Source organism: Hoplias malabaricus, chromosome 10 (genome assembly GCF_029633855.1).
Source record: "Hoplias malabaricus isolate fHopMal1 chromosome 10, fHopMal1.hap1, whole genome shotgun sequence".
Taxonomy (NCBI): domain Eukaryota; kingdom Metazoa; phylum Chordata; class Actinopteri; order Characiformes; family Erythrinidae; genus Hoplias; species Hoplias malabaricus.
The window spans coordinates 21,052,338-21,196,516 of NC_089809.1; the positions used below are offsets into that span (position 1 = coordinate 21,052,338).

The 144,179-nt window shown below is 38.5% G+C and overlaps 9 protein-coding genes and 1 long non-coding RNA gene across 11 annotated transcripts in view; 3 read left to right on the forward strand and 7 right to left on the reverse strand.

Annotated features, from left to right (window-relative positions):
• hoxa2b (homeobox A2b) overlaps nt 1-2,419 on the reverse strand; it is a 6,197-nt gene extending 3,778 nt beyond the window's left edge. Inside the window, exon 1 of the mRNA XM_066683115.1 lies at nt 2,329-2,419. Coding sequence (XP_066539212.1) covers nt 2,329-2,361 — 33 coding nt within the window. The 5' untranslated portion in view covers nt 2,362-2,419. The remainder of the gene's footprint in view (nt 1-2,328) is intronic.
• A 6,233-nt stretch (nt 2,420-8,652) lies between these two features.
• hoxa9b (homeobox A9b) lies at nt 8,653-11,038 on the reverse strand. Its single transcript, XM_066683865.1, has 2 exons — nt 10,574-11,038; nt 8,653-9,459 (listed from the first exon to the last, which is right to left on the reverse strand). Exons 1-2 carry the CDS (start codon nt 11,031-11,033, stop codon nt 9,215-9,217), a joined length of 705 nt encoding a protein of 234 aa, XP_066539962.1. The 5' UTR covers nt 11,034-11,038; the 3' UTR covers nt 8,653-9,214.
• A 4,171-nt stretch (nt 11,039-15,209) lies between these two features.
• On the reverse strand, nt 15,210-17,568 carry hoxa10b (homeobox A10b). The gene is given in 2 exon segments (XM_066683943.1): nt 15,210-15,532; nt 16,872-17,568. Coding segments are annotated over 2 exon segments (972 nt in total). The 3' UTR covers nt 15,210-15,257.
• A 4,472-nt stretch (nt 17,569-22,040) lies between these two features.
• hoxa11b (homeobox A11b) lies at nt 22,041-24,448 on the reverse strand. Its single transcript, XM_066683803.1, has 2 exons — nt 23,875-24,448; nt 22,041-22,273 (listed from the first exon to the last, which is right to left on the reverse strand). Exons 1-2 carry the CDS (start codon nt 24,446-24,448, stop codon nt 22,041-22,043), a joined length of 807 nt encoding a protein of 268 aa, XP_066539900.1.
• Nucleotides 24,449-34,154: 9,706 nt separating this feature from the next.
• Nucleotides 34,155-37,366, reverse strand: hoxa13b (homeobox A13b). Its single transcript, XM_066683972.1, has 2 exons — nt 36,862-37,366; nt 34,155-34,456 (listed from the first exon to the last, which is right to left on the reverse strand). Exons 1-2 carry the CDS (start codon nt 37,364-37,366, stop codon nt 34,215-34,217), a joined length of 747 nt encoding a protein of 248 aa, XP_066540069.1. The 3' UTR covers nt 34,155-34,214.
• An 11,473-nt stretch (nt 37,367-48,839) lies between these two features.
• Nucleotides 48,840-58,609, reverse strand: hibadhb (3-hydroxyisobutyrate dehydrogenase b). The gene is made up of 8 exons (XM_066683822.1): nt 58,455-58,609; nt 57,823-57,980; nt 54,630-54,739; nt 54,273-54,394; nt 51,031-51,164; nt 50,849-50,925; nt 50,474-50,630; nt 48,840-50,277 (listed from the first exon to the last, which is right to left on the reverse strand). Exons 1-8 carry the CDS (start codon nt 58,522-58,524, stop codon nt 50,119-50,121), a joined length of 987 nt encoding a protein of 328 aa, XP_066539919.1. The 5' UTR covers nt 58,525-58,609; the 3' UTR covers nt 48,840-50,118.
• Nucleotides 58,610-60,086: 1,477 nt separating this feature from the next.
• tax1bp1b (Tax1 (human T-cell leukemia virus type I) binding protein 1b) lies at nt 60,087-80,335 on the forward strand. Of its 2 annotated transcripts, XM_066683815.1 has the most exons (18): nt 60,087-60,173; nt 62,214-62,410; nt 67,825-67,927; nt 68,586-68,776; nt 69,029-69,187; nt 70,217-70,365; nt 70,501-70,591; nt 71,172-71,357; nt 72,070-72,321; nt 72,540-72,698; nt 73,132-73,201; nt 73,407-73,525; nt 74,262-74,387; nt 76,012-76,098; nt 76,765-76,939; nt 77,034-77,185; nt 78,604-78,686; nt 79,027-80,335. In XM_066683815.1, the coding sequence occupies exons 2-18, from the start codon at nt 62,234-62,236 to the stop codon at nt 79,226-79,228; spliced, it is 2,481 nt and encodes an 826-aa protein (XP_066539912.1). In that variant the 5' UTR covers nt 60,087-60,173; nt 62,214-62,233; the 3' UTR covers nt 79,229-80,335. The 2 variants fall into 2 exon arrangements, with proteins under 2 accessions (XP_066539912.1, XP_066539913.1); XM_066683816.1 differs by lacking the exon at nt 72,540-72,698.
• A 135-nt stretch (nt 80,336-80,470) lies between these two features.
• On the reverse strand, nt 80,471-107,141 carry jazf1b (JAZF zinc finger 1b). Its single transcript, XM_066683823.1, has 5 exons — nt 106,756-107,141; nt 86,962-87,034; nt 85,036-85,232; nt 84,314-84,483; nt 80,471-83,130 (listed from the first exon to the last, which is right to left on the reverse strand). The coding sequence occupies exons 1-5, from the start codon at nt 106,868-106,870 to the stop codon at nt 82,954-82,956; spliced, it is 732 nt and encodes a 243-aa protein (XP_066539920.1). The 5' UTR covers nt 106,871-107,141; the 3' UTR covers nt 80,471-82,953.
• On the forward strand, nt 107,021-115,728 carry LOC136708918 (uncharacterized). The gene is made up of 3 exons (XR_010804409.1): nt 107,021-107,157; nt 111,083-111,183; nt 115,104-115,728. It is a non-coding gene; the product is annotated as an uncharacterized lncRNA (long non-coding RNA).
• Nucleotides 115,729-123,314: 7,586 nt separating this feature from the next.
• The window catches only part of creb5b (cAMP responsive element binding protein 5b), a 75,502-nt gene continuing 54,637 nt past the window's right edge, over nt 123,315-144,179 (forward strand). The window contains exons 1-5 of the mRNA XM_066683818.1: nt 123,315-123,445; nt 129,722-129,799; nt 132,821-132,914; nt 135,906-136,027; nt 140,011-140,165. Coding sequence (XP_066539915.1) covers nt 123,404-123,445; nt 129,722-129,799; nt 132,821-132,914; nt 135,906-136,027; nt 140,011-140,165 — 491 coding nt within the window. The 5' untranslated portion in view covers nt 123,315-123,403. The remainder of the gene's footprint in view (nt 123,446-129,721; nt 129,800-132,820; nt 132,915-135,905; nt 136,028-140,010; nt 140,166-144,179) is intronic.

Genomic DNA, 144,179 nt, shown 5'->3' on the forward strand with positions numbered 1-144,179 from the left:
ATATATATATATATATATATATATATATATATATATATATATATATATATATATGTGTGTGTGTGTGTGTGTGTGTGTGTGTGTGTGTGTGTGTGTGTGAAATTAAGTATTTAATTGTGAAAAACACGATGCCGGTTAACGAACGTGGTGTTTGTGGAATATTTTGCTATACACTGACCTTACAGTGACATTGAGGGTCTGAAGCAGAGCCGTGTGGACGCCCCCCCATTCTGCTGTGCAGCTCATATTTATGAACACACGATAAACGTATAAATCCAGAGCTGTTTTCAGTAAGTGATTTTTTTCCCTCTTTGCCTTGAGCAGGGCTCGGCTGAGCGGCAGAGGGCCATGAGCACTTTATTGCTTATATTCCAAACAAAGAGCCCTGGAAGCCTGTGCGCTATCAATCTTACTCGCCAAAAGGTCTGACAGCTTCGTGCCCTAAGAACACATTTAAACCATCTAACACTCTCTTAGATCATATGAGAGCAAGGAGAGGAGAGCAGCATAGGAACCAGAGTGGAGAGGGGCTCTTGCCTTAGAAATTCCTCTATCAAATATTTTGTTGGAGGAAAAAAGTGGACGGACCTACAGGAGAATCTCCGAATCTGTTTCGAGAAGGACATTCGCTGTTTATTGGATAAAATATTCGTTATTCTGCGTTGTTTTTCCGTTCTCGAAAACGCGAGGAAGGATTTAAACTTACTTCTTTATGTTAACATTTATTTAAAGACTGTGAGAGCAATTGCTCAGGAGCTATTGAACGTATGTGTCTGTGGGTGTTGGCATTCTTTAAAAAATACCCAGTCCTGCCTACACATTTTCTACAGAGCTACAAAGCGGTGTTTTTTCCTTCACTATCTGAGCACAAAAGGATTAACACGGACACTTTTTTTTTTTAATAGAGCAGATCAGTAATTATTAATTTACTCCACATTCCACATTTGTCACATTTCGTTTCAGATACTTTAAAATTATATTTGGGCATAAATAAAGTGTATATATATATATATATTAGACATTTTAATACAAACCTTATTGCTTAATTTGTGTACATGATGTGTGGGTAGAACTACTCATTAACTTTCACGGAAACACTTAAACAAATCTGATATTATTAAACGTTTCACCTGCAGAAGTTTTTTTTTTTTTAGAATTACAGACTATTTATTTATTAAATGATTTGGTTGTACAGTAAATATGGATGCACGAGTTTCTGCGTGGGCCATATCTCAAATTGTGAGAGAATTGATATATAAACCATAATCAGCAAGGATAATATATCTTGACTTTGTTGCACAATATTTACGTTTCAAAATGAATTTCATTTTTTAAATGTTTTCCCCAGTAAGGGTTGTTTACAGCTGTGTTCGTCGGTAATGTTTATTTACAGTTAATAATGAAGCCTCGTTGAGTTTAAAGGGTAGGCTTGTTGCTCTAGCTGCTCTCTGAGGGGGAGATGATAGTTGTAGTTTATACAGATACAGGACCAGTGAAGAATTTGGCTTTTCTGTGTGATGAAGCTTCCAGCGCGTGTCTTTGTGACGGGGTCTGGCGCGCGGCTCGGGCTCGCTCTCCGTCTGTCAGACATCACAGTCACCGCTGAGGACATCTATAAACTCATACAGCACAACCAAACTAATGGATCACTCCATCAAAAGAACCAACCAGACTATTAATATTAATAGCCACAGAGCATCCTGAAACGGTTGGATAAATAAGCAGGCTTCATTAATTATAGCACTTCTCATTAAAGATGTTTAATTATTCATTTAATATCATATTTGTTAAATATATTTTCAAGTTAATACAATACAATGTTACGTCATGTATACAACGTCCAAATTACTACAACTACTACTAATTGTATTAATAATTATTGTGAACAAAATAATTATTGCGTACATTAATAATAATAATAATAATAATAATAATAATAATAATAATAATAATAATAATATATAAATACTACTACTACTACTACTACTATTATTAGTAGTGGTAGTACTAGTAGTAGTAATAGTATCATCAGACGTGGTATGTGGTATAATGAATTAATTCATTCAAATATAAATGGAAAATACGACCTGAAGTTCAACATCACCAACTCTATGTTTACCCACCAAAAAGGTTTCAGATCTGTAATAATTTGCAGGTTTATTTAACAACATACACGATTTCAAAACAAGTGATATATTTAGTTACTCAAAAGGCATTCAGTTAGTTAGTAAATTACAAACATACACACACAATATATATATATATATATATATACATTTTTGGTTTAATAAACAAAAATTCAAAACAAATTCTGAAAAATCTAAGCACCTTCGGGTGATGAGAGGCAGAGAACCATTCCATATCAACCAAAAGCGGAGAAAATCAACAGAATATCGACGGACCCTCCATACATAGGCCCACCAAGGTGACTCCCAGACTCCGGTCCCTGGATCATTACAGATCATGCGCCTCATGCTCACTGCTAACACTCTGGAAGCTCGTTTGAATGTAGTTGTGGGAGCTATCGGACACTGGGTTTATTTTATTGTTTTCCTCGCGCAGGCGGTGAATATGGGCTGTTTATGGTGCAATGGCAGCAGCCCACAGTAGCAGACTGGTGCTTGATGGATGACCCTCTACCCACATACTCTATTTCTTTCTTTCTCTTTCTCTCTCTCTCTCTCTCTCTCTCTCTCTCTCTCTCTCTCTCTCTCTCTCTCTCCCACACACATACACACAAACACACACACACACACACACACATACACACACTGCAGTGGGCTGTAAATGAGGTCCATGCTGCCATTGTTCTTTTAGAGGTGTGTGTGTTGTCCAGCTATATCAGCTATAAAATACTCTACATTATTGTGACGCTGTGTACGCACTGCACATTAGCAGTGGTACTTCTAATGCTGCGAGTGCACGAGGCTACTGTGGGAGCTCCACCATGTTCAGTGCTGACAGGAAGTCATTTTTATCTTAATGGATCTGAATATAGCTGATCTTTTCATATGTAAATAGGTTTGTGATGTTCACACTGTTGTATGGTGATATGGTGATACGTCAGCAAAATGGCGGAAATAAATATTAGTGGTTTTGGGCATGATATTCTAAGTGAAGATAAGTACACACAATAACGTGCTTCTGCAAATCTCACAACTCAGATTTTTGTTTGTTTTTCCTAAAGGAAAACATGAAAGATGAAATAGTGTTGTCTCTGCATATTCTATATTTTGCGTTAAAAAATACAAATTGTGATATAAAGCAATTGCTAAAAAATGCTATTGCTACGTTCTCTATAAAACATTTATTGAACGATATTCACTATATGTCGGCTCCTAGTCCTAGATATTCCGATCTCTTAACATTAATCAGTTAACAGGCATTTACGGGGAAAAAATATATGATGATTGTGTCAAAGGGTGCATACGATCTAATATTTATTAGAAACCTAGAAGGTTTAAATATCTATACATTGAAAATGTGCTTTACGTTTACACGATTTAGAGCTAACGTTCTTGTCAACAGAAGTGACTGAGCAGCCGTCGTGTTGATGTTATTCGTGTGTAACCGTTTACAGACTGAAACCGTTGATCAAAACTGAATTGTACATAATGCTGCACGTCACACCAGCATCTAGACTCTTAGAGTATGAAACACGAACTGATAAAATCATGTACAAACCAGAATCTTTGGCTTCTGTTTCGCTGGCCGTTTAAGATAATTGCTCCAAAATACCTATGTCCAAAACATATTTAAATGTCTCATTAAGAAATCACACATTTATTTATTTATTTATTTATTTATTTATTTATTTATTTATTAACCTATAATTTAACCAGGCAAGTCATTAAGAACATATTTTTGCTGCAACAGTGTCTATTTTTATCGATGTTTTATATGACCTTGATTAATAAAAACAGAAAATGACCATTGAATTGTCTTTCTGGATTGGTGTGTGCATGCAATGTCACTAAACCCCCTGAACCCAGGTGCGGATCCTTACGGCCACCACTTGAACATCTTGCAGTAGACCACAGAAACTGGCCCAGCTTGTCTGGAACTGACCTTTAGTTTGATGTATTGCGGGTCGTGGGGTCAGGGAGAGCACTGAAAACCATGCAGCCCTTACGGAAGTCTGTATGCTGCAAGGCTTTTGAATGTGAGAGTCTTGACTTGGAAACATGAGACTGTTGGGAGTGTATGAGACACTTCTGAAGGAAGAAGGAAGGTATAAATTTATGCTCAGACAAAAATAAATAAATACCTAAAATAATACAATTTTTAAAAATAATAAAAAATGCCACAGTGTTTGTTGATGCAACTCAAAATAACCATATTAGTTAGGTAAGTACGTTTATTTTATTTTATTGTACCTTAGGGAAGCAAGTTTTTAGCATCACACAAATCAGATATTCTGGCCCATGTTGATTATAAGGTATCACTGTATGTAAACGCAGGCTGTAAAAAAAACAAAAAACATACCCCTTGTAAGAGAATGTATTGGGACTATGTTTGTTATGCTGTAATGTACTATATTATTTTCATGAGACACAATATGGAGGGCTTGGAAGTTTTTTTTTTTTTAATATCAGTCTTAGAAACGTTGGTCGTGGGTCTAATTAAGTTTTGAAATGTTTGATTGATTAGTTGTTCAGCTTGGTTAATGGAGATAATGGAAAATGGAAATAGAGTTTCAATTAAAAAAGCTCATTACTGCCCCTAGCGGCAGATGACGTCCAAAGCCTCAAGAGAATGTCAGTTGCATGAAAATGACTGAATACAAACACTGAGTTTCTCACTCTTTTAAGGCAGACTTTTAGTTCACGACTAATAAATATAACAAATGTAGATGCAAATGTTTCCTCATATATTCTATAAATTATATTTCATCAGGTTATGGTCGTGTATACAGGTCTGTTCACTTCATGATAACTGAAATAACAGGCATCCGTTCTGCACTGAACAACTAGCATAGCAAATGCCTTAGACATACAAATATATTCAAAATATTAAACACTTTTTTAAATAATTGTCTCAAATGTCAGTATTTAGGTTTCCTAAAATAATCTTTGCAAAAAATATTCTTAAATGTTAGAGCTATCAGTAAACTGAACAATATTTCAACAAATTAATCTTAATATTAATGCTTCTGGGTAACTGAACGTTTCTTTTGCAGTAAGCCAAGATAGCAACTGAATGTATGCTAAATTTCAGCTGAGATGTATTAAACTTACTTTACACTGCAGGAAGGACACAAATATGGGTTGACAACTTGAAAACGGTTCATTAAGAGTTCTTAAAAGCAATGCACTAATGTGTGTTTCTTTTTGTTTGTTTGTTTGTTTGTTACTTTTTTCTTTTTGTTTGGTTATAGGGTTCTTCTTTATTATATATAACCTGCATTTAATATAACACAAGAGATCCGCTATTCTTAGAAGCCAATGAAACGTGTTCGTACTTTATAAAACTAGACTAAAATAGGGTTATTCTGGTATAAATATATGGGACTTTGGGAGATATTAAAATCTCTGCTTGAGCTTAATCTTGTATTACAGATCCGCTGGGTGGAGAAACATAGATCCCCCACCATTTTTCCTTCTTTTAAATCAGAACAAATACACGCAGGGCCAGGTTTTACGTAAACACGTGACAGGATGTGACTGCTGAAGTTGATTGATGGCACCAGTTTCAGGTTCAGCGACTCAAGGCCTAAATCACAAAATGCTCCCTACCTCCTTATGAAGTGCACTAGGTAGCCATGAATTAATGGTTTCTACACTCGGCATTGGATGTCTTACAACGGATTGTATGTCAAGCAGAAAGCCACGGTTTCAGCTCTAATGTGTCCACCGTTTTAGCTAAAAATCTAGTGCACTAGCTAAGTGGGGGCAGAAAGTATAATTTCATACAGTGCACAATAACAATTGAGCCTCAGCCTGGATTAGGTGAGTGTGATCAGATTTTGACTGGTTTATGAATACCAATGTAGTTTAGCTGCTACATAAATAAATTAGTATTGTACCATCATACATCTATATTTAGCAGAGTTCCCTATTTATAAACCACTCACCAGCCTAATGGAGTAAAACGTAAAGGTAACTTCATATTTCAAAAGCTTTAAAGAAGTAATCTATATGGGAATATGGAGTGAAAGAGGCATGGCTTCTTGGTTAAATATGTTATAAACCAGCACGAATCTAGGCGATTGTATTAGTTCTGGGATCGATTAACTGTTCGATGTTGTTAATTAGTTTCATTGCTCACAGTGAATGTAGGCGTGGCGTTTGGGGGTTTACTCGGAACACTGCCTCCACCTGCTGGATTTTGGTGGTAACGGCAGCAGTGCTGGTCTTTTGTCTTCATTTGGACGCCGCTGATTCCTCTGCAGGGATAAGGTCCTATGGCACGCTGTGTTCCATATGTACATTAACAACACATCATATTTTATGCGTCATATTATCCTGGTCAAGTCTGTTTTTCTGTTCGTTGTGTGCTTGAACGTAGAAATAACCTTCAAATTGAATTTTGTAGTTGATTGTAAATAGGGTTTGTGTGTGTGTGGGGGGGGGGGGGGTATTGAAAAAAAAGAACAGCTTGGAAAATTCGCATATTATGGATTGTGTGTGGACTTAAACCGCATAATATTCTCACATTTCATGTAATCCTCTGAATTCCGCGCTCAAGCTGTTCGAGAAACTTCAAATTCATGATTATAGTGAAGCTTTTCATTTTTCACAGGGCCAACGGCAAGTATTCGTCCAGTGGTTGAATTGGTGCCTTTCCGCTGCGTCTTTGTGCTCGCTGTGGAAACAAATGGGTGGTCTGAACCGCAACGCCGGAATTGTACCCGTAATAAAGTAATTAGTGCAGAAATCCAGACATTTTATGGCACTGTCTGTGACTGGACCCTTGAAAACAGGCCCATCACGGTCCAACAAACAAGAGCCTATAGCAACACAATCGCACCCCAGTCTAAAAAAAAAGACTACAACTTCCAAAGACACAACGATCACAGCCCTAACAACATCTAAACTTCCTGTGATGCCTTACGTCAGCACGTTTTGTGTCTCATTCTGAGGAAGGTTCTGAAAACAATGAAGCTGATTTGAAAAGTGAGTGGTTTATGAATAAAATTCCGAACATTTCATTTATTTTATTTAGTTTTTAGTTTTTTGTTTGGTCTGTTTAGTTTCACTAACTTATATATTTGCTTAAATAAAGTTATAATTTATACATAACGGCATTTACACATAGTTAACTACAAAGGCATACAAATGACTCTCTCTTTTTCTGTATGTGTGTGTGTGTGTGTGTGTGTGTGTGTGAGAGAGAGAGAGAGAGAGAGAGAGAGAGAGAGAGAGAGAGAGGTTTCCCTCACGTTGTGGGAACCAACATTTTTTTACATCCTCACATTCTGCGGATTGGTTGTATTTATATGGATAACAAGTTAGTCCCAGCGGGGTAAATCGTGTTAATCCTTACATATTAAGGTGAAAACATGTTCTAATGTTAGGACAGTTTTGGAGTTAGATTTAGAGTTAGTATGTGTTTTAAGTGATGGGTAGAAGTAGCTACTTATAGATGGTGTAAGTACAAGTCCCCACATAAGTCTATGTAATGGCCACACAATACATGAAAACCAACATGTGTGTTTGCGTTCCTGCATGTTTTTGTGTGTTAAAGTTTTATGGCAAATGCGGTAGACCAGTGTTTCTGTAATGTTTGTCGCACTGAGTCAGGCTCGTGTTATTAAAGTGATGTTGATAAGGGAGTGTCCCACCAGGTCGACCCTCAATCGTTTTGCACCCCATAAACAGTTAAGACTGTGACTGTGGTTTATTGCCGTACGGTCACCAATATCGTTGGCGAGGGCGCGCATATAACACGCACAGGCCCGTCCAGCAGCGCGCTCGAGCCTTATTTATACAGAGAGTTACAGGAACACTCAGCAGACCCCTGGACACAAAGGAAGAGCCGAGGAAGAAGATTCCACTGCGGACACAGTCATAGTTTAAGCATTTAACCTAGAGTTGAAAGTAAGTTTTGCTTCTCTGTTTAGATAAACATGCAAATGTATATAGAATAAACAAAAATGGAACATGATTTCTGAGCAAAATAAAAACTGACCTCGGCGCAATAAACCCTCAACGTTAGGCATCACACTAATCCTAACACTAACCCTAACCTTAACCCATGTACATTTCAGGCTTGGAATCAGTAATACGTGACACTGACACGGTGGCCCATGCTGGCAGACGTGTGAATTACAGGCTTTATGCGTGATACCTGGTTTATGGACATAAACGCACACGTTATAACGCATAGCATTAACGTGCAACTACTCCTGGTCCAATTAAACGTTTTGATGTCGTACGTGAAAACAGGTTTATTCTCACACAACCAATTTTGTATATTTGAAAACAAAATTACTGTATGCAGAAATTAATATTGCAGGAAAATTATATATATATATAGTGCACTAAAATGTATATAAATGTAGACAAATGTTTTGACAAGGTTTTACATAAGATTATTATGGAAATGGAACAGAAACAAGTCTCATATTTTCACAGCTTTTATTTTCGTCCTCTACAGGCGTTTTCTCCTTGGAAAATGGTTCTTTTTGAGGTATTTGTCGCACAGGCTTTGTCACCAAAAACAAACAAACAAACAAAAACAACAATAAAAGCATGTTTACGATAAGAAAATTCACGGATGTCTTCACGACAAAAAACGAATATCCATAATGCAAATAGGTAGTTTAAATACATCTAGGTAGTTACAGAATACATCGATATAGCGGGCGTTTATTCTTTTGAAAAGCCGCTGGTAACCATGCAAAACAACACTATTTATAACATCGAGCGCTTCAGTACATATCCCTGAAATCAGTAGCTTATTAACCAAACACTGAAAGAGGCTCACAAATGGAACATTTCGAGCTACAAGAACAACCACAACAACAACAATAACAACAGTAACAAGCAAACATAGGACATGAACACAGACAAAGACTCAAACACAAAGTCGACACGGGCTATACTATAAACACACTCTGCTTTAGAGACTGTGCGGAGGAAATGTTCTGATTCTTCTTGTTGCTTTATACCAGAGCAGATGCCTAATTTACAAAAAGAGAGAAAACCAGATAAAATCCGTGTGCGCAGGAAAAAAGCGGCACAAACCACTGCAGTGCCATGGGCCGAGTCTCCTACTCGCAGCTGTCTTTTGGTCGGTTTTTGTTGCATTTCTTCATCTTCATCCTACGGTTTTGGAACCATATTTTGACTTGTCTCTCGGTGAGGTTGAGCAGTCTTGCCACCTCGTATCTACGGTCTCGGGACAGGTACATGTTAAACAGAAACTCCTTCTCCAGCTCGAGAGTCTGGTGTTTAGTGTATGGGCAGCGCTTTTTTCGGCCGGACTTCGCGTGCAGCCAGTTGGACGCGGGGTTATCTGCAGAAAGGTTCGAAAAGGGAAAGAATTAAGAGGCTCGTCATCTCGCCCTGCGGATTACACACTGCGGCCATTTTATCACTGCTTTATGATGGTTGTACTGTGCCTGGCCTCTAGGCCTAACAGACTAAGTGTATGTGCGTTTGTTCAGCTGCAAATACTTGTATTATTTTCAGACAATAACTATAACAAGCTTTGCGTATTCAATCGGTGTTACAAATATGTTGTATATATATATATTTCATGCCAGTTACATATATATGTAAATATGTTAACTGGTCATTTTCCTCCTGTTTTGCTATCAGGGCGCGAGTAAATCCGTTAAGCAGTCCACTAACGTCACATGTTATTGTAATAATTACAAGGTCCTTATATTTAATCCTTTCTTGCGCAGTGAGGGCTGTGATACGGTCGTTAGACTTTACACCGAATCAAATCCTGCTGCAGTCCAACTGTACCACACAGCTGAACATGTAATTTCTTTTCTGAAATTTCTGAATTAAAAATCCTCAAGAGGATCAATGTTTTAACCTTTTTTTATTTGGAAGTCATTTTTAAAATTAATAAATCGTTATAAGAACTAGGTAATTTCCTGAACTATATAAAGAAGCAAAATACAGTCGTGTACAAAACTTTGTAAAGCTCCTGACAGAATTACTGTTTTGTAGAAATAAATCGGCCAGTGAAAATCAAATAAATAAAACCTGACATGATCTGTGCAACGTTAATGAAATGTTTGTTTATATGTAGACTATATGTATATATATTATTATTATTTGCATTTGCACACAGTTTATATTTTTATATTTAATCTTTAAAATAATGTTTTATATAGACACCCTATGTTTAACTGTTAAAATGTTTTGTTACACTTCGCTGGGTTTGACTATACCTTTATTTGCATATTGTCATATTTTGTTTAAGTATTGTTTATGCCGGTATACGCTGGTATATGAGTTTAAACAGATTTAGAGTTAGAGCAGATGAATAATGCCGGGGAAACAAAGACAACGAATATACACAAACAAACAAGCAAAAATGTTCATCTAAAATTAGTAACGTGTACGGAAGAAGCGTTCCTAACTTCCCTAACGTTTTTAAGAACCGCTCTTACTTGGGTCCAGATCAGGTTTGGCATCTGTTGGTGTTTTGTCTTCTTGAGCAGGATCGACCTTCTTTACGGGAGGGGTCGCATCGCCCCTGATATCGCCCCCAATCTCCGTGAGCGCCGTGCATTCTTCGTGTTGGAGCAACGGCTCCGGTTTAATGTCGTGCTGCGTGTCTGTGGGTAGTCCTGGGAAAGGTGTCCAGATCCGATCGGTTTCTGCCGCAGTTTGGTGCGCGTAAGGCTGATAAATCGCGGCTGCGCTGCCAGGGGGCTGCACCGGCACCGGGCTCCAGGATGCGCCAAAAACAGCTGCTCTCGCCTGGAAAGGGTAGCACTCCTGCTCGCCGTAGAAGCTCGAAGCCAGGGGATGATGGTGGTGGTGATGATGATGACCATCTTCTTCTTCGTCATTCTCGTGCGGTATGTGCGAATCAGTGTAATAACCCAGGGTGCCTAGCGTCGACATAACAAAACAGCGCGCGCTCCCAACACCACCGTCACCGCCACCAAATGGCAACAACAGCAGAACCCGTGCAAACGCAGGAACGCAATTCCAGCAACTCCTTGACTTCGCGGTGAACTACAGACCTCGCGCAAGTTGAACCGTGGCCGAGACGGGATTGGATAACACGGGCACGTGACCATGGGAGAGAACAATAAAGGGGCAAGGAGTTATTTACACGGCCTCCATTTTGCAGTTAAAAAAACTGTTAATGGAAGAAGCGTATGGTTTTATGAACGTAGATTTTATTTTATTCTCGCAATTAAGTTAATTCCAGTTCCATACCCTTCCCTACAGCATACCTCACAGATAGTTTAGAAAACGGAATGGTTCTGCAAACCTTTAACACTCGAAGAATCTTTTGACTGAAATAGTTCTCAGCCTTCCTTGATCATGAAAATGATACTGTATAATTTAATTCATTTTATATATTTTTGTATTTAATATGTGAAATTATAAATATAACACCAAACAAGACATTAAGAATCGAGCCCTTTCCAGTTCACCAAAATCATTACTGAAGAGCTCTTAAATAAAGAAGGTTCTAACCATTTCACTGCATGATGATTTTGTCCCCTCCTGGTTACCGGGATGAAATGCTGTTCCTTCAACATGCATTTTAGTTCTTCAAATTTTTATCTCACTGTTGTTAAAAATTGAAACCATTTACAAATACATTCTACTTCTTTAGTAAATGCTTTGGTAAATGTTTCTGTATACATCAGTAAATGTTCTGACCAAAGGTTACTTTTCTTTTCCATATAAATGGAGTAATTAAACGTTGTGTTTTAAACGGTTTTGTTTCACCAAATACGATTATACAGTTCAAATATATATATTCGGTATCATACAGAACTTTATAAACCGTGACATTTGTTTGGTGACCGCCAAGAAATCACAAAGAAATTATTTAAAAATAGCTTATCCTCATACAACCAGGAGTGAGTGCAGACTGAGAAACGTGTATGGGCTCTTTTTGGCTTCACTCGTTGCATGTGGCCAACGCATAATGTTTATAGCAGCACCAGGTGACATAAAATATTACAGACATGTTTTAGAAATAAAGTCAATCGTTACGTGAGCCATATGTAAGCTTTATACGCCAATAAGTGCCATGGAATAGTTGAGATATGATCTACAGGCAGTGACCAGTCATTCGGCGTGGTTGTGTTTCCAGGTTTGTGGGCCACTATTGCACAGCATTTAAATGCAATTAAAACGCACACCTCTAATATGTCGTTTTAAAAAGATTTTAGAGTGAATAACAACTTGGTTTGAGATGCCAGGATTTTATGTCTTATCACAGGTTTCAAAATGTATTGTCCGCGTATGTTGTCATAGATACTATTCGAGAATAAATTTCTGAAAGAATCAGCAAAAGGCCACATTTTTGTTTCAGCAGTAATGCATTACTACAGATACTTCAATAATTTAAATGTATCTAATCATTGTATCAGGGCTACAATCTCTGTCAATCGCTTTCTTGTCCTTCGAAGCGTAAAAATCTTCTTTGTAAGAGAAATGTATTTATTCTTTATTAAGTAAATCGGATGTAAATTATAATAAAATAAAAACATTAACGATTAGAAAAGCTTTAACTGTATTTTAATGTTAAAATAATTTACTGTATTATTTTACATCATTTTAATTTAGTATATATATTTAACAGACTGGTTCCAATATAAACAAGTTCATTTTTGCAGATTAACAATAAAGGCTATAGATTATTTCTATTAGCTGTACCCAAGACAACATAAACTGCACTACAGTGACATACAATCAGATCTTTCTTTTCCTTCTGGCTCCAATGGGTATTTCCTCTTTAACCTTGTGTTGATGATAGTGCTGCTGTGCTCTGGAACAGGCTGGGTTTAACACCGGGCTATTAGGTTATTCTCCTGGAGGTTTTTACTCGGCTGTCTGGACTGAATATCACCAATAAAGCTTTTGTGTTGCTTCTCCAGAGCGGCACAAACATCCGGGCTCTGGGGCTGTATAGTCGCCTGCAGAGAGCGCGCGCCTTTGGCCAAAGTGCTTTGATCGTAACCGAGGCCTTGCGGTGGTGTAGAGACTTCCACTGTGGGCGTCCAATCACAACCCTGCCTTTCTCTAACTCTCCGTCTCTCCTCAGTGTTTATACACAGAGCCTGTAAAGTTTTCAGCTCAGACTGGACACTAAACTAAATTAGCAGCGGGCTATTCAAGATAATTGACGCTGCCAAACTCGGCTCAACTGCGATGGCAATGAAGGGGTGGGGAAGTTTTGGACACCCTTGGTCAAATGAAATGTTTTACTAAGTGAAAATATTAGCACTGTAAACGCAGCATACTCCTGCATTTTTTTTTTTTTTTTTTTTTTTTTTTTTTTTTTTGTAGTTGCTGAATGTAGCATGTTAGTGCAATAAGAACAAATCAGATTTGACCTTTGCAGAATCTGTGGCACATTTGATAGTTTATGTTTCCTCCAGTATGTTAAAGTGAACAAATAAATTGAAGTTGTGCACTAAAGTTTGCACAAATGACGTAACCAAATATTCGTTCCCAGTGAAGGACATGCTAAGTTATTTTCACGTAAACAAATCAACAAAACGTGTAATTTGGCGGGGGACTTTCAAACGTTTGCATATGACTGTGTTACATATTTACTCAGTGCCATAAATTAGTGTAGCATGGCGTATCATGCCGATTAAAATGACCGCATGCAATTCAAACCCAGTGCCGTTTCCTTGTGGAGCAAGTCGAAGCCGAGTCGAAATTCACTGCGAGGCAATTCAGACAGTTTCGTGTTGTGGAGAAACAAAACAAAGCCCAACAACATAAAACTACCTAAATCACTCAGCAGTTCTCTCTCTCTTGTTCACCAGAGCTATGAGAGAATAATAAAACCAAAAATACAAGTAACCCAAACTGTGAATTTTATTTATTATTATTTTTTTGTTTCCAGGGACATATTTTCACAAGCAGCTGGAAACGGCTTATATTATCAACGTTTAACAATGTTTCCCAACAGGCCTATACACTAAATTCAGCGGAATTCACAGAATTTCCATACAATCTATTACCATATATCAGCATAACATGGAGCCTTAACTATTCCAGTCATAGTGTCAGAGGTATTTTTCGCTAACAGTTCTTTGGCAGCAGTTTACTCACTTATATCTAAAAAGTAACATACCAGCTCTGTGTTCTGTTCTATTCTTTATGGACAAACTCGAACGAAGCGGAACACCACATTCATTGTAAGCTAGAGCTTGTCTTAAAATCTTTAAGCTGCGTGAATATTTTCAAGTTAAATTTTACATACTGTTTAATTCGCACTCGTGTTTATTTCGATATGCCATACATGAATAATTCATTCACAGTTGAGGCCAGAGCTCCCCCTCATTCAGTTATATTACAATGCTGTAAGACATAGAATGACCCTTCGTGCATCTAATAGTCAAACGTCGATCCAGTTTCACTGCAGAGCGTGTGATACACACCTTGGTGAACGAGCGTGTCGGGGTCACGTTTGCCATTACAATGTCACCAAATGCAACCAAAGCCTAAATCCCTACACCTAACCCTAACCCCATGATCATGATCCAATAGTAATCCTAACCATATCCCTATCTTGTGGTTTTAATAGCAGCGTGAATTTCATCCTGTAGTGGCACCAAAATATGGTCCAAGTTGGTACGCGTGTGTATTACACGCTCTAGGCGCGATAGCAGTTTGTTGTTTGCAAATGTATCTCGAGGGGAGGACTTCCTGCAGACGTTTAACGAAAACAAGAAAAAAAGTTTCAAAACAAAACTTGAGCAAAAATGCGATTTTTTAAAACATTTTTAACTTGGACAGAACAATTTCGCTTTCTGTTAAAATGTTGATTGTAAATATATTTCATATTACATCATGCAAATATTGCAAATATGTACAGTAAATATATATACACATATACTACCGTTTGTCTATTTACAACTGTCACAGGAACAATACCGCAACTTACAACAAAAGTCCCACTGACATTTTATAAATAATGACGTGTTGCCACGAACAAGAGGTGAAGTGAAAAAAGATGCACTGACAAAAGTCTCCAACGGCCTACGACACAATAAGTTTTCGACAGTATCCAGCATGGGGGAAATAAGCTCGGTTCGCTCTAGTGCCCCAGCGCGTGGTTGGAGGGCGCCAGAGACCACCCGGCCTTCAGGAGAAGGCGAAGCCCGCCGACAGCTCGCGGATGCGGTTCTCTCGAGTCATTTTCTTGAGCTTCATGCGGCGGTTCTGGAACCAGATCTTCACCTGTCTGTCCGTGAGGTGTACGCTGCGGCTGATCTCCAGGCGCCGCTCCCGGGTCAGATACATGTTGAAAAGGAACTCCTTCTCTAGCTCCAGGGTCTGGTGCTTGGTGTAAGGACAGCGCTTCTTTCTGCCACTCTTAGCGGTCAACCAGTTTGCAGCGTTCTCGCGTTTGGATTCTCCTGTTGAAAAAAAACAAAACAATTCCGAAGACATGAGACCAATAGTTTAGAAAGGCTTTAACAAGGACAATTGCACGGGTAATTCAACTACAGGGACGATTCGTCCGACTATCCATTGTCAAGCACAAGGCTACTACAATGGCTAGATCTCTGTGCAAGTCTTTGGACACCAGCTAGTTGATTATACTATTTATTATTTGTATTTTCTTAATGAAAATAAGTTACGTCACCTAAATGTACAGTAAGTTGATTTAGTTGTTGTATTTTTTTATTACGTTTATCTTGTGGTGAAAAAATAAAAAATAAATAAAAATACAGGCGCCTCAAATAGTTTTCCCTTTTTACAACTATTGTATTATTTCTCCGTACGTTAAACACATACACATTATGTACATTAAAATGTGTAGAAAATCATCAAAATGCGTAATTTAACCAAGTAATAAGAGCATCAAAACTTTTGCACGTTTGCACAAAGGTCCACAGATATAAAACCTAATGAAATAAATAATACATGAGCTTTGTTACAGATCAATATTTTAGAAAAATATAAATCAGAACATAGTCACTGGTCTTGCAGGAATGGCAGTCACATGATTAAGTTTTAAATGCTGCATTTTTCATTTGAACTTCAACTGAATATTTACTCACCATTCCGAAAGAACAAAAGTTAATAGCACATTTTCTTACGGCCCTTTAATCAGTTTAGCGTGCGCGAGGAGAGTTGAGGGAATTCTTCGCCCGTGATCAAAAGCCTGTGGCAGCGCGCGCACCTTTCCTCTTTATGACAGGATCATGTGTTGTAAAGGTTTACAGGAAGACTTCAAACCGCACAGTGCACTGAAGAGCTGGACTGGGCGTGTTATTCCTCGTCATATAATAATAAAACCAGCAAGAGGAAGCTGGCGCAGGATTGTACAGCTGGCTAACGGTGCTCCACACTAAAACGCTACACAGCGAGCAGTGGAAATTCCAGTCCAGTAATATTAGAACATTTGTTCCATCCTCGGCGACGATGACCAAAGCTAGAACATGTGCAAATGTTTGGCGCATCTAGGAAATATGTCATCTTTTGTTGATTTTCTCATTTCCTCCAGAAAGAATACACTTCTGCCCGTTTTTAAGTCACAGCCACTCTTTGTATAACAGAACTGAACAGACTGTATAATATAAAGGGTCAATTCTGAAGGAATTTTCTTGTCTGAATTTGTTGAAAATCAACATGTCAATTCGGCAGGGGTGCCCAAACTTTAGCACATCTTCATCTGGCCTTTAGTGTTCCAGCCATGGTCTACAACCAGCCCTAAGACAATGATAACGACTGTAAACGTACGACACTAACCTTTACTGCCTTTATCCGGGCTGTCACTGGATCTCTCCGGAGGATCTGGAGATGAAGCGGGGCTCTCCTTGTCTGTCAGCGGGGCACACGCGACCGGTTCTTGGCTCTCTACAGCGCGTGGCTCCGCGGGGACTGTTGCATTGGAGAAATGGACGGAATCGTCGCTGGGGTAATCTTTAGCGGTCGAGTAAGTCTGAGAGAGTCTGAAGTAACCGGGGACGGGGACGCTGCCCTCGTTCCCAGCCGCCGTTATCGCCCTCGAATAAGGGATATCCTCCGCGACCGATTCTTTTGGACTCGGACCTTTCTCCGACTCGTAGAGACAGTAGGAGTTTTCCTCTTTTATGGCCGGGGAAAAGGACCTTGGGCCAATCTGGTGCTCGACGCGACACGATCTTGATGTCTCCAGCCACGACTCCATGCCCTGTGCGTATGGGATGTTCGCGGGGACCATGTTTTGGCTTTCGTTGCGTTTGAGTCCCGGGAAATAGCCACAATTCGACAATCCATAGGAGTACTCGGAGCCGGACGGCAAGAAAGCGCCAGTGTTTGGGTAATAATGACCACTGCCCTCGGCCCTGCCATTGATCAGCGAGTCCACCAGAAACGAGTGTCCAGATGGGCTATCGGAGCATGACATCTTCGTGGTCTAATTTGACGGGCAAAGAAGAAGATAGCCCTGGATTCTGGATGACATTTCTTGTGCAAAAACATGCTGAATATAATTACCGATAACCGTACAACTCAGGCACAGCTAACAGCCAATTAAAACGCAACGAGACACAGACTCCGCCCCTTTTCGCGGACGTAACCGCTGTGTGCCATGTCCATTTCTGGATACTGGATTGTTTAAAACAGGGAGAAATAAGTTTAAACTGCAGTTCCCTGATTATCTATTACCTTTTATGATGGTACAAAGATCTGATCATCACCTTCCTTATCATTGTCCAAGAGACTCCTTTCGAACTTCTGAAATTCAAGAGCAGTGTGTCTAAAGACAACTAGTGTTAAACTGGTACACCCTAATAACACTCTGGGCTATAACTGAACGGCAAATTACATTTTGTGTAAAGGTTTTCCGACCTGTGAGCTTCACTCACGTCCAACGTAAACGGCTGTGATATTTATTCATTATAATTTGATACATATTGGGTCATATTAAGTGTAATTTGTTCGCATTAGCAAGCTCCAGCAATAATATTTGTATGGAAAATATGCACAAGTTTACACAATGTACAGTGGTGTACAGACGTCTGGACAGTTCTGTTCAAATTACATGCTTTATGCTTTGTTAATATTGCAATAAAAAATCTATGTACATCTTATTTAGTGGAAAAACAGAAATACAACGTCTTTCAGCAAACGCTCTTGCAGTATCTGATTTATTCTGTGCCTATTTTTTCATATATTTATGTACGTATTTTTTCAATACTATCAATTCCGCACATCACAGAAATTGTGCATTCAAACGTGGAGAAGTGTTTTGTAGAAGATGCGTTCATTTATTTTCACTTTTTTTTCAACAATGTGTCTTTTGACCATGTGCACTATAATTTTGCAAACGGCTCTCTATTATTTATATTAGTTTGGCTTTTCTGAGAGAGCTGCTACGTGGAAATTCATTTCTAAACTGAAGCAAACTTTGTGCCAGATGTACAAATAAAGAATAAACAAAGGAATGGGTTTACGGCCAACCGCTGTACTGTAGAATAGCTGTGGGTTTTAAGCTTATTTGTTTCACTGTATCACACACAAATACTAAACGGAGCCATACCATTGATTAGACAACATAACTAAGGACATCAAAAGATTTTTAAAAAATGCCGTGCAATAGTTTTAAATAACGAATGTACATAACAGTCATAAATACAGATAATCATCATTTAAAATGTCTAATATCTATGGCCAAATTAAAATTTCTTAGTCTTTTAGTATCAAATAAAAACGCGTCGGGTTATATGTAGAAGTGTATTAGCTGCAGCTGCAGGCTGTATTCAGGATCTCATAAACAAATCAATATAGCCTGCTTAATACATTAATGTTTGTTCATTAATATTTAAATGCTTTATTGGAAATCTGAATGGAATCAGGGAAAAATGGTATGTAAAGTAATTCCTTCTTCTTCTTCTTCTAATAATAATAATAATAATAATTTTTTTTTTTTTTTTTTTATTATAATTCTTTTACAGGTTTGTTATCGGTCTTTATATTTGTACAAGAAATATGACGAAAAACAGAAGTTACAAATAGTTTAATTAGCAAAAAATGGCAAGCTAAATTTCAAAATTAACAGCGTGTAGTGCTAGCATTAAAATGTTATTAACGTGCTGCAGACTCATCCCTCAGGCCCAAATGCAGGATTCTGTGGTAATCACCAGTAGCATTTTATTTTTCACTTGAGACGTAACCGACATCGTTTCTCTTCTTTCCACGCTTTGCTCGTCTTTGAATCAGAGGCAGATTTGTTTTGCATGTCCTAAATAAAGTGGCGTGTAGTCGTTACTGAATATTATTTTTACACTGGGAGAATGAATTAGTTTGCTTGGCGTATTCAAGCCATTAAACCATAAATATTTTAATTAATTTGACTTTTGTAAAAATCAAACCTGTTTAACCTTTTATTTGTTTTGTATTTGGTGGAAATATAAGGATAAGGTTTATCTGCTCAGCTCGGTTTTAATCTTTAATCAGAATAAAAACATCGTAGCTCTGCAAGTTTATCTGTCAGCTGAGGAGAGTTTACTCTGGTGGAAAAAACGGCCCTGAAAATAATAGTTCATGATTTAAATGTGTCCTGTGTTTGCGCGTGAAGAGGTCACATCAACACGTTTGCATTTTCACTTGTTTTGCCAATGCCATAGTTGAAGTGACGCAGCTGATACATTTGCAACGTCCTGACACATCGAAATCATGAAAAGGAAAAACCAAAGCACGGTTTCCAGTGTTTTTATACCACATCCATTTTACAATCTCTGTATAGGCCACGTTGGAAAACAAAAAGAGCCCCATCCCAACAGAGAGCACTCGATGAGCACTAGTTATATAGTTTTAGGCCAAAGGATGTAAGACTGAACTCGTAATTCAATAATAATTGGATATTTACCTGAAAAGACTCGGGTAACGAGGACTCGGTCCCTCTTCGGAACACAAGCTATATGGCATTGTTGAAGTGTTTTTTTAAATCCGCGGCATTGACATTGATCTGAAGGGCGCCACCTCGTGGAGAAGTTGTCACTTGGTCAGGACTTACAAAAAGCCCTCCAGCCGGGCTGCCGACGCTGAGATTAATGCCGGAAAAGTCAGAGAACAACAAGCTTTCAGTGATTGCACTCGCCGTTTTCAAGCTCTTAGTCACAGTTAATAACCTTGGTTCTCAGACAGTTTATTGCACCCGCACTCCAATTGTACAAATGTCCAGACTAAGTCGGGTTTTATTGCCGCGCTGCTTACAACGGAGCTGATGGGGGTGGGGTGCCGCAATGGGCTCGAAAATTCCGCAGAGCCCCAGAAAGGATGCGCAATTCAAGGCGACAGAAAGTAAATCCCTGTTTCTTCTTGGTGTCTTACAGTGATGTTGATAGGTTAGACTTAGGCTGTAATTGAATGTTTTACTGTATAATCTACAAGTAATACAAGTCTGCGTAATTTAATGTACGGTGGCAGTTTATTTGTGCTCTTTGTTGGAAAATGTGGCATTTACGGATTATTATTATTATCATTATTATTATTTGCATATTTTAAGGTTTCCCCTTGTATGCTTAATTCTGCAGATTGTCCACTAACATTATCAGGAAAAGCCATAATTAATTTTGTACCACATAATGGATGAGTCCACTTTGTATACATACATAAAATCTAGCTATAATTTGGTCAAAGCTGTCCGGACATTTGCACAGGACAGTATTAGACCCGAGAGTGTTCGGCCGTTAGGGGGTTGTGACCCTCTCAGCAGATCATGTGTTGGATACTGTGATACATTGAAACTGATAACTTTGTTTTGTTACAACGCGCTCAGATCGTTTCCTAGATTTCCAGATGAACACTGGAGCTTTGAATCAAAGCGCTCGTGCTGTCAGGCCTGCATTAAGTTATATCTGGGCGGTGGAAACCGGAGCGAACGTGTTTTAGAGCTTGGCTTGATTCAGTGGGCCATCCATCGCCATGTTTCGGTCAGTTCCGTAATGGATACGAGGCATTAATGATGGCAGCTATTTGATCCCCGAATCAATTTAAACTCTCGCGGGCAATAAAAAATATCCATCAAACATCTGATCCTGCACGAGGAGGGAGAGAGAGAGAGAGAGAGAGAGAGAGAGAGAGAGAAAGGTGAAATAAAGTAAAACAAGTTGTGTTTTCAGGAGTCGATTTATACAACGAGTTGTCAACGTCATTTAAAGCCACACAAACCAAAAGCTTCTGCAGCAGAATGTGTCACATTTTTGTAAAAATGAGTGGAATCGTCTCGATTCAAAGCTGGATCCACGTTATTACCCAGGGTTCGGCTCGGGTTGAGCATTGTCCTCGGTCCACGTCCGTTGGGCTATTGCTTTTAATTCGCAGTGTTCTCTTATGTTGTGTGCCTGAAACCACCCAGTCCCAAATAGTGACCTCAGAGTAAAAGACTTTCATACAACAGAGCATACATGTAGCGCCGTTAAAGTTCAAATTTCTCCTCGAGAACTAAGTATTGCTAATGTTGACATCTTGAATTGTGCGTGCATAATTTACCTCAATAGCCCAAAATTAGTTAAAAAATATTTTTTTGTTTGTTTGTTTTTTTCAATTTCAATATTGCGCTTCTCCTAAAAACAAGTCGGTCTTCCTCTGTATTGCCACGCTTATAAATATGCATAAAGTATACACAGACGGCTTGGTCAGATATTCAGCTCATAAAACACCAGAAGACAAGAAATAAAAAAAAACCCTGTACCATTTATCTGAAATTGATTGGCGATGCAATAATAATAATAATAATAATAATAATAATAATAATAATAATAATAATAATAACAATAATAATGCAGATCCTGCATAGACTACAGATGGTGAAATGAGGTTTGTGGAAGGGAAGTATGAGATGAATGGTGCTCCGGGAATGTGCAGCGGCGAACTTGAAATGATCCATTAGCCTTTAGCATTGGCCCGGTTCTACAGACGAGTCCAGGGCCTCTACAGTAAAGGGTTCGTAGAATAATACTGTAAACGGTCCCTGTTTAACTTCTTCTCTTTCATCCTGCGGTTCTGGAACCAGATTTTCACTTGGCGGTCGGTGAGATTCAGCATCCGGGAGAGCTGCAACCGCTTTTCTTTGTTGATGTAAACACTGAAGAAGAACTCTCTCTCCAGTTCCCTGATCTGGTACTTGGAGTAGGGGCATCTCTTCTTGCGAGTTTTTTGTCCAGCTGAAAAATAAGCAGAAACCGTTACCAATTTATACGTGACTAACTGATCGCTAATATACGATTTACAGTTGGTGGCCTTTTAATTACACGTGGGCTACAAACTAACTCTGTTTGTGTAAACGAATCATGACGCATACATTTGCGCATGTCTGGAGAGGACGTTTTCGTCTTGTATGTATTAATATTGGAGATTTTACTTTTCTTAGCTATTTCTTACTGTTTATTATATCTTTGTTGTTTTTGCTGGTCACCGAAAGGAACGTAGATGAGAATTTAAATTTTGCAGTTTCAAATCTACACTTTATTGTTGCAACATTTTCTTACATTAAGACTTAAATATTTATTTTCTTTATTTACATGTAATTGTTTTAATTGTAATATTGAATTATACATGCTAAAGTCCCGATGCTTTGCACCATACATCATGGGCTTCATGCAGCTACTGAACCAAATTAAGAGCAATATTTTCACTTCCGGAAATGAATGTACATTTGTTATTTTTTTGTATTTGTATTTTTCTGGTCTGTTTGTTGATGTGGCTAAATAAAATCAACCAAAACTCTGTTCCCAATCCCCTCATTAGGCTTACTAAGGAGTTGTATGAATTACTGACTAAGTACAGTTCAAACTGCACCTGGAGACAAATCTGTGGTTAACTCTGCAGAGATTTAGAAAACCACTCTGAAAAATGAATAACCCAAACTTGTGGTGCTTGAGTTTCTATGAGGCTTATCATTCCATCAGGGTTACAGTCAGCTGTGCATAGCTCTGAAGTGATGAGCGTCCAGCCAAAATGAATGATGCGTAAAGTGATCAACGACAAAAGCAACAGATCTCGCTACTGAGCAGCTACAAAATATTAGCCTTACCTCACAGTAGTGCGTTATAAGCTGCTGTTTCTCCATGACATAACGGCAGAAGACTTCAAAGTCTTTCGAGAGGAAATGCCCTATCATTCACGGCCAATTTCAGCCGTAGGCACGTGATCACACTTGCGTTTATAACAAAGTTTTGTTGGAGTAAATCTACAGGGCCCTCCATAAACCTTATATGCTTATAAAACAGCATATAAACCTTTTCACTGCGGCGCGCGAGATTGCAGACTCTCTCTCCCTCTCTCTCGCGACTCTCATATATGCTCTGACAATTGGTTCTTCGGGTTTTCTTTGATAAAAGTCATGTTTGTAAAAATGAAACCATAACTTCATTAATACTCAAAACGTTCTTTGCCTAATTATTTTTTCCCTCTCTGTGCTGAATAGACTGCTAATTATTATTATTTTATTTATTTATTTATTTATTTGAGTACCCTTTTAAAACAGTTCTTTTAGCACCGAAAGAGGTTCAATAATACAAATGTCCTGTTCAAAAACATGTTTGTTTGAGTAACGGTATCCCCAATTAAATTAAGTCAACATATTCTCGAGGAATCCACTTAAATATAGCCTCTTTGAATCTAGAGATACAGGGTATATCTATTATTTTCACTGTAAACAATGATAAGTAATTCGACCTTTTAACACGGTCCTATAGAATCCTTGGGTCTCTCTCTCTTTCTCTCTCTATGTGTGTGTGTGTGTGTGTGTTTGGAGTGTACGTACTGGTGTTGTATTTGTCCTCGTTGTTACCGGATGACGACTCCGGGCTGCTGTTGTCCTCGCGGCGATGCGGCTGCGATTCCACGGGTTCCTGAGACGCTGAGGCGGGGAGCGGTGGGGCTTTGCTCGCGTTCCCCTCGCTGTTTTGGCTCTCGGCGTTCCCATAGGCCGTCTCGAAGAACGGATCGAAGGCTTGGGGCAAAACGCCGTTCCTTCCCACGCTGCCATACACGGGGCTCGAGCCCGAGTGGACGCTTTTGGAGAACACCTCCCCTGTGTGGGGCAGAAAGTCCTCGTAACAGTGAGGGACGCTGCTGGTCCTCTGGTGGTGATGATGATGATGGTGGTGGTGCCACTTGCTGGACGGGTCAATGGCGAAGTCCCTGAACGCCACTTCTCTCACAGACTGGACCTGGGACAGATTAGACGAAGGGTAAGAGTATGGCATGGGGCAAGAAGCCGGGCTCTGGGGCAGGAAGGGAGGAAGGCTCGAGAAGTCCGTTCCCGAAACATAATAAGTGCAGCTAGGCAAGTACATATTGGACCCCACGGGCACGCGCTCATCATAATCCATCATCTGAGCGGGTCCTGCTTTCATATCATCGCGCGGAGCTCAGTCCTAAAGTGGCTTTCACGCGCTGGATCGCCGAGCAGAATTTTTTTTTTTTTTTTTTTTTTTTTTTTTGAGACGTGAAGGTGACGTGGAGATCCATCTCCATCCATTCCACACAGCGCCAGTCATGTGACCATGGGCAGAAATTGACATCCACTTCTCAATGTGCCACTCAAAGAGAGTTCTACTCACACTTTGCGAAAAGGGGTTCTGCATGGTTGTGGAAAATGAGTTGTTATGACTTGTAACCCCATCATTTTGTGCGTTGTAGCATTATATAAATGCATACAACATTTTAAAAATAAAAATGTAAAACAAATCGAGGCATTTTGCGTGTTCGTATTTCAATATAGAACCACCTCCTGAAATACTATATAAGTGAGGATAATAGACTGTTCACAGGGTTGGCCCCGTACTGCGGTATACAACGATATTTAAACTTCTTTAAAGAGCATTTACCAAAGGTTCTGCATCAGTGATAAAATAATAATAATGTAAAAAGCGAAAATGACGTATTCATACACATACTGACTGTTCAGGATTCTTTCCAGAGCCGTTTGAACTTGAAGAACACATTTTGAGTGCCACAGTGAATCATCAACCGTGTGCTCATGTGTAGTAGCTACAACAAGAAACATTTGGTGGATTATTATTGGATTTCTCGGTTCTGCAAATCAGACTAGTACAATTTGTAGAAACCACATTAAAATTACCCATTTCTGTGTATGGTTCTCATTTTTCAAGGACCTGCTTCGTCCTTTTCAGATTAACACAAATGTACATATGTTTGGGTATTTGTATTATTTTTTTTAATTGCGCATGGTCTGAGAGTATCAACGCGCCACTTTTCTGCAGAGCGCCGGATTTGCTGAAAGGGGAAATTGTGTCATTAAAATCATTCTACAAGCTCGTATTTGGTTTTTATGACTTCATTATACGAATTAACGATTTCAGCTCAATTTATTACAGAACATAATAGTGTATGCGTGTATATGGGCTGAAGGCGGTGGAATATATATTTTTAAGGATATAAGGAAAATGAAAAATGACCATGGGGCTCATGTACACTACTTGTGGTGTCACTTTATTTCACTGGGCCTGAATGTTATTCCCTGCAGTTATAATAGTGAAATTGCTTTGTTTTCTTTATTTACATTGTCCAATCCCAATGTGAGACATCAGCACACGTTTAGCCAAAAGAAGCCAAGTGAAAGATAGCAGGAGTATGTGGAGTGGGCAGGACAGGAAAAAGCTCGCTCTGCCTTTCTATCTATTAATAGCACGCGGGGCTAAATGCATGATGAATAACATTACATAACCAGACAAATGTAGTTGAGTAACGCTACATAATCAAGCACGTAAGAAATGAACAACACATTTGCATTGGGGAAAACTGGTTCTGTGAGTTCTTCATAATAAAAATACATCACATCAAGACCTCGCATCCAAAACTAATGAAAAGAAAACAGTTCTGATGGCCTTGGATTTGATCCTTGTGTAATCATAGAAAACGTAAATCATAATCTTTTAACAGCGTTCACAACAAATGTGTTTTCACTTTTTATAGAATTATTATTTAAGTTTGTTTTCTTTAAAAATCATTTACAAGAAATTCATCCTCACAGAAGACGAGTTAATTCGTTCACACGCTTTGCTGTCTCCACAAGCTTCACAGAACCAGTTTCAGTTTCAGGCAATCCGGTTATTCATTTATTTAGCGCCGCTTGCTGAAAGCCACTTGATCTAATGAAACGACTGATTTAAAACGATACTTTAAAACGACTGATTTCTAGGTAGAGTGCAGGAGGTGAACAGTTACTAAATGTCTGGCCTGAAGCTGCTGTGAGGAATCCGAGTGGTCTAAACACGGTTTGGGGCCATAAAGTTTTAACTTGGACTGTGGCCCTGTTAAAATTACATTGGCCTCTATAGGACGGCTGCTAGGCTCTCGTGCAGACGTCTGGGCCTCCGGGGTGGGATGTGGATCCTTTAAACACAAGCCCCGGAAAAAGGAGGTGACACATGTTCCAGAGTGGTAGGTTGTCACTTGATAAATAATAATTAGACTATCCTATTAAGCGTCTCAGTTCGTCTCTGCGTCCTTCAGATGATCCGGTATCTGAACCTGGAGGCAACGCCAAATTCATTCCCTGTTGTTGTGAGATGAGCTGAATGAGAGCAGGGTGGCGAGCAGCACTAAAGCCAGTGTGAGATGCAGACTGCGGTTTATGGTGCTCTTTGTAACTTGCCCCAGTTACTGCAGCTATTGTCAGAAGAGAACAACCCCGGCTGATCATGAGACACCACTTCCTCGCGCTTCATGAACTTCAATTAGACCTGGAGGTCTGAAGTTCTGCAGTCCTGAGGGTTCGAAGCCTTGATTCTGAGGTCCTGAACACAACATCTCGAACACCAGGTAATCTGCACAGGTTTTTATTATGTTTTCTTCTTTCTTTTTCACTTTCAAATAACATGTGGTTACGAAAACTAGCAGCTCTCGTTTTGCAGTGCTGTAGGGAGAGTATGGATGTTCGGAGTAAAAAAATAAATAAAAAATAGCGGTGGTGTTGCATGAGATTCAGGCCCTTTGAAAAAAGTGTATTCAGATTTAATAAATGTGGAACAAGTGTACACATATTAAGTATATTTATAATAACAACAACAAAACAACACCACCAATGTCATTGTAGAGTTGTGGGCAAGATTCTGTCCTCACTGTACAGGTTTTGTTTATTTTAAAATAGTCTAACAATGTACAAACTTATAGTTTACCATTTCCCTGTACGTTTTAATGCCTAGTGTCAATTTATTTAACATATTACAAAAAAACTAACATGATGCCCCAAAGTTTGAACGGGCAGTGTTTTGTGTGTTAGTTTTCTACAAAGTTTTAAATTCAGCAAATACATTTTGTAATTGCAATTCGGTTCCCACACAGTTTTATTTGCTCTCTAAACCGTTCTCTCAGATCTCAGTCAGACATCATTAAAACATGTTCCGAAAGTTGCGTTGAGAATGTTCTTTATATCACTATCTGTAGCTCTTACAAGATCGCTAAAACATCCTCTGAATGTCACATTTAATAATGTCTTAGTTATCACTTACTTTGAGCAGTGTAATAAAAAGATTTATTCAAAACATTAGACCTGTAAGCAACATAGGGAACGTTCTTGGGAACGTTCAGTGCTAGCTGAGTTAAAAAATAAACCTGTAATTTGACGTGGAGTGTACCTCTACTTTTTGTATGGATTCACCGACAGTCTGTGTAAATATGCCCCCCCCCCCGCCGGTCATTCTTATAAAAGGAACTCTTTTTTAATGGAACTGGTGTGGCAGGGGATCCAGGCGCATTGGTAAAAGGCGGTGTGGTTGTGAGATTCCACTTCAAGTTCGGGGGAGGGTTCAGGGCGACTTCATGGCCAAACCTACAAATATATTGTGCCCCGGATGTAGTACACGGTCCTAAAGGCAAACATAATTTTTGCTATACTGGTTTTTGCTTCTTTTATTGATGATTTATGCAGATAATTGGCTTTTTGCCCTTAAAATGATTCAAACTTTGTTTTGTACGAATAACGCATTTACAAATATGAACAAAATAGTGTTTTCAGTATTTAAAATACACGCTTTCTCACAATAACTTGTACATACTAGAGTAAAACACTAAAATAACATATGACCTATTAACCCAGCCTGATAGCAACAAAACAGAAAAAGATTGATTCGCAAAACCTTGATGGTCTGTCGATTTAACGTTTTATTTCATCTTTAAATTTTAAAGAAAACGTCCGGTAGACGTACATTGTTGTCATTAAATGTACACACAATGTATATGTACCTTTAATGGTACAACAGTTGTTTTAGAATCCACCCTCTTCTCCAAAAGGAGACGTAAATATTTGTAAGATTTGATAAAATAACTATTTAAAAAAAAGAACATAAATCGTTTAGATCAACACAATGGTAAAAACTATTACGTTCCTTAACTAAAGGTATATGTACCATTGAGACATTGTGGATTCCACCACAGTGACAACAAAAGGTACCACCACAATGAATTTTTTTGGGGTGTATTATATAATACATGAGGTTTAAACGTTCTTATGTGTGTATGTTGACCCAGTCTTGTGTAAATGAGTAACTGATCAGTACATAATCATAATTAACTACCGTAAAGTTAATTTTGTGATTATTTTTTAGCTCTAATTTTTCAGTCAACACACATTTCATTACATACCAATAAAGCCATATTAATACGACCTTAAGGTTAACAAGACGTTATAAACATGTCATCTAAATATATTTTGCTTGTTCACACACTGCGCCGTTCAGCTCTTTTAAGAAGAAGACCTTACACTAAAGTACACATATATTGGTATTTTGTTTGGAAATAATGAATCAACGCACTGTGATGTGCAAATTTAGACAGTCTTAATGTGTGGAGATAAACTATATATAATTATGATAGCTAATTTAAACATACAATGTGTGTGTGTGTGTGTGGGGGGGGGGGGGGGGGTGGAGGAGGTGTTGTTGCTGGGGGCCACGGACACACCCTGAACCCAAACCCAACCTTTGCCTTGCACTTGCTCTCGCTCCTGCAAAATAATGTATTTTACAACACAAACATTATGTCACAATAACATTTTTTTCTTTCTCTTTTTTATTTACAGAATTTATATGTGACGACTTTAAGTTGAAGACTCGCCTGTACACGTGTCTATAATAAAATATAAATATACCAAGAATTTAAACATGTTCCCTCGATTTCTAAAATGTGCACATCTGATTTATCCTGGGCGCAAAAGAAGTGTGCAAGCATGCAGAAACGCATATTTATCATTTTAGGATTACATTTCAGTTGTAGCTATATATTGAACAACAGAAATCTCTTGAAGATTGTTAAAGTATTTAAAATGTGAAATAAAGTCAAATCAAAACTGATGGCCGCTAACAACTGGTGAAATGAAAAACGGAAACCAATACCTCATATAGATTTTAGAAACATCTTCTTGTAACTTAACGTGTTCATTTCAGTTCACATAAGAGGACTGCTTCCAATTTGAATCTGAGTATTGACATTTAAATTGAAGGCGCGCTATAAACTTGGATTTACCTTTTTGCTGAATGCGTATTTTATTATCTCCCTGTATGTTGTTGGACGGTGGTAGTGTGAGAGATGCGAGTTTTACTGTTGTCTCGGTATGTTGTAATTATATCATTACTCGGCCTGTTGAGGTTACGGGTCAAGATTAGTTGGATTGCTTTGCTATTTTGTGTCTGTTTACATTTGTATTCATTATAATTACAATTGCTTAACGCTGCTCTCATTATTCTGGACAGTAAAAAAGTACACTGTGTGGCGGGAAGAAATGCTGCTCCTTGTCGTGAATTAAAACAAGAAATTCAGCAAGAAAAGACGTTTCATTAAAAAAAAATCTCGTTTGAATTTTTTCTCCTTTTATTCTCTTATTTTAAGAAAATTGATTCATCTCTGTAAGTCAGAACGCACTCAGAACCTTTGTAATGCAAAACGAGAACAAATTCAGTGCCACTTTTATACTTGTCTCTACGTAATGTGTTGTTAAATAAATTACAGCTTGTATATTATGAAGCAATTTGCATTGAAATTATTTGAATATACACTTTATGTAAATTTAGTTTAATAAACCAGTAGATTTATACTTGTAATGAAGTGTAAAAAACATTAACATTTAACATTATGCTATCATAGGACATATGAATAACAGATCCGAAATAAATTATTGTTCAGGAAAAGGAAGTTTAATAATGCAGACGTCTGTGGTTTTTAACATATAAAGGAGATAATATTTAATCACCATTAAAAGACTCCAACTTCATTTTGACAGCAATCAGAAATAATACGTGTTCAGCAAAATGTTTAATCTCTGAACAGATGCGAGATCTTAGAACCTGACGTGATTAGATGAGATACATATCACAAGACGGTGCACTCCGTACATAATAAAAATATGACACGGAGTAACCATCTGCCCTGGTTCATTTATGTCAAAAATACTTTAAACGAAGAACTGTTCAAATGTTTGAGTTGAATATTAACCTTTCAAATCCTTCAGTGTATCATTTATTAATGTGAATACCTTTCACCTCACTATTCGGTTTCCATTCCTGGTCGTTGTAAAGTTAAGAGTACTTTATATTTCGGGGGTCAAGACAAAAATAAATGGATGATGGTGGGTGATGGTGGGTGTACAGCTGAGTAAATACATCCAAACTTTATAGCATTTTACATTTTATTCGTGGTGTTTAGTGATTAATTTCTTTGTGTTTAATGGAATATGTATGCATTTAATGCATTTAGACAACTCTGTCCTCCTCTGATGGCGGGCAAGAGAATTTCTTTTTTCATAGAACCACCTTTCAAAAACGCAATGCAGTTTCTAACTGTGCCTTTAGATGGCAGCAAATACCAACATTTCTTTTCATCCGGGTACTTTTTTAACGGGCCTTAATTAAGGCTGTTTCATAGAGCCACTACTGTTCAGTCTTTGCTGATATTGGGGAACTTTACTGTGCGAGTAGTTGAATCTGACTCCCCAAAGGGTAAGACAGAAAGATACAATAAACCTTTCCCAAATGTACGTATTACTGATGAAAGGTCCTGTATCAATTTTTAAACACAGTGTTTCACACACACTATGTTAACCATTCTTGTGTAGGAATGTCACGGCTTTAACCCATAAAACAACGGCGTTTGATAGACATATAAAACGCCGTGGTTCAAATTTGAATACACTATTTTGAAATAGTAAAAGTTTGTACGCTAAGCAGTGTGTCTTTTCATTTTTTAACATGACAAAATATTAGAGTTACACTTACACTTCTTTTGCAGTACCCTTTTGAATTTTAGTAGATGTTTATGGCTTGTTTATTGTGACAGAATTTATTACACTGTATGTAGTTATTTTTAATTATATTGGAATTATATAATTGTATCAATATATTTTATATTCAAAATGAGGAAATAAATTGTCCAAAAATAGATAGGAACCTTGTGGTTATAAACCTTCAGTTCAAACATAAAATTACTGGGAAGGTAATATATAAATTATTATTATTGTCCTCTACATTTTAAATGTATTCATGGACATGAGAGATATTATTGAATAAAATGTTAACAAGGGTTCTTTCTCTTTTTTCTCTATTTTTCTGAGGTTCCATCTTCAAACACAGCTACGTGTTTATGGGTGAATATACTTTTATGAAAGCTTCTGTAAAAACTACAGGCTCATCCGTTTTTTTTTTTTTTGCTTTTGTTTTTTTTTTTTTTTTTTTTTGCTTTCTTTTTTTTTTTTTATTTTTTCTCTGTTGTTAGAAACTTGTTAGATATTCAATGTATTTTAAATGCAGACATCCAATCCAGAGATTACTGACATAATCTCTCCATATTTCAATAATAATTTTTCCCTATTTTGCTCTTCATTTTTAAAGATATTTCATGTAAATATGTTTAATGATGTAAGCAGGGTTGTGTAGTTAATTGTATGCACTTGATTCCATGTTAGTAAAATAAAGATTAATTTGTATTGTTATTCAGGGTTTTTAATGAAATATATTTTTTTGTTCAGCAATTCCTTTGCTATAATTCATTTTCAAGATATATTTATTTTTATATTTTAGATCAAAAGGTTCACAAATAAACAATTAATTTCACTTCTCATATTGATGGATTTTAATAAAAATGTGTACAATGGTGAATTTTGTGCCAAGTGATTTCAGGTAGGCTCCCACCACGACCCTGATCTGGTTACAGAGGTTTTCTTTATTTGTTTGTTTGTTTGTTTTTCTTGTCTTGTGTTTTGAGAATGGTTTTAACTTCTTGTCATCTTATTTAAAAATCTGACACTGCATTTGTGATATAATTAGGACAATTTGTAATAATTAATGCATTGTTTTTCTGCAGTATGTTTTCCATTTCAAACCTTCAAACATATTAGGATGTCCTTATGAGTAAAGAATAATTGTAATTGCTTTCAAATATATAGCTGCACATTTTCCTCATTGTTTTAATCTTGCTTATTTTTTCTGTATTTACCAAACCTTTTCCTTTTTAGTTATGTTTCACTGAGACTAGTATTCCTCATAATTTGTTACCTTTACATCCTATGAGAAATAAACTTATTCACACATATATCAACACATTTGTTACTCTCTTTCATTTTACTTAATTTTGACAAGACTTGCACTGATGTAGTTGGTTTTATTCAAGTGAAATAAATGTAATCATATGGATTTAAAGTAATATTTTGAAGCATAATTACATCTGCATTACACGCTCCGTGATTTTATGCAGGGAGAATGTGTGGCTAAATATCATTCACAACAACCCCCTTTTTCATTATTCACACACAAATATACTGACAAAATATAGGTTTATTGAATTGACAGAAAGAAAAACTAAATGTTCTGTATGTCACTTTAAAATGTAGTAAAGTAACTGCACGATAATAAGTTAAATCATAGAAAGCCAGTATACATCATCTATGAAAATTCCCAAAACTGGAGTTAAATAAACAAAGATGAAACCAGAGGTGCATATAACTGTACTGATTAAACTTCGCCGCTAGATGGCAACATCGCTGCGTTCATCAACGAAAGAGGAGCCTGTAGCCTTCGATGTGGTACTGCTGCTCCTTTAGCAAAGCAGGGGTCAGTTTAATCTCCTGACTCAAATGAAACCTCGCTTTTTTGTGTGTCTTCATTTTCATTCAGACTGAGCAAACTACATGACACTTTAATTCCACAAACCTAGTGTAAATTAGTGAAAAACACCTTAGAATCTATTAAGGCTACAGGGGCTCATTTCCTAAAACGAGCAAAGACCAGCTACGAGAAAACCCAGAAAGTGTTGTGTTAGATGATGGGATGCTGGTCAACAGGAAGGGAAACTGTAACACTGGTCACCATCAAAACCAGCATATGTTGAATTATGGACTCTGGTTTGTTGGTCAACCGATATGACTATGCTGGCTGACCAGCCAAACCAGCATCGGACCAGCTTTTGGCTCAGCGATTAGCTCGTACGAAGCATTAATAAATCGGATTTGCATAAAAATGGTTTAATATGGGGAGTTTTATTTGAATATTATTAACAGTGACAGATGGACGTTGTTTTGCCTGAAGTAGCTACAATCTTAGCGTTTTATACGTGTGCCAAAAACGTAAGGATATTTTCTACCTGAATACGTTTTAAATGCCAAAAACTTATAGATAAGAAGATAGAACTTTATTTACATAGCATGTGAAGAGGATCTAAAACCTCAACCAACAAATATTTTCAGAATCGGGAAAAGTGATTTGCTGTCTGTCATTTAGCAGCTTTTAGTTTTAGTAAGCTTCAATTGGGCTACAATAAGTCTCACTTCAGTTACAAATGTGTTTCAAATAATAATCTAGGGTCTAGGATTGTGTGTCGCTGAAAAAAACGGACAATGGAAAAAAGAACAAAAGAAAGAAAAAAATGATAGTGTTTTTTATATGCATACACGTGTTTTTTTTTGTTGGCTGGTCTCGCGGTATCCGTGATATATTGTACAAAGGTGAGAAGTAGCTAATATCTCTTCTCTCTCCACGGAGATTTGAAGCTACATGTGGTAGTCACTCTGGCGGAGGATAATAAATAACCATGTGGGTCCTTCCGTTTCCGTTGGTACACGTGTCACCGGTGGTCCCATGCTCTCCGTGGGGTCTATGGGATGCTCTTAAATTTGTTGACCACCTTCTTCTCCTTCACGCGCCGGTTCTGGAACCAAATGGTGACCTGGCGCTCGGTCAGATTGGTGTGAGCTGATATCCGCCTCCGCTTGTCTTTGGTGATGAACTTGTTGGCGGCGTATTCCCGCTCGAGCTCCTTCAGCTGAACTTTTGTGTAGGGCACCCGCTTCTTTCTCCCGCGGCGAGCGGAGCTTCCGTCAGTCGCGGAAACACTGTCTGAGAGACGGAAAACCCCACATTAACTCCACTGCAGCGTAGAACAAGAACAGAGGACAAAACTCCACATCTGCACAGGCGTATTCACTCACCTTTTGTGTCATGTGCTTAGCCGTTTTATTGGCCATTTAATGATCAATTCTTGGTTACGCTCTTTAAAATAAAGGCGCAAGCGTTGCTTCCTTTTAGTTAAATCCGAAATTACGTTTAAAGTAAACAAAATGGGTCTATAAAATGGGTCTCTACATAACCCCATTAAACAACAACATAACAGAAGTATGCTTTATAATTGTGTAACTATTAATGTCATGCTTTAATTGAATCTCATTCACAAACACGATTCACTAAAAACCATCCTATTAAAACCTTTTTATGAAACCAGAACTGGTTCGTCTATGATATAATGTACAGAACATATACAATCATTGTCACCTTCATTTGTAACACGATTTGATTCAACGACATTCGCTGTGCAGCTCTTTGGTTTGGTTTAAAGTGTTTTGTAAATACATTTAAATGACCAAATAAATATCACCAGATTATAGAATCTCATATAAGCCTATTATCTACATTATTAAGACAATACATTCTCAGTTCAGTACAAGGATATAATAAATATGTAAATATATCGTTATGCAAGTACCTGGGCTGTACTTCATCTATTCAAACATGAATGAAAGAGGGTATTTTCTTGTGTGAATAATTTTACACTACACCATTTAGTCGTGCGTTGTACCATGTAGTGTTTACTACGAAACTTAAATTGTTATGTAAGCAAGAATCTGGTCCACAAATTCTGGTATTTTAGGGAGTATATTATAGGGAAAATCCAAATTTCTGCCTAATCCAAGTCTTGAAAAGTATATAAAATTGTTCTGAGAGATTTGTTTTAATCGCGTCATTTTATAGAATATTTACTCGAGGATTTCTTTACACTGCAGGTGACACAAACCAGGGGTCACAACATTTACGAATTTGAGGAAACATATATCTAATATGTATTTGCTTATGGTCAAATGGTTGATCTCAACACTAGTCCTTCGACAAGGTATCCATTATGGTTTCCTGTAATGTATTGCATTTAGAGACAGTAAACAGCTTTGTACCTATGCTGTGAGATACCTGACTGGCGAAGTTCACGTTAAAAATAACACTGTTTACATATCGACAATTTGGTTTTGTATATTATACTGCATTAACTAAATTAAATTAACTCCGTTCTTCCGAAATATTAGAAAGTTCATTTACAATTTCAAAGTGACCGAGCCCAAAACAAATGACGTAACACACAGACATGGGTCCCTTTAATGAGGGGTCGAAGTGTCTACATGGAAAATACTGCCTAAGCGTTTTGTTTACTATAAAAATCGAACAGACTCGGGTCGTCTTAGTGTTTGTATGAAATTCTGAAAATGAAAATAGTGGTAAATCCAAGAAAAAAAATTAGCCTCACATATTTAAGCAAAATACAGGACCATATTAAAGTCCTCTCCTGATCCTTTAGCTTTATAGCGCAAAGATAAAACTCCCCATTTCACACACACATCAAAGAATAACCTTAAAACGTTTTTAAGCTTCTTCACAAAATATTTGAAATGGCATCAGCTTCTCAGTAAACACCGGCCAGGACAGATCTAATGCTCGTTAAAGATAAGGATTAGCTCATATTCAAGTCGCTGGTATTTATTATGTTTATTATTATTAATTTTAAGACATATTGTATTCAGTTATATGTCTCTAATAATAAGTAGCGTAGAAAAATGAGGGCCTAAATTGTGGATCCACACACGGGCCTTTCAGATTTTTACATTTTTAATTTTTTGCATTTTCCGTCGTAGGATCGAAATAAACAACTCCATTCAGACCATCCTAACCTGAAATGCGCCGTTCAAGAGAACGTCATCCTCTCGTGCATCTTTACTGTGATGGTGATAAGAACCAGGGGTCACAAGGTGAATTCTTCGCAGCCATAGTGACAGGAACAGGACGTCCGAAGCTACGTTGCCTGATACTTAAGGCATTGATATTTAAATATGGTTTTAATATTCAAAACGACCAGTGAGGCTAAATCTGCGTATTGAGGCTAAATCTAACGTATTGCATACGTTATAAAATAGTGGTAAATCAGAAAAAAAAAGAAATTATTTTGCCTAATAACTCCCTGTATGTATCCCTCCACCAGGAATGGCAAAATCTCAGATGCATCCTATAAAAACAACGTTTCAGGTAGAAGTTAATGTCGAAACTTCAGACGTCTCTTATACATCAAAACGCTCTGAATGACTGTTATCTCTCCCGCGACTTAAACTTTCCCCCTTTAATCAAATCTAATTGGCTAACACTTCTAAAATGGCAGAGGAGTCCAAAAACACGTAACGCAACACAAAGTATCGCACCTTGGACACCAGGGAGACTGTTCTTCCACAGCTGGCTGTGCTCCTTGGGGCAGTACACAGGGCTATTCCAGCTGTTGCTGATGGCCCAGGGTTGGTAGGTCTCTGCGGGAAGGACGGGTTCGTGCCTGGGCTCCGAAGGCACGTCGAGATACCCGGACACGGGCTGGTAGGGTCCGGCTGAGTAGCCCGGGTAAAAGGTGAGCTCTTTGGCTCTGGTGCTGAACTCTGCGTCGCCGGAGAGTGACGCGGCTGCGGGGGCTGTTGGCTGGGCGCACGGCTTGGTCATCCGGCACGGGTAATACCCCCCTCCTCCTCCCGCGCTACTGAAGTATCCGCAGGGCGCTCCGGATGCGCCAGACGCCGGTACTTCGCCAAGCGCGTAGCCACAATGCGCGGCTCCTCCCGCGGCCCCGAAGCCCTCCATCCCAGCGCTCGTGTCTTCGGAGCCGCCGCCTCCGTAAAGAAACATGAGCGGCTCAGTCCAGCGCGAGGGAAGCAGCACGGACGCGGTCATAGCGCGCAGCGGAGAGACCCGCAGCTCTCCGTGAAAAAAATGACCCTCCACTGAAGGGAGGGGGGCAGAAAGAGAGGGAGAGGTTGTGGGAGAGGGAAATGTAGGGACGCGGGATTTGATTGGAGGCAAGCGAAGCACGTGACACGCAAAGAGCGAGACGCGGTCTGGAGTGAAGACAACGAAATATCACCAATCACACTTTCAAGAAACGGTAGCTTGAAAATCACTTTCTTAGAACCCAGAATGATCTAGTTATATTTCAGACTCAAATAAATAGACCGAAATATGTTCTCTGGTTTTGGAGGTCTTGAGGTATTTAAGTTATTTAAGGTAAACCGAGGAGTAGATGGTTGTAAACAACTAATAGGATTTCTAACATTTTGAAAACATTTTCTGTAAAATCCAACATTAGTGATGTCACACTTTAATTAATGCACGTACCTATATTTTACGATCGTGCTATTTCATGTCACAACAACTGTTCTCTTTCTGCTCAGTCATTACCGTCGTAATTACACTGTAGTTTTTTTTTACATTTACATACAAACACATATGTACTGAAAACTGCTTCACTGTAATATCGCTTGAATGTGTCCAGTCTGCGTATAATATAGATTGTGTTTTAATAGTAATAAATAAAAAAGAGGACTCACGTTAATATACTGAGCTAGTCTCCATGTAAAATTTATTTGCCTAGATTTATGCTTACTTTGTAATTCTTAGGTCCCCGAGAGGTTGTCTTCTCCCCGCCAGTTTCATGTGGATTATTTACTTCAGCTGAAAAATGAAGTAAAACTGACTGTTTCAAAATGATATATTATTTAGGCTGCCATTTATGTCGGTGCACCTGTGTATACATTTATACACAAAGGCTGAAAAGCGAACAAGAGCCGTCTAAACGTTAGGATTATCAGAATAATTTAGAATGAATCTGCCCATTTCCTGATAAATACATGTCTCTTCATCAATATTCATTACAACATTGTCGTTTCGAGAATTTAGTGGTAATTAAATGGTACATAAATCTGTTTTCATTTTTCTAAAGCAAAAAAGATTTTATTTTTTCTAAAATTCACACAAAAATAGTTTTTAGGACTCATCTTGGTTGAACTAGTCTCAGTTCTCATTTGTGTTCTCATCAGTTCTCATCAGTTCTCATTTCACTCCGAAATCACGTGTTCATCAAAGCACCCCACTGATACTTTCTTGTGCGTGCAACCACCAATCAAAACAATTTATACCATGAAAAAGGAAAGTCCCCGTTTAAACAATGAGCGGCCAGCAGCATCAGCTCTTCCTTGGCTGGAGGTCAAGGTCAAGGTGAAAGAGCTGCAGTCGTTTAAGACCTCATCCAGACAGGAAGCCACACACACACACACACACACACACACATCCCTGGACTGTAAAACACAAAGAAAACCTCAGCTCACACATGGACCAGGTAATGTCTGTGTGCAGAAATGCACGCCTAGTCAAATTTCACGCATAGTTAATGTTTAAAGTGTAAATAAGTTCACATTCAAGAAACGAATGCATTTTAATCAACACTATCCTTTATTTTTTGAATTGACAGTGCTAATTGTATCATTAAACATAGCACGAATGCAAAAGTTATGGTGACATATATTTTATGGGCTTTCAAAGCCAGAAAATCATGTATTTTCCTGCATTTTCAAATCTCCCCAAACAACGTTTTTTGTCCCATGAGATGTGCCAGCACTGGTGAGGTTATTATGGAGGTGATTATTTTAAAATTGTGTAATTACAGAGAAAGAGAGAGAGAGAGAGAGAGAGAGAATAAAAGAGAAAGGGGGTTTTCGCTCTATTTGCTCTGACGTGACACGGGGGAAATTGTTTTTAATTAGATTTTGTCGCCTGAAAGAAAATGTTCTTCACCAAATTCATTTAATTCGAAATCAACGAGCTTCACGTCTCCATAAATCCGAAACACAGGGACCTGTGGGGTTCAAAGGAGAGAGAAAACACAGAGTTAAGGGACTCTATGGTTTGTTTGATGGAGACTTAAAACGGAGGCGATGCTCCAGTCTGAGCCCTGCACCAGCGCCGTCCTGAAGTGTTCATTTAAACTGCGGCCTGTGACTAAAGTGAAATTATTCCGCAATAAAACACATCGAGAAGCTGCCAATAGTTTGCATCAAATCACGATTTATTGTTTAAATAATTAATCATTTGAATAATTAATATACATACATAAATACATTTTCCTTTACCGTCATTAACAGAATACGTACGTATTCTGTCACGGGCTAAAATGTTAATAACTATTTCAATTGTTATAATTTCTCCTGTAATCATACATTTGTTATTTTTACCACTAGGTTGCAGTTAATTATTAATACACCAACGCTAATAACAAAACAACAACTACAATAGATAATATCCAATATAATTGTTGCCCCATGTCCCAACATCTGTGTACACATATCTGCTGTTAACTCGCTATGGATAAGTATATCAATATGTTAATACAGACCACACATTTGAAGTCACGAGGGTAAAAATGAACTGTAGCATTTAAATCATTGCAGGCTTTTCAGACTCAGCTGGGCTTCCGCTTTTCTTTTGCCAAAGTCTAGACTTGTTCGCCAGGATATAGCGGGAAATCTCTCTCTCTCTCTCTCTCTCTCTCTCTCTCTGAGATACACAGGACGAGCCAGAGCACTTCAGAACTAAACTAAGGTAAATACACACACACACACACACACACAAACAGACACACACACACAAACAGACACACATCTAACGTAGCAGTAAAAATAAGAAAAGCCGAAACAGTATTAGATCAGATGTGCTCCTCAAAGCATGTGGGTTTAGTTCAGTAAAAGTTTATTGTATTGTCAGTTTGGGATTCCTGTACTCCATGCTCCATGTGCAATTCATGCACTCTAGTTATTTCACGTTGCTTCTGGAAAGCTGTGAACCAGAATGTAGTAAAAGAGCAGATGTGGATTTACAGAACTTTTAAGTAAAACGTCTTTTATTTTACAAAGTGTTTTCGCAAGTAAATGGAAGACTGTAGTATTCTCATTTAAGCCAGAGAGAACTACGTTACCCATAATTCAACATCCCACGGTGCTCGCCTTTTACTGTTTCCTTTATAATACATCTAACATGTATCATCATCGTAATTCAAGTCGCTTTGGGGTGATTTTGGTCTAAAATAAACTGCTAAAGCTGCTAAAGGGTAGTCATGAGAGGTACAAGCAACAGCGAAGTTTGTGAAAACACACATCATGAAGAAACTAGGAACGACATTATAAAGAGTTCAAATTTAACTGAGCAAAAACGTACATATTTTAGTATCTCAATAAAATAATAATATTGCGTATTTAACACCGAAAGTTATACTGCTTATGTGTTCTGTATATTTTATATTTTATATGAAGGACATTTATATCTCACTATCCAAGTAAAATTATTATAATTTGTCTCATTATGTCTGCCTGTGTTAATATTATAATGCCACTCAAAAGATAAACAAACAAACAGATAAAAAAACCAAAATGATCCAATATTATTTACGCTTTAGAACTGCAATATTTAAAAAAACAAATACTTAATACATCGATAAATTACATATATACATTCAGGTGAAAGTCACTGACACTGGATTTCCATTTAACGATCTGTCAAAATAAGACATCAAAATAAGAAATCAATATAGGAAATCATTTAAGAAATCTAAAGCAAACCAACAACGAATAAAACATGATATTTATAAGTGCTAAAATTTACACAGCAAGTTTGCAATGACAAAGCAAACAACTCAGTTTTATTTAATTTAAACCACATAACACAGTTTGATTTAGTTTTTGTTTTAATTAGTTTTTTTTTTGTTTGATTTAGTTTTTTTAAATCAATTTGAAACAAGCAAACGCTGTGTCTCTGTCATGATGCTACTGATAATCTGTTAGTTCGTTGTTGAAATATTTGTCATAAACAATGACACTCAGGTTTACAGACGTATGGACAAACTGAATATCACTATCGGAAAACAAACAAACAAACAAACAAGCAAAAACTGTCCCAGTCTGGGGGATTTAGAAGTTTTTAGTCAGAAAGTTCATTCTGCCGTTGTCAAAACTATGTAGTTAAATTTATTACCGAGTGCATTAAGACATATCTACAACGTCCCAATCTTATATTAATGTTTGACTTTGTGTGATGATGAGTTCATAATGTGATGCCATAAATGGGCATTAATATAACCAAATATAAAACATTCCTGATATGTGAAGCTCCAGGGCTCTAGTTTTTTAATCACAGACAATTATATAAATAATATAAAAAATATCTCAAGAGGAAAAATTGTCTGCGATTTAAAAACTAGAGCATGTTTGCATATTGCATGTTCTGAGTGAAGAAAACTTGTTGTAGCATTTATCAAGAAAGGACATAATAATAGTGAACATTAGTGGGTAGTAATCATAAAATATTAATAAAACTTCAGTAAGACATGGTAAACAAATACATTTGTTAAGTCTAAATGATTTTAGCAGGCTTTTATGTGGATAACTTGGTTTATATGACTCTCAGTCGATCAATTATTTATAAATGCCTTTAACCTCTGCACAAACACGAGTTTTTCCTCAAATAATGCTGACGTTCAAGAATTTCAAGAACATTTTTCTTTTCAATAATTTAACCGTGTCACTTTTAATTGACCGTAGTGTCTTGTGCAACAGAGAAAGATGGAGATTTTAATTTTTTTAATCCTTCATATACTAATGTTCATCTTTAGCCCGTGTATCTACGTCGGTAACGTAATAGTAATCGTAGTATATATAGAACATGCATGTCTTTGATGATCTGTTGTCTATTAAATCTACACTCATTACACATTTACACTACGTTTATTTTTTATTTTCTTTTTAAAATGTTACGTATTATCAGATAAATTTCCTTTCGGCCCCTTTTCGATTTTTAAACATTGCAGCTTATGAGTATTTATTCACTTATCAGAGCCCTTCAACCAATCAAAATCACTATTGTTTAATACATTAAACAACTGTTTGAACATACAGTTAAATTTTGTTCGAGGTTAAATAAACTCCAATTACCTCAATAAAAATAGGTTTACATGGTTGTACAAAATAATCAAATAAACGTTTCTTAAATTTCAGTTTGACATTTTACTAAAAGGTATTGTATTTGATAAAAACAATCAGACGTGAATAAACTTTAAGCGCATGAACATAACATTTTGTTTAAGCTATAACTTACCTTACATGAATTAAAATGTGGTTATAATTATGTTAGGCTATTGTTAGTTAGGCTTTGTTGACAGACGGTCCGGGTGGTCTGAGTCCAGATCCTGTCTCTCTGTAATATAGGGAATAACACTTCTTCTGCTTTGAAGAAAAATAACACAAAATGAAGACAATATGATTCATCTATGGTAATGAGAATTTTTGATACGCGGTTGGTTCATCCAACGCCATCAGAAATAAATCAGATTTTACTGAAATTTAGTACACTTTATAAGGTACATCAATCACTGGCTAAAGCTTTTGGACATTTAAGCAAATCAACCGAAATTTGCTAATATCACGGCAAAAACGAAAATGGCGTCGAGGTGGGGCGTTTTGGGGTGAATTTACAGGAAATATATGGCTATGCGTTCTTTTTCCTCATTTATTAGACTTCTCAGGACCTTCCGCTTGGTGGAAAATGGACCACTTAGTATTTGAGAATCTTTGCTAAATGCTATTATAGTGGTGTATTATATTAATGCTAATACTGCAAATAGCTAAAAAGCACAACCTAATTTTAAAGTTCCACATTATACAAATAGTTTAATCAAAACACATCGTTTTAACAAAGACCAAGAAGAAAATGTTTTAAATTAATATTGACACGAGCGTTGGGTTCATCTTATATTGTCCTGATTCAACGACAACAATGCTGCTAGTTCTGCATAATGTTTTTAAAATACACCTGCATAAATAAATCCAGTCTTGCAAAATAAATAGGACGCCTGGGATCGAGGAGTTCTTAAACCCTAGTAATTTAGTAACTGAATTTAATCCTTCATTTTGAACAGGCAGTGGAGGTGTGAAGAGCTCTGGAACTCCGCAGGTGATCATGAAGCTGCGGAGAATGTGTGCCATCTGGTGACAAGCTGACTCCTGCAGGAAAACGGAGAGGAGAGGAAGAGAAATTAACAAAGCAAATGTCTGAGAGCAGCTCTTGTGTTTGGAAAGAGCTGTCGGCTAGATAACCCAGCACTTAGGCCTCCTGCCTTAATGGACTTTTTATGGCTTTGTCTTGTGATCAAGTGACATGTGGCATTACAGTCTCAGTGTGGGTCTTAGCAGATTTTAACCATGCACATATACAGCCACTTCAGCTCCTCTTCTTTCTCCTAATAGAGAGAGAGAGAGAGAGAGAGAGAGAGAGAGAGAGAGAGAGCAGGACTAATCTAGTAAAAGTGTGGTACTGCTATTTACTAAATGGAATGTCACTAATAGAGTAAATAGAGTACAAGCTATAAATACTGGGGTCAGTGGAGATTAAAATAGGCTAGTCAATTAATTCATCATTCAATCCAAGAGAACATCAAATTAATTTAAGTGAATAGTGGAAAAAAGGCAGCATGTTTGTGCTGCAGGTAGAGTCATTGTCAGACAGCTCCTGTTGTTGCAGGCTCCATTCTGCCTTGGGTCACTGACTGTAAAGAGCTTAGCATGTTTTCCCCGTTCATCTTGGTTGGTAGGTGGTTTTTTTTTTCTTGCCAAAGGTTTTTTGCTTGTGCAGTTGGACTTCAGGAGCTGAAGGATTTATCAGAAGATGCTGAAAGGGCTATTTAGTGGTTGTGAATAAGGAGAGCACAGACTAGTTGGAGAAATACACTGTAAGCGTGGAATGGCTGAGGTGTGTTTTAGGTACATGGTGGACAGGACAGGTAAGTGGAGTGTTGTCATATTATTGTGTTTGTTGGTCATGTATCATGTAAAGCTCACAAGGACTAGTGTCAACTGGTGGCACTGGGCAAACATTAACAGTGCCAGTGAAACTTGGTATGGTCCTAAGCACCATGGAGGCCAGTGTGAATCTACATATGAGCATAATATGTCTGCAAGGGTAGCTTGAAGGGGTGGATGGGTCTGGGATGCCAGAATTCACTGTTGAGCCTTCCAGAGGTGTTGTGAACTTGATTCAGCAACATCATGGGCTGAGCCCAATGAGTAACTTTAGTGATTGGGTTTAGGATACTTAAATGTTCAGCAATAGATGATAACAGGAATGTTGTGGTTGCTGGTAGGAAGAGATTTAGCTGGGCCCTATGTGAAGCTTTGATGGATTGCATAGGATATTTAACATTTGATCCTGTGTGTATTTACAATTTCCCAGATAAATGACTGGGGAGTCATAGTAGGGTTGTTAAACCTTTGCTGAAAATTCAACCTGATCCAGCCAAGATAAATCTAAATAAAAACAGGTACTCTGAACTACATTTATAGATAAAGGCATCGGTTGGTTGCATGCAAATAAAATGTCAACACATTTATAGCCAGAAGGAGTAAGCTGAGTGACAATTAAAATGATGTAGCATATATCATCCATGTGTAACTACCTGAAACATCTGAAACATGTCAATTCCAAACACATACAGCTGTAGATGTGCAAAACACCTCAGGAGGTCTCAGCTTACATAAACACAAGTTTTAAAGGCTTTGGAAATGGCCTAAGCAGTTTAAGGATTTTTTTTACTAGTAAGATAATACACAACTAAAACTGAACCACTGTTTAAAGGGAATCTAAAACACAGCATCAAGAGTCTCGTTTATTTATCTGTACAACAAAGCAAAGGTGGGGTTAAGATTATCACGCTCTGTACAAATCTTGCTAATTGTTTTGATGATGAGCTGAAACAGACTCAGTGGGCAGCGCTTTAGGTGGCTGTGCAAAACAACAAAATACAATAATAAGGCAACCAAGGTGTGGGTTATGGCATTCCATTAGTATATATCCAAACAAGCTGGTTAATGTCAGGAAACTGGGTACAATGACAGCCAAAGCTTGGAAGAGATGTTGGCGAGATGGTAATGTGGTTGCTCTGAACATTTGATACACACACACACACACACACACACATATATATATATATATATATTCAAAGAGGGCACAAGGCGTTCTTTCCAGGGACTTGACTAGTGTCCTCTCAATGGCCAACAGAGCTAGGCTGCTTTAACGGCCTTGGCCCATGTGAAGTGTGTCCGCCTGTGCTCCCACGGATCTTTACACCAAAGTATCGCTGATTCGCTCATTTTGCTGTCAATCAAAAAGGGATTCAGCCTCAGACAGATCATCCAATCATCATGCAGAATCTGAGCGTCCGGGCCAGCCCACTACCCCATAGACGCTGAGCGTCCGATGGGCAGGACAAAGCCCAGCATTTATCCAATAGCTCGTCTCGTTTCGCTGCACTTCGATGCTTGCTATTGAACTCTGTGGACGCTGTTTAAAGCACTGTGAAGCTGCGGGAATGATTGAGAGGAAAGCAGCATCTTTACCAGTGATAAGAAGCTGATTCTGAACAAAAGTTGATCGCGTTGTAGTGCATATTTATTCAATGACATGTACACACAACAGTATATATTTGATCACTTATTTTTTTTACATTTAAGGTGAAGCTGAGCTTTCCTTGCAGTCTTAGAGCAATCGCCACTGATATATATGTATATATATATATATATATATATATATATATATATATATATATATATATATATACATACACATATATATCATATAATAATAATATAATAATTGAATTCAGGTGCATAAATCAGGTGGCTACAGGTGTATAAAATGAAGTATCTCGGCATGCAGACTGCTTCTAAAAACCAAACATTTATAAAAGAATGGGTCACTCTCGGGCTCAGTGAATTACAGCATTATACTGTGATAGAATGGAAGTGCATCAAGTCCATTTGTGAAAATTTCTTGCTACTAAATATTTCACAGTCAATTGTCAGTGGTAGGTTAACAAAGTGGATGTGATCCAGAACAACAACAACAACTTAGCCATGAAGTGGCAGTCCATGTACAATGACAGTGTGTGGTCAGCGGATGCTGAGGAGCATAGTACGCAGAGGTCGCCAACTTTCTGCAGACTCAATCACTACAGAACTCCAAACTTCATGTGGCCTTCAGTTTAGCTCAAGAACAGTGCGTAGAGAGCTACATGGAGAGCAGCTCCATGCCAAATTTTCCCATAATCACACTCCTAAACTTTGTGGACTGCCTTCCCAGATGAAGCTGTTATAACCTCAAAGGGTGGGCCGCCATCATATTAAACATCATGGATTAAGAGTGGGATGTCACTCAAGCTTATGGGCTTACAATGACAATATAAAATGGAACTAAATAAAAAAGTTACTTGTTTTTTTCTTCACTGTAAAAAGTTGCTTCAGGTTTATTCCATATGTTCATTCTAAACATCCATTCCAGTTCACCACACTGAGTTTTCAGAAACAGAATACCAGAAGATGAATGCAATATTTGGTAACTATTTTCTATTCCTTTAAACTTTACATGTTTAAGTTTCAGAAGAAGCACATGTAACTTTTCACCTTGGACTTGTTTTGAAGATGATGGGGCATGCAAAAACAGAGAGGGTTCCACAATTTCACGTTTAGTTCCATTACAAATCTGTTTACATATTTTGACTTTTTCAAATTGTTCTGGTGATTTTGTTTACAATGTCATGTTTCATGGTTGGGTAATAAAAATAATAGTGTGTTAGAATGAATGTGAGAAAAAGAAAGTGGGGTTGGAGTTCTTGTTCAGCCTGTTTGGGTTTGTCAGTCAAAGTGATTAATTTGACAGCACACTTGCTCTGTGGAAAATGTCCAAGTCAGCTACAAGTGTAAGTCCAAAAAAAAAAAGTAAGAGTAAGGAAACAACAGTGATCAGTTAGGACACAAATCCATAAGTAACATGCCAGGGCATGTTGTTATGTAGTTGTAGTTGACCAGTTTTAAAAGGAATACTGTTGTTAATGTAGTGCTTCTCTTTCTAAACCCATGACTCAAAAAGTCCAGTGGAAAGAGTGTTACATCATGTTGAACATGTGGAAATGCCACTATTGCTGAGGGTGAAGCACATTAAATGCTGGGACAAATGGTCACTGCTTCATTGGCCTTTTGCAAACTATTAGCTGTTAAAAAATAGGTTTTGTTTATTTCACTTTTGCTCTTAATAAGAACAGTATTTTTTGTTCAGACAATAGCTAAAAGGCTTACACTGTAGTGGTTATTTTAGCTTAGTGGGTAACAACACTGCTCAAAACAGTTCTGTTGCAACCTTACAGTTGGTAAAAGCAATTCTTTCTACACCTCTGGGGAGAGTTTACACTAGATACTGGAACATTGCTTTGACAACTTGACTGCACTCAGCCACAAGAGCATTTGGTGAGGTTAGGTAGTGATGTTCCATATTTAGTTCTGGATTACCAATGCCACTGATCCCAGTGGAGTGTGTGGCATTACTCAACAAGACAGTTCCACTCCTCCACAACACATTCTATAGAAAGAATAAAGCAGAGTGAACACTAGAACACCCACAATGGGTGAATCTTAAAGGAACATACTTTTACAACACTGACCTGAAATTAAGAGGGTGGGAAGAGAAGTGGTGGTATTCTACCTTCCTCCAGAAGTTACACAGTGATGTTTCTGCAGTGCTGACCCAAATAGCAATGACAGAGGCTCTATAGTCCATATTAAAAGGCAGGGAGGCATCAGTGATTTGGAAGCTGTACTTGTAAGGTAAAATAACTACCTACTTCTCCTTTAAAGTTCATAATGGGTACATTTGGACATGCAGTGTACACTAAATGCTTTATGAAACCACACTGTCAAAGCCTTTTCTCTGCAGTTTGTGATCTCAGGGACAAAAGCTGCTCCAAAATGTTCCACTTTTTCTGGACTCATTAAATTATCATAACCACAAATATTAACCAAATGGCAATAATCAGCAAAATTCTTAAGAGGAATGAATTAGCACTGCTGGTGTTCCTTCAGATGAACCCTGTAGAGAAGTGAACACCCATCATTCTCCTGGTCAACTCTCTTGCTTTTTAGTTAAGCGAAATCCCTAATACATCACTCCTTACCCACACAATAAATTTCCTCATAAAAACTTGGGTCAGAGTGTAAGTGTGTAATTAGAATTTCTTAGATTATTAAAAAATGTATAACTAACCTCTAAGTCTAAACTTTGGGAGTCCCTGCTTTTTCTTTATTTAACTGAAATCAAACGCCGCAAACTCTAAACTGTTACAAAGACAAAGTTTAGACACATAAAATGCTTTAAAAATTATGTATATTTTGACTTCTGTAGGTTTTCTGTATTTTTCTTTGATGAAAAAAAAATTGTACTTAATGATCATTTTATATATATATATATATATATATATATATATATATATATATACACTAAAAAATAAACAAACAAGAGTCCATTTGGTAAATGTACCTTGTATTTACATGGTCAGATCCACTTGTTCCTCTGCATAATTTTCTAGCCCCCTTTACTCAGTTCAAATTGGCCATCATGGGTCCAAGGTATATAAAACCCCCAGCAGTTCTGCTATAAAATGGCTGCACCACTGCTGTGCTGAGAATAATTCACTCTCAATACTGTCTTGACTATTGATAAAAAGTGTCTTGACCATTGATGTATGAAAGCTAATAAATTATGCAGAGAAATTACATATTTATTGACATAACAGGAAATCCACTGATGGAATATTTATAGGCAATCCAGTAAAATTTTTGGGGCCTCTCACCATCCTTACCTTACATTTCAATCTTGCTTGGACGTGCTACATCATTAACCAGTGGCCTTATGAGATGAACAGTTGGCATGCATCAAAAATGCATCTGTAGCCAATCAAATAACAGGAGAGGTGTGACTCAAAAGTTCTAGTATCATAATAATCACATTCCAAAATAAGAATCAGGATCTGGATATCACATCAGCAGTGGGAACATACACTACCATCTGAAAACAAATGGTGAAAACCTGAATAAAGACTAAGTTAGAGTTCACTGCTGTAAACATGATAGTCAAGTTTTTTAAAGCTAAATTGAGTGAAAACTAAACTAACATGTTTTCTTGGATTTCTAACCTTTTAGGTGGGACTAGTTAGAAACTCTTAACCCTGTTAAAGTTAAAAAAGTAAGCTCAGTAACCACGCCAGTTCAGATAAGACTGAATAGGTTGAAGAAAAAAAAAAAAGGTTTACTGAAGAACATATAGTGGCTCACTGACTGGTGCACTGAGTGTTTATTTAGTGAAGTCTAAAAGTATCGCTTTCTTATTGCAGCCACTACTAGATCCTTCAACAGTTCAAACAATGACCACACACAATCTTGAGTCAGTCTACAGAACCAGACCTGACATCTGAAAATACACATATGTGCGTGCGCACACACGATAAACACTGCCTCAACTTCACAGTGTCTACAGTCAAATATTGGAGTGCAGATTGCACAGTGCAGGCCCAAATAGGTAACATGATTCCATTAGGAAGTTACAGACTTGATTTTAACTTCAATTTCAAAACATTCACACTTTCTATTCACTCACTCATTAGACAAGTGCTCAAGAACACACATTTCAACACAGCGCAAACTGTGTGCAGCCGTTATGCTCCCCGGGTCCTGGTGAGGCAGGCAGAGTAGGATAAGGCTATGTACAGGGATGAAAGGTGTCGCCTCCTACTGGCCCTCCTCCTCTCGCAGGAACTGGAAGACCGAGGAGAAGTCTTTACTGGCATAGCCTCGAGCACACATCATTCGATATATTTGATGAGCCAGTGAACCCAGTGGCACTGGAGTCTTCGTGTTTGTTGCTGTGTTCTGTGCGAGTCCTAGATCCTGAGGTAAAACATACAAATACAGCATGCTGATTAAAACCTCCTGGCATAGAGTTAAATTTTTACTGGGTGCCTTGATAATGCTTTTGGTGATTACAACCATGTTTTACAGAGCAACACAGATGCGCTGTTGCTATATGTGTATTTAAGAGAACAAAATCAGCAAAGGAAGGTGGAAATACAAAGGCAAAACTTACCTTGGCCATTAATGTGGTTCCAAACCCTCCCTGGTAGTTGTTTGCTGAAGGCACTCCCTCCATTACACCTGGTACTGGATTATAGGTGTCACTGGACCAACAGCGGCCTGAGCTCATATTGAGGATCTTTGCCAGCAGCTTAGGGTCAAGTCCCAGTCTGCAAGAATAGAAGAAAAAGCACATTACTCAATGTAGGAATAGTGATCAACAATATGTTCAAAAGAACCTTCCACTCAAACAACTAGGATTAAACACTAATGCTCATAAAAACAATTATGAAACCAGGGATAATTTGTGTGTACAACGCAAGTGAGAAAGATTCCTTTCACCATCATGTCTTACTCAGTTACATATGCTACTTTCGTCAAACTATACCTGATGCCCAAGTTCATGGTCTCAGAAGTCCCAATCATGCCTATTGCTAACAACATGTTGTTGCAGATCTTGGCAGCCTAAAAAGAGAAGAGGAGAAATGTAGGATTACACAAGACAAGTCAATAATTTATGAGTGATGTATGAAACAAAAAGAGAAGCAATCCATAGTATCATAGGCATACCTGCCCTGTTCCAACCTGACCGCAGTACACCACATTAGCACCCATGCAGCTCAACAACTCCTTTGCTGCAGTGAACTCCTCCTCGGCTCCACCCACCATGAAGGTCAACTTACCAGAAGTGGCAGCTCCCACACCTGCAGAAATCAGATAATCGTAATTTAAAAGGACTTCTTACAAGAGCTTTTCATAAATTTGATTGTGGAAGGCCAGATGACCTCATTTTAGGTGTTTCCTAATGTAACTGGAAAAACCTAACTGCATTGCTCAGAAGAACAGAATGTGAGCAACATGGCTACCTAGGCTAGCATGTATTGCCACAGCAGAAAGCAGTAATAAGTAGTATTTTAACTTGGCTGAGGTTAAGCCTCAACAGACTGAGGATAAGTTACTTCATACTAGATTAAAAATTCACTGTCAAATGACCTTTGACAGGAAATCTGTCAGAGAAGTCAATCAGATATCTTATATAAAAATACCTACAATAAAGAATCCAATATATCACTGCACATTCAATTAAATTAACCTGTGACAATATATGCAACAATGAATAAAAGAATAAATTAGCAAATACTGAAACCTAGAATTGTATGCGTCTCCTTCATTTACCACCATCGCAAGATGCTAAATACAAGAGAAAAGGCAGGAGAAAGTTCTATAATTACTACAGTGCAGCTCCATCTGTATTCACACATATTCACAATATTGACGCCAAGCTTGGTTTTGTTGTGGCTCGTATTTCATTACGGGCCGTACACAGGCGTGTGGGCAGAGCTGAGAATTCTGACTACTGGAATGGGTAAGTACAGAGATCCACAGGTCTGTGGAATTCTTACGTTTTTTTGCAAAGCCAAAAGCCATTTTAGCTGTGCTTAAGCCAAACCATGCTGACGCAGTCTAGATGGGAGAGGCAACAATTTAAGGAAAGAAAACTAGTAGCACGTTGTTGTTTACGTGCCCAAAAACCAGAAGCAACAACCTCCGGTTTAAAAGAGAATATTGGCTATAAAAGCACAGAGTGGCTGCTGGCTGAGTATAATATTCTCTGCTGCTTTAGAACATGAGGTTTACCTCATGAAGTCAGCCAAACCTATATGAACGAAAGGCTGGGTGTTCACAGTAAATTTCTGTTTAAGAACGATGTATAGTCGGCTGGGATTACATTTGATACAAATTTAACTCCACCATATAAACAGGCTTTTTTTCTAGCCACAAAATTGTTTGATGTGTACGTGGAGGGTCTCACTTCCAGTGCTGCTACTGGTGGCCTCAACCTGCCATGATATAAATCTGACTAAAGCAATGGTCAAAAGATAAAACTGGGCAGAAAAAAAAAGTCCATATATCTCCATATGAGTCCAATGTAGTGATATATTGTGTTAATTAACTAGCAGCTCCCCTAAAGTGGAGCTGAAAGGTTTAAAACTGTTGAATGAAAGGACTTGGACTCATTGATTTGTCAATCAGGCTGCAGATGCTGAGGCTGATGGCAGAAGAATCACAGATGGTGCGCCAAATATTAAGAGCTAATGGAGAGACTGCAGCAATTCAAGCAGTGTTGTTCCATGTATACCACAGCACTGAACTGCCCCCAGCCAACTTTAAGTGTGGGTAGCTTGACAGCTTTAATCCCAGAGCAGTGGGAAAGGGAAAGAGAGGAATAAATCTCCATTAATCTGCCGGACTGGATCGTAAAACCTGGCTAAGAAACTCAAAGCAAGTGGGTCATATTAGGCTGAGAACAAACAGAAAGCAGACCTGAAGGATGTGTATGTACTGTACATGTGCACTCCAAAGTCATACTGTGTGTGCGGTAAGTGAACTTCAAGGCCATGAGCTACCTCCCTCCCAGTGCTGCATCCCACCCCTAAAAGCAGTTAAGACAGGTAGGGCCACCTTCTTTTTATGGGCCTCCCCCATTCCTGTGGTGACCAGGAATACAGACAGAGACCTAGTCAGGCATAAGAACTATCTTACATTTTCCTGGCATGGATTTATTTATTATTATTATTTTTTTTATTCTTCTGGGACCAACATGTGTTTTCATTTATGAGTATTCTTTCAAATAATTTTGTTACTAGGCTCAAATTCAATGCACAAGCCTTCTACTGTAGTTCATTCATTCATTCATTCAAACGTGTGTTTTCAGACTATAGGAGCACCCGGAGGCAACCCATGTGGATACAGAGGGAACACACCAAACACCTCACAGACAGTCACCTGGAGCGGGACTTAAACCCACAACCTCCAGGTCCCTGGAGCTGTGTGACTGCGACACTACCTGCTGCGCCACTTGGGAAAGGAAAGTAACATAATTGGAAGTAATCACATTACCAAATGAACTAATCACGCAACCCAGGAGCAGACAACTTCCAAACCAGGGTCCCGATTTCAAAAGGATCACAGACTGGTGCTCTAGAGCGCTCCCAGACTCAAAAACAGCTTTCACACTTGAACAAATATGCCAATCCCACAGACAAAGTGGAGTCTGGAAAAAGCCCTCAGTCACAAAGTCTTGACTTGTCAGTTTAGAGATAGAAGAAAGAAAGTGTGATGGTAAATAAGTGAGTACCTGTGTTTGACATAAACTAAGGCAACTGTACAGGCCTGAATACTTTACCCTTTCACTGCTGGCTGTAATGCTGTGGCATGGTTTAAGTCCATTTATCCCCTTAAAGGAAATTTGCTGCAAAACAATTTGAGGGCCAGTTGAGAGGGCCATCTGACTTTATGTTTTACATTGTAATTGAACACTCTGTTGAAAGAGGTCTCTTACAGGGAGAAAATGACCCCCTCCACAAGGCACTGACTATTTAAAATTATGCTTAATTTATATTGGCATCTAACTGCTGAGGAAAAAAATAAAACACACACACAACAAAGAAAGAGAACACACATTCACACATTTAAAGCTCTAGTGTGTTTCCAGCCATGTGTAGGTCACAGGACCATTTCACAGATGCTCATAACTCATAACTCAGCCATTCAACACACCAAGGGTTGATTTAAGAAAATGGATACAAAAGATTAAACAAAAAGCTCATTCCACAGCTACAGAAATGCAGACGAGTGAGTGCGTTTTGGTATTTTACATACATAAAAAAATTACTTAAACATAAATAAATTATAAATTATTCTTGCTGTGTCAACATGGCTCAGTTCAGTATTGCACATAGGTGTGCAAGTTAAAAAAAATAAGATTTTATAAAGGGTCCTGCAAATGTATTAACTTCGAAAGCTTTTACCTCCAGACACTGGGGCATCCATGAATACTGCCCCCATTTTCTCTGAAGCAACAGCCATCTCCTTGGACACAGCAGGATCAATGGTGCTGGAGTCAATTAGTAGTGAACCTTTCTTTACTTTCCTAGACAGGAAGACCAAACAATTAGCTTTGGGGTATTAGTGTTAACAGTCAGTAAAACAATACCCTCCCCCAGCATACAGCTATACATAGCAATAGTTGTTGTACAGTTTCTTGAAAACACTAATACATTTTAATACCAGGGCTAGGATTAGCATAAGGACTAGCATAAGGCTAATGTAAATGTGATAACAATTCATTTCATTTCCGTAGGTAATAAAACTGGGAATGTCCTTACTTCAGAATGCCGTTAGGGCCAGTGTACACATCAATAACATTAGGACTAGATGGTAGCATTGTAATGATGCGGTCTGCCTTGTCAGCCACATCTGCAGGGGTGTCCAAAATCTAAGAAAATATTACAACAATATAATTTAAAGAAAGTGTCATAGTTACATCATGGCAATAGATCAGATTATACATTATATAACTAACTTGACTACACCAATATCTAATATTACTAAAACGTAAAAAAGAAATATTTAAATATTTTGACTTTCCACTGCTTTATTTTATTTGTATTTAAATAAATAGAAACCATAAATGGCACACAATGCTGATCTTGGTAAACTATACTAAAGGATACATATATAATAAGCTATTTTTAAAAACAAAAGATGTATCACTATGCAAAATGTAAAGAAAAAAATGGAATGATGTGCAATTTGTTTAAGCCCCGTTTCAATTAAATATAAATTTAGAATGACTTGCACATTACTGCAAAGAAGCAGGAACATGTTTTTCAGCCCACGATTGTAGACAGTGTGATTGGTCATTCTTCAGAAACAGCCTCCATGAATTTGGTTAATGACATTTACTTCCTGCTGACCACATGACTGTGTTTTGGCTTATGCTTAGCAATGTATTTTTGCTAATTTATTAAATGTAATAAAAACGGTCCAATAGGAATCAGTTTTCATTGGACAGGCTTGAGTTTGGGCTTAAGTTAGCTGGCTAACTGAGAAATCCTTTGTGGAATACTCCTCAGATCCCTTCAAATTAGAATGTGCTACGCAAACAGACCATGAGGGAACTGTAGCTATTTGGCTCAGGAGATTAGCAGTTTTTAAATCACAACATGCATTGTAGCAACCAAGAGCAAGAATATAGTGCTGCATGCTGAATTAAGTGTTGATAACTGGTGTATTTGTCAACAGTGTAGTGATACGTCTGGAGATTTTTCCTAGAAGATACAGCTGGAAGTACTCAGATGTCACCATACAATGTTAAATGCTAAATAATGTCATTATACTGTTTGTAAATGGCAATGTTGAGCACAGTGGATTTATTTTGAGTTCAGTTTGAGTAGCCAAATGAGGTAACTAGTTGATAAGCATCAGCTAGTAACAACAAACAAGGACATAAATATGACTACACAGCCTCCCAACAGAGTACTTTAACATGGTATGTTTATTTTAGGGATGCCCCAAATACCATTTTTAGGGCTCTGGAGCTTTGGCAGAGATATACGGTAAATATTGATTAACACGCATCAACCTTGGGTAGTGGGGGCAGAGACACATACACTTTAAAATACCGATCGCCATGCTGCTTTCCTCGCAGAATATTGCGGCACTTCTCTTAAGGGCCCAGTGCATGTATGTGTTAACTAGCACTTCGTGGAGGTTGTCTAACTGGAGGTACGATGCTGACAAAATGATATGTGGCACTGCCACGCTTGTGTAGTTCAGTTTTTTTTTTTTTAAAGAGAGGAAATGCACTGTTAGGTTGTTTTAATTTCATTCATTGCAGAGAGCTGTGTTATTAGCATTTAAAGTTCAACAGACTGTTTCTTCTTGCTGTGTTTGGCTCTGTTCTCAAAATAAATTAAAAATTAACTTATTTTTAAATATTATTGACTGTAGTGTTTTTATTGTGGAGCAGAGCCTGCGCACAGACATGTGAAGATGTTTATGTTTTTAGAGTGCATTCATGACAAAAGGACACATCATATTAAATAAAGTCTCAGCCACAGACACTCTACCCATAAGTAGACGGGGAGTCTGATACTTTCAGTGCACTAATCTGGCCTCACAGTCAGGATTCCGCCAGTTACATTTTGATTGGTTATCTGTAAATCTGTGTATTAGGCACTTCTGTGGTCTGTGAATCAAAAGACTACCCCCTGCTACACGTCATGCCAAATAGCAGACTTGTGATTGGTCCTTTTGTGTGTCAGTCATATATGTTTATCTTTAGTTTGTTCTTGGCCACATTAAGTGGCGAAAGGTACAAGACTCTGCCCTTGAGAGTCTGGCAATTAAATAAAAAAATATATTTGATGAATATTTGATATTTCAAATAATGGAAAAGCATTAACAATAAGAATTTTCTTGTAAAACTGTCACAATATTATAGAATTTTATATAGTGGTAATTATCAATATTAATCCGTATAAAGTATTTTATTTTGAATTCATATCCTCATTTCCCAGGCCTACAAAGCAGCATTCAGGCTAATTACATTTTAATATGACAAGAGTATTTATAAATCATATGATATTTTAGTGAATGTGAACAGGGATGTACACACGTTTTATATAATCTAACTTGAAAACTGTCATTATTATTATTATTATTATTACTACACACCCTGCTCTCACAATGTGGTTCTAGATGAGCATTATGCAAATGAGCCATGTAGTGACCAATCAGGATGTTGATATATTGCATAGTAACCAGGTGAATCCTTTTCATAGCCAAACAATGTGTTTATATTCAACAACTGACCACAAGTCAAGCAAGAGAGATAATGATTTAAATGTTACTGTATTCAAGAACTGGGTCATTATATGTAAGAGTGTAACAAGACACTATTCTCACAAGTTCATGGTTCCATGACAGTTTCATAAAGCACTATTAAATCCATATATTTAGGATTTTTTTAAAGGCATAAAAACAATAACAATCCACTTTGACTCTGGAAGCCTAAACACCATTGTTGTTTGCTGACCCTTCCATAAAGCAGTTCACAACTTATCATGAAAATGATTTGGCCCACTGTACAACACGTCATTACTTCAAAACGCCTTTTTAAATACGTTTAAATGTATATAAGAAATGCCTTTTTCATTCATATTAATTTAATTATTTATTTACTGGAAGCTGCTACTGTAATTCTGCAATCTGGGATACTGCAGACACCAGGAGCATAGTTTATCACATTCCAGATATTTTGTGTAAATATGAGAGAAGCTTTTCAATTAAACGATGTCAGGTTTGTACGACATTCTTCTAGCAAATACTACTCACTGAGTACTCATGGAAGGATAGTATAAGTGATTTTATTAAATATAACTTCATTATCAGCTAGAAAAGTTACTGTGTTACAGCGTCATGACACTGAATCTGATTGGTACCGCAATCCCTGAGACAATATGCTAAAGCTTCTGTTGTGTCAGTTCAGTGTTATCCTGATTTATTAGTCCTGACCTGAGCTCCCAGCTCCTGCAGCTCTTTACAGGACTCTGGGAAGACGTCTGAGGCAATCACAGGGTAACCATGCTTGATTAAGTTCTTGGCCATGGGGTTCCCCATGTTTCCCAGACCAATGAATCCCACCTGGGTCTTGGAGGCCATGGATCTGGAACCTGGGATATAAATAATAATTGAAAAAACAAACAGTGTACAGGGCGTTGTGCAGGACTTCTGTCCTTCAGCTTATTAGAAGGTGAGCAACGAAACATGCATTTACTCATGACCTATAGCCAGTCCATATGCTGATTTTACCCGTTTTAAAATGGTTAGCCTCGGGAGCTAAAGGAGATTATATTGCTAATTTCAGGTTTCAAAGCGTCACATGTATCCATGAATGACGTGGTGGTAGAATATGATAACATGAATGAACATAAAAGCCCTGACGATGAGCTGTACCTATCTTAACAGTGATATAAACTATCGTTAATGAGTTGGTCTTAACTGAACTGGATGTCAAGCTTCACAGACTCTTACAGCAGTACAAACAACATGTAATTTATTTAGAGCTATAAATTGTGCACATATACACAAGGTCTGCACAAGAGAAGTGAATAAGGTGAAGTAAAATCTGAAAAGCACAATGTTACCCTGTAGAGAGACGACATGGTGGTACCACTTTCCTAAAATCCTCCGATTCGCCCTCAACACCGCGGCCATGCTGCAGCGCTGAGACCCACACTTACACAGAGAGAGCAGACTGACAGAGCTCCTGTCCAATAAACTACAGCTCACTCTCTCTCTCCCTCAAAACACACCGCCGCGGAGGAGGGACATCCTCCCCACCCACCGCACGATTGGCCTAACGTGGTATAACGAGGGTTATTTTACACGGTAAAGACAGATAGGAAGATATCAAGGTTATAGGTTGTTGATATCATCTGTTTTCTTTTCGATTCGGTTTTTGATTATTACATTTCTACGTTACATTAGATTACATTACATTTATTTAACAAACTGGTTAAATAAATGAGACTTCAAACAAATTAAATTAATTTATTTTCATTAACTGCAAATTTATTTCCAGATAAAGCAGCAGAAATAATTATGATAGAATCATATTATTTGCATTTCCAAAACAAACATGGGCACAGGTCTAAAAATGCAAATCTGGGTGCCATTAAAATGATATGTGATAAACTATAAACACTTGACTAACTGAAAGAATACATATGGGCCCAAACATGAGAGTTGTATATTGAGAATTCAATTGCTTTGAGAAGAAATCCAGACTGAAGGTCTAACAAAATATGGTGGTTTTGTTCCCAATCAGCTGTGTTTAAATGATGTGCAAATAAAATGGAAAGGTTAAGGAAAACATACAGGTAGATCAAGGGAGATGTCAAAATGCCAGGTTAGAAAGTCTTGAAAAGAGAAAATGTATAACAGGAAATCAAATAAATTGAGGAAAGTAATAATTCTTCATTATTGAAATCTATGCCTCATATTAGGTATTGTTATATTTTCATTGATGATTCCATATATTTGTTCCTTGATGTTGGTGGGTCAGTTGATGATTTGTCTGATTTGTCCACTGGTATGAGTGTAAACATGATTGAATAAGTGTGTGATGTGAACTGGTACCCTGTCCAGAGTGTGCTCTCCATGTGCCCAAAGGGTTAATACCCTGTCCAGAGTGTGCTCTCCATGTGCCCAAAGGGTTAATACCCTGTCCAGAGTGTGCTCTCCATGTGCCCAAAGGGTTAATACCCTGTCCAGAGTGTGCTCTCCATGTGCCCAAAGGGTTAATACCCTGTCCAGAGTGTGCTCTCCATGTGCCCAAAGGGTTAATATACAGTGTTAATATCCAACACTATACAGAATTAAGGAGCTGACATTTCAATGAGATTATTAAAACTCATTGACTAAGTGTTAAAGCAACATGTCAAAATAGATTTCATATATATATACACACACAGACGCACATTTAAAAAGTGCCAGTGTTTTACACACTGTATTACACATTTCATTACACTAAATCCTCTCTCCTCGATGTTGCTATTAAATATATTTAAAAGCCATTAAATGCACTATACAATACTATTTCCCTTAACATAAAATAGCACCGTTGTTTCCCTTAATAACCTAACTTTCTTCTTTAGCAGAGTTTCAATAAAATATTACTATAATATACTTTTTCGTGTTTAAAACACTGTGTCCGGTTTTATAGAGTTTGTTTGTGTGTGTGTGTGTGTGTGTGTGTGTGTGTGTGTGCCTGTAAATGACGTGTCTGTGCTCAGCGTTGACTGTACTGAGAGTAAAGTGCGTCAACAACACCGTGGAGGTTTTTTTGACTCCTTTACCATGAGGTAGGCCTGTTTTCACTTATTTACATTATAACCCCAGCTTCGTTCTTCATGTAAAAATGTATTTTTAAGCATGAAACGTATTCTTCTGTGTTTGACAGAAAGAGAATATACTGTTAATGGAAGCCAATAACAAATCAAAACAAAAACATCGCGAGGAAATGCTAATGCTAACGCTAATTCGGACACAAATGTTTTTAACTATGTTAATCACTGATTTTCATTAAAAATAACTCTGTGTTTAGGCTGTCTGATACTTTAATCTTCGGTTTTATTTGCAGATAGTTGATGTCACCCGACAACCCGTTTCTGACCGTTGTCTAACCTTTTGTTATTGTTTTAGCTCAAGTTGTCTACCTCGCGTTAGCTAAAGTTAGCTTCGTGTCAGATTGAGCCTTTCCACCTTAAATGGTCCAGCCTTTACATTAGTGTCTTCTCAGACATCGCACTATAACTGATGCACAGTTTAAGGTGGAATGGAAAGTCCGATAAGAGGCTAGCGATTTAAAAAACCCGTCTTGTGTGCGTGTGAGCAATTTTGTATTGGTTAGCTATCACTAGATTATCACTAGCTATAACTAGATTAGTCAGTGGAACATTAACAGACTAAATGTTAATTGTTGTGTGTTTCTAATGTCATGTCAACATAACCTCGTTATAGTTAGCATAATGTTACTTCACTTGAAGTAGTGGCTGCTGGTAGTTTACGTCCTTGATTCGTTGTTGTTACGTGCAGTAAAAATGAATTATGTATAACGTTCTTTAATCGGATAAAATATTTTTAGTTTGATCGGTACCGATAATTCTGAATCCAAACAAAGTTCATAAAGAGTATTTCGCGATGTCTGCACATCTCTGACGCTGTTATAAAGATATAAATAGAAGATCTTTATAAAACCATCCAGAGCATCTTGTCTATGTGCCCTGGTCAGTGACCGACAAGAATTTCCAGTTTCAGCAGTTTGCATGTTCAGTGTTGCCATCAAAAGATCGAACACGGACTAAGCTCTGTTGAACCCTCTTTTACATGTGCATTGACGATAAATATAAAGCACAGTACAGGGGGGTATTCCACAAAGCAGGTTTTCTCAGTTTAGTCAGATAAATGAAGCCCAATTTTAAGCATGTCCTACAGGAACCAAGCTGAAATTCTGTTCTACAGTTGTTAACTTTGGGCTTATGTTAACTAGCTAACTGAGAAATCCTGCTTTGTGGAATACCCCAGGGGACTTCTCAGTTAGCCAGATAAGTTGAGAATTGTCTAAAAGGAATGCTCTCAGCTCTTTTCCTGCTTAACAGGCTTAAAATGGGTATTTATCTGGCTTAACTGAGAAATCTTGCTTTGCGTAAAACCCTATACATACTTAGCCTGCTTCTTACTGTTGGTTAGATGATGTAGCCAACATAAGTGGTTAGTGAACGGCACAAAGGAGTTTTGAATTATCTTCTGAACAGACTACACGTATGACTGTGCTGGTGCCATGAGCCTTCTTATCTCTTTGAACATTACCAGTGCTTGTAGAAAGACATGATTACAAAATAAATATCACGTGTCAGCCTCTTCAGTGTTCATAACTAGGCAGGTCAGGAATTTTTTTTTATAACACATCTAGTGCTCACCCCTCCCAAATGTCTGTAACTGCTGAGTCACAGGCATGTGAATGTTTTCATTTAAACCTGAATCTTGTGTTGTCCAATCTGGTAGACCCTAATTACTGCAGATCTTCCCAATGGTAATATCACTGATCTGTATGTTTTCATTCTGATAATGTAGGTGGTTTGTGTAATAAAATTAACAAAGACACAATCATTAGGTTTTTGGTTTCTAAGAAATGAAACAACATTTTAAAATAAAATAGCTACACATGAAATTAACTACTCATAAGGAAGATTTCAGGGAAGTCCAGATGTAAGTTTGTATTTATGGCCACTGCCTGATTCATAGTGTAATTTGGGGAAGTACTAAATCTGAAAAGCAATTTCTGAAATTAACCTCTGTGCTCTTTCATTTCTCCTGACCTGACTGTTGTGTTTCTCTCACAGGGCCAGCTGCTGACTAACAGATGGCCTTATTCCAGGAAGGGACATTAGCAAGCTGCACCATGGAAACATCCAACTTCGCCCATGTTATTTTCCAGAATGTGGGGAAGAGCTATCTCCCCCACTCTGCTCTGGAGTGTCACTACACGCTCACACAATTCATCAAGCCCCACCCCAAGGACTGGGTTGGCATTTTCAAGGTAACCCTCTTTGGTTGTTGTATTGAAGTTGTATTAAAATCTCCCTCTGGACATCTATTATACTTATACTAATTCAGGGTACTTGAATGAGAATATATTTGTGACAGAAAATGTATGTCAATAGGAATTTTGTTCCTGTCAATAGCCAGTACATCACAAAGCTGGTTCTTACTCTTGATTTGAGGATTTTTCAAATTCCACTTATTTCAGTAGCTAGCCCAAAAAAAGGAGGGAAAGTAAAAGTGGAACACCAACATTCATTCATGGAGACATCTCTGTTTGCTTGTCTGTCATGATTCCTGCCCACGTAGATTGAAGCAGTAGACAAACCCTATTTTGATTAGCTGCACACGTGATTTCTCATTACTTCTTCTAGGGAATAACAACATAGAAAAGTATGCCAAAGTGGTTTGTTCCACCTGGATTCATGATATCTTTTATGGCCAGACAAACAAAGAAAAGAAAAAAATGTAAGAATATAAAATGACGTGAAGGTGGCAAGTGTAGGCTACCAACTATATGCAAGAGTAAACATTGGTGTGGCTTTACAAACAGTGGGGAGCTACAGGACTTGAAGGTCTTGATGAGTAATGCAGACCTCACTCTGTGCATTGCATTAAAGTTGGATATTGGAGTCAGTTCAGCTAAGGTAATGTTGTGTAGCTAGCTAGGCTAGCTGTGTATTTAGCTGTGTTAATCTCAGCTTGTTACAATAGTTATAAGACAATAGACAATTAATTCCATCCAGTAATGGTATGTCACTGATTACAGTTATGAGCACCAGTTTTCAATTCAAGACTAGGCAACATTTGAGGCAATGATTGAGGACAAAACTCTGAAGAGAGTGGTTGTATTTGTTTAGCTAGCTTAAGCTTACTTCTGGCAACTCTGTCGCTTGCAGTAGGGTGGAGGAATGTGTGTGTGTTATGTTTTAAGTTGAATCTTGAATGAGTGTAATTGCATTTTTATGCTACTCTACTATCTTTATATCAATGAAATAATATGGTCATAAAATGGCAGTAATATCCGTTATTGTGATTATTTTTGGGACAGTATATTATCAGTCAACACAATATGGTTATTTTAACTGATGTAGGTACATGTTATCTTGAGGTTGGTAGTGTGCAATGCTACTTAGACACTTGGTGCTGAGTAGTTTGAAGGCTGTGGTTGCATGTAAGAATGAATTATGAGTGTTGGAATTGTGGGTGTTTTGGCTTGCTGTGCCTGCTGGAATTCCCCTTCTGTTACTGCTGGTTTAAGGATAAAAATCTGCATTGACATTTGATATGAAGAGACCTAGTGCTAGAGAGAAAAGGGCTGACTAAATAGTTAATGAAGTGGAAAGAAGGATGGTGAATGTCAAGATGCAGAGTTTGGTTTGTGGTCTGAAGAGATCAAAGATGTATTTTAGGTGCTCTTGAATCTGCGTGTGTTTCTGTGTGCAGAACACTGTTTACAGCTAGCTGTCAGGAAGGCCTTTGGTTCTGTGCAGCTGTGAGGCAAGACAGTGTTCCTTATTAAGAGCTATGGGATTAATCCACTTTGTAAGGGTGCAAGATCCAATCATTTAGATGTTAGCTAAGCAGTTAAAAATGACACTGAACTATTTATTTGTGCAAATATTGTCACAGTAATTGATACAGCTTCCTATAGTTCTTTCTAATGGAAAATATTTGAAAAAAGGGAGGGGGGTTGGTTTACCTTCCTACAAAGTTGTTGTTTTGATGAATGCTACTTGGACTGATACAAGAAGTATCTTGATTGGAACTGCCCTTGAAGCTTGTTCTCCAGGCTGTAGCTTCTTGGAATACAGTATTCTGTAATTGCCTGAAGGGAGACATGTTCCTCTGTTGCTCTGCATTGAACATCGACTGACTGATGCAGGAGTTGGAGGAAGAACCAGCAGAACATAAATCCTTCACATGGCCACAGCTCTGTTGACAGATGAATGGGTGCCATGCCAAAAACACTAGACAATGGCAAGATGGATACCTGATCCATGAGTCACTTGCCTGAAGCTATGTTGTTGTTTTGCGCTGCCAGTAGGTGGGTGTGGCCACCTGGTGTTCAGAGGAGGATGTAACTCTACCTGAAGAAACTCATTTTTTAAATGATTCCATTGTAGTAGAACCACTGTGTCTTTTCTGAGATTAAACACTTAATTAGATTTTGGAAAATTGTCACCTTTTCTACTTTTCTGTGGTGTAAATAATGTAATATTCCAAATTTAAGGACCTGACCTTGTCTTTAGAGTCACCATTCCCTGTTAGGACGTTATGTCCAAAGTGTGACTGGCAAACTAATGATACTTTTTTTTCCATACAGTGCAGTTACAGTAGGGAATGGCTACAGCTTCAAATCATAAAATGTCTGTACTTATACCTTTTGTCCATCACCTAACTGTGTCTGTGAAAGGAAGAAAATTCTGTTTAACCAGTCTATGCTATTTCTTGGTTCTTTTTAACCTAACAAGAGGTATAACTAAATTTAGTACAGTATTTGAATGAATGCATGAATGAATGTGACAACATAATGAAGGATCACATTAATTTAGTACTGCCATAATGTATTGTCCAGGGGGTAGCCCTGCATGTCAGACAGAACTCTTCATTTGCTCACTCTCCCTCAGTCTGGGTAAATATGCAATTGGTTTATGTTTGAGCTTGCACAATGTAGCCTGTAGCTCTTTTGTAACTGGAGTGCTTGCAGAGGTCCTAATTTAAAAAGCTGGGAACGTCATGTTCAGTGTGTCAGGACACGCCATGAGAGTGGTGAGGTTGACAAGAGCTTTATAATTATGCTGTCAGATATGGAACAGTGATCAGTAGTGTGCTCTGATATATGTTCTTCACACTGTGGCAGGTAGTCGGCTCAGGTCTGTGTGCACTCTTGACTGAGAACAAAGTACTTTTCTGCATTTCAGTAGTTGTTTCCAGGCGATTACAGATTGTTTCCAGAAATTGCCATTTCTTAAATTTGATTCACCACATCCTATTAAGTTAATTCCACAATAGCACTAATTTGTTGTATCCATTTTTCTGGGAATTTTCACATGTGAAAATCATTTCCCTGATGTGGTTACCTCAAACATTTTGCAAGGATAATAGAGAACATTTATAGTATAAACATGAATATAGTAATGGACATGAACTAGCTTTTAAATGATGCTTCATGCATTATGATGTTTGGACTTTGATGCACTTTTGAGCAGTTCAAATATACATGCAGAATGATAAGTTAAAGTTGCTATTGGTGAGGATAGGGATGAGATGACCTTGCACACACCTGAAGTCCCATTGCCAGAGCATAACTATATCAGTTGGTTAGAACATAGTTGACACACTAAGGAATTTTAAGCTGTTTAATTAAGATACACCCAGAATTGTGGAGTAATGCCCCACAAACATAGTCAGATTCTTGCCTTTTTCTATAGCATAAAATCCTAGTGGATTCAGTTTACAGCATGTTGTCACACAGCCCCATATCCAAAGTGGGCTTTTTTCAGGTTCATTTAATTTTGTTTCAAAATGTTCAGATGATTAAAGATACATTCATGCTACAGTGACCTCTTTGCAGAATGTAACAGAGGCAGTAGCTCAGACTATCTCAAACTGTCTTTGTAAGTCTATATAACTGTTATAACTGTATGTCTATAACTACATGCACCCAACTGACAGGAAAATATTATATATTTCAGGGTCATGTTTCAGCAAAACAACAATTCCGATTAATCACAATTAATTACACAAACTGATTTTTTTTCTGTCTGCCACCCTTAATATTAACTACTTCCATTGCTAGTCACAACAGAACATGTTCCTCCTTGGAGCCATGGCTTAAAGTTCTCTGGCGCCATGTCAGAATTCCATATTTGACTTTCTTTATGGCTTTCAAAATTGTGTTTGTACTTAAGGTGTCCAGCTGAGGAAAATGTAAATAGATCATGTATTTTTTATTTTTTTTTTTGCAGTTTGGACTTTTTCAAGTTTATTTGAGGATTTACATTTAGAAACTTAAGTATCCATGTATTTTCAGCAATCATGAGTCCTGTAAATCAATCTCTCTCTCTCTCTCTCTCTCTCTCTCTCTCTCTCGCTCTCTCTCTCTCTCTCTCTCTCTCTCTCACACACACACACACACAAAATGATGACATTTTTTAATGTGAAGAATGGGGTAAAAACTGTTAGACCTCATTTTATGTATGTTTAGGAAATGCAATTTTAACAAGTGCATAGCTTTCCCAAAATATTTTGTAATACGCTTTGGACTTATTATGTATATTGGAGCTGCAGTGCATTAAAAACTGAAATGAAGCCTGGGATTGCAACTGAATTCTCTATCTCCATGTCCATTGAAAACCATGTTAGTTGTCTCTGGCTGTCTGGACACAACAAGAAATGTGGAGGGGCTTGGTTCCCTCTCTTTCCCCAAACATGCTTAATGAGTTAGCGCTGGTCAGTGAGCAGTAATGACACTGCTTTTTAATGACTTCCTGCTCTATATAGCTCCAGCACCCCTGGCTATTCCTCTGCAAACAGCAACATCCATGTTATTGTGCAGAAGTTTTACACATGACTGTCGATGGCCTCTGTAGTGGTTGACTTGTCCATGTTTAACCATGTTACCTCACCACAGTTGCTGTTGGTTTTCTTTGTGAACATGATAGCGGAGAGTTTGTTTAGCATCTGTGTGCGCGTGCGCTTGTTTGGAAACGCAGCCAGTCCAATGTGAGGCTGATTTAGTTTGACAGGTTTATGGCGTAAGGCTGAAGTTATGGATGTATTTTCTGCACACCCCCTCATCAGCCATCAGTTAACAACACATAAAATTCATATAATTATATTTTGGGCTCCATTTTGAAGTATGTGTAAAATTTTCACCTATTTTCCTCTTCCTGTCAAGGTTGAGTTGTAGCCATGCTTCCTCAACCGAACATATTCATGAGGGTTTGGCACAGTATGCACGGCAGCCAGGAAGAGCTGTGTTTCAATCATCCCACCGTAACTCTTACAGAGTTCATGCATGGCACACATTTTGGAGTATTTCCCTTTGGCTTTGGTGCTGAAAAGCTTAACAGAGATATAAACAAGAATCAGGCTGAGGGGTTTGACCATGACCATTTGAACACTGCATTTATTGTCTTTGAATTAGCCTGCATGTGTGTGGAGCAGCGTACATAAACACATAACCCACTTTATTGAATTAGGTTGTCAAATCCTGTTCTCTTTATGGGCTTTGTAGAGGAGAGGAAAAGTTGATAAAACTGTTATAAGGTATACTTCTGAGTTGCATGTGTACTGAACTGGGAGTGCCAAAAGTCATACCCAAAGTGGGTATTAAAATGAAAACATTTATATACTCTTTCCAGTTTGGTTTATTGTGTTCTTAGCATATAAACCCCTTCTTCTTAGGTCGGCTGGAGCACAGCCCGTGACTACTACACCTTCCTGTGGTCTCCCTTACCAGATAACTATTCAGAGGGTAATGCAGTCAACAGATCAGTGGTCTTTCAAGGTAATGTAACATACTTGGGTACATTTTTCTTAAGTTCTTAAACAACTGAATGCAACCCTGTGGTTTGGGCACCTTCAGAGGAATGTTAAGAGGTTTTAATATACAAATGACGGATGCAGTAAAATATGAAACACTGGGGCCTCCCTATTAAAGCGCTGGAGTGTTGATGGGCCTGTTTTACTAGAGCAGCTTAGGTCACATACTGCAGCCTTTGTTAGTAGCATTAAAGAGGTTCAATCATATGCACTGATGTGCTCTGAGAAGATAATAGAAAAATGTAGCATCATTTTAAGTTTGCACATATGAAGCATGAAACATGGAGTTGAATAGAAGCTGAACTGAAATGTGTAACCTGTAATTGTTTAAAACAACAATGGATTGGGTTTATATTAATCCTACCCCATGGACCTATGTTACTACACACATTAAAAGATTATATGCCTAAAACAGCCTGGTCCAATTTATGAAGAAATGTAATAACGTGATGCTTTGATAGTGTGTGTTAAAGCAGGGAGAGGCAGTATTTTTCATCCCCAGGTGCAGGATTAAAAATGATTGGGATCTGGAAGTCTTTCCAAGAGCTTTAAGCAAAATCTTTATCAGTATTCTTCCCTCACTTGATAATACAACCTATTGTTTTTAACATGTATTTATACAGGTTACTATGTACCCAGTGACGATGGAGAGTTCTATCAGTTTTGTTATGTTACTCACAAAGGAGAGATCCGTGGCGCTAGCACCCCTTTTCAGTTTCGCGCTAATAGCCCAACTGAGGAGGAGCTGCTGACCGTAGAGGATGAAGGTGGATCAGACATTCTGGTTGTCACCACCAAGGCGAGCTACTTGGAGGTTGGTTATCTAGAAAGGACTTTGTTTTGTTATCAGAAAGCAAACACTACTTGGTACTTGGACAGCATTCATACTAACGAGTGGTGGCTCACTGTGTCCATTTGTTTTACGGTGCCTACACTTGTATAAAATTTAAATTAGTTTAGCATGTCTGCTTCTGATTTATGTTTAATGTTTAGGAAAGAGCTGTATTTAAAATTCTTATGCATGTTACAATTACTTGATAATTAATTTTTTTATGTCATTTCTCAGCAAAAGATGGAGGAAGTGCGTCTGGAGAAGGATGAACTCCTTAAGAACATGGAACTCCTTCAGAAGGAGAGAGATGAGCTGCTGAAGGACAAGGACAGACTGCAGAAAGACTATGAACAGGAGCAAGAGAGTGGTGCTCAACTGAAGAGAGAAGTACAGGTGAGATGTTGGTTTAAAACCAATGAAAATGAGTCGAGGAGAGGTACTAACAGTTTCATCAAATACAATACTCATTTTCGATTGCTTGAGGAATTATGGCAGTGATATTGTGCTGAAAATTCAACCACACAACACAAATTTTAGAGCAAGCATTGAAAAATTGAAGTATGAACCTAGGCATAAGAAGTTTTACATTATTTATAAAAAAAAAAAAAAAAAAAGAAATTTAATGAAACAAAACACTTATTAAACGGTGAGATTAGATGAGTGGAATAAGCACACTCACTCCTCCAATACTTGTGAAACTCTAAATTGCAGTAAACTTGAAGGTTAACCATGTAATAAACAAATAAATGATTAACCATCCTTCGTGTGTTTTTGTTGAATTATGCCACGCAAATCTTATCATATTCTGTCTAGGATTATTCAGTGTTGTCCTCAAACATTTGAATAGGACTTTTTGTCATTAAATCAAAACTTCCTGTATTTACAGCACTAATTGCTCATTTTCCCTCTTGTGGAGTTTATTTTCAAATGTTGAGTGTAAATCTAGCGCAGTCTGTCAGCACCCCCTAGTGTGAGGCTTTACAGTGTTGTCAGGGTCTCCTCCACATCATAAAAATCATAATTCATGAGTATCATGAATGCCATTAGTTTTGCTGCTGTTACATGGCTTACTGAATGAGAGATTTTAAAAGGATATGTGTCTGTGCATTGGGGAAAACCTAGGTTAAGATGAGTGTGCCCACCAATTTGCAGCTGTTAATTTTATGACTGCAATTTTATATGTTGTTTTATGTGCTGCTACATTAATTTAAAAAAAATGACTCATAAAAACATACTGTAGAGTGGGATTTATTAGGAATTATTATTTTTTAGAAATCCGCCTGCTACATTTGATGAGTCTTTTTCCCAGATATATTTAGCTTGATTTATTTTTCGGCACCCAAAACGTTAAAATGCCTTATGGGTCATTCTTTAGTACCGGATGGCCTGCTTTAATTTGTTGTGTTTTGGCTTGTATTGTAGGAGTTGCAGGTCTCCTCTCAGAGCCTGCAAGAGGAAAGAGAAGAGATGAAGAGGAGGATGGAGGAGAACACAGCACGGCTGCTTCAGCTGGAAGAAGACCTTATTGGCGTCACCCAGAAAGGCTTGCAGAAGGAGACGGAGCTGGACTGGTACGTCAGCAAAGAAAACAAATCTTGGGCTTTGAAGATCCAGTGATTTTTACTTGTTTAGACTAGGACTTTAAAATGATTTTCAACATGTGGTATATGTATGCAAAAAAAGTTGATTGGTGTTCTGATGGACAGCCTCAAAGATCGAGTGAAGAAGCTCACTCTAGAGAAGGAGGCACTGGAATCTCAGCTGAAGAATGAGAAGGATGAGAAAGAGCTTTACAAGGTAAATAAATACCCATTCTCTACTAAAGTCTATATCTGTGTTTAACGTAGTTGCTGTGAATGTCATGTGTTTATAGAAAAAGAGCAAAAATGGCCTGCTGCGACCAGGTATTAAAAATCTAACCGGTGATATTCCTAGTTTAGTCTATTCCTTAATTAGGTTTGTACATAATTCCCTGCTCCCCCACAACCCAACCCAACCCTCTTTTTACCTGCTCTCCATGAACAGGCCAGACTCTGTTCACTCCGGACGTTCTCCCTGTCTCCCCTGCTTTTTTGTGGTAGGCACAGGAACTAGGCGTGACACAGAGCTGTAACTACGGAAGCAAAGGCTGCCCCACACCTCATTGCTGTTGCCCCTGGCGGTGGGGGTTAGCCTAGTGCTGCTGTTTCTCTCTTATTGCTGTTATAATTAGAGTTAGGCAGCACATTTCCCAGCAAAGCGGAAATGCAGGCTGGTCATAATTACTGATGGTTTTTTTTTCCTTGAATGCCAACACCGTGAGGCATTACAGTCATAGAACTAAGGGGCTCTCTCTTAACCACTTACCTTTTACATGCACGTGTTATGTATCACTCAGATTCACCTGAAAAACCGGGAGTTGGAGAACACAAAGCTGAGTGGTGAGCTACAGATGTTAAGATCAGTGGATGTGAATAAAGAGAACACCATTGCTCAGCTAAAGGAGGAGCTGGGTCGGGCCAAAGCTTGCATAGCAGAGAAAGAAAAACAGCACCGCCAGTTACTGGCCAACAGCTCCCCGTCGGTAATATATGCTAACTTATATTGTGTGCTTTGTCAAAACCTACACTGTACTTCACTTTTGAAATATATACTCACTGCATACGTGTTCAGTTGTGTATTATCTTCAGTCATTTACAATCAGTCGAACAGGACGCTCCCGAGCTCCTGAAAATGAGCCTAAGCTCACAATGCCCCATGCAAAATGCCTGCTAGATGAGTATAAACCCCCCACAGTATATGGGCAGGGAAAACTCTGGAGATTATACTTTCCTGTACCTCTTTGAAGAGTTGCAGTTTACATCTTTTTATTTTTTCTCTCTCGTACAAAACGTATCATCCAACATCGGTAGCTGATCTCACTCATGTTCTAGTGGCTAAAAGTAATTAAATCCTCAAGGCAATTCCAACATCTAGTGGAAAAAACCCTTAAAAAGTATAGAGGCAGTTAAAGGGCACTCCCTATAAATACCAGTGGGTTCAAATTAAACAGGAAAAGTAGTTGTTCACCAGATTGAACAACAACTTGAACATGAATTGTTTATTTCCGTCCTTTTTTCTTAAAGTTGTCTTTTAAGAAAGCTCAGTAAAACAAAGCACTGTAGGTACTTCAGTGAGTATTATACAGAATGCAACAACAAATACGGAAACATGACTGCAAAATCAATAGCAAAGGCCATAGCTATTGCACGTTGAAGTATGTTTTTAAAAATATTTGTGTTTGTGCACATGCTTAGGGAGAAAGCAAAGCCCTGCGAGAGCAGCTGAGGCAGAAGGAAGAGCAATTGCAGGCAACTCAGCAGCAGGCTGCCATGCTGTCTGCAGAGTTGCGAGAATCATCCAGTTCTCGGGACAGGGGTATGGCCGAGCTATACCGGGCTCGACTGGAAGCTGACACTCTTAGACAGGGCCAGGCAGAAGCACGGGCTGAGTGCAGTCGCTTGGAAAAACAGCTGGAGGAGATGAGGAACTCTGCTAAGCAGGAGGCAGTAAGTATACAAAATTTATACTTAAATCTTATTTAATCACTTTGAAAACTCTGGTTTTCAATACTAGCACCTAAGGTCTATACAAGACAATGTAATGAACTGTTAACAGTGAGCCAAGTTATCTCGTTCCAGCATGTTCTAATTCTCCATCTCAGCTAGTTGAGGAGACAAGTTGAATATGGGTTCCTGTAATGTAAGGTGATGCATCTGTCTCTCAGCAGTGTAAGGAGTCTGAAGGTTTGGCTTTGGCTGAGCTGCAAAGGGAGGTGGAAGACCTTAAGCTCAGGCTGCAGATGGCTGCAGAACATTATAAAGAAAAGTACAAGGAGTGCCAGAAACTCCAGAAACAGGTGGTCAAGATGTCAGAGCAACAAGGGGTAAGTTAACATACCTCTTTCTTGTGTTGCCTAATGTCTTGTCCAGCCCTGAGTCTAGAGGCCTGCTACTTCCAACTCTTAATTTAAAGACAATGATTGTCTTAGTGAAGATATTTAGTAATTGTAGCGTAATGGAATAATCATAATACTCCTTAAGTTGTAATTACAGTTCTACTCGGTATGTCAGGACCTTTCCAAAGCATGGCTAGGCAATGTAGACAGGACAGCATAGTCAGAAAAGACAATACTCATTGCTCAAACAAAACAAAACACAAAACATTGTATATAAAAACAAATACTTAGAACAGTATATGTTGTGTTTACAGTTCTTCTTATACATCCATTGCAAAAATATGATGATAAAAGATACACCAGTTTAAACTCAGTCATAGTAAGCTAACTGGTAATTCCATTTTCCTTTATGTTACTTTAGATAAAGAGAAGTCCTGGTTCGGAGGCAGCAGCTGGTCCTCTGCCTGCCAGCCCAGAGGCATCTGTGCCAGGTAAGCATTCTCTTAGCAAACTACAAACACTGTCTATCCAGTAAACATTTTTACAATCATAATCTTGACTGTGATTCAATGGAAGTGAGAGAACCTACAATTTAAAATATTAGATCTAGGTTTTAGTAGTGGGAGAAATGCAGCAGTGCAATATTTTTTATTTTATTTTATTTTTTTTTATTATTTTTTTTTGTGTGTCTAACAGGAAGCCCAGGTTCTTCAGACAACGTGCTGGATGCCATCATCCAAGGGAAGCTGAAGGGGCTTAGTAAGGAGAACTCTGATAAGAGCGACAAGTACAGGAAGTGCAAACAGATGCTGAGTGTAAGTCATTTTTCATGGATATTGCATTTGACTGTACAAAGTAAATAAGCGGTCCTGATTTTCTGTAATTCTGTCTTGAGTTCATTACATGCCATGAAGAAATATGTCAATCATGTCAATTAATTATTTTCAAATAGGCAAAAAAAAAATATATATAAATATATTTAGTCTGTTTATAATAGTATCCAGTGACATGCTTTCGATTAAATTATTATTATTTTTTACTACTCCTCTGTAAATGTAGAATAGGAACCCCGACACAATTGCTGTGTTTTGCTGTGCCGTTTGCTTTGCTGTGTCATGCCGGTGGAATTCTGTAGACAGGAGCTTGGCTGAATGTTGTTTTTGCCTGATTGGTCAGCACAGTGAAGCTGTTGTATGTAGAACTGAACTGAAGCCTGCTTAACTTTTGCACAAATTTTGCTACTACCCGTTGTTAGAAATCTGGTAGGAAGAGTCAGGAGACTGTTTGGCATTGACTGGAATTTATTTACACATACACAGAATCATGTATGAGTACAGCTGTGTGATTACAGTCTAACACATGATGATCTGAAGTTTGGAGACTGGAGGGTCAGATTCTGAGGTTTCCCCTGCAATTCCCATGCAGTGTGTATGCACAATGAGAGTTGATATTAAATCAGAACCACCACACGTTTTTAGTACATGCTGTGGTGTGTTAGAAATGTGGCTTGTAAGCTGTTTCAATATCAAGCTTGTGGACCTTTTTTTCCAGGAGGAGAAGGAACGTAACAGTATGCTGATGGATGAGCTGGCCAAGCTGGAGTTGAAGTGGAAGGAGCAGGTGAAAATAAATGAGAGCTTAAAATTGCAGTTGGCTGCTGAAGAAGATCGTTACAAGGTCAGTGCCCCCTAATGATCCAGCATGTCAGTTCACTATGTTCCAAACACAATACAACACAAAACAAAAGAAAATATATTTGCTTTGATAATTTCCTATTGGCAGCTTTTTTTCCCTTAATAATAGGGCAGCATAGAATAATTCAGGTGACTGTTGCCGATGTCTGTAGGCTAGCATGACTTGTACTGTTCTTTGGAATGCAGTTAAACTTGCTTGAGTCTAATGAGACAATGTATAACAGGAGCAAAGTCTGGGACAAACATTATAAGGACACAGTTCTCAGGGGCCCTTCCCTTACAGTTAGGGCTGGGTGATATACCTGAAATGTATAGCATGATAAAATATTTAATTTCAGATGATATGAATAATTATTGATGTATTTGAATAACATTTTTAGTAAAGAAGTTGAGAAAATGCTGAACTTTAACACTATAACCACTTTATTTAGAATTTAAACAAACAATTTATCAAGGCAAACAAGTAAGTTCAACACAACCATGAAAACTACATACAAACAAGTTTACAGAAAAAATGTATAAATATATAAAATGGGTATAAAGAATGCACTTTGTGACCTCACATCAAGATGTAATAAACTATATTGAAAGACAGTAACATCCTAGTACACACACATTTTATAAAACAGCTCTCAAGTACTAGACATGGCTTTGATTCAAATTACATGCAAGGAGGACTAGTTGGTTTACTGTCTTGGGTTTTATTGATGCTGCCTTTGCTCTTGACCAGGGCTGTTATCCTGCACGGTTTACACACCACAGCCGTGTCCTGATCTTGGTCAAACATTTAATAAAATAAAAATAAAAGAAACACCAATAAACTGCCATCCTTGAGAGCTGAATTGCTGATTTTCTCAGTGTCTGCAGTTTTCTCACACAGTTTCTGCTGTTGTCAGGTCTTAGATTATGCTATGCTATGAGCAGCCAATCATTTGACAGGTTTATCACTTGGTGGTATCTGTTATCAACAGTTGTGATTTGCTGTTTGAGATCCAGGGTGGGAACATGTTTGGGATTTGATCTTAAAGCCAAATTTTGTTGTTTTCTGATCGGTTTACATTTAATGTATTCAAGTGAAACTATACTACAGTTTTATAGCCCAGAGCTACTTAGAACATAAAGCAGCATTGCAACCAATGAAAGACAACAATTACCAGTATATGCAAATCATTTTTTGACCTGTTGTGCTTCTTTTGCACAAAGCAACTATTGTTCAGTTACCAGTAGAATAAGAAACCAGAAAACCTGTGGAAATGTAGCTTTTCTTGGCTACTTCTCTTCTGGCTATTTATTGCTGCTTTAAATCAGGGCCCTTCCAGTGCTCCTCGTATGGTATCACTACATTAGGACAACTTTGCAGACGGGGAGTTTATGAGCATGCCGAGCAGTAGACTCTCTTTTACTGCTGTTTACATGACACACAGAGACAGCTGAAGCAGGACAGAAAGAAAAAGTCAAGGCAGGACCTAATGTTTAATCAGCCTTCAGAAACTGGAAGATATCACTTTGGTTTTCACTACTGATATTTCTACCCCAACCCAATTTTGACTGCAGCCTAAGTTGTATGCTCTTTACTGATATTCACTTCCGTTCTCTTCATCAAACAGAGCCAGGTAGCAGCCAAAGGCAGGGAGCTGAAGGAGCTGAAGGACAATCTTGCCGCTTTATCCAAAGAAAAGGAGAAACTGGAAGGGGTGCGGGTTTTCACTTTTCTCTTTTATAGACTTGTGCCAATCTAAAAATGCCCGTGAAACGCTTGGTTCCCCCCTCCCAGGGTCTGGTTTGGGTTTAACGTATCTCTCTAATTGGGGCAGCAGAGCCAGCAAGGCCTTATTTTCCATTCAATTACTCTGGACCACAGAGAGGGATGCACAGCTCCCTGGAAAAAATGCTGAGAGGTAGCTCGAGCACAGAGCCTTGACGCTTCAACAAGCAAAATGACCCAATTTGAGGTTGCGACTGTAAATGAAATTGGCGCCTGCTGAAAACTTCAATAAAAGGCATAGCTCTGCATCTCTTTGAACAGGCCGAGGAGTTTTTAATTAAAAGGCTAATTAAACTGTTTTTGTGTGAGGGTGGCTAGTACGTCCATGCTGCTCCAGCTAAAATACTGTGGTGGGTGATGTATTGTCTGGCGCTAAAGATGGGGAGAAGAGGGAAACTAAGAAAATCAGAACAACTGTCAACTAAAAGTTCTCAGCCTTTAGCCTTTTCCTAAGATATTTCTATTTTGTAGCTAGATTAAGTAAAATAATTAAATTGAGTTGCCCGATTCACTGGCATGGACTACAGAACTGCTTAGCATTAGCTTTGTTTCAAAATATTGTCAGACATTTTAAGAAATATGTATTTTGCATCAGGAGTTGCAGAGAAGTGCAAGCAGGGAGGATGAAGAGGACGATGGCAGTTTGGATGTTCAGCCAGTCTTTCTGCAGTACCCCTTGCCTTATCAGCAAGATGCCCCCTCACCTCTCCTGGTGGCCCAGCGTCCTACGGAACTGATGTATGGGAACCCGTACTCATCTGAAACCAGGGGTCAGTATGCATCTGTTTTAAAACGCATCTTTTACATCTTGGATGTTAAAGCTCAAACCAGATCACTCCCTTGTATTCATGCATCTCAATCCAGACAGTGCAGATGGAGAGTTTTCTGATGAGCAGATGCCCAGACTGCCCCCAGCAGGCCCTCCATCCTGGGACAGTAACGTGGTCTGCAGCCAGCCTGCACGCAACCTCAGCCGCCCTGATGGCCTGGAGGAACCAGAAGAACAGCCAAGCACTGTGAGTTAATCGCATCATTGCACAATACCTTGTCACGTAAAAGCTCATTAGACAAGGTTAGTACTAGATCTGCCTTTACCAGGGCTATTGGTGAGATATTCACAGTTTTAAGTGGAAGTTTGGGAATCTGTTGATTTGCTGAGTTGAGCATATGATCTGAATGACTGGGTTTCATTCCGAAGCAAGTGTAAGTCTTCTTTAATCATATTTAGTGCAGTGCAAATTAGGTAGGTATGATGGAGTCAATTATTCATATCTCTGTAATTATGTTAAATTCTTTGATATTGATATGAATTCACTTGATATTTGAGGTGGTAATTTATAGCAGTTTTATTAAAATGGGTTTGGAACGTAGTTATTTACAATGTTCTTTTATTAAGCATATTAACAGAAGATGCCCTGTCTTAGATAATAAGTGAGCTAAATTACACTACATGTACACTACACTACATATATCCCCACTGTTTTATCTAGTTTATCTTAAGTGCTCTGATTATTTAAGCAGTGATGAGTTGCTGGATTTAATTTCCAGAATGAACTCTTTTGAAATGTCCAATTAAAAAAATAAAATAAAAATAAATAAAATTGATTTGACCTCTTCTGGCAGCATTTCATTATCTCTTCTCAGAAGGGGAATCAATTCTTTTCATCAGATAATTCAAAAAGATCGGCTCAAGTAAATAAATCAAACTCCTCAGCAATAGTTTAAAATTAGCAAAAGTGCTAAAATGTAATAGAATATCTCCATCATCCATTTTATTAAATTCAACATTGCACAGTAATATTTAATCTATGATTATTAGTTGTGGAATCGTGTCCGTATATTCAAAGTGCTTCCATCATGTTGGATGCCTTGTTGGTTGTAATCCTTACTTGTTGCTCACTGTGCAAGCTCCATGCTGCGATCACTTATATTCTGTGTTCTTTGTTTTCTCACCGTGCGCTCACAGGGGAGATAAAGATGTCTGCAAGCATTGAGTTTTCAGTCCAAGTCCATATTGATTAAACGAACTGTTAAATTAATATAGGGTTCACCAGTCTTTTGTTGCAGTTGCTTTTTCTCATTTGCAATCAATCACTTCATTTTCTCACTCAAGAAGATGTGTGATTGGCTGGTTTTCAGTGTAGATTCACTGCTTGTGTTCTGTGTTGATGTAAATGGCTAATAAAGACTCACACCACATGTTTCAGTGTATATGTACATAACAAATAGAATCTTTAGCATTAGTTTACTCGCAAAATATTGATTAAAACTTTGAGCATGTTTTATAAGCATGACACTGCTCAAGGTGTTTTAGTCTGGTTTAATTTATATGTAGTATTTGCAATTGTAAGTAATTGGGGATATTTTACATTTATGGGCTGTAACAGTTAGAAAAAAAAAACTACTTTGGATTTTTGTGTGTGCTTTTTTTCAGCAAACCAATGACCAACCCACAGTCAGCGACCCACCTGCTCATTTCCTCAACGATGGACAAATGCCCTTCTGCTTTGACTCCAGGTAAAACTCACACACGTTCCCACACTTACTCCTGTCCAGTGCTATCGTGTCTTGTAGAAAGTGCTGTTAACCGTCACGTTGCTGCACACTGCAGGAGATTTGGTTGTAACTGGCATTAGCTGTGCAGGCCACCCACATCGTCTAACACAGATGCTGTTTTACTGCCTCACTTTTCTGGTGCTTCAGCATCATCAAAACACCTTATTACACTTACACACCCTCTTGACTTTCACGCTGGCTTCGTTTTCTTCTTCTCTGGCTCTCCTTGTTTTACCTTTGTTTTGATTACTATTTCACTCATCCACTGTCTTCATTCCTGTTTTTTTCTAAACGTCTACAGTCAAGAGCAGCAGAAGCGCTGTCCGCTGTGTGAGGTGATCTTCCCACCACACTATGACCAGTCAAAGTTCGAGGAGCATGTTGAGAGCCACTGGAAGGTGTGTCCAATGTGCAGCGAGCAGTTCCCCCTCGACTGTGATCAGCAACTGTTTGAGAAGCATGTCCTCACCCATTTTGATGGCAATGTGCTCAACTTCGACTAGAACCAGCAAGCGAAAGAAAAATGCTCACCTGCTCCATTTAATCTCTTTTTCTGGCCTCAGAACCTCTGCCGTTAACACTTAACCGCATGTGAGCGTTCACTTCTAGGCAGTCAGTTAATTCGCTTTTCACTGTCTCTTTTGCTAAAGAAGACTAAAGCTCACATTACCCATTAAGCAGTGAAATGAAGGAAGGATACGGTCGTGAGAGTACCTGATGTAGAGATAAAGCAGGATAACTGTCTTATTTTAGGGTTACTATTTATTTGCTTTAAGTTTGCTTCTCTGGAGTGTGGTACACAGATGGTCACTTCACCAAACTCATCAGAGCCAGTGAGGCATTACACTTTAAGAACATTTTAACACATTCAAGCGCTAACAGTCACCAGGCTTTATGGAATATGTCAGGTATTTCCTCTTTTTCCTCTGTGCTGATGTAGCACAGTTCTGTACTGTCAGGGCAAATAATTAGTTTATACGCAATGAACTGATCCTATATTATAAAACAATCTATTTTAGAATAAGCTTTTAAGATCACTGAAGTACTATACTGCTTTAATAGGCAAGTTAATTGTTTGATAGGTTACTTTTTGTTTCTCTATTTAAATCACAAGGCACAAAAAACATGATTCTAATTTAGTTGCATGCATATCCTGTTACTGTGCACTGAAGACCTTTAACTTTCCTTGACACAAATTAAGCCTGGTCTTGGACTAAAACAGGTTTTTGATTCAGTAACTAATACAAGGGATTTAGTCAGGAGCAATGTTCCAGAGTGCTTTCGGTTTAAAAGTATTGAGACCGTAAGTTGTGCTGTTCATTTTACACAGGAGTGCGTGAGATCACATTTGGTTTGAAACCAGAATGAAAATATCCCGTTGCCAGACTTAATCTGTATCAGTTAATCAAATCATTTTGTGTTTCATGGTTTAAGTTAATGATGTATGGTCCTCCAGCTATGTTTTTTTTCCCCATTATGTATGTGTGAGAGTGCGTGCGTATGTCTGTCTTCTATATCTAATCTATTCCAATAAAGATTTTGTTTGAAAAAGCTGGCTATTAATTTGGCAGGTACGAAAAGAAGCAAATTATTCATTTCTTCATTTCTACCTTTTACAGCTTTACATTCATGTAACTTTACCATGGTTTTAGAAAAGCCTTTATCAGTTTAATATTGTTGTTGTCCAAAGAAATACATCTTCAAAATCGTAACTTAAGAAGAAGGGGAAAAAATATCTTAACTTTCAATGGAAGTCAGTGTAAAAATGATTTAATTCAGAGTTATTTTGGTGCATTTCTATTGGTCCATCCATTACATTTTTATATAATGTGAAGGACAGCTGTGTTCAACTGATAAAAACAAAAAATCTGCAAAAAATGAAGATACATGTTTTTCTCAGGATGACGATGTTTGATTAAAAACATGCAAATGTTCTGTGATTTGGAAAAAACAAACACAAAACTCTTTCCAAACACGCACCAGAGGCCATTTAATTTTTCATTTGGAACTAGGTTTACATTTATGGAGCAGCTTTTTTTTTGTCAGTTTTTCTTTAGTTTTGTTGCAGAAATTCACCATTTTCAAAACAACCCCTGTTGTCAACTTTAGTACATGTAGGAACATCTTTCTCCAGAAACATATGAAAATATAATTTAATGCACTTACACAGACATAATACATAAACTATGCACAACATGTCAAACACTTCCCTCCAGACTGGCAGTATAATACTGTCTCTAAACAGATAACGCAGATCCAATACAACATTGATGTCCATGCAGTGATGATGTCATGATGGGTGACTGGCAGGTCCTTGACCTGGCTGCTCTCCGGATCCTCTGTTAACATTTTATTTCAGCAAGATTGGGCCCAAGACTTGATCCGTTGTCCCGGAATGAGTACTGACTTAGAGAAGGTTGCATCTTTATGTGAAATTATATTCAATGAGATGCAGAAAGAAACACTAGCCAAGGACTGCATGGGTACTAAGGTTTTGATTCCTCAGTTCCTAGAGATGAGCCTCTATACAGAGCATTAATACAAATGAAGCTCTAGGGCTGGGTATCCCTGAGTTACCCTGTTCAGTTGATAACTCCTACATAGCATCAGGACAATAGTGATTCTTAAAATGCTTTATTACTGGGAGGTGTGTTTACTCTCCCATGGGAATAAGCCCACCCAAAAGGCCACACACATGACATCAGAGCTCAGCCAAAGTCAAAGGAGAAACATAATCTGGATCAATTAATCATTTCAATACCTGGCTACAAATGAAGCTACACAAGTATACTTTACTGGAATGCTGTGGTTCACCACAATTCAAGGCAACCAGTTTCAATAATTGCAACCAACACACACTTTGGAGGTCTAATTAAAAATAGAAAAAAAAAAATGTATTCCCTTGGTTGGAAAGTGAAACAAAACTTGTACAGGTTCTCTAACCCCCAAAGTGGCATTCTTAGTCCTTAAACTTTATTCAGTGACTCGCAGGTGTGTTTCTGCAGGCCCTGACGTATTGGCAATGGGAACCTCTTAACTCTGTTGGCAACTAGTCACTACAAAGTGCTTCAGGTATTTCACCAGACAATGAGTTCAGCTATGGAATTCTAGAAGTTCTCCAGAGGTTCTAGAACACACCCGCCACAGCTGGTCTGGAACCTGTGTAACAGATGACTCGAAAAATACCGTCTTGAGTTTTTGGGCAGGATAACGGTTCAGAAATGCTGGCAATTATTTGTCACCTGAGATCGTTATTAGGTGTGGAAATAGGATCTTTCCAAGGCTAACGAAAATGGATCAAAATATTCCCAAAAATCAATATCCTCTTGCTTGGTATAGGTTTTTAAATGCAAACAAAAAAAGGGAATAAAACAAATTTAATATATGATTATGGAAAGTATATATATATATTTATGTACATCTATAACTAAAAATTTCACTTATCTATGTATTGGGAAGTTTAAACATTAAAATTCTGGCTTTCTTTGCCCTTCTTTTATAGTAACTTCAGAAGCATGGTCAAGTTTAATTAAATGTGATGACTTGTTTCATTCTGAAGTTTCACGCCACACCATCACTTCATCTGTGACAGGAGGGGGGAGGGGGGGGGGCACTGACACCAAAGCCCTGTCTCCTCCAAGCATATCAATTATTTTACAATAAGCACCTTATATCAAAAGTAATACAAGACAAAAATAAAGAATGATATTTCAATGTGCAAAAGTACAAAACTGTGAACTCTAATAGGGTACATCATCTCCGATAGGCAGAGAACAGATAATAGGATACAAATAATGAAAATTAAAATGCATGCAATTCAAAGTGTAGTGTAATAGGAACACAGAAGCTCTTTGAAGAGGTGTGGAAACAAAGAAAAGATAAAATGGGATTCCTCTTCATGAAGAGATGGAATGAAAGTGGGATAAGGAGAGACTCCTAATGGAGGTATGAAATGATGGGCAGATCGAGGGAGTCTTCCTCATAGAAGAGTTAAATGAAAGGGTATAGGATTCCTCATGGAGGGCTGGAAAGAGGGAACACAGAGCCTTCCTCATTTAAGAGTAAAATGGACAAGAGAAATGAGCATAGAGAACTTCCTGAAGTTGGAGGTCAGAACTATTCAATGCAGCAAATGCTCCCGCTGATGGTGTGAGTGCAATAGCGTGTGTGTGAGAAAGAAAGAATGAGACGGAGAGGGAGAGAGAATCTGTCGTCGCTGAGGCCCGCTTCACTGCTGCATCTTGCGGATGATGTCAGCAGAGACGGGTGGGTGAAAGTTGATGGTGTGGTGACGGAGACCCTGCGAGCTCTTGTAGCTCTTCCCACAGCGGCACTTAAAGGGCTTTCGCACTCGGATCTGAGTGCGATGGCCGTTCTTGGCATGGTACTTGATACCGTTCACATTCTGCAATACAAAAATCAGCAGTACACTATTACTCTGGATCATTTTAAATATTCTATATAAGCAAGTTTATTTACACTTACACACTTGTGTATGAGCTAGTTTACTACCTTTCTGAAGCGTGATGTACATCGGTAACTGTGCTTCATCCTTAATTTGTTGTGTCATTTATAGTGTCCCTTTTGTAATATGATAAATAACGTCTATCTGGTATTTTTGCTCCTGGGCTCCCCCTACAGCTGCAGAGTGTAATTCATTTTTACAGCACTCTCCTTAAATCAAGGGTAAGTGGGAGGGTGTGTACGTTACAACAACATTCTCCTTTCACAGGTCAATGGAGCATCACAATGATTTAGAAGCTGTAATTTGAAAGTAACACTGCCTAGTATTCCTTTAATAGTCAGTCATTTCTTTGTTTTATCTGGTCTCCACAGAGCCATAGATGCTCCTGTAGTAGTAGGTGGTTCTTGTCAATCATAAGTTGTATTCATTTAAAATATTAACTGAGGAATTCCTCATTTATCTGAAACTATAGCTTCATTAAAAAAAAAAAAACAATTCTTAAAGAAGACTTAAGGCACACCGAGTATAAGCTGTGCCAATTTTTTACATGACAGAAACACATTTTCAACAGTTGTTTACAAGGAAAGCAACAGAGACCTGGCCCTTATTAAGCCACATTTAGCATAGCACCATTTTTCAGTAGAATAATCAGTTAAGCCTGAAAACATGTCACACAACTGGAAACGAGAGCAGGTATGGAATGAAGCAGCCCTGCCTAAATTAAATCCACATCTAACAGCGTATCTGAACATGCAAAGTCTTGCTTGTGACTGTCACGACCAACTTCCTGTGCCTCCTAATGAATACGGTTCACTCAGGCTGAGCTGTACATAATTCATCACGGCAGCATGCACCAGATGCCAGCGGAAAAAGCCATAAAACCGTGCAGCCCTTTAAGTGGACTGCATGGCCATATTTACATTTACTCGCATGCACAAGCGTTCCCACTCAAAAATGCCTCACAGGAGTCTGTTCTCAGAGCTTTCATCAGCCTCGAGTCTCCTCTATCAATAGCTTCAAGAAATCCCCTGCTGTGTCTCAAGAGTCTGCAGCTTTACCCTTCACCAATATCACTTACAGGCCTCAAACCCACGTCAGAAGCTTTTCAGCTCCTGTTCTTTACCTTGTATCTCTTTTTGCAGCCAGGCACGGGGCAGGCGAAGGGTTTCTCATCGCCTCCATTCATGCACATGGAGCTTAGAATTGACTCGGAGCTAATGGCACTTTCAGTGGTCCAGGATTCATCGCTGTCTGACTCCTCGTAGTCTGCTTCCTCCTCGTCGTATTCGCTGCCTGCAGGGTGCACACAGACAAAGAACTACATTTCCCATAGGTCCCCAGCTATGCACAATTGGTATTATTATCTTTAGTGCAGACCATCATTGCTATGTCATTATCATAGCATGCAATCCCCCAGGACAGACTGCCATTGCGCTTTTATGGAAAAGAATTTGAGCGTCTTATGAAAGGTTACGGGTTAATGCGCAGTAATCCTGTGATGCCGGCAACTAGGAGACTATTTGGATTGCACTCCAAACCCACACAAATAAAATGCCTGAAAACTTGTAATTGTGGTGGAAAGAGAAGAAATGACGCACCAGTAAAGATCATGGGAAAACAGAGCCACGATTTCAGTGAAGGAAGTTTAGATGCGTTTGATGTCTGATAAATTCACATTTAACTGCCAGATGGATAACGAATAACCCACTAGGGTTTATCTTCACCAAAATAAAGTAAACAAAAAAGGGAAAAGACTATAATTTTGTCTTTGTCTTTATTTAATAAAACAGGTGTGGCCTGTTGCAACAGCCACTGTGTGTGTGTGTGTCTGGGTGCATTATTTACCTGTAGGAGTACTGCTCCTGAATGAGGAAGAGGGTGTGATGGGTGGGGTGACGGGTGGAGTGAGGTTGCCGCTGTTGTGTCGGGGGGGTGTTGATACACTGTTTCGTGAGAGGCTCCCCGTCAGAGAGAGGGCCAACTTTGGCTGGACTTTCTTTTTCAGAGTTTCATGCTCTCTCCTCGCTGCGTCTGTCATAAACCTGCGCAGTCACAGAGACAGAGGAGGAAGAGAATAACGACAAACTCTTATTTAATGACGATACATGTAAGTTCCAGTTCAGATGATCAGCTGCGGTCTCACCCATGTCAAATGGCATGGCGGAGCACAAGCTGTTTTGTTACGCTGTAAATGCTTTATTAAATGTATGTCATAAAATAAAATGTTCGCACAGACATTGTTAAAGCACAGATTACAGTTTGAAACCACATCAGTTGGAGACAGAAGCAACTCCTCTTCGTTACGTAAGCTTCAACTCTAATATGAGGCCCCAATTAATCACTCAGCCCAGAGGATTCATGCAGAAACCACACTGCACACACAAGCCCATGCGGTCTTTTCTGTCTGAGGTGCATACGTAGACTTGGCGTCACTCAGAGAGCTATAAAGGGACTGGAGCCATTCAGAGCAGTCGAAAACACTACCATGCATTTGTATATGCCTTTAAACTGAAAGAAGCAACATAGACCCCTTTTAGCTTCACACTGAGTGTATAAAACATTGAATGGGAAGATGTACAAACTTTTGACTGGAATTGTGTGTGTGTGTTCACAATTCCAGTCAAAAGTTTGTACATCTTCCCATTCAATTTTTTTCTTTGTTTTTTATTATTTTCTACATTGTAAATGAATATGGAAACCATTAAAAATATGAAGGAACACATATGGAATTATGTAGTAAACAAAAGAAGTTTTAAACAAACCAGAGTATGTTTCATACTTTAGATTCTTAAAAAGTAGCCACCTTAGCTTTGATGACAGCTTTGCACACTCTTGGTGTTCTCTCAGTCAGCTTCATGAGGTCGTCACCTGGAATGGTTTTCAGTGAGCAGCTGTGGCCTGGTCAAGAGTTAATTTGTAGAACTGCTCACCTTCTAAATGTACTTGAGACCATAACTTGGGTTGTGCAGAGGTGGGGCTGGTACAGTTCTATACAGTGAACAGCCCTATTCCACCAACGACCAACGTCTAATGAGAAGATGTGTCCAAACATTTGACTGGTACTGTTTAGGGTTGGGAGTCAATACCAAAGACTTGATTTTCTGATTTCATTTGGGATTCAAAGTCCACTCCAAGCTTTGGACTCACCTCAATAGTGGAACATTAATGACTGTACACACGTCATTAAAAATACATCCTTTTACAAGACACATATCAATAAACAGGCTGTATTTTGTCTCGTATAACGTGCACAGTAAAATCAACAACCTCACAGAAAAAGTTCTGCTTTTCCGGCCTCATTTGTGCACAGCAGTTGAAACGCATGCTCAGAGGGAATATTTTTGTTACGTCAATCCAATGGTATGTCAATAGAAACGTACAAAACACACTCCTGAGGTTTTTGACTCTAAATGAATGCTGAAAACTGAACACTGCAAATAAAGTGTGCCATTCTGCTTTGTTTTCTATAATCATTTTCAAATTTGTGTGCTTTTGTTTCTAACGGCTTTGATAATAATTTATTTACACACACACTTTTACATTCACTGCATTCTTAAACAAAAAACATCCTCTTGCAAATGACTTTTCTCAGGAGGCGTGACCCAGGGGTTTTCATGATGTTTTGGTTTCACACACACACACACACACACACGAATAACTTGTACTTATAATGTATAACTTGTACAAAATAAATGAAGGAATATGTCTTAATTTAATGTGTCTTAATTTTGCATGGAAGTGTACACTACATAGATATGGTCTTTGTTTCACCTGTTGATGTAGCTGAGGGCAACATACGTAGGCTGCTGCAGCTCCTGTTTCTCCAGCACACGAGGGTCTGTGTCTGAGAGAGAGAGAGAGAGAGAGAGAGAGAGAGAGAGAGAGAGAGAGAGAGAGAGAGAGAGATTCTAAAATTCTGTGTTTTAAAGGTTTCAGGAGGAAGGAGTTTGTAAGATAATCACTGCTATGAATCTGAATGACTAAATAAATTTTATAGAAGACAATAAGGCAAATGCAATTAGTGCAAAATGAGAGAGAGAAGAAAACTCACAATGATTTTACCAACATTTTCATGGCATTCAAGTGTGCATACACATACATAAATCTATCAAGAAATCCACTCACTGAAAGGATTTCAATTTTGCCTATTTTTATTTATTAAATGAATGTGTTAATATTAAAAGATAAGAGTAAATATTAAATTTATATAAATTTATATCAATTTTAATAATAGACCGGTAATGGTTTTTCTGAAGTTTATTTTGAAAATAAATAATAATATAATTATAATAATAATAATAATAAAAATCCTTAACATGATATATGATCCTGTAATTGCCTCACCATGTACAGTAGTGACATTTAAAATGTTTCCAAATACTGAGACGCAGTCAAACAAATGCTCACGTTAGAGCTCCACATTCACACCCGTATTGTATACCATCCCCAAAGACAACACAAAGAGAATCTATTACTCATTTCACTGTCTCACCCAGTGGTTTTTTAAATTCCTGCCACTCACAATCCTCAATCACTCCCAGATGGCAATTACCTCCATTAATAAAGTTTTGTCATTAAATGTAAATTAACAGTGGAATTAGTTAGAGGGGCTAGCTAAAAGTGTGGAAAATGGAAGTACATGGCTGGTCTTTCCAAGCATTTTGGTTTGATTTTGACTTAATTGCGAAAAAAACACTTAGTCATTTGGGTCTATGTTAGACCACATGAGACACACTGGGTGCTTTCGGCAGTGTGCTCCAGACATCTGGTCTGCTACACTTCACATACAGTCTCCCTGCTTCCAGGAGCCAAACGCTGTTCTCTTTAAGATAGATCTAAACCCAGTGATTTGGTGTGAGTAAGAGATATGTAGGAACGCTTGCCTGGACTCTAATGATCTCACACCTCACAATCCTCACAGCACAGCACTGATCCAGGATCTGAACTGTGGAGGAAGATTTCTTTGATGATTTTCTCCATTTAATGAAGTGTGCCTGGGCTGCATGGAGTGGTCTGTTCTGGGCTGTGTGTGTGGCTACTGCCCCCTAGTGTGAACAAAGTCAAAAAAAAAGTCATAACATTTACCAACCGGTTTGGTGAGCGTTTCCCAGTTTATCCAGACAGTGATAACCCTCACAAATCTGGGTCTTTGGGAAAAACTTCACTTTTACTTAAAGTGAAGGTGTTTTTCCTCATCTAACATTTGTAGGATGATATTTAGGAGACCACACAGTGGTGGGCAATATTTGTTATTTGGATAAATATTACAGTACATGCTTTTCTGGATATATTGCGAATTCCTAATCTAAACCCTGAAAGTTGTTAAGCCTCAGCAGAGCCTCAAATAATTAAAATGTGCAGAGTCCAGCTTATTTGGGAGGGTTTTTATTACAGGAGCCTCTGGTGATGCTCCTGCTGAAAAGTCCTGGGGCCTAACGTCTTCTTTCAGTTCAGCTTTGCCAATATTCTCTCTGCTCTGCCAGAGTAATCGTTTTCAGATGCCCACCTCTCCGGGCATTCTGCAACACTTAACACAAACCCTGCACAAAAGGGACTTCATCTAATGAGGTTCTGCCTCCACCTAGACACACACACACACCTCACGATGCATCTCAATGCCTCTCTTTATGCCTCTGCTGTGAATAAACACTTTTCTTTCTGCCGTATTTAAACTAAAACATATTTGTCTCAGTTCTCAAGAAACCACACAACCCCGAGAGAGAGAGAGAGAGAGAGAGAGAGAGAGAGAGAGAGAGAGAGAGAGAGGCAGCGTGTGTGTGCGCACTCTCTTCTGTAGTGCAATTCCGGCCAGCGTGGCATCACACAATCTCCGGCAACTCATAATTACGCAGACATGCAGACGCTACCACCTGGTTGTCACCTTGGCAACGGCTGCCAAACAGCAGAACACGCTTTACACTATGCCTGAAGGCGGGAGACTCACTCACTGCTCTGGTGCTACACTCTGCCCAGGTACAGGGGTGTAAACGTGCAACAAGGCACCATGACGCATGCAATCTAAAAGGTGGCGATTTAACGCTGGAATGTCAGAATATATTAAATATAATATATAAACAATCAGAAATATATGTGCTCATTTTTGCCACAATAACAGTCTCTGCAGTTTTTAAATGTAAAACAGGCACTGTAGTGTCTGTATTCAAAAAGCCTAATAGCTTCCAAGTGGCAGTTGTTTATTTATTGTGTACTTTTATTGTGCAATTTTAAAGCAAATTCTATATTTAGGACTGCATAATTACCATAATCTTCACAATAAGTTTTATAATGATTTAACAACTGGCACTGTCACACAGCAGCAGATTCACAGAAATCCAATTCTCAGCTGAACAGTGCAAAAGGAAAAAATCCTTCAAGAGGAAAATATTTGAGAGGCACCAAGACCCATTAAAATCATTAAGGGCTGTAAAGACAAAACAGACCAATGCATGATGAGAATGATGTAATTAGAATGGGAGAAATGTAGTGTCAGGAACCTTATCTAATATTAGTGCAACCCAGTGACCTGTCACAAAGCACACACTTAAGCATAGCTCAAAAACTGCCATATCTGCAACTACAGGCAATAAAAAGGCTTTTAATGTGATGATAATTCGCTCTTATTTTACTGTGTGAAATGTAAGAAACAGTAATAGTTACTGCCAAACATAAATCATATGGAGCTTTATTGGAGACTAAATCCATTTTAATGTGCTTAGGCAAAACTGACCTTTTCAAACAGCTTTAGGCCCGATCCAATTTTTAACCCTAACCCTGGTTTTCAAGTGTCACTTGATTCTATGAAACCGAGTTAAGGATGTATTAATTAAAATACTCCCCTATTAAATGGGATAAACATTCAAGAGAACAGTAGTTCTTTAGCAGGCTACTAGTGGTGCTGTGTAGTCAGTGATATCAGAAGAGCACTGCTGGACTTCGCGTAAATATAGGGCATTATTTGCCTTCAGAAGAATGAAATATTTTCATATAATGAAATAAAAAATAAGATAATTAGGAGTGGTGATAGTATTTGAGCCAGTCCTAATTCATCAGTGATACGAAGCTGAAAAACGCTTCTTAATTATTAAAATGTAATTGCTTCACCAATTAAACGTGAAGCTCAAAACTGAGCAGCTAATATTACTAGTGAACTTGTACGATTGTTATAATTTAAAGGGATACATTAACTATGATAAATGAATAAGAGTCCGTTTAAAGTGTGCCTTTGACAAATCTCCATTTGAAGGTCCATGTAGCCCCAGCTCCCCACCCTACCTCTCTATCCCAGCAAGAATGTACACACCCTACTGCAAAACAGAGAGGTAGGGCTAAGCGGAAATGGCATGGGGTGAAATGTGATTGGATCATAGAATGCACAAAAATGATCTTGAAGTTGTGATGTTCACTTTTAAACTTGATGATGCATCCGTATTTCCTATACTGAATTTTATTGTGGTGAGGTCAGGGATTTACTCAGCAGCATTGTGTGTTGTTCTGAGAAACCTCAATGTCGGGTGTTTTCAAAATCAGCATGAACTCCTTCTAAAGTGTTTCATTAGAAAGATCTGACACTTTCCAATACCCCTCAAACCACCCCCCCACACACATTAAGATCAGCATTATTTTTCTGTACATTTGTACATGGTGTGCCTGGGTGTGTGAGAGACCCCAGACAGAGAGAAAAGTCCCCAGCTCTTCTGCACTCTAACGAGCAGAAACAATTAGAGCTACAGAAAAGTCAATGCACACACAGAGAGGCAAAAACACACACACACTTTGCTCAACAGCCACACAATTAGCAGTGGATCAATCCATCCACACACACTGTAAATCACAAGCTAGCGTCCGGGGGCTCTGCAAAACTCCCCCTGGTTCAGCCACCAATCAGTGGCAAGCAGCCAGACCCAGCTCATAGGAGAGGTGGTCCACCACAAAGACAGGTGGTCCACCACGGTGGTCTCTTCATCTTTTGTTCTTTCTTTGCTGCTTAAGGCAATGTTTCAAACCAAAAACAAGTGTACAAAACCTGCTTATTACATTTGGTACATTTGGCAGCTTTGAGAATGATACATTATGAAATGATATGAAAATGAAATATTATCTTGGCTAAAATGGCTTTGGTTTTCAGTATCATCACAGTATTTTTAAAATGTACTGAAATGTTAAAATACTTATACAAACATTTAATTTAGGGATGTCCGGGTCCAACTTTGTATATGTTGTTGTGATCTGACTGGCCACCATAGAGGTGTCATCATGTCTCCACTTCCTGTATCTTTCATTTCAAATTAAAAGTCCTCTGCAGAGTTTTCATAAAAGACTCAAGAGGCAGCAGTAACTCTGCTGGACTGAGCAGAACTGTAGTTTTTATTTGTTGTGACTGTGAAAATTAAGCCACTCTAGCACTTCAAAGTGGTATTGGTATTATATTGCCTATTTTGAAATGCTTTATTTTTAAAGCTACAAAGCTACACTAGGTGACTAGGTGATGATGATGATGCTACACTAGGCTGAATGTATATGAATTGTTTGTGAAGATACATTTGTTTACTTTGTTATATTCAATTTCATTCTTAACGTGTGATATTCAGTGTCAGGCAGATACACTTGGCTTATGTTAATAACAGTAATGCGCTTCAAGTGTGTACAGTGTAACAGTATTCTCTATGAAAATATAAGTATCGGATTGGGAATCAGTATCAGCAGATAATCAATATTAAAAGACTTGGATCAGGATCGGAATTTAAATAATTTCATCTTGTTTTATATTGAACAACAAAAATTAGTTTAAACAAAATAGAGGTGTAAACAAAAACAGACCTTAATTAGTGATTAATCTGTAGTATTTTTTATACCTTTTCTGAAAGTGTAAGTAATCTGTGAGAAACGTTTCAATGCTGCATTGAAGCAAAGGCCAAATCCCAAATGTCCCACTATACCCTCTGTAGGATACAGCATTGATAATAAGGGTCTCTGCACTCATGTAGTACACTGAACTTGGAAAAGTTTTAGTGAGCTGTAGGATTCATGTTTCCCTGTTGAATAGCATGATTGAGTTGAGAATTATGTCTGTGTGTAGTATTATTAGTTTTATTATTTGTAACATGCTACTTTGAGGCATGACCTGAGCCCCTTTTACAAACCCTGTGTGGATAAATGCGTCACAGATCCAAACATTTATTTCATTTTAATTACTCATTGAGGAATAAAAATCATTGGCAAAAACAACTAAACCATATAAAAATCTATTTTTTATTTGACTTTTGTGTTTGAGCAATGAGTAGATCCCCAATATGGAGTAGATCTCCAATTTTTGGAGTCAGGCACAATACATGGATAATGAACCATATATACAATATAGAATCTATCAAAACTTCACAAACCAAATATTCCTTGGTTGATTGGATACATTAGTGTAAGCAGGAAATTAAATGTAGGAAACAGGAAGCGAATGGCCTTGTTCTTGGGATTATCATTATTGGTCTTCCTGGGCAGGGTAACAATGGTCTTAAATTTCCTCCATTTGTACACCCTGTGTCTGACTGTGGATTAGTGGACTCCAAACTCTTTTGAGATGGTTTTGTAAGCTTTTCCACCATTATTACGATTAATAGGTTTATCTGAGATCCATATACTTTCACAAATGTGCTGTTAAGGCTTTGAAATATCCCAGTTCTTTAAATACAACAGAGAACCCTGTCATTGACTGAAAACTCCTGACTCTAATTTCACCTTCAAAAAATAAAAAATCCTAACACAAAAACAGTCACTTGTCACACACCTACCTTCACATTTGTAAAAGATACTGGCATTCGATATGGCCACCATGCTGGTGACATGGCCTAACAGGTTTCCACCTTCCCCCACAGCTAGTGTGTAAAATTGGATCAACATCTGCCCAACCTTTTTCATTTAGTATGAGTGTTTTAAGAATAGAATTTATTTCTTATGTAACTAGCTTAGTTTTCTCACTCTCTCTCTCTTCCACCACAAGCAATTTTATTTAGAGCTTCACAATTCTTCCTCATCCTATCTGTGTAGCCGTTGTCATAGAAACACATTATAATCAGAAACCAGACACGCAAACAACAGCTCCAACATGGAATGTCGTTTTTGAATGTTTTAATGATATAAAACCACCTTTATTAAGTGTACAACCACGATACATTGCCAAAAACAGACTCACTCAGACCAGGCCTAAAAGCATTTAAAATGAGAGAAAACCACCCACTTTGCCCAGCAGAGGTAATGTAGGCCATCATTAGCTGATGCTTTACTGAGAAGCAGCACAGGGGCTGGGCTTGCTCCTGGACCCCTCACCCCTGCTGGAATGAAGCTGGATGAACCAAACTAGGGGTGGGGGTTGCATGGGGTAGCAGTAATTAGCTCCACCAGGTGCAACTCTGGGAGCAGCAGTAACTGCTCCTCAAATTTATTATTTCCGCTGAGATTTCAGGGGATGCATTCCAGGTGCCCTAAATGAGCCCCCCAGTGCACAGGGGCTAAAACAGACTCATTGTTCTACAGGACTGAAGATACAGTTTTGGATGAAATCAAGCCATGATAAAGTGCTTCAACTGTGTAAATATCTCCAGCACTGACACTGGATCTAGGCCTAAAGATGGGTATTAAAATGCAAAGTTAGCACCTCAAGCTGTTGATTTTCAATTAGGCAGCCCCTAATTAATAAACCAATTCAATAAACCCAAATCCAACATATTTTTTAATATTCTAGATCCATAAGGTTTTTTTTTTTATTATTATTCATTAGCATTTGGGCATTTCATAATGAAACATTTATGTTGTACTTTTAATTAAACGTAACATATAAGCATCACTTACAAAACTTATTTTCACAGCAAGAAGCATATAATCACAAGTGCCCAGGCATATGATTTTCCTGCATGAAACTGAATCTGATTAGACTGGTGGGGTGGGGAAAATAGATATAATTATTATTATTATTATTATAATTACCACCATATTTTTCAGTATTATTCTGATTGTCACTCAAGTTTAGTTTCTCTGTCCCTTGTGGGAAAAAAAAAACAAAAAACAGTAGAGGTCACACACATCTGGAGTGTATTAGTAAAGACACATCTGTTCCTTGATCTCACCTTACAGATGACGCTAGGTCAGAGCTCTTTATTCTGTTAGCTCATCTCAGTCCCACACTGCTCTCTCTGTGTTTGTATAGGCATGTATCTGTATCAGAGAGACTCGCTGTTTAACTGTCAAATAAAGTAAAAATCATTCCACTGTTTTAAAATTCTAAGAAGTTTTGTATATTTCACATCTTCTATTCTCTATTCATTGTAATATTAACACTACAACGTCAGTAGGGGGAGCAGTGCTCTCACTGCTCGACATCAAACTGCCTACAAACAGACACTAGTTCACGCCGAGGGAGCCATCTCGTTTACTTTACAGCATGTTTCATGTAAATGACTAGTTCTTTAAGCACAGGTAGGCTGTTGTTGGACTTCATGCACTGAAGTTGATTCATTAATGAATAGTTCATACGCCATTTAACATGGTCAAATCTGTTTGGAGAGAGATCAGTCTCAAAATACTCTACAAATGCGTAAATATTAATTCACAAATTAAACAAACGGTCTACAGTTTGTACAAATACAGTTAAATTCATAAATAAATGTCTTTTGTTAAATGTTTTTTTTTTATAGATATTTAATAATTTTATGTGAAGATAAATACATTTGTTTAAATTCACATTCCATATATTTTAAAGTTAATATCTATTTGTAAATTGTTGAATTTGCATTTGTGGATGAAATCACTCACGTCTTTTCCGTGACGTGTCTTTGTTCATTTCCTCTGGTAGGTTTTCGGTTTTCCTTTTGTATTTCACCGGATCCAAATACAAATGCAGCCTAATCCACAAATGTGGCCAGCAGGCGAACAAGCCACCACTATGTGGCACTGTTGTTTTACCCCATGGCTCCTAAACAGAAAATGCTTCTTGTTGTTTATCACTTTTATTTAGCCAATCAGCAGCCAGATTTAGCTGTCCATCATTTACTGCGACAGCCAATGGAGTCACAGTCCCGCCTACAGGGGGTTGTTTTGCTGCAGCACTAAGTGCAACAGGTCAGTCCTGAAACACTGAGGAAAACAACAGTGTCACCTAGCGGTGGCTTGTTCGCCTGCTGGCCACATTTGTGGATCAGGCTGCATTTGTATTTGGATCGGGTGAAATGCGAAAGGAAAGTCTCAAAATCCAAAAACCCGTGAGAGGAAATGAACAAATACACGTCACGGAAAAAACACATGAGTGACTTGATCCATAAATGCAGATTCAACATTTTACAAATATATTTTAAATTCAAGACTTCGACTTTACAAATATATGCAATGTAACTTTAAACAAATGTACTTATTTTCGCATAAAATTATATCTATGAAAACCAAAAACAAGTATTTATGAATGCAACTGTATTTGTACAAATTGCAGAATGTGAGACACAGATTGGGATGTGTTCCTTTGTGAACAGTGAAACATATTTGTGACTTGTGTTTTATTTGTGGGTTAACATTTACGCATTTGTAAAGTATTTTGAGACACCTACCTCTACAATTAATATTGTAACACTGCACTGGCATTTTACTGCCATGGTCACTTTGATCTGGAACTACCTCATTGATGCATAAATAAATACTGTATTACTGTATTATATACTGTACATCTGGACTTCTGTGTTTACTCACTTTACATTCTATTTTGTATTGTGGTTTATTTTGTTTTTAATTCTGTATTATTCAATTTTGCTTATATCTTTTTGTTTATCTGTACTTAAGCTGCTGTAACACACTTATTTACCTTTGGGGATCAATAAAAAAATTTCTTATCTTGTACAGAATAAGTGTGGCTTCATCACACTGCACCTATGCATTTTACACACCCTAAACATCCATACAGTGTAAGCTGAAAATAACCTTGAACTCAAGTTAAAAATGTACTTTTGGCATGTACATTTTTCTCATTAGCATATCTGTATCTAGGATATTTCCCCCACTTTTTTTTGTAAATGCTTGATCTTGAAATGGGGCTGCAAATTCGTTTAGCTAGATGCCCTATATACATTACATGTTCATCTGTATTATTCCTGTCAAATTAAAAAAAAAAAAAAAACCCACCTGTAATTTCTGTAATAATTTACATAAGAAACATACACACACATACACACATACACATACACATATATAGGGGAGTGTTTCCTAATAAGCTGTTATTGGACATTGATCATTATGTAGAGTAAATTCTATACCTTTGGAAATAACATGTTTACAACAGCTGTTAGGTGACTATCAGAAATCCTCCCCCCATTTTCAAAACAAAGTTACCCTACGATTTTACCTTTCAACAGCCTTGACTTTGAGGCTAGCTTTTACATCCTCAGTAGTTTAAAGTCACCAGTGTTTGTCTTGTCGTGTCTGCATATTTGCCTGCACTCAGTCTTACTGCAAAACTGTACTGGATTTAGAACCTGAGACTACAGTCAAGTTACGTTTATGTAAAATACAGAGTAATCTGACACACTGAGTATACATCGCACAAGATCTCTAAACTCATACACATCTCACCAGGACTGAAAGTTTTAAAACACTGCCTGGTCAGACCTAGTATTCCTGTCCAAAATCATTTTATGGTCCATTAAAATCATCAATGTGAATTACTATAACAGTTCCCATAATAATGATACTAAAACATACAGAACTGATTTATTTGCGGCAGTTACGGTTAGCTCTCTGACAGAGCTCTTTTGGCAGATCCTGACCTCAGTCATTTTAACATCTCCACATTGTATTAACACTTTAATCTAAAAGGCCTTTGAGGCCAAACACTGAAGGCAAGGCAACTCCAGTGGCCAACTCTAAGAGCAGCTGTATGATGTGTGTTGAGTCACTCGTTATGTTTCATCTCTAGTCTTGCACATGAATATGATTCACAGGCAGAGAGCAAGTCTAAACCTGAGCATGCCTTTGTAACTACAACTTTATGACAATTACACCATTTCCCTTTGGGTTCATTCAACTTCAAGTCCAAAGTTTTGTTATGGGAACCACAAAAAAATGAAATTCGTTCCAAAATATGTTGTATTAAATTATGCATCAATAAAATATTACAACCTAAAAATTTAATGAGCTCGTTTGCTGTACATAACGAGGCCAATCCATCACTGCCATAGCTCCCAAAGAAACAGTGGAAGGTCCAAAAATGTTTTGCAAGTGAGGCAGCGTCACCTACTGGGCCTGCACCGTTGCAGCATTTGAGCTTTAAAGAGCTCACAGCTAAAATATGGACCTTGTTTAGCCTGGTACTAATTAAAGCAGAGAATGTGTTTAAGCAGCAGGTCCCCAGATGAGGAGAGAGGAAGAGAGGCCAGAATCTGCCATTGCTCTCTGTAATTAGGCTTCCCTTGGCGCTATTCAGGGCGTGCCAGATTTCGCACTTCACCAGGAGTGAGGCAGGAGGAAGGAGTGGTTCCAGGAGAAGCCTTTTTTCCCCACTCCTGGGCCCACTAATTACCTCGTTACTGACCAGTAAGACCAATCCCTCCTTTAGCTCACACCTTTGACCCATGCATGCCACTTCATCAAGGATACAGAGCTCAACTCTGAAAGAGTGAGAGCGCTCTCACAAGCTTGCGTAGACAAGAAAGACAATTCAATCAGATCATAGATAACTTTACAAGTTGATTACTCACCACCTAATGCTGTTCATTTAAAAGTGTCCTACATAAATCCCTAGCAAAATACTGAATAATCCTTTTTTACTGAACTTAAAAAAGATTGTAAACGGGCCATTGTAACAGTGTCTAAGCCAACAACAGTCAGCCAAGTGAGTTCATTTTTATTCAAGCAACACTTGAAATCTGCTTTTTTGCTTGTCCAGGCCTGCTTACATTTGTTATATTGCCAAAACAAGGCTTATCATAATTTTTACTTTGTATTCCTTTTCACGCTATAAAATTTCAAATATTTCAAACAGCTGTCTTGCAAATAAAGGTGGCTAAATCATTTCCAGTCACAATCTGGGCATGTGGTGGAACTGCTTTAATGGAAACACAAGTATGTATCCCCCTCTGTTGGTCAAAAAGGGGTCAGTGCAACTGCAAGACTACAAAACCATTACCATGACCACTGTAAACCCCCAACCTCTTGAAATTCTGGTTAAGATTTTGTAGCAAACAATTTAAGGAGTTATTGAATCTCAGATTTCACCATTATCCAATTCAATGATATTATTCTAGTGTAATTAAGACTCACAAAAATGACAGATTCTCATTGCTAAACTGAACTGCCTATCTTGTCCTGTTTGATGCTGACAGAAGAATTAAATTACTGGGTGTCCCTTAGCAGCTCTTCACCCTCCACCCTCCTGATGAGACTGGTCAGATAGGTGTTGACACATATTTTGCAAGATAAAAAGTGTTCATGTCCACCAGTCATCCAGACTGTTTGATGACTATGGAGCCACCTGTATGCACCACAAAATGTAATCTGCAGGCCTAAGAATGACAAGTTTCAATGGCATGTTCCTAATGTTGCCTAACAAGGACTCTCAGACTCTTAAGAGTAGTCACTCAATTCCAAAGCCAATCTTTCGCAAGAATGATCTTGATTTGTTTCCTATGGACTTAATTCTCATTTCCACTCACTTACATTTCCAGCAGCAGTCATTGGTTTTCACTGGTCAGTCTAAGGACGTCTACTCTATATTCATCATCAAGCTATCATTCTTACACATGTTTTGCTCCACCCAGCTGATAATTAGCAGATTTATTTTAAACCAAAAATAAAATTATTTGCATACGTCTCAACAATTCTTTTTTTACATTGTTTAGAATAATGGATTTCACTCATTAAATCTGACTGAAATATTAACTTATGTTTGTTAGAAATATTAACTTAATCAACCATTAGGAAGTTAACATTAGTCTTTACACAAACTCTCTGTAATAAATCTACAATCACTGTTCAATTGTCTGGGGATGGGTTAACACCCAAACCAAAGGCCTTTTGTTATACAGCTTGTGTAGCTTATAGATTATAGTTTATAGCTTGGATTGCAACTGGAGGTGGCGCTGGTGAGGCCATTAGAAGGCCTTTCCTCTGGTCTGTGTGAATCCTACTGCCTGAGTGCAATGAATGACACATTTCTGGCTTCCAAACCATTCCCAACTTTCAAATGAATGAATATAACATGTATAAAAACCTATCTAGGCTTTTGGTTCTATCATCAATTCCTCAACACTCAAGCCGCAGAAGTAGTCATTTCCTCTGTGGTATCATGTGTATTTTGAAAATAATCAACATTTTCATAATTATGTCATGCCCATTTCAACTGAAACCCATGATCTAACATGTCATTTCACTAAGCAATAAGATACTTTATATGTCACTATATTTTAAGGGTTTAACAACACTGTGGTAGTGTGCATTGTGAAGCGTGTGCATTCTATTAACTATGCCAGCTAATGCAACTGTTTAAAAGCCAAACTCTGCAAAAGACCTTCCCATAGGTACAACTCACCCCAGCACTGTTCTAACCTCCTGCTCCAGTGTTATTAGCAAGTTGTGCAACATAATTATTAGGTATATTATTTTTTTTCAAAATATTCTAAGAACTCTACACAGAATGTATGCCAAAGACCTTTAATTATTTATTCAATCATTCATTGTCTGTAACCGCTTATCCCATTCAGGGTCCGGGTGGGTCCAGTGCCTCCCCGGAATCACTGGGCACAAGGCGGAATCACACACTGGAGGGGGCGCCAGTCCTTCACAGGGTGACACATTCACTCACGCTCACATCTATGGACACTTGTGAGTCGCCAATTCCCCTTACCAACGTGTGTTTCTTAGACTGTGGGAGGAAACCGGAGCACACGGAGGAAACCCATGGGGACACGGGGAGAATACACCAAACTCTTCAGTGACCCTGGAGCTGTGTGACTACAACACTACCTGCTGCACCACATCTGAGCACTGCACATTACTTGAGCAGTGCTCAAATATTAAATTGCTATATCACCTGTCACTGAACACTCAGTGACAAAAATAAATGTGCTACAAAAGGTTGTTTGCTATAGGTTGAGTGATGCCATAGAAGAACAACTTTAGGTTACATAAAGAACCATTTTTACTAATATGTCTAAATGGGTAAAGAACCTTAAAACTGAGTGATTTTTTAAAACCTTTTAAAATGTTTATTCACACATATTTCTTTAAAAATATTATTCTTTATGGAACTACAAGTGGTTCTTCTATGGCAAGAACCTTTTGTAGCACTTTTATTTTTAAGAGTGAAAGGGTTCTGCAAGCCTTCAAGTTAAATGGCCGCAGATGGCGAGCATCTCTTTAAAAGACTACATCAACACATGACTCATGGCTTTGCAATCTGTAGCTGAGACCATGAGTTGGGAGCCTGTGAAAGTCCATACTCCGTTTAAGATCATTCAAGCAAACCTCCTGTAAAACTGACAGCAAGAATCGACACATTATGAATTCTCTTGCAGGAATATTGTGCAACACTTAACCTTTCAACAACAATGTATGTACGGTTCAGATTTATTACTCTTTATGAGGATTTCTGTGCATTTAATATCTTCTCAGTACATTAGTGACAGGATTAGTTGATTTTGTTATTCAAATTAATTTTGTTCATCCACATTCCAAAAAGTTTCATGCTCATTTCTGCTTTTTCCACTGCCAGAATCGATAAGGATCACTAAAATAGATTAACGCTTTTTTTCTGCTTGCTAAGTCAGTCAGTGAAACATCAGGAAATTTTTATGGGTAGTTTAAAATCACCACAATTGTATCAAATACAAATAAAAACTTTTAAATTATGTAATACAAGACTGCTTATGCTTAAATACACTACATTTCCAAAGGTATTCACTCACCAAATTCAAATCACTGAATTCAGGTGTTCCAGTCACTTCCGTGACCACAGGTAGGGCTGGGCGGATTATTGATATTTTAAAATATATCGAGATAGAACAGAGCGGGATATGGAGTGAGGCTATATCGTTTATATCGATATTTGAAGTTTTTAAATTGCTCCATCTTGTAGAGAGACATTCTGTTTTCTCACTATGAATCTGTGCTCTGCTCAGCTTGTCTGCTTTGCTCACAGCCCCGCACCCCCCTGCGTTCTCTCTCTCACACACACAGTGGAGGAGAGTTACACAGAGTGAAGAGGAGTTAGTCTATAAAAAGAAGGCCTTCGGTTCAGTTATAGGGAAATGGTTTGGATTTTACCGATCAGATGAAACTATCTGCAGAGAATCCTGAAAGGAGGTAGTATCAAAATATGGGGGGGTACTGCTAGCCTATTTCACCACTTACAACAGCAGCACAAACATCTATACGAAGCTGTTAAACTCTGAGGTGCTGCTGCTACAGTTCAGAAGCATTTATGTCCCAGTATAATTCCAATAAACCAGTTCAGACAGCATTGCAAGCTTCATTAGCTAGCACTGTGCCTTACAAAAAGAAAAGTATAAAGTGGCGTGGCATTACTAAAGTGGTAGTTTACTACATAGCAAAGGGTATGATGCCCATCTCAACAGTAGAGAAAAAGGAATCCAAAAGGCTGATTGAAACTCCTGACCCACGATACCAATTGCCCAGTTGCAATTTCTTTGCATAAGAAGCACTGCCTAACATGTACATTTAAGTCCAACAGACCCTTTCCAACCGGCTCACATTAGTAAAACATTTTGCCTTAACGACAGATATATGGTTAAGACGCACCTGTGAGACATATTTGAGCGTGACTATACGCTTTATTGAAGATTGGTAGATTAAAAGTGCATATCTGCAGAAGTCCACACTGGGTGTACATAGCCAAAGCCTTTACACTGTTCTTAAAAGCATTTTATTACAGACACTGTAGGTCTGTAAGTGAATAAAGTCATGTACTTCAGTCTTTATTTTGATAAATAAAAATGTCATCTGACATCTTGTTTAGCTTATAAAATGTTCACAAAACATTTTTTCACGTTATATTTCACAACATATATCATATTGTACATCGTATATCACCAATCAGCTAAAATATATTGAGATATTCATTTTTTTTGTCCATATCACCCAGTCAGGTGTATACACCTCTATACACAGGTGTATAAAACCAAGCACCTATGCATTCAGACTGCTTCTAAATACATTTGTGGAAGAATGGGTCACTTTCAGGAGCCCAATGAAATTCATTGTGGTACCATAATAGAATGCCACCTGTGCAACAAGTCCAGTTCTGAAATTTCATTGCTACAAAATTTCGACAGTCAACCGTCAGTGGTATTATAACAAATTTAAAATGACTGGGAACAACAGCAACTTAGCCACAAAGTGGCAGGCAAGACAGGGTCAGCAGATGCTGAGGAGCATTGTGTGCAGAGGTCGCCAACTTTCTGCAGAGTCAATCACTACAGACCTCCAAACTTCATGTGGCCTTCAGATTAGCCCAAGAATAGTGCATAGAAAGCAGCACGGAATGGGTTTCCAAGCGGAATGCAAAGCATCAGATTTCGTGGTGTAAAGCATGCCACCATTGGACTCTAGAGCAGTGGAGACGTGTTCTCTGGAGTGACGAATCTCGCTTCTCCATCTGGAAATTCGATGGACGAGTCAGGGGTTGGCAGTTGCCAGGTGAACTGTACTTGTCTGACTGCATTGTGCCAAGTGGAAAATTTGGTGGAGGGGGGATTATGACATGAGGTTGTCATTCAGAATTAGGGCTCTGCCCTTTAGTTCCAGTGAAAGCAACCCTCAATGCTTTAGCATACCAAGACATTTGAACAATTTCATGCTCCCAACTTTGAGGGAACAGTTTGGGGGTGGCCCCTTCTTGTTCCTTCCTTCTTGCGTTGAGTCCTGACCTCAGCCCGATAGAACAACTTTGGGATGAATGAGTGTGAAGACTGCAAGCCAGGCCTTCTCCTCCAACATCAGTGTCTGACCTCACAAACTTGCTTCTGGAAGAATGGTCAAAATCCCTATAAACACACTTCTAAATCTAGAGTTGAAGCTGTTATTGCTGCAAACGGTTCCGGGACATCATATTAAACCCTATGGTTTACGAATGGGATGTCATTCAGGTCCAAATGTGTGAGAAGGCACACCAGTGGATACCTTTGGAATATAGTGCATCTCCTCCTGTGATGATCTAGTGTTTTACATTCTTAACATATCTGTGGGGAATTTTCTATTTGCTAAAAGAGTATACTGAGCAAAATAAGCAGGAATTGCCATGACTGAGCATATCTGCTTTGAAACCGCAGCATTTGACAATTCTGAAATTCAGGGTCCCATACATCATAAAACTAATAAACCAATCTCATCAACTTACATGTGTGTGTGTGTGTGTGTGTGGGGGGGGGGGGGGGGGGTGAAGGTAAAGGGTTACATTTATATCTAAGCTTCTTTCAAAACATTGGGGTATTTCTTTCTTGGCAAAACCTTCTAAAGGGTTCTTTAGGGGTTTAAATGGTGAATGGAGGTGGACTTTAAGATGGTCGCTATGTATATGTAGGACCACGTTATTACATTAAAATGGGCAGGTGTGTACACTTCTGCAAACAACTCTAGAAATTAATGTTAAAGTGCTTATAACACATTTGGAAAATTCATAACACTAGCTCACAGTTTAGTTGCACTAGTGTCCTACAGGAGCAAGGCAAATCAGAATTTAACAGAGCACAGCTGTAATGAAGCACTACATACAACTCCAGTCTGTGCCTGATGAGTGCCTCATCAAGAGTAAACGCTCCATGCTAAGATGGATGATGGGCAGCAGAAGCCTTCCAGCTGCCTGCACCATGCTAGGCCTGTTCTTACTGGTTAAGGCATGCGTCCGTCAGCCGTAAAGGAGGTGGTGTCCCTCCTGCAGGTGGGTTTCTTGTTACAAATCCTTTCACACACAGTCAGCAGTGGAACTCTCCAGGAGGCTGACAGACTGAGAGTCATATTACCAGAGCAGAGATTAAAGAATCAGAGCTTGCAGCTCACATATCACATACAGACAGTGTGGACTCATCCAAGATAATGAAAGACTGAAGTGTGTGCCTGTCCCTACACGGAACGTGTCACTGATGTAAGGCACCCCTCTGCTGCAGCACAAAAACAAAGCAAGTTTTAACACTGTCCAGCAGCATCAGTTCTAATGATTTCCAGAACAAGTTTGCAAGGCCATGGACACAACCATTTCAGCAGTTCAATTAATCTCCCCAACACACCTCATCTAGATCATCAGCTCATTATCAAGCTTTTGGCAGGGAAGCATTTTGTTAACTGTGAGTGAGTGAAGCCAGCTCTGTGAAGTGCACAAAATGAATTAAAGGGAGAGAAAAAAAAAAAATCAGACAAGCACAAAGCCGCAGCAGCAAAACGTGTAAGTTATAAGTCATATTATATACAAATTAGTCAGCCACATAGAGGTACTTTGTGGAGAATTACTATATGTTCCATAAAATGGCATTTGAAGGATTTAGCAGGCTTTTTGGATCTTTGGTCAATCTGGATTGTTAATTTAACTTCTGCTCATTAAACTCCACCTTGAATACCAAACCAGGATATTTAATTTAATACACAGGTTACAAATTTTATCCACAAAAGGGCAGGAATGTAAGTGTATTTTCAATTGTATTTTAATTCCAAACATCAAGAAGAGCATATGATTCACATGTTAATTTAACTGGTTTCAGTATTCAAATCTTTGATTAATTATAGGAGGTGCACTCCTGCTAGGCTGGAATTAAAATCTACAGCTACACTGGCCCTTTGTGTGGAGCAGACTGGTGAGCTCTCTCTCCCTCTCTTGCTTTTACACACACACACACCACTTTGCAAGAAATAACACCATCATAAGTGTGCCAGGCTGTAATTTTATGACTCTGGGCATCTGCTATTTTGGATTAGACAGATGATGCTTGCAACGTCACCCCAATTTGACCCCATCCCCTGAGAGAAACCGTATAATTCAGCCTTTACAACACTCCAGGGAGAGACTCTGGCCTCATCAACCCTAGTAAATACAGAATTGCCTACAAGAGCTCCAGCAGCTTAACCGCATGCACTACAATCAAACAATGTAAGTAAGGAATGTAGAGATGAAACAGTAAACTCAACAATGGAAAATAATAGTCCTTCTCATGCCTGGACCAAAAGCAATCTTGAAATGCAAATAAAATGAAACCTACAGTGCATTCAAAGATAACTGAAAAGTGCATATTTTTACATCAGTGCAGCTTAGAATTGTCTGTAAATATCATCAGCCAATTGTCTTTTTATGGAAAAAATAAACAATAGCCACTCACAGAATTGTGATAACTGAGTGTTTCTTAATGATAAATGATCTCTTTCTTAATTCTGTTTTGGTTCAATAAAAAAAGTTTGTCTAAGACACAAAAAGAATAAAACTTCATTAGTTTTTGTTCCTGCTCCAGTCATTGATTAACCCCATAAAGCTAATCATTGTTCAACAAAATTACATATTTAGAAGTTATTTCCAATGAAAAAAAGTGACAGACACTTCTATTATATTAAACAAATTGCCTCCTTTCAGTTTGTGCAGGTCTCCACCTTTCCCTTCACTGATTGGGGTGAATCTCAAAAGCCACGCCCACAAATTGACTGGGCTAGTTCACTAGGTTTATGAGGTAACAAAACCTGGCTATCTGAATTTGCCTGTTTGAGGCTGTCTTTGCAACACTGCTTTTTCAAAGTGGAAACTCCTTTAGTGTTACCTGCTAGTTTTGCATCTTATACATTTTCTAGCATAAAGACAACATATTAATGTTAAAAAGATACAAATCACGATTTTTCACCGGAGGGGTTCCTTTAAGAGCAGGTGAGGAAAACATTCCAGTCATAAACAGTCAATACACAGTATATATAAATCAATCAGAAGTATAACTGTATCAAGACTATGGAACCGTAATAATATTGTCTTCTAATGGGGGATGTAGTGATCCTAACAAGTGAGTGACAAAACTGATTGGGTTGTTTGTCTTTTATCAAATATACCTTCCACTCACAATGACGTCCTTATACTGGTGTATATCTGCAGGCCGTTACTGTGGTGTGTTTATAATTACTATAAGCAAAGCGATTCAATATAAAAAGTAAGAATTTTGTGTCTAACGCCGTTTGTTGCCAGCTAGCTCTGAGCTCTACCGCTGTGTACTGAACTGTTATATTAGCTAACGGGAGCTACGACTTAAGAAGCTAAGGTTAGCTACTCGCTACAATATTTCCGCAAACAGGGCAGCCAAAATATGTCCAACAGGAAACATGATAAAGGGTGTAAACAAGGGTAAGAATATCTGGTTAACGTGCTCTGAGCAGACAAACAGTAAACAAGAGGAGGCTTTAGTGTAAGCGGTTGGTTCCACCTTAAGTGCCTCGGGCGCCAGCATGGGACTGCTGCACCGTTTAAGGTGGAATGGAACTGCTCGTACATGAAGCAAATCGCTGCAGCGACCGAACCCAGGCCTAACCACAGCGAACAAGTCACCAGCCACAGTCCCGGGCACCTACCGATGTGATTGTCCTCGATGTGGACGATGAGCTCGGCCAGGGTTTCAAAGTGCAGCCCGCAGCCTCCGAAGCGGCAAATGTTGGAGAAGAAGGAGGCGGCGGCGATGGTCGTCATGGTGGTCTCCGTCTCCGCTACATTGAACGACAGGCGAGCGGAGAGAGAGGAGCCGGAGCCGCTGGAGCTGCTGCTGCTGTGGCTGTGGCTGGCACGTACACACTCCCTCACCGACCCGACAAAAAGACCCACAGCGACGTCTGCAGCTGGAACAGCAGTCCGAGAGAGAGGGTCCCGCAGCAAGACGCGCTGACGTCACACATACCTGGCCCGACCATAAGGAGGAGAAAGGAGGAGGTTGACAATGATGATGATGAAGAGTGATTGGTTCAGTCCTGCAGCTTCAGGTGCAACACTCTCTCTCTCTCTCTCTCTCTCTCTCTCTCTCTCTCTCTCTCTCTCTCTCTATCTCAACGTAAAAAAAAATAATACTTGACATAATTGTTAAAAACTGGAAAGGCTTATTACATATTTGCTATTTCATTGTAAATCACTTTGAGATGCTTTGCGTATTAAAAGTATAATAATAATAATAATAATAATAATAATAATAATGAACACTGTTTAAAATGTGTTACTCCTCCAGCATTTGTATGAAATGTTTTCACACAGATTTCAGATTTAAACTTAGAACATAACCCTCTACCCACCACAGATTGATTCCTGAGTTATTTGCATAGAGGCGGTTTGTATACTTTACGAATTAACTTGAACCAATCACAGGACAATAATTTAACATAATGTGAATGAGTAGATTAGCTAGCTACAGTTAGCCAAGCTCGCTTTACGGTTTGGACTTGAGCTTTGACTGTGCAGTTAAATTATGTTGGTACTAAGTTTATTACTGTAATGTATATATCTACCACATCTACTTGGGCTCGTCTATCACTGGGGCTGAAGTGGCCAAGGTGGTAGGGAAACTCCTTGGTGGTAGGGCCCCGGGGGTGGATGAGGTTCACCTCGGGTTCCTCAAGGCTCTGGATGTTGTGGGGCTGTCCTGGTTGACACGTCTTTGCAACATCGCGTGGACATCGGGGGCAGTGCCTCTGGACTGGCAGACTGGGGTGGTGGTTCCCCTTTCCAAAAAGGGGGATCGGAGGGTGTGTTCCAACTATAGGGGGATCACACTCCTCAGCCTCCCTGGTAAGGTCTATGCGGGGGTACTGGAGAAGAGAGTCCGACTGATAGTTGAACCTCGGATCCAGGAGGAACAATGCGGATTCCGCCCCGGTCGTGGAACACAGGACCAGCTCTTAACCCTCGCTAGGATCCTGGAGGGTGCATGGGAGTTTGCTCAACCAGTCTACATGTGTTTTGTGGATCTGGAGAAGGCATTCGACCGTGTCCCTCAGGGTATTCTGTGGGGGGTGCTCAGGGAGTATGGGGTACTGGGCTCTTTGTTACGAGCTATCCAGTCCCTGTACAAACAGAGCAGGAGTCTGGTTCGTATGGCTGGCAGTAAGTCCGACTGGTTTCCAGTCAGAGTTGGACTCCGTCAGGGCTGCCCGTTGTCACCGGTTCTGTTCACAATTTTTATGGACAGAATTTCTCGGCGTAGCCAAGTGGCGGAGGGTGTCCGGTTTGGTGGTCTCAGGATTCCATGTCTGCTTTTTGATGATGTGGTCTTGTTGGCTTCATCGAGCCGGGACCTCCGGCTCTTGCTGGACCAGTTTGCAGCCGAGTGTGAAGCGGTAGGGATGAGGATCAGCACCTCCAAGTCCGAGTCCATGGTACGCAGCCGGAAAAGGGTGGAGTGCTCCCTCCAGGTTGGAAGTGAGATCCTGCCTCAAGTGGAGGAGTTTAAATACCTCGGGGTCTTGTTCACGAGTGAGGGAAAGATGGAGCGTGAGATTGACAGGCGGATCGGTGCAGCGTCAGCAGTAATGCGGGCTCTGTACCGGTCCGTTGTGGTGAAGAGAGAGCTGAGCAAAAAAGCAAAGCTCTCGATTTACCGTTCACGAGCTTTGGGTAGTGACCGAAAGAACGAGATCGCGGGTACAAGCGGCTGAAATGAGTTTTCTCCGCAGGATGTCTGGACTCTCCCTTAGAGACAGGGTTAGGACATCCGGGAGAGACTCGGAGTGGAGCCGCTCCTCCTCCACGTCGAGAGGAGCCAGTTGAGGTGGTTCGGGCATCTGGTTCGGATGCCTCCTGGACGCCTTCCTGGAAAGGTGTTCCGGGCATGTCCAACGGGGAGGCCACGGGACAGACCAAGAACACGCTGGAGAGACTACATGTCTTGACTGGCCTGGGAACGCCTCGGTATACCCCCGGAGGAGCTAGAGTCGGTGGCTGGGGAGAGGGAGGTCTGGGTTTCTTTGCTCCGACTGCTTCCCCCGCGACCCGGACCCGGATAAGCGGTGGATAATGGATGGATGGATGGCATTCCACAATTACAACTTTTGAAGTCGCCCGTTGAATGTGAAATTGAGAATGCGTAGAAAGTTAATTTCAGTCTTGTGAAAGCAGTGTCATAACGAAAAAAAAATGAAGATAGCTAATTTTAGTTAGTCAAGTAAAGTAACTTAATTCAATTCATAACATATAATTCCAGTGAGAAAACCAGAATGGAAAACCAGATTCTTGGACGTTTAAAAGTCCCATTCCGGTCATCAGTTAAACCCAAAAACTAATCTCGTATCATCAAATATGTGAGTAGAAGTTAATAAATAAAATCCTCAATTGCCTTTAAACTGGCTTACATGTAACAAAGTGCTTTTTTCACTAATTGCCCCACCCCTGTCTCCACTTACACCTCCTCTGCTGGCCAGAGACTCAGAAGTTGACTGGAATGGTTTCTTATGTTTATGACGTATGAAACCCTGACAGTCTTTATTTGTCGGTTTGATGTATACTGGAGTTTCAAAGCAGAATTGACTTGGCATCGACTGCGTATTTAGCTAGCAAAGAAATAACAACACAATGTTAATGTTAACAAGATTAAAAACTTGATTTTTATAGGAGGGTCTTTAAGGTGGGGCATTTTATTATGAACGTTTTATATAATTTAATATGAACATTCTTTTTTTCTGCTGACAACACCCAGAAGGAGTCAAAACCAGGAGCCAGGGGTGTTGTGCACCGTTTGTATGATTGTGCAAATTCATAAAACTTGCTTTTTATAAAGGGCAAGTTTTAAGAATATGCCCTTAGGTCGTTTTAATAATATATAAACTAGCATATTCCACATTACTAATATTCAACCTGTTGTTGTCAAACAGGCACGTGCACAGACATGTGCTCAAGCCAAAAGCAAGTGTTTTGCACACTTTAAAAAAAAAGAAGGAAATGTCAGGCCAGTAGCCACATAATGTTTTCAGCTGCGCTATAATGTTAAGTGTTGAGGTTCATTTTGCACCAAACTATGTCAGGGACTGCACAAACACAGTCATTACCTGTCTGTCTGATGCTGTGGGTCAGAGGAGAATTGTTTAGCCGCAGTTTGGCCTGGCGCTTAGCACTGCATGAGTGCTAACCAGAGGAGGAGGGAGGGCCAAGGCGGGGGCATGTGCATGCAGTGGATCAGATTGGGGCCGAATTGTCACAAGAGCTGAATTAAATGCCCACCAGATATCAAAACATATCAAACATCAAAAATTTGGGGGGAACTGATGACCGAGAGGGTAATATTTATAATATTGACGAATGAAGAAAAAAATGTGGGCTCCAACAGAACACTTTTCTCATCCGGGGCAAAATGGCAGGTGCTTGAGCACCACTATCTGTGCACGTGCCCGATGTCAAATAAAATGAAGCTTTTTCACAGTCTTGCGTGTGTGTATGGAACCTATACTGATCGCCCTAGTTGGCCATTGAAGCACTGATTTGGTCTCAGGTGCTTCGCATTGCTGCTTTGCCACCATTTCAGGTTAGTCCATTTTGACCAAATGAACTCTGGTTCCTTGAATTGGTTCCGGTCAGGATTCTTACATCCCCGTTACTCTCCGGGGTACTGGTCCGTCGCATTTGCAGAAATTGGCCAGTTTTGATGGGCATGAAGACTACGTCACTTCACAGATATTTTAGTAAACATTGTAGTCCTGACCGTAGCCACATGGGGGAAGTATGGGATAATGCAAACTTCACAATCCTAAACTACCTCAGCATTTTTCAACTTCAGTAATCAGCATTAATTCAAATATCGATCCTCAATTCAGCGCTGTAAACCAACATTAAGAGAAAGAACGAAATAAAAGATCAGACCAAATATCTTTAAACAAGATGGCTATATACTTTGAATCTGAAGTGTTTACAGTTTTGCTTTTCTCACAGTCTGTACCTAGTGGGATCAAGGACTAGGAGTCTAAAGACACAAGGCCTCGGAACAGCTCCATCAATCTTAGACAGTGAACCATGGGCCAGACAGTGATCAGGTATCAGACACCGATATTTCATCTGACTCCAACCTTAACTGATAACCACACATTGAGAATCATCTTTCCAGCCTTGTTGTCTTCATAATTAATTTGTATGTAATTTTAGTTACCTCTTTACTTACAAAAGCGAAGTGTATAAAATCCACTTAAGTTTGAACTCACACTTGATGGAAACCATTGCCTAATGTTTGAGTGACCCTTATCACTAGTGTGTGTGTGTTTTACTGCCACAGATTTCATTGTACTTCTGTGTGAAAGAAAGTTTTTCATTTTTTTCCATGTTTAAAGACCAAGTGAATATTAAATGATATTATGTTAAAAAGAAAACAGTTGGGTTGCCAGTTAATTAGTTGTCTACCTTGTCACTAACCGAGACATTAATTTTGTGTCTGCCTACCATAAATGTGCATTCACAGACTGTATCCCATCTGATGATATACAGATGAATACATCTACCCATCCATCCCTGAAATGGGAACACAATAAAACCACTGTTGACTAGATGTTATATGACTGATGGCTATTCTCAGCACAGCAGCACTGCTAGGATTTTTAGCACCTCAGTGTCACCGCTAGGTTGTGAATAGTCCACCAAGCTAAAATACTCAGCTGACCTCAAAAGATGAGCCATCTAAGCATAATGTGGGTATCCCAGTGCTGCAATTTGATTTTACCTGGTCAGAATGTATGGTTTCACCCTTATATCTAGTGCTGCTGGGCAATATGAGCGTAAATCTATGTGACGATTAATTGTACATTCTACCACGATTACAGTTCATGAACAGTTATTTTGTTATTGTATTTTTGACCCTTGTAGTTCACTGATGAGTCTTGTACTGTAAATATGCTCCAGTATTAAAGCTGGGATATTTTTTATAATGTTTCTGGGAGCTTGCTCCTCTCTTGATCTTTTGAGCTCTTCTTGTGGTTTTTTTTTTTTTTTTTTTTTTTTTTTTTTTTTTTTTTTTTTTTTTGGTGTGTGATTGTTCTTTGGTCACTGAAACTGTTTTTTCTCAGTGTTTACATTTGACTTCTTTTTGTTCAGTGTCGTCTTAATTATAGTCAATCAAAACACAGCACATCCAAACCACAGACGCTGTGTTTTTCTTTGGTACTAACTGCTCAAGTTGCTTGGCTGGCCTCTGAGTTTAGGCTGCTTCCATGTGGCAGAAAGGGGCAGAATCACGCAACTACAGCTCGGTAGCTTGGTAGCATGGGACAGTGCAGGAACACACAGTGGGGACATAACAGAATAAAAATTTATATAATCGATATAGACAAGATTATGTTGATTAGAAATACTGAAGGTCGATTTCGATTGATTTTCGATTACTTGCCCAGCCCTACTTACGTCCTATGTTAAAGGCTAAAATGCAAAAAAAACTAGGAGCTATTTCTGGCCACTTAAAAAAATCAGTTGGGTGATAAGTTAAGCTCTTTAAGGAATACTCCATTGTAAGGATCCAAAAGTTCTGATTTGGAAGAGCTATTTTGGCAAAGATAAACTTCATATGACAGAGCCATTCCAGTGTCAGATGCCAGTTACAAGCAATGTCAGAGAAAGCTTCTCTTCTTGTTCACTTCAACCCCAGAGCCTCCCCACTAATACACATGCTCCACCTCTGTTTTTCCATTATTTCCTGTTCACGTTTGTTGGCACAGCTCATCTGTGCTGGTGTTGTGCCCGGGTGGTGTGTAATGGGGACCTTGCGGGGTTGGGCCTAATTCAGGCACCACAGCAGGCCTCAGCTCAGTTCAGTGCAGCCCCCCTCAATCCACCCGCTTTTTCCAGCAATGCTGGAGCACGCTGTGGGACATGCCTATGAAAGCATTACCTCACTAGTTCACTCGTGGCTTTGAGGCACTCCAGAACTCCATGGCAGTCTATTTCAGCATAGCCTCCAGCCATACCTCACCCTCCCACCCCCCACCCCAAGTTACTGATGCTTTTTCTGGCCAATACAGAAAACTGCCTCTAATCACACAGACGTGCTCCCTCACTTCATTAATGTTTGGGAAATTAAGATGATGTAACAGACTAGTGTTGTATATTAGAGCATTTCTGCAGTTTTGAATGTGTGAGGGTCTAGGTGGTGAAAGGTTTAAAGGATCGCACATTATACCAGAATTGCAGTACTTAATTAAATTTATTTTGGGTGAGGGGGTGAGATGAAGGCATGCACTTGCTTCATCTAAGACATGTTATGCCAGCCACCACCTCATTTCAAACAGTTTCAAATGCAATTCTACTGGACATTTCAAAACACTGGTGGAGGGCGGCAATTTCCCAGGTCTGTTATGGCTGTCAGCTGGTGCTAGGGGATGAGCATCTAAGGGTGGGCCATTCTATCCACTCAGAAAGTGAGGCCAGTTGTGCCTACTTTAACCCCTGCCCCATGTGGCTATGGCATCAGTAGGGATCAAATCAGCAATGTCCTGATATTAGGGCCAATGCTTAGACAGCTGCACCTCATATTGATGCAGTACTATAGTCAGTGTGCATTCAAGGCTAAGCTTTATGATTTTAGTGGAAAATTATGTAATCCCACATAATGTTCGAACAGTTAATTTCCCAGAGAAAAAAGTCATCACAGTTTCACATCAGCACTTTAAAATCTTACGCAATAGATTTGCTCAATCCATTTCTCAAAAACTAAAGAGATGCAAGGTAATCAGAAATCGGGAGGATGAAAATACCAAGACGTTCATAGCTGTTAGTTTGGACAAAGTTATATTCAGACCTCTCTTCATATGTGAATTCAGCTCATTTAAACTAGCACCCTTTAGTGACATTCTATTTTGTCCACACAGCTTTAATATTATTCAGGGATATTCTGCCAATAAAATGGGTCACGCTGGAGTAGTCACACATCACCCTAAGAAGGCCATGTCTAATGGCAAGTGTCAGCTAATGGGGTATAAATCCTACAGGATTTGTCTGTGGAGAAAATTAACAGAACTCCACAGTTTCCTGAAGTTTAGAGAACTGAGGCTGTTCATGAAGCAAACTGATGACAAACTAGATACGATTTTAGATACGGCTGATTTCAGAAGGAACGTTTGATGAGCAGGTATCTACAAAACTTTATCATATGAAACATGTAAAGCCTTTACAACTAATCAATATTTTGTCACACATTTAACTGTTTTGGTTTAGCTCTGGATTCTCTTTAGAATATTGTCTTAATCCTCCTGCTGGCTGCTGCAGGAGTTGTGCTGAGTTAAGCGATAGCAGAAAGACATTAGGTTTAAATCCTGGACATGTTAAAGAGGTCCACTGAGGCAATCTGATCCTTCAGCACAGCCAAAAGCAAACCCTCAGACTCTATTAAGGACTTAAATGACTTTATAATGGTCATGCTCACACTTATTATACGCACTGTTCCTCCGTCTTTGGCAGAGTGGAGGGTTTCATGCCCCCACCATGGTAAATACTCTTCAACTTCTTTGGCTAAATATGTTGTCAACTTTTTTCTGTCTGTGTTATTCCACACTTCATAAGCCCTCATAATGGTAATGACCTGCTGATGGAATGTGACCCAAAAGCACCAGTGAATAATGCACCTTCATGAATATGTTGACTTTGGAATAACTATCCCTTAGATTTTGTTTTGGTTAAGAACTGTTTACTTATGACATATAAGACCAAATTTAATTTGAGCTTGATGCACGTGCAGTAGGAGGGTGTTTCACCTTTACATGAAAGTAGTTGTTTCTGTAAAACTTCTTGAAAAATGTTCATTTTAGCAATACATTTTGATCAACTTTCATTTAATCATTTCCTGGCAGAATGGGGATATGCTATGTATCAGAGTGGAATTTCCTCCAACTGTCTTTGCCTGCCTTGTGATGTCCTGTGGAGAATGGGCATGGAGTATTACATAAAACCTAAGCCTTCAACATTTCCATCCCTGCAGGCATTTAAAGACATGGAAATAAGTTGACAGAGTGAGAGTGGAACATTCCGTTAACAAGATCAAACACACAGACAGACAGATTATCAGCAGCTCTACCCAGAACTGGAAACAGCCAATGAAACAAACCTGAAGCTAAGTATATGATGCATTTAGACTTAATCAGTGAGAACTTGGCTGTGGATTAGTATATGTACACATTTCATAGTATTTTCGTCTTTTTAATTTTTTTGGCAAGATGTAAACGCGCTTGCACTTTAAAAGCGACATTCATCATTTTAATCAAAAACACTCGTTTCCTCACCATTTGCTAGCTCTCCAGTCACATTGTGTGCTTGCAACTTGTCCAATCTGTTTACGAAGCCCCCATGTCTGTAAATGGTTAAAAAACCCAAAGGGAATCAGTCCAGTAAGCCAGGCTTTCTCCCTCTGCTGAGGATATTGCTCTATTCCTGCTTTATAGGTGGGTAATGTTGACTAAGTTTTGCTGTAGATAAAACTGACTCTAAATTCAGGACAGCGTTAAAGACATGAAAGTAAACACAGATGTCAATGTCAAAAATGTCAATTTTTGAATGTAGACAAACCAGAGAACAACATTTGCTCACAGTCGTAGACATTGCCTTTAAGGGGAATTTAAATAAATTTGAAGTATTGCTGTATTACTGAAACAAATGCATTTTTTCCAGAGGAGGTAACACTAACCAAGGATTGCAATTTCTGCTATATGTATCTATTTCTAGAATATGTATTAAAATTCTGTATTTTTGTATGTAATGCTGAAATATATAATTATATATTCTTTTATATATTATCTTATTGTCTTCTTTTTTTTTTTTTTGCAATTCAGGAGCCAGGAAGTGTCTTTGGTAGGACAAATTTATAATATGTGGGTAGTAATATGTTAATGTTATGATAATAGATTGTACTCATCAGTAAAATAAATGTCTTTTTTCCAGTAATTAATAAATAAATAGGTACCACTTTAAAATAAGACTACGCTTATAAAGGTTTATAAATGATTTAAAATCCTGTTTGTTGCAAGGTTATTAATTAGGCTATTAACACTTTAAGTGTCATTAATAATCATTTGTAACACAGAGATACGTGCGACAGTGACTTCTAATTTGTCTCATACTGAAAATGTCCAGGTAAAGAAAAAGCACCAACCTGAGAATGTGAGTTTAGTCATTTCACAGATTAATGTACACACCACATTATCATTACATTATATAATCACATAAAAGACACATAAAAAACACACTTTTGGTGGCTAATTAATTAAATGGTTAAACATCTCAACAAATATGTGGTTAAACCAACAAACTTAATGCCAGCTGATGAAGAAGACTAAGTGAGATCAGTATTTGGAGAGATCTGAGGGTTAACTATAGATGGATGTACATACAACACCTATTACCTTACAGAGATGCCCTTTATACAGCTAAATTAGCCTAACTTTTTGGTCTCATTAATAATTCTAACACAAACTCTCATCATCTTTTCTCAACAGTGAACCAAATAATTTAAACCCCCTGAAACCTCTGAGGCTGCCGTCCCTTTGTTCTGCTACCCATTCTTACATTTGTTTGAATCAAAAATTGCATGAAGCTCTCTACTATCCCCTACAAATAATTCCTCTTCCCATCCCTCTCTGCCTCTCCGTTCAATAAGCCCCACCCACCTCCTCTGATTTTTCTACTTTTAACGCTGTTAAAACTATTACAACTTTTTCTCTTGATCTCTATCCAACCTTATATCTCTATCCAAACTTATATAAAGCTTGGAGTTCTGTCCAAACTCCAGCATTAGCGATCAGCTAACTGCCTCTTTGAACCATTCCAGTAATCACCTATGGCATACAAACTGCCTTAAGAAATGTCAGTAATGACCTCCTGGTGTGTGTGGATGCTCTTCTGTTCCTATTGAGTGCAGCCTTTGATACAGTAAGCCACTCAATCCTGCTATCAAGGCTGCAAGATCTGGGTATTAGGGGCACTGTCCTGGAATGTTCACAGAAAACAGTTTGTTCTCCTTAGTGGCCATACTTCTCACACATCTGTGGTAACCCAGGGAGTCCCTCAAGGCTCAGTCCTTGGACCTTTTCTGATTATTCTGTACATGCTTCTTCTTGGCCATATAATATGTAGCCTTAAGCTGAATTTTCTGTGTTATGCAGACTACACACAGACTTACATCAGCACACAATCTAAATTAAAAATCCACCCCTCACCCATCCTGAGAACTGCATAACCGAAAGGAAATAGTGATAAAACTGAACTTATTCTTATTGGATCCAAATCAACTCTCTCTAAAATTTCTTCTTTCTCTCTTTTCATCGACAATGAAACTCTGTCCCCTTCACTTCTGGTAGGAAATCTCGGTGTTCTCTTTGACTCAGCTCTTATTCAGTGCACACATTAACTCTGTAGTTAAATCCTCTTTTTTCCATCTCTGTAATATTGCAGAAATTCGGTCATCATTCTCTCAGTCGTCTGCAGAATCCTTTATTCGTGCATTAATTTCTTGTCACCTGTCCTACTGTAACTCCCTACTTGCTGGTATTAATTCCTCCCATTTACGCAAACTCCAGATGGTACAGAACTCTGCTGCTTGCCTCCTCTTTCGCACTTGTGCACATCAACATATTACATCCATCCTGCAACAGCTCCACTGGCTTCCTGTAAAATATCACAAGCCATTCAAAATACTTCTCCTCACATACACTGTCAGAATATTTGCCACTGTGGTGGAACCTTTTGCTGTCTCTGTGGTGGTACCCTTAAGGGTACCTTTAATTAGGAAACATGATTGTACCTTATTCTATTATAAGTGTAGATTTTAATATTATGTTGATTTCATACACTCTATTTCATCTCTACGACTTATTTTATGTTGTCTTATTTGACACAGTTCTATAATGAAAACTTACAAATATCCACCTCTCCTTCTGGAGAAGAGTGTGTAATCTACCTTTAGGGAGCACAACTGGACTTTTAAACAATGTTGTACCTTTGAAAGGTACCTTTGGGCTGTTTGTACCTTTAGTGACCAATGATGTACCTTTACTTCACCATTTTCTCTGAGAGTGTACAAAGCTTTACATAACCTTGCTTCTTACTACCTGTCTGGCCTACTTAATGCCTACAAACCAGCTCACACTCTCAGGTCTTCCTCTGCTGGCTTACTCACAGTCCCAACTTATAGTGATTGGGCTTTCTCTAGTGCTCTCCTTTTAGTTAAAGCTGTATAATCAGATCTGCTGGAGTCATTAGCCACACTCTGGAAATGTTCACATTTTCTGCTTTACAAACACCAAACAGATTAAAACTAATTCCAACCCTTTACCTTTTTCCGAGTAAATGACTGCCCACCTGCCCGGCTGGACACTGATGGATGACTGTCAAGCTCCTCCTCCACGCTGACCAGCTGCCCACGCTCCAACCACCACCAAGTGCCTTGGAGCTGCCCCTACACTGAAGTTTTCACTGACTCCTAACTCTTATTAACAGTAGATTGACCAGAAAAGAATAGGTCCCCCCGTGTGAGCCTTGGATCCTCCCAAGGTATCTTCATCAGCTGGGGTAGTTTTTCCTTGCCACTGTCCCCCTAGGCTTGCTCATCTGGGGATTTTTACATTCTTTACATTTTTACATTTCATGTCAAACATTTCTTACTGGATTTCTGTGAAGCTGCTTTGTAACAACATCAGTTGTTAAAAGTGCTATACAAATAAATTTGATTTGATTTAATTTGATTTGATGTATTTTACAGCTGTAGTAACACATCCTTTCAGCAGAGTAGCTTCATGGTTATGTTTATGTTTTCAGTTGTTAATAACATCTTATTTGAGATAAATACAACTTGGCACTGTAATATTGACAAATTATTACATATTTGTTACAAATCTGTAAAGTGCTATCCTAAATGTTCTAATGTTATAAATCCTAAAAGTGTATTCCTTTATATTTCAGTAGTAACATGCTGATGAAGCTTCAGAAACTTCAGATGTCTGCTTTCTCTCACCACCACTCTAAACATGCCTGACTTTGTAGTTTTTTTTTTTTTTTAATTGATGTGAGACCACTCTGAATGATTTTACACCTTTTCCTTATGGGTGTTTACATCTTCTTTATTAAACTATTGACACATACATAATTCTTCATTACCTGGGACATATTATAAAAACAAAAACACTTTTAAGGGCATTAGCATATTAATTTGGGGATCTGAAGCCAAACTGAGTTAAAACAACCCAATCAGAAAACGGAGACAGAGGCTCATTCTTAACAGGTGCTGAAACTGGTCATTCTGAGGGCACATTAGACATGCCAAATGCTGTGTAGTTTGGTCTTTGTGGTATTTTGGCCAACGCATATCACAGGTGTTTTATTATGTTTCATTCAATAAATAGTAGAAAATGGCCTATATGTTAAATGTAAGCGTCTAAATATTGTAATGAGTTTGAAGGAGAACATTAAGCCCATTATTGAAAATCAGCTTAGCCTTAATAAGGCTTACTGGTGAAATTTTGCCATACATTTTTCACTGTAGTCTCAGTGACAAGCTAACCTCTCCTCTGCATTAGAGACAAAATTCTCTGAAGTGTGGGGTCAGTGACCTACCTGGCTGTGCACTTATGCCACTTATCGCACAGCTCTCCCGCCAAATGATGTTTGGATCGGTGGAGGAAATATATAGGCCATAAAGGCACAAAAAGACTGTCATAAAGCTTTGATTAAAGCCTGGGTTAAAAGACAGAGGCAGGGGAGGAGGCTGAGTTATGGCAGTGGATGGGGCCGCTGTTATTGTTCCCGTGACGGGGCTCTTAGTGTGGACGGCTCGCTGTAAACAGCCCCCTCTTCCCCAGAGCAGACGGTCATTAATTGCTGTAGCCATCTCCGACTCCTCCAGCAAAACCTCCAGCCTCAGAAATCACAGTGCTGCCACCAGCAGAGCCACTAAAGCGCTAAAGGGCCGTGACTCTGTCTCCTGCCTCCTGGGTTAGCCTCTTATTCTTTTTTACCTGCAAATGGCTCCCATGTCAATGTAATGATCAAGATGAGGCACATGCCTATTGCCTCTGCTCTTGCATGTTGTAGTAAATTTAGCTGAAATAAAAGATTAGTTACTGCAACCCTAAACTGATATAAAAGGTTACAGACAAAGAATGAATGAAAAATAAAGATTCGTATGTAAGATTAGGTTTTTTAAAGTCTTCTTAGCAGAATCAGTGTTATGGTGCTGAATACTCAGGATTATATTTTCTCAGCAGTAATACCCTTTTTACCCTTGTGAGGTAAAAAAAATGCTACAGACAGTTTTTTACATTATCAGGTTACAGCAGTATCACTGTTGCAGTGACCTTGGAGATCAGTATCAAAACTTGCCATATTACTTTACCTGAGTGCACTATAAGTGTTTAGATGTTTGTAAAATATGAATAAGGCATAAACTATATATACTTATTTTTTTATATTATTTGCTAATTTTATAAATTTATCTTAATGCCATTGTCCATTAGGATCCAGATGAATATGAAGTATACCTATTATTTTGATTTGTCTACACATGCTCTATATTCAAGCGGAATAGATACTAGTGGGGAGTTACAGTTTTGTAAAAGCCCTATGGAAAATCTTTCATTCAGGATATTCTACTTTAGAGCATAGATATAACAAACATTCCCATTGGTTAAGCTTTCAGGAACTGGACATAACATGGCAGATAATACATTAATATAATTTGGAACTGAATGTGGGCTTTACTAAGAATATCATTTTCAAATGGATAGAATGTATTTTTAAGACAAATGATCTTGCTAGGTCTAAAGGCAGTATTTGCTATATTTGATTAGTTAATTCAGTAGATAGACTAGATTAGATAGGCCTCACAGTAACAATCATGTCTCACCACTGGATATTAGTAATAGTCCCGTTATATAGATAAGCAAATATTGCTTATAAGATGCTGATCATGTGAGTTTTTCCATTGTCTAATGATCTCTCTTGTGAGCACGTAAGGGGTGGATTTTTAATAATATGTTTGCCTTTAAACAGAAAATGATTGTTGATGCTATATTAAAAAAAACTACCTCTTTAGAAATAAAGGACTGGGTTTTACTGCGATGTTACCTGCATCATATTACGTCTGCTTGGAAATTATCTCCGGGCAAAGAAGTCACAGCTTTGATTCTGTAACACCATCTTCTAAATCCAACACTTGTGGGTAGACATAATCCTGCCAATAATTTATTTACCCCCGGCACTTCCATTATTTAGTATGAACTGAGACACTGGTGAGCCTGGTTCAATTAGTCACGCTGGCCTTCTGACCAGAGCACAGGACCAAAATGATCCCCACGAGTCATAGTGCATGCATGTGTTTGTGTGTAAGGAAATAAATTGTTAATATTTATTATTTGGTGTATCTGCTCACTTCCCACTTTAAAAGTTTTGCATTTCCACCTTCCATGTGTACTGTTAGAGACTGTACCCCATCTGTTGATATACATTGTGGATCAGCCATTCTTTAACTCTTCATCCATGGTCAGTTTCTGATCCCAGAGCTGCTTTTGGCTGGATATTTTGGGTTGGTGGACTACTTTCAGCCTAGCATTAATACTGGCTTGTAAAAACCTCAGCACATACAACTGTTACTCTGTAACCCATGTGACATACACTTCCACATTGTAGTCGTTACTCTAGTGAGAATGATTCACCACCCAAAATAACACCTGAAAAACAGTTGTCTCGTAAGCAAACATTGAACGATGATGATTGAGGTAACAGATTATGTGTAAAAACAGATGTGTATGATACAGTGCTACAGTGTATGACCTGTAAGGCAGGTAGACGTCTTACAGTGGCCAGTGGGTGTGAGTACAAGAACAAGATGCTGCTGATAAAGTGGACACTGAAGCTCAGATTCTAAGATGGACCCTGAATTACTTGAAGGTTGTACGGCGTGTATACATATCCACACCTATTTGTAAGCTACATATTAACAATATGTCACATAAAAAGTAAAATCATGAAACTCACTAAAAATCACTTCATGTTAACTACATGTGTAGGATTACAGTAGAATTTCTTTCATAAACCTTACCTGAAAATAATATAAATACACTCAAGGATCACTGGATTAGGAACACTACCTTGTTTCAACACACCTTGTGTGTTTTATCAGTTCCACTGACCATACAGGAGCATTTTATAGTTCTACAATTACAGACTACCTGTTTCTCTGCATACTGTCTCATCAACATTTCACCCTGATCTTCAATGGTCAGGACCACCACAGAGCAGGTATGATTTGAGTGGTGGATTATTCTCAGTGCTACAGTGACACTGACATGATGGTGATGCATTTGTTTGTGTTGTGCTGTATGACTGGATCAGATGCAGTATGTCTGACAGAATTTTAATTCAGAGAAACAGATGGACTACAGTCTGTAATTCATTAATTCATTTGTTCCTTCATTGTCTGTAAATGCTTATCAAGTTCAGGGTTGCGGAGGGTCTGAAGCCTACTCGGAATCACACTTTGTAATCGTAGAACTACAAAATGTTCCTGTATGGTCAGTAGAGCTGATAAAATTGACAATGCAATGTAGGTGTTCCTAATCCAGTGATTGTTATTCTTAGAAATAACTAAATATGTCATTTTAATCAAATGGAGGAGTTTAATAGATGACTGCGTGCGGGAATTTAATTTGTGATTTTTAGTCTATTTCACTCTGAGGTTCTTTCCTCAGTAGGATGCACCTTCTCGAAAAACACTCCTGTTACTTCGCGGTCCTGGAGAAGTCTGTAGCCTATAACCCAGTTTGAAGCCAGGCAGCTGGGACTGTGTTGCTGCTCTCCTCCTCAGTCACGCCCACGCCTCGCTGGCGCCGCCTATTTTTCCACAAAACCACGCCCCCAGAGCGGACCGCAATGATTTAGAAGTTCAGGAATCCCACGTGACGTCACCGGAGGGTGATGTAATGCTTCTCTAAATAGCTCGTATTGTAATCTCGCCTCAGTCCAACGTGGTTCCTTCAGAAAGGGCGCTGCATCTTTCTCTGCACTTCTGTGGTAAGTCTTTTGGCTGCTGCTGAACCCAAACGCGTAAGGTTTTGTGCTGCGATAAAAAAGAGCTACAACAACGACAACAAAAAGAAGCTACAGAGACACGAGCAGGTTGTGAGAGCTCGTGCCGCTGGCGATGAGGGGCCGAAGCGGGCCGAAGCTCAGACGAGTGACAAGTTGCTTTTGTGCTTCACGTCCATCCAGCGGGGTTTTCTGAAGTTGCCTGGAGGAATGTATGAAGTCGCCGTTCCGCTTGTTGCTCCAGGCTTGAATGTATGTATCTCTCCGCAGAGTAGTGTTCTCCTCTCCTCCAAAACTAACGCTGTAACTGCTGTTACCGTCACTTTACCGCTGCCTGCGATGCGTGGCTCTCGACCACATGCTGCTGTGTATGTTCAGCCAGAGGCACAGCTGGGGTCCTCGGGTCTGTGTACCCTGTCTTGTCTTGTTGGCATGTTGTTTATTGCACCTTAGCCCCGAATACTCTCCGTTCTTCGTCTACATGTGCACGGCTCGAATGGCACAGAGAGAAGTCCAAGTGTGTTACGTGCACGTACAGTCGTATGCAAAAGTTTGGTTACATGTTTTGTTGATTACGACGCGAAAGTTGACACAACCTCTTTAGTGTAATTGTGTTGTACGTTTAATGCTGTTTATTCGCAGAAAGCTGCGTGCTGGGAAAGAAATAATGCGAAGAACGTGGCCCCTGCAAAGTTTATAAACAGAAACAGTGCGCTTGAGGTTCCTGCAGAGAAGCAGCTGGCTTCTCTTCGAGAATCTGCAGAAGCTTTGCCTCCCTGGCTTCGCGCTCTGCTGCTGAAATACAGGCGACGCGTGTTTCCTCGCTGCTGTGCCTCGCGAAGCTGTCACGCGTTTTGTTGTGAATCCTCCCGCAACCGGTGCGCGCGGTGTTTGGGGCGTTCGTCCACGTCCAAACCGAGCCGTTCGCAGACGTCAGGACAGCCCTGGTCATGTGTTGTTGAGCTGGTGAAAAAAAATAGGTAAACAACCTCAGCTCCACGGGAATGTAATGCATTGCGCGTAAATAATGGTGCACAATTTTAGTGGAAGTGTATTTGCGTTCACAGTGCGTAACGTTCAACTTTTGATCACGATACATAATGATTTTTAAACACTATTTCTCTATTCAATTTGCTCGACTCAACAGATCAACAGTAACCGTGCATTAAAATGTGCCGAACTAAATACATATATTAGCTAAATAAATCAATAAAACCACGTAATCGTCACTTGACCCGGGGTGTATAAGGACTTAGTTCTCTACTGGTTATGATTAGCATTTTTAACTCTTCAATAGCTGTATTAATATCAGCCTCGTTGTTTCTGCTGCCCTGTCCATCAGGAGAGCAGCGCTGTGACAGCAGACTGACCGCTGCAGCGCTTCTGTCCCACAGCCTTCAGCTCTCTCTCACACACACACACACACACACACACAGAGAGAGAGAGAGAGAGAGAGAGAGAGAGAGAGAGAGAGAGAGAGAGAGAGAGAAAGCTCTTTAAGACGTACGCAAAGTCCGGTCCAGAGCTAAACTCAGTTCCATATCTCTCTGTTTTTTCTGATTCCCTTCTCTTCGGTAAACGCGTCGCTCTCCGCTGAAGCATTACGTCATGCTGCAGGCCACTCCGTGTGTTTGATTAACCGCCGAGATACTGAAGGATTCAGGGGCTTTAGTGCTGACCAAGCACACTGGGGGTTTAAAAAGCTCACAGGCTATAACCGTGCTTAATCTACAGCGACAAAGTCTCTGTAATGACCATAAGTCTCAGCTGCATTAATACATTAAATACTCTGTTCATTAAATCTTTAATTAATTAGTCCATCTATGCTACACACACTCGCAACAGAAAGTCATTTTAGAGTAGATTTATTCTTCCTTCTTCTTCTTCTTCTTCTTCTTCTTCTTCCTGTTTTGCCATAATTCATATCAATTGGCAAAATATATTTTTTTACATATTAGTGTGTGATTCTGTTTATATTACTCCCTATATATTAAATTTTTTAGGCTTTATACTCTGCAACATAAGGAAACTGAGCATAATTTTCCGCATATTCACACACCCATCAAAGCTGGAGGATGCTAGTTTTAGTATCCTTACTACTTTAGTATCCTATTCTATAGACATTATCGCCAGCGGCTGCTGAATGTAGCATAATTACATCATGTTACAGTTTTAAAGTTCTGCTGATTTTGACGATGTTGTGCTGTGAGTATTGAGAGTAGTGAATTGTAGTCTCCCATGTTTGTTATATTAGTCTTTGCGCAGGTAGAAAGGGATTGTATGGTGCAGGCTGATGGCCGCAAGCTTTATTTATGAGATCTCTGCTTTATTGTACGTTGGCGTCTGAGGAGGTGCTGTGATTGGCAATGGTTGAAGGTTGCCTTAGAGGGGCCCCTTCGTCTGTTCATTATGAGGGGTTCATGACATTCTGTGCATTGTCTATGTGAGGCTTATTCCTCGCCTCAGGGTCTGCACTGATCCAACCTTGAACTTGTGCTGTCAAGGGCCCAGGGATCAGTGGGCAAGTGTGTATGTGTATGTGTATGTGTGTGTGTGTGTGTGTGTGTGTGTGCGTGTGTTGTTGGGGACTTGAATTGCAGCACAAGTTAGTGCTTGCCATAACCTCCGCTCGCCTCCTCCCTTACCATACTGTTTGAATTCTCTGCCGAAGCTGGAGAGACATGAGTTCCTGATGAAACTGTACTCCGCTCCCCTAACCCTCATGTGCTAAAACACATCGGGACCCAGTTACTGTGAAATGTAACCGAATTTCCTCTGCTAAGTGAAAACATATCAGCGAAAGGAAAGTCAAGTGCCCCTCTTGCTCTGAAGGGTGCAGTCGGGCCACCAGCAAGCGGACATCATTGGCAGAGACGCTCTGCTTGCTGAGGTCAAAATATCCACACTCTTAAAACTGAGTTCCTAAATGGTTCTTAGCTTTAACGTGTGGTTCTAGGAAAAACATTGAATGGGTCTAGAACGTTTATATTATATGAAGGTTCTTTCCACTCTTTCTTATTTACATATCGCAATTATCACGTGTTGCCTAATTATAAGATTCCCACTTGTTAAAGACCTCCATTTAGTTATTTTAAATTATTTTATATAAATATCAACTTTTTTTTGTTCCTAACATAATATTAGAGTTAGGACACTGCTGTTTTCAGTGTCTGAAAATGACATTAAAATTTCAATAATAATATTTTACATTACAATTTCAATTAATAAAAATGGCAAAATTATTTAGGAATAGTTATAAAATAAAAACTGTTTACATAAATTTGCATTCAACTTTAAGCTATAAACTTTAAGTGTTATTTCTCAGTGTTAGTGATTCAAAGGCAATTAGGTTACAATTTGTAAATCGTTCATACTAAAATTATAAAATGTTCCTTCAAGGACTATGCTCTGTATTGTATATAAAGGAACCAAAAGTGTTTATTTGACCAAACAACCCCTTTAGGCATGTTTCTTTTTTAGCAGCGTAGAGTGTATAAAAAATGTGTGGGAGAAAGGGGAACAAACTCATTCCTTTTTTGAGGCCATATAAAATCAACAAGGCACACGATCATACCCCGGCTTGAACAGCTGTGATGACAGGCTTTGGAGTGTATGCGGGACGTGCTTGGTTTGTGGTCACACACACAAGAGCGTGCACGCGGTGTGAGAAGTGTGTATGTGTGTGTGTGTTTGGGGTTTGAAGAGGTCTGATCAGGTTGCACTATGAGTTCTGCTCTTTGAATTAGGCCAGCCATGAGGTATCAGCACCAGAATAACCAGCAAAGTCTCCTTTACATCACCTCTGTAGGCTTCATACAGATCATCTTCATACAGATACAGTACGGCTACTCACCAACACACTCACACACACACACACACACACACACACACACACACACACACACACATACACACACACACACATACACATACACACACACACACACACACACACAGAGCTTCTTGTCTTCATTGTCATATGAAAGCCATGTACAATTATTCTTTGTACATCACCTGAACCACAGACGTCTAACATCAAAGCTCCACATCAAAGAATACAAACATTTCCTGACAGTATTGAAATCAACCAGTTTTATGTAGAATGTAAAGTTATGAGGAATTGTTCAGCCTGGACCTCTTTTTGAACAAGACAAAATATACCACAGCCTGTTAACCAATCTCATTTGCATAAATCATACATAAAGACACTGTACAAAAATAGCATGTTTAATTCTAAGGAATGAAGAAATGTTAAAGTCACACAAATATCATGAGTGGGTCACAGAGGAAAAAGTAAAGTAGGAGAATGAAAATAACATATAAAACTGTAGAAAATGAGTCAAATTTCCTTGTCTTGTGAAGTAAAAATTTGGAGATACTTGATTTTGTCCAATATGTTGATATGCAGTCAAGCATAAAGGACTCTCTAAGCACTTAGATGTCATTTTAGCCAGATTTTAGAACTCAGCTTGTGATTAATTTATCAGCTAATTTGTCAACCTGTCTGAGTCTAAAATTTCCAGGGTGACCAAACAGCCTGGATAATTTCCTGGGTGCCACCCATATCTTATGAGGGCATGTGGATGCAAACGCACAAGTTTGTTGTCTTAGCATGGGATGTGAAAGGTACATCACAAGACTACGAATCATAGTAATGAAATAAATATACTTCCACTCATTAAAGCAAGTGCATAAAGGGACAAAAGTCTTGAGACAAGAGAAGAAAAATGTAAAGTATGGTTGGCTTTTGTCACTCTGGTTCTCTGTCAGATGAATCCTGTCCAGGCCAGACCAAAGTGTCCCAATAGACCGTGTGTTGGAGCCTGGCTGGAGGAGTTCTGCCTAAAGGCCTGTCAGTAAAGAAAAACTGCTCTGGCTAACATAACGCCAAATTTGAATGTTTTGACTGCACAGGAGGAAACAGTTGGCTAGACCGGCTAAAAAAAAAAAATCACATGCAAATTGTGTATGAAAGCGTTCATGCAGTAGAACCCCTCTGCGTCTCCAGAGAGCGCTAATGTGAAGAGGCCTAAAGAGAGCTCTATGTGCCTCCTTTTTCATCTCTCAAAGCCCCTAACGTTTATTTTCCACGTTTCTGGAAAGAGAAATGTTTGTTAGCTGTCTAACCAGCATGTCAATGCATACTGTAGCTCACAGCCATTAGTCTGGCTTCAGTGTAGTATATGGACTCTGGTTGGGATTTCATGCACTATTAAGGAGGGTCCTCATTAGGATGTTATAGACCGCAGTCCCATTACTGACAGAGTGCCATTATAAAGTCTGAGTTTCAGGTTTGCCAATCACGAAAATAGTTTTATATGATTGGTTCCGACAATATAATATGACTGAGTGACATTGTACATCACACCGTAACATGATAAATTCATACAATCATTCAGCTGAGGTGGGCTACATCAGCACTACCCCAACATGAATTTAACCCCAGGATCTAATCATAGATATGCAGTCATTGGGTTACATAAGACAGCCCAGGCACAGTGCACCAGGCCCTGCAGTCAGAGTTACACTGCAAGTGCCTCCAATATCATCATCTCTGGAAATAGATGTAATCTCTGGAACCCTGAAGCGCATTTGTTGGCCCGTATGTTCCACAGCCTCAAGGTCTGATCCCCAAACGCGACAACTGTGGAAAATGACCTGCAAACCAGCTCTTATCACCAGCAGTGAAACGGCCCAGTTACACACACGCAGGATGAGGGAAACAGAATAACCGGCATACCATTCCATTGTCGAGTTGTCACCAGTGGCATTTAGCAGCATCATAACACTGAACAAGGGATCTCGCTGGAAAGAGAGAGGGAGAGAGATAGAGAGACAGAAATAGAGAGTGAGATTCTTCATCATTGATGGTGAGGAAATATATTGACTACTTGTAAAATGAATGCTAGAAATTGTTGAAAGTTTTGCCAGTGTTTTGAGACATTTTTTTCATCCATGTCCCCCTGTATAAATTATTACCGTGTCCATCTAATGCTGTCTTGCTCATTATCACCCTAATGAATAGAGCCTCCAGCATTGACCATTATTAGCAGTCAGCCTCAAAACTGACCTCATCCCCGCAGCTAGAACCATGACTGTTCAGAAACTGGGAGGACAGCAGGGTTGAGAGGTCAAGAGAGCAGCTAATGAATGGCAGTTTGTTGACTTCTAGACGTTGCTGCTGTTGTGGGCTGGAGAGCTAGTAGGTAATTTACACCTTGCACTGTGGTCAGTGGCAGCACCATGGAGACGTAAGGGCAGGGTGACACCTCAGGTCAGTAAATACACTCTGCTTCTTCTCTCAGCATTATCCCAACATGAACTTAACCCTAGCAGCTCAGGACAGCTGCTCCCAGGGCACCAGCAACTAAACACCCAACACTGAGATTCCAAAAAAGTCTTGGCAGGTAGCTCAGAATATCAGCAGCACACGATACAGACACAGCACAATGCCAAACTGAACATCTGCCACTGTGTCCTGCAGGCGAATCATTCGAAGACTCTCTCTCTCTGTGTCTGTATGTCCAGGTTTATGAGGAGCCGGTGACAGTGATGAACTCAGAGCAGGAACGGCCGTTCGTGTGCAGTGCTCCGGGCTGCTCTCAGGTGAGTCCGAGAGGACAATGGTAGGGATGAACGCATCAGTAACCTGAGAGAGTCTCTCTCAAATAGAAAGGCTGCCACACAGAAAACTCTGAAATGGTACCCTTACAAGAAAGCTGTTATCCCACTGGGACTAGCTTCACAAAGCTTTTTGAACAATAATAACAAAGGACATATATATATATATATATATATATATATTAACCATTACAAATGAAACTGTCATTTTATTACCTGTGTTATATTTATTAATATTTTTAAAATTGTATTAAGGATAATACTGAGAAATTTAGTTTAAACATTAAGGTTTTACACCTCTTCTTTTAAATGATTTGGAAATATATGAGTTAATTGTCTAAAAATAGCTTAAATGCATTTGTTAAAATAAAGCTGTTAAGAGTGGTTTGAAATTACATTTTTTTTCTGTATGGGAACCTGTTTTCTTTACAGTCGTGAAGATAGAAGCCAGGGGTCATCATGTCTAAAACAGAAATACAGGCATTTCAAATTCCCACCAAAACAAGCAGTGAAGCTATGCAAGATTTGGGAGTTTTATATGCAATGTTAACACATGCAAAATAGTGTTAAATCTATAGTTTTTATTACAGTTTTGACCAAATGGCATCAAGCAGATTATTAGAAACTTTTTAATACAGTGACTTCCTTTCAGACAACCGTAAGAGGTATTAGACACTTCAAATGTCTGGTTCCTGTCTCTACTACTATGAAGAGCTCATTTTCTTTTTGCAGAATGTTCAAAACATTCTGAATGACTATGTTTTCATCTTAATTAACGTCTGCAGAGAATTGTTCAAAGTTGTTGGGGCAGCAAGTTTACATTTTTGTAGAATAACAGTGAATGTTTTGTTTTATATCTGAAGTTACTGAGAAACAAATACTTTACTAAGATAGTTTTTTTGAATGACCTTTGTGAACACAAAGACAGATTAAATTGATATAAGCCTGCTGTATAGCTATGGAGCTCTGGTTCATGATTATATTGCATAAAAGCCTGCCTTTGCAAAATAATTGTGATTGTCACATTTTATGTTTGTACTCACTTTAATACCAGGCCTATTAAAAATGTAAACATATTGTATTAATGGAATTGGGCATTAGTGTAATGAGATTGTAATTATTAACATCAGAGAGAGAGGTAGACGTTGTTCTAAATGCTATCTAGTGCACTTAAAGAGATGTTTTGTCCTACAGGCACATTCTCATGCTATAGATGATAGTGTGTGATAAGAGCAAAATGAAACCATCTGACTTCAATTTACTTTGACTGTATCAGCTAGAAGTGAGAATGGACTTTTGCAGAGTGACCTTTGCTAAAGAGTTACTCTGAATGATAATTTAAAGCTAATTTTGTACAAACCCTATTTCCTGAAAAAACTTTTTTTCTCTGACGTTCATTTAATGGACAAAAGTGCAAAGAAAATATTTTCAGTATTTTTTCCTAAAATTGATATATTGTAAATATAAACAATTTTAGAATGTGTTGCCTGTAACACACTCAGTAATTGTTGGGACAAATGCTTATTTAACACAGTTACATCACCTTTCCTTTTAATTACACTTTTTTTGGGAACTGAGGATACAATTTCTTGCAATTTTGCTGGAGGATTTTCTGTCCATTTTTACTTCTCAATACTCTCAGTTCATCTTTCTCAGAATCTTGCATTTGCTTTAAATGTTGCCTAGGAAACAGACCTAGACTGCAGGCAGGCCAGTCTAGCACAAACACTCCACAGCAAATTCACCAGTGTTAAATCAACACTATTAGTGTTAAATTAACACTGTTAGTGTAATAATTTAACACTCTCTCAGTGTCCGTGTTTACAAAACCACACTGTTGTAGCACATGCAAAACAACACATGAAAATGTCTTGCTGAAATAACCATGGACTTCCCAAGAAAGGACAATTCTTTGATGGTAGCATATGTTGCTCTGAAATCCCATATATACATATGCAAGTCACCCATGCTGTGGGTACTTATAAACCTCATACTATGACCATGTTGTTGTCTTTGCACATTTTTCTAATAACAGTTTGGATGATACTTTTGTGTTTGTCATGGCCAATTCAACATCTGTTTTTTCCAGCTGAAACATGGACTCAATTTGACCACAGCACATGTTTCCACTGTCTTCCTGTCCGAGGTGAGCTCAGGCTCAAAGAACTCTCTGAACTGTATTAACTGGCAGTGGATTTTTGAAGTACACCCAAACCCATGTGGCTATATTTATAACAGTAATATAATGGGTTGTCATGCAGTGCTGTCTGAGGGCTCAAAAGCCACACATTTTTTTCAGTGGTTTCTGGCCTTGCCCTGTATGGATCTCTCCAGACAATTTAATGTTCATTAGTTATAATTTTGCACACGTTCTATGTAAACTTTTTGTCAATTTTATCAGAGAGTTCAGTACAATATTGTGAGTTATGTCAACATACTTGGCTACAAAGCCTGAAGATTTGGTGGATTCTACTTTTTCACCTTTTAAATTTCCCAGTGGCCCTGTTTAGGTTTTGCCTTGTACTCAGTAGTTCAAGGAAGGCACTGGACCCACTGCAACACTTATCAGGATGGAGTGGTTACCAAAGATGAATGAATGAATGAATTAATTAATAAATATTCACCTGATTGTACTGTAATTGTTAAAGCAGGGTAGCTTCAATATTCTGTACATTTTCACTCTTATTTGCATCTTTCCCATTTTTTCAGAGTGTTGCACTCATCAAATTTTAAACTTGTTTATATTTACAGATCAATATCAGGTTGGATAATGAAAATCTTTGAAATCGTTTCTTTGTTCTTTTGTCAGTTAAAAAACAATTTAAAGAGAATGAGCAAATCACAGATTTTTGTATGAATTGTACAATAAGGCAGAACATTTCCAGAAATGGGGTTTGTAATATTGTCATTATGATAGCTTTTGTGAAATAGTAGAAAAGAATCAAACCTACAAGCTGCTGTTGATCACATATGTGATCTTGGACTGCTTATTTCTGTGTGTAACAGCGTTTCCCCACGGAAGACCATCTAATGATTCATCGCCACAAGCATGAAATGACCCTCAAATTCCCCTCTATCAAAAATGACAACATGCTATCAGGTGAGAGGGGACTGTGTCCCACCACACATGGATGCGGGCCTACGGATACACACACACACACACACACACACACACAAGAATTACCGCCTTCATTGGGGTTTTCCTGTGAGCTATATTTTACTATATACTCTCATGACTAAATCTAACTCTAACCCAAGCCTTTACCTCACTGACCAGAAGGAAGTAACTGGCTGTTTTGGTTTTTCAAAAGAAAATTGCCGTGTTAAAATATAACAAGTGTATGCATCAAGGACACTAATATCATTTTGATGTGTTTCTGTCACTTAGGGTAGTTAAAGATAGCAATATATATCTGTCTGATACCAGCCTTAATTTATTTCAAATTTCCTTTATTTCTTATTTAATTTATATATCAAAGTTCAGTCTTAGAGGATGGATACATGTCCTGTTACTCACAATAGCAAGAATGGAGCTTAATTTTCTATGTATTATTTAATGTTTGATGTTTTTGTGATATTTCAGAAATGCCTACAGGAAAAAAAGGGAATAGATTGTACTTAATGATTACTTTGACTGGAAATTAAATAAAAGTAGGATGCTTTCTGATTTTCACAGTACTCTATATTATCACAATTATACACAAAAATATTTAAACACAGAGACCAGTCCTGTAGGCCATCAGAGACTTGGCTTGACGTCTGTCTTTGATTAGAAAGCATTAGGCCGGCCATTATACACTGGGAGTGTGTAGATGAAGATTTAAACGCAGAACTATGTGGTTAAAATAATATTTGTGCTGCCCTCTAACTCACTCCTCTAATCCCCCCTATCACTCGTGCACACTCGGCCCCATATCAATTAGGAGGCTGGCCGTCTCATGGCAAAACTAAACAAACCCCAAAACCACAATCGCTGTGATGAAAACAGGGAGAAATTCAAAGTGCAAATTTAGAGACAAATTCCACATCTGACTCCATCCATACATACATTCTGCTGTTTTTGCAGAATAAAAACACACATTGAGTATAAGCAATTTCCAACAGAAATCACTTTAGATACTTCTGGAAATTTGGACTTGCAGTAGTAAAAATAATTGTCATGCACGTTTGCCAAATGCTAAAAAAAAGGTATTTGTTTTGTAAGTTCCAAAAGAGAGAGAGATGATATGAACCCTGATGACTTCATGCCTTTAAAAGCCACCTAACAGGAAACTATTGCTTAGTTATACATGTTCTTACTGATGCCTTATATACATTTAGTTTTACATATAGTTTAGTTTTAAAAATGTTTTCACAGCCTTTTAAAGACATTATAAAGGCATTATATACAGAGCATAACCTTTGGGCCAAAGTGTACCATTTGTGTGTGTGTGTGTGTGTGTGTGTGTGTGTGTTTGTGCACGCAGCAGTGCTGTGATTCTCTCCTCTTCATTATTTACCCTTGTCAGGGTAACGGATCGTGTTTCTGGGCTGAACAGGCCTGCAGCTTTAGGTTTCTCACAAGGAGTGAATTCTTTTACACCCTCTTTCTCCATCTTCTCTCCTGCCTCCCTCCCTCATTCCCTTACTCCCTCACTCACTCATTCCTTTACATATGCCTCCCACACTCACTTGTTCTCTCCCATCCTCTTTCACTCACTCACTCACTCACTCACTCACTCACAGTTTACTTACTTATTCCTTCACTTACAAAAACCCTCACTCCAACACTCATTTACTCACTCACTTACTCACTCATTCATTCACTCCCTCATCTTTTACTTTCTCACTCCTTCATTTACATTGTCCCTTCGTCTTTTCCAAACTTAGATTTTTATTGTTGCCAATTTTTTTCTAATCAACTATACATTACACAGCTGGTTGAACGAATGCTGTCAGACTGATCATAACATTTAACACATATGAAATGAAGTAAATGCAAGATGATGATGTATATATTTAACTTTCTGTAGAAATAATTAAACTTATCCTTTGAATTATATATGTTGTATATACTGTAAAGAATGGGTGTGTAATCCTTTAAATGTCTTCAAAATTAGACAGACAGACATATAATTCACAGATATGTTTGTTTATTTTCTCCCTGACAGTAATGTAGATGATATAGCTCTAAGTCTACAGTGATCTTGAAATCAAACCCATTATCAAACTCTGAGAGCATTTAACTTGTGGTTAGGTTTAGTCTGTAATTTTCATTGTGGTTAAGATAAAGTATATAATAATATGATGTGAGGTTTTAATGGTTAGAAATTGCCATTTTTTACAAGCTTAATGAGGTGTAGGCCTGAACTTTTGGTTATTTCTCTGTGATTGTCTGTGTGTGTAAGAGAATAGTTAGAAGAAACAAATTTAAGTTATTGAGGGAGTGGCCAAATGATTGAGTGTGGGAGGGAGAGAACAAGGTATTGAATAAATATTGTCTGTATAAAGGAAGAAGTAAGCCAGTGATTGAGTGAGTGATTGTGAATCTGTGAATGTGAGTCAGGAAATAAAAAGTTAACAAAAGTGATTGAATGAGTGAAGAAAGATGATGGAAGTACATGAAGGTGAGGATAGGACAGAGAGTAAGTGATTGGGGACTGGTTGAATGAGTGCGTGAGTGGAGAGAATAAGTGGGTGAAGAATAGAGAAAAGAGTGCAAATGGGGTGAATATTGTAGTTAGGGATGGAGAGAAAGTTAGTGTAGGATGAATGAGTGAGTTAGTGAGTAAATGAGTGATGAAGTGAGTGTAAGTGTGGGAAGGAGTGATAGTTTGTGTGAGTGAGTGAGTGAGTGAGTGATGGTGTGTAAGCGAGGGAAATAATTAGAAAAAAATATTCAGGAAAATTTTGCCCACAATAAATTTCTTGGTAAATTTTAAAATATAAATATACTAATTATTAATCTGATATTAACCTAATTTCATTATTGTAATCAGATATCAGATGAAATTAAGATGAATGTCTGGAGAGCATGGTGTTTTAAATTTTTTGTTTTTAAAAAATTGCAAAGGAGTGGAATCATTGTCAAGTTACATCTCTTCTCCCACAGACCAAACGCCAACACCAACACGCTTCCTGAAGAACTGTGAGGAGGTGGGGCTGTTCAGTGAGCTCGACTGCTCCCTCGAACAGGAGTTCTGCAAAGCCCAAGAGGAGGAAGACAGCAAACAGGTCAGAAACTTTGAAAACTGTTAATAACCAGTCTGGGTACTTGATCCCCAAATATAAACCAAAATACTGACAAAATTACTGATTGATAAAACAAGTGGCTGATAATGTCAGAATCTCTGTATAGGCTACTTCCATCATTGCACCCCTCATTTGCAATTAAAATATCAGACATTGTATTCAATCAGATATTTCAGAAAATTGATATTCAGAATACATACCCTGTGACATGTATTAACAATAGTAATAGACATGTATAGACCAATAGACAGTTTACCAATAAAAATAAATGAGCACAGAGATTTTAGTGGAAAATCAGATTACAATTCATTATGTTATTTCAACAAACCTTTTATAACTAGTGATACATGTTTTTACAAAAATAGCAGCCATTTAATCTGTGCTTCATAGATAATGAGTTAGATCATACAGGGTGCAGAGTGTAACTTGGGATTACAAATTGAAAGCTTTTAGTTGGATTGGTAACACACACACACACACACACACACACACACACACTACTTAGAAGACAAGTGATGCACTTCATTCAATGTTTGTCATTTCGGCATTCACACAATAATAACATGCAAAGAGAAGAGAGTTGGGAAGCACACCAGAGAACATTTTTTCTATGGAATTCTTGGCCAGTGCCAACTTTTGATATTTGTCTAGCTGATGCTTGTATATAGCATAGGCATGGTGACTTTAAAATTGTGAGTGTCTGAGCATACCAATGGAATTGTGTGGGTTGTAGTATATATATATATATATATATATATATATATATATATATATATATATATATATATATATATATATATATATATTTCGTGGGCCAGTCTTTTTTTAAAGTTGTCATGGCGGTCACAGTTTGCTTCTAAACTTGAAACAATTCACATTGTGCGTGAGTCACAGCCCCAAACATATTCACACACACACACACACACACACACACACACAGTTTATGGCTAAAGGCACTGCCAGCTAATGTGCAAAGGCAGACAACTGGATCAATATAGCCTGTCTGAGTCTGGAGCAGGCCAAGACTGAGATTTTTTTCAATTGTATTAGATTTAGTGTGGCATTTAAACCACAGCTTGCTTCCCTCAAAATCAGCCATATTTCATCATAGCCTGTGTCTCACAGTGCACAAAGTGATTATTTTGATGTCTGTATAATAATCGCACAGTTGTGGTCAGTCATAGTGTCTGCTTCACACTGTTGTGTTCAGTGGACGTGACTGGCTATAACTGAACCCTCTGTGGTCCCCTGGCCCATAGCCACACATTTCAAGGCTCTCTAAGGCTCAGTTGGCCAGACTTTCTGTAGATCAGCTGATGTCTGGGTGGTGTGCAGAGTTTACCTGTGTGGTTGACAGTTAGCGCCTCATGCTAAGTCAGCAGTTAGCAGGCTGAAGCAGGATTTTGCTGAGTAAAGAATTGGAGCTATACATTAAGACTTAAGGCTCTCAGGTCACAAAATCTCTGACATTACTCACAGTGGAGGAGGGGAATTTTACATGCTTATCTAGAATCCCCTAACATAAAATAGCAAGAAAAAGTCTTTCTTCAGTAATAAGAAAATATCTTCTGTAAATCCCCTAAAACCTAAAAAAAATCTAATCGGCATGAGGAAGTGTTTCAAGGTCATTATTATGGTTCTCTAGCAATAAGCGGGATGCTTTTTTTCTTCTGGAAATACACTGCCAGAATAAACATTACTGAGTCACTCAGGTTGCTTTATTTTTTAGTTTGACGTATTACATATTAGATTATGACTAAGTACCTACACCTTTCCAAGGTCTAAGTAATTTGATTGAACCATACGTCCATAAATGAACAAAAATATACATGTATTCCTACAGTGTGTCTCTGCACATCACTTAGCATCAGTGTAAGAAACCCTCTGCACTACATTGTTTAAGCAATTTCTTATCCTAACAAACCGGATCCAGCTCATGGAAGGCTTAAAGGTGACATTTACTATTTTAATAATAATAATAATAATAATAATAAACTCTTCAAAATTCAGGAGATGTTTCCTCACCATTTGCCAATTCTGGAGTCAATATGTACTTTTGAAACCCTGTGTCAGTAGCACGTAAGAACATCTAAGGATCTTGGTCAGATATGCTCAGGTTCTCTCTCTGCTCACGGTAAAGTAATGCCATCAGGAGGTGTTTAGATGACAAAAGTCCAAATGTCGAAATTAAGAAAAAGATGAGGTCATTGCTTTATTCCCACTCCATGGCTGAGTAATATTGACTTAATTTTGCTGTTTCAGATTACTTAAAGTGGAACTAAATCTAAAATTAGGAAAGCACTAACTGCATGAAAGTAAACACAGATCGAACATGCTACAAAACTAAACAACTCGAGTTACAAAAGAGTTTCTGTGGAAAATCAAACAGTGAGTAAAAACTTACAGACAAGTTAAACTTCAGCCACGTACACACGTGTTGTTGCTTTTTTTTCTGAAACATATCTTTCCACCATAAAAGATGCAGAGCTTCTGAAAATAAGCAGAACAGCAGTTCCCCACAGTCATAGAGTTACCTTTAATGATCAGTTGATGACATGGGTCCATTATAAAAGTGAAGTAGTAGCAGTCATTTCAAATGAAAATCTCACATTAGTAAAATGTATATCTGGGCTAGGCTTATTTAGTGTCAGATTTATACAATCAAAAGAGAAACAAGAGTGAACTAACTTATTTATTGTCAGGCCACATTGTATTTCTGTAAAATCTTATTTACTCCCAAATGTCAGATTCAGCTTAATATTCAGCATCAGTGATGAACAGCAGACAGTGTTGATTTCCTCTCTGTCAAGTATCCTTCACTGGACCACAGCACTAACTTCCCCATTGTCACTCCCACTTCTCACAATGGTTCTTTTCGAGAAAGCTTTTAAAAGCAAATTCTGAAGAAGGCAGGAAAACGTATGAGCTTTATGTGTGTTTTGACTACAGCAGTGTTTATGTGTATTATGTAACAGCAATATGCATTTATAGGCAAGTTTCACTCTTAATGGAAAACAACCAAGAAATCTACACCCAATGGATGTAAAGGAACCAGAGCAGAATGCATTTTTAAGTAATTAGTTTACAATTCATTTACTGTTAAAATGATCAGTTGTCCGGTGTCATTCTGGACATGACATAATGCCTCATGCCTAAAACATAATGTCACATTTTGTTCTTATTTGACAAATTAAATATTCAAATAACTTTTCTTCTTTAGAACTAAAGCAAAAAGCTTCTATCAAATATTCAAATATTAGAAATCACCAATGACATTTTCACAATGAAAATAATCATGTTTTCAGTAAACATAATAATGGATACATTTAAAAATGGATAAAGTATGTAACAGAAATGAGACTAATGTGATAACAGAACTATGTATAGAAAAACATTGACTGTTTTTAAAATGTATTTTGACTATGAGGAAATACAAATATGGAAATTGGTTAATGTTTGCAGTGACATCTGACATTTATGTTATCCCCTCCTTTCTCTCCATTCTCCACTTTGTTATTGTTTTCCACTGCAAGAATGCATTATATTCCTTGTATGTATATATATTTAAGATATAAGAATTTTTTCATTATATTTTACATGTATGCCTCCAGCAAAAAAACAAAAAAAAAGCAAAAACAAAACCAAGCCAAAAATTTAAATATGACAACAAGAGTTAATTGTAACTGTTAATTTTAACAGAATAAACTGTCAAGCATTGAAAAGACTCAATTTTGATAAAATCTAGAATGTATGGAAACAATTTTAATTTAACACTGACCTTTTTACACATACAGTTTACACACACATTACTACGCAATAGCTTTTGACACACATTTTAAATCTGGGATGTAAGTATAATATAAAAATATAACAGGAAGTGATTTTATGTATGTCGTGACATTTTCTGTGGTGCTTCCATGAAAGCTATCATAATAGATGTGCATGTATTTCTCTCTTCTCTGTAGAACATTGCTCTTCATGGTCAGGCCCCCAACCAGCACCAGCAGTCTCACTCCAGAATGGCCAACCATGAGAACAGCATAGTGATCCAGCAGGCACTGCCATCACCTCAGTCCAGCTCAGTCATCACTCAGGCACCTTCCACCAACAGACAGATCGGGTGAGTTTCTCACTTATAGCACATTAAAGCATATGACCCAGTGTATATCATGTCAATAAACATCTGCCTACTAGTAAAACGCTTATATTTGCTGTGTGCTACTAATCTTGATTTCCCCATTCCACCTTAAATAGGTGAATATGCAAGGCTTTACAAACACAATTATTACTGATAATTTGTTTAAAACAGACACACACCACGGAGAAACACACATTAATCTGCCTCAATTTCTTTAAAACAAACCAACTATAGTATTTACAATTTTCAGTCATGTTGTTATTCACCTTCTTCGTATAAAACACACAAAACACAGTCCTAACACCTTTCAAACGTTGCTGTGCCTCACGTTCTTTATATATAAAACACACAGCCTATAGCGTTTACTCCTTTTAATCTATTTATAGGCATCTGTACTCCTATATTTTTTCAAAAATGATTTGCTGTTACCTTTTCAGGAGGGAATTAGCCAGCTCTGGCTCTGTTCTGTAGTGTTGCTGCTTGTAAACTGCCTCCACATTTTAAACACCGGGCCAATTTCCTCTCACTTTACACCGTCATTGGTCATAGAGATTTTTAGAAGGGCAATGGGGCTTTTTGGGTCCAGTAAAATATAACATTAACTATGTTCATTTGGTCATTTCATGGCTGTGAGGCACTGTTTGTAGACCTGGCCACACGGTGGACTGTAAAATGATTGGACAGAGGGCAGGCAGGACCTCGGAGGGTGGGATAATAGGAGCGCCGCACCGAACTGGGCACTTCTCAAAGAAACATATACTGCTTTAGCAAAGCAGTGAGAGGCAGCAGTGTTTTAGCTTTGACTGTTTCCTTAATCTATGATCACACACCCTGGTTTTATGACTAGTATAGTAAATATCCTACATATTGCTCCTTTAAATACCAAATCATTATTACATTGTCTAATTTATCTTCCATTTACAATTTTAAACAAATTTAACAAATTTGAGTTTCTAATTCTGACTTCACCATTTGTTATACTATATATAACGTATACTAAAATATATATGTACATATACTAAACATATCTTTGTGCCCAACCCCAACTTGTCTTTAAGCTCAAGTGGTGAATCATACATCATATGAATCATAAAATATACCTTTTATTCTACGATTAGGGTCTGTGTTCCTGACAGAAACGTCTTTTTTTCAGTAACCTTACTGTTACAAATAAATATGTTATTTTTTTATTATGAATTGCAGATTTTTTTACACGATTGAATTTCACTAGTGATAAAGGATTTTTAAAATGTGCTTGGTGACTTTTAGAACACAGTCCACTACATTCTTGCTTGTTTGAATGCTTCAGATGTTGAACATTTTTGGCATATTTTCAGTGTCATTTTTTTCACATTGTAAGGTATAAATTCCTAATTCTCAACCACTGCTGTTACAAAACAGCACAGTTCATACACAGGCATGAACGAGAATTTGAACAGCAGGTAATATTGATGGAGTTTTTTCGCCTACTTAAAACTGTGCAGCTGGCTTTGTTGCTTTTATTTATTTATTTATTTAAAGGTTAACTTTTTTTGTGAGAAAAAGGTGTGCTTTTTGTTCAGGGGACATGTTGCTTTTAACAACTAGTCAAATTGTAGTCTTTTATAAAGTTCTTGGCTGCCCAGATTTGGACAAAATGTCTTTGTTAATCCAGAGAGGTGGAGAGACAGTTGAAATACATCAATATTTCTTTTAAAAGACTCCCTATGATATTAATGTGCTTAAGGTAGACCACAATGGCATATATATATTTTTTCTTTATCTGTGCATTCTGGTTACCATAGCATGTATTTCGGAGCTTCCTCATGTATCACGGATGGGTCAATCTCAGTTTATGTCATTTAAAATTTTTCAGTGATCTCAGTGAAACAAAAAGTTTCTTAGTGGAGCCGAAACACTGCTGTTGTTCTAGTTGTCTGCACTTGTACAGCACTGTCCGTTGTGGTCTGTATGCTGCTCCTGGGACAGTGTTGTTTGTGTGCTTTTGTTGGAAAGATAGACTTTTATGCATTGTTTCTATGGTGTGTGAGGTAACCAGACCACTGCATCATGGTGTGTGTGTGTGTGTCTTGTGTCAGCAGGCCATTGTCACACAGCACTGCATGTCAGAGGGTCTCCCCAGGGAGAGGATTAGGTCACTGTGAAGATGTTAAGCATTTCACACACGTTTACAATACATGCTTACACTCATACACATGTGAGCCCACACACACACACACACACACACACACACACACACACACATACACATCAGCTGGCTAGTTGAGACATCATAATTTTTCAGAGTGAAAACACATTCTCATTGGTATATTATTTTGGCTCTGTATTGCACTCTTCAAAGAGTCAAAAACAACAAAACTAGATTTTGAGCTTTGACAGTTTAGAAGGTGTAGACTATCATTTTCTTAGCATATTAAATGTATTTGTTAAATGCACTGTGATTTGTAAAGACTTTAAATATTTGTAAAGTGTTTCTACATTAAGGATTGGAAATGACTAAAGAAACATGGTAGAATATGATATTACCGTAGAATGTGAAGTTTTTTTTTTAAACAAACATTCGACGTTTTGTAAAAAAAATATAATAGGCAAAACTGTTTCTCTGTAATTTTTTTAAATCTAGTGGGATGTTTACAGTTTGCCCTTAAATATTTATATTACATAAAACTTTTCAAGAGAAAAAAAAAACATAAAGAAGAATTTCTCTTATAATTCAGACTTTAAAAATTACTTTCATAAAATTGCATTACCATTCAGAGTGATTTGATTCAAAATATAATAGAAGATAAATTTAAAGATACAGTATTTTTTATTTTGTGGTGTTATGAATATCTTTATTACACACACATATCACAGCTGTTGTAAGGCAAAAATACCCCTTCAACAGTTATTTTCCACTATTTTAGCATTAATAACATTATATCAACTCACAGATGTAGGTTCATAGGTAAAAAAATAAAATGGATATTTGTGTTGTAGACATTTCTACCCTTGGTTCCTAACAACATTACCGCACAGAAAGTTAAGCTAGTCATTGAGGTTCTCAACAACTAAACATTTTACATAAAAAGCATTTTAAGGACTTTGTTTTTAACTCATTAGGAATTTCAGATTTTTTATTGGTGAAATTATACTTTTAATTTTTAATGTCCTTTTTATTTTTCACATATATTATTTTCAAAGAGTATAATTTTCCTAATCATTTCAAAGTAAATACAAGAATGCATACAATGCATTCATGTGTGTGTGTGTGTGTCTCAGTTGTCCCAGCCCAGGCTATTGAAGGCTCTGTGTCGTGTGGCCAGCTTGGGTGTGTCCCACACTTATGACATCAATAGTGCTCCTCTGGTGGGGATATCGACTTTTTGGGGCTGACGCCCTTCTTGCGCAAGTACACTCGCCTCACTGCCTATGTCCCTTTTTACCCCCCACCTCCTCTTCCTCTCTGTCTGTCACTCTCACTCTCTCTCTCTCTCTCTCTCTCTCTCACTCTGTTAATCTGTCTCTCTGTCTGTCTCTCTTTGCGTCAGAATATACACTGTCTGCAACATAATCATCACCTGAGTGCAAGACACACACACACACACACACAGACATACTGATAATGCGCAGCAGGAAAAAGCTGTCAATTCCAGCTCAGTGTGTGTGGTTTAAGGTGTGGGATTAGAGAAGCAGGAGGTGAGGCAGATGACAGATGACAGTTTCTGTTGTAATTTAATAGAAGTGGGCTTAAATAACATGATAAGCTAGACATCAACTCGTTTTCAACACTTTTATTATATAAGGCTTTCTGGATGTTTCATTTTGCATTGTTTTTAGAGATTTCTGTATTATGATGGAATCATCCATGTCTCTGTTCTGCATTTTTATCATCTAGTGGTTCTTAATTTGGTATACAGCTTCCCAGCTTACTGATAATTATAAACATGTGACGGTTTGCAACAGTAACCTAAGTTGTTTTATATTATCGAAAGTATTGATTCCAGGCTTTTGAAT

What these genes read in the sequence shown, in the direction of transcription:
- hoxa13b (XM_066683972.1), bottom strand. Translation starts at nt 37,366, where the DNA reads ATGACCGCGTCCGTGCTGCTTCCCTCGCGCTGGACTGAGCCGCTCATG. An exon ending in GTGGAAGAACAGTCTCCCTG is followed by an intron (nt 34,457 to 36,861) that starts GTGTCCAAGGTG and finishes TCCGTCTCTCAG; the next exon opens with ACAGTGTTTCCGCGACTGAC.
- hoxa9b (XM_066683865.1), bottom strand. Translation starts at nt 11,033, where the DNA reads ATGTCGACGCTAGGCACCCTGGGTTATTACACTGATTCGCACATACCG. An exon ending in CAAACCTGATCTGGACCCAA is followed by an intron (nt 9,460 to 10,573) that starts GTAAGAGCGGTT and finishes ACCTTTCTGCAG; the next exon opens with ATAACCCCGCGTCCAACTGG.
- hoxa11b (XM_066683803.1), bottom strand. Translation starts at nt 24,448, where the DNA reads ATGATGGATTATGATGAGCGCGTGCCCGTGGGGTCCAATATGTACTTG. An exon ending in CGAGGACAAATACAACACCA is followed by an intron (nt 22,274 to 23,874) that starts GTACGTACACTC and finishes CTTATTTTTCAG; the next exon opens with CTGGACAAAAAACTCGCAAG.
- hibadhb (XM_066683822.1), bottom strand. Translation starts at nt 58,524, where the DNA reads ATGGCCGCGGTGTTGAGGGCGAATCGGAGGATTTTAGGAAAGTGGTAC. An exon ending in CCATGTCGTCTCTCTACAGG is followed by an intron (nt 57,981 to 58,454) that starts GTAACATTGTGC and finishes TTTATATCCCAG; the next exon opens with GTTCCAGATCCATGGCCTCC. An exon ending in GGCCCTAACGGCATTCTGAA is followed by an intron (nt 54,395 to 54,629) that starts GTAAGGACATTC and finishes CTTCCTGTCTAG; the next exon opens with GAAAGTAAAGAAAGGTTCAC.
- tax1bp1b (XM_066683815.1), top strand. Translation starts at nt 62,234, where the DNA reads ATGGCCTTATTCCAGGAAGGGACATTAGCAAGCTGCACCATGGAAACA. An exon ending in AGATGTCAGAGCAACAAGGG is followed by an intron (nt 72,699 to 73,131) that starts GTAAGTTAACAT and finishes ATGTTACTTTAG; the next exon opens with ATAAAGAGAAGTCCTGGTTC. An exon ending in AGTGCAAACAGATGCTGAGT is followed by an intron (nt 73,526 to 74,261) that starts GTAAGTCATTTT and finishes CTTTTTTTCCAG; the next exon opens with GAGGAGAAGGAACGTAACAG.
- jazf1b (XM_066683823.1), bottom strand. Translation starts at nt 106,870, where the DNA reads ATGACGACCATCGCCGCCGCCTCCTTCTTCTCCAACATTTGCCGCTTC. An exon ending in CAGGAGCAGTACTCCTACAG is followed by an intron (nt 84,484 to 85,035) that starts GTAAATAATGCA and finishes TGCACCCTGCAG; the next exon opens with GCAGCGAATACGACGAGGAG. An exon ending in GCTGCAAAAAGAGATACAAG is followed by an intron (nt 83,131 to 84,313) that starts GTAAAGAACAGG and finishes TTTGTATTGCAG; the next exon opens with AATGTGAACGGTATCAAGTA.